Genomic DNA, 144,179 nt, shown 5'->3' on the forward strand with positions numbered 1-144,179 from the left:
CGGTGTCAGATAGCACTGGTGTAGTATATATAATTGAGTCAGTTTGTTGTTTGCGGCTGGTGACACCGCGGTGTACGTGGACATCGCGGTTTCCCAGTCCTCGCTGGTGAGAGTGGGGATGAGCTCTTTCCATCTCTCCACCACTGTCATTGGCGTTTCAGGGATCTTGGACTGTAAGAGATGGGTATACAGCGCCGATATCAAAACTTTGGGTCCCTGGGTACACAGTATACCTCTTAGCGGGTACTGAGAGAAGGGTTGTCTGGGTTCTGGGAATTGTGCTGTTAAGGCGTGCCTGAGTTGTAGGTACCTGTAGAAGCCCGTTCTTGGGATTTGGTGTAGTTTTTGTAATTGCTCGAAGGAAATTAGTGTTTGGTCAGTGTATAGATGTTTTAAAGTAGTAACTCCTAGATTTATCCAGAATTGTTTGTCTGGTAAATTCACCAGGTGTGGCAGTGCTCTGATGTCTCCAGAGGGGTGCCATCTCGTTTGGTCAGTAGCTTGCATGCTTGCCATATATTGGTCGCAAGTCTATGGATGGGTAGCATCCGTTTGGTTAACAGTCCTGGTTTCTCCAGGAGGATCCAGAGAGACTCCTCGGAAAGGAAGAACATCAGGTGGTGCTCGGAGTTGGGGAGAGAAGAGCCCGATAGCCAGTGACGGATATATCTGACCTGTCCCGCTAAATAATAGAGCTTGAAGTCTGGTAGTGCCATTCCTGCCATTTCTTTAGGTCGCTGTAAAGTGTCCATGCGGAGTTTGGCTCTGGTGTTCCCCCAAATGAACGATACTATTAGGCCTCATGTCCACGGGGAAAATCAGATCCGCTGCAGATTCTACATGGAGAATCTGCAGCGGGTCCCTCCTGCCCCGCGGACATGAGCGCTGAAAATAGGAATAAATGAGAATAAACTCACCTCCCATCCGCTCCGTTTCTTCTCTTCGCGCGGCGTCATCTTCTCTGCGTCGCGGCCGGATCTTCTTTCTTCGGCTCGGCGGATGCGCATGATGACGTCGGTGACGTGCCCCGCGCATGCGCCGTCCCGAAGAAAAAAGATCCGGCCGCGACGGAGAGAAGATGGCGCCGCGCGAAGAGAAGAAACGGAGCGTGTGAGTAAATCCCGATTTTTGTCTCCCGCGGATCCGGACGGCTTCCATAGGCTTCAATAGAAGCCCGCGGGAGCCGTCCCCACGGGAGACCCGCATGAAAATGGAGCATGGTCCAGATTTTTTCATGCTCCATTTTTTTTAAAATCCTTTTTATTGACCATCCGCGGGTATTTATCTACCTGCGGGTGGTCAATGCATCCCTATGGGATGCGGATCCGCGGGCAGGAGAAGAGTTAAAATCCGCTGCGGATTTTAATTCTTATTTTGCCCGTGGACATGAGCCCTTAGGGAATTAGTTTTTTTAAGAATGTCTGTGGTATTGTTGTTTCTGCGTGTTCTAGGCAGTATAAGTACTTGGGGAGTATTATCATTTTTATGAGGTTTATTCTGCCTGCTACCGACATTGGTAGAGAGCTCCAGGATTTCAGTTTTAGTTGTAGGGTTGCCAGTAAGGGGGTGATGTTTAAAGGGGTTGTCTCGCGAAACAAAGTGGGGTTATACACTTCCGTATGGCCATATTAATGCACTTTGTAATATACATCGTGCATTAAATATGAGCCATACAGAAGTTATTCCACTTACCTGCTCCGTTGCTAGCGTCCTCGTCTCCATGGTTCCGTCTAAATTCGCCGGCAGCTTGCTTTTTTAGACGCGCTTGCGCAGTCCGGTCTTCTCCATTCAGCACGAGCCGCTTCAGTGTGCTCCCCGCTACAGCTCTTCTGCGCATGCGCAGACGAGCTGTCACTGCTCGGGAGCGCGCTGGAGCGGCCATTCTGTACCTTCCTCTGTTAGAGGAAGGTGCAGAGCTGCCGAGCTGTCCGGAGAAGCCGCCCAGCTGTCCCACCGTCCAGCTGTCCTGGTAAGTGATAGGTCGGGGGGGCTGCCGCTGCGCCGGGGGAACTAGCGCTGGGCCGGGGGGGGGTTGTCGCTAGGCCGGGGGGGGCTGTCGCTGCGCCGGGGGAACTAGCGCTGGGACGGGGGGGGCTGTCGCTAGGCCGGGGGGGCTGCCGCTGCGCCGGGGGAACTAGCGCTGGGCCGGGGGGGGGGGCTGTCGCTAGGCCGGGGGGGCTGCCGCTGCGCCGGGGGAACTAGCGCTGGGCCGGGGGGGCTGTCGCTAGGCCGGGGGGGCTGTCGCTGCGCCGGGGGAACTAGCGCTGGGCCGGGGGGGGCTGTCGCTAGGCCGGGGGGGGGCTGCCGCTGCGCCGGGGGAACTAGCGCTGGGCCGGGGGGGGCTGTCGCTAGGCCGGGGGGGGCTGTCGCTAGGCCGGGGGGGGCTGCCGCTGCGCTGGGGGAACTAGCGCTGGGCCGGGGGGGGGGGGGCTGTCGCTAGGCCGGGGGGGCTGCCGCTGCGCCGGGAGAACTAGCGCTGGGCCGGGGGGGGGGGGCTGTCGCTAGGCCGGGGGGGCTGCCGCTGCGCCGGGGGAACTAGCGCTGGGCCGGGGGGGGCTGTCGCTGTGATGGGGGGGGGGGGCTGCGCCGGTTACCTGCTGCCTGGCGGTGGGTGACAGGTCGGCCATGTTCATTCCTGGGGTCCGGTCGGCGGCTGCGGGGCGTCTGGTTGCCATGGAGACACAGCTGGTAGCGTCTCGGGAGCGCGCACGTCGGGCTACAGCAAGCGATGCGAAAAGAGCTGGCGGCCATCTTGGAAAAAAGTTTTATAAGTTGCTGAAACGCTGGAACGGTAAGTAGAAACCAGCTAGGAAAGTCATTTACAGGGGTAATTAGTAATGTATGTTTAATTAGGGGGACTGGGCAAAAAAAAAATTCACTGCTTCCTCGAGACATCTCCTTTAAGTCGAGGCTTAGGGTGTGGTCTCTGGTAATATGGATCCCTAGGTATTTAAACTGGGGGGTGACCTGTAGGTTACAGAATATTTCCCCCGTCTGCCAACTCTCTGGTCTTAAAGGCATATATGCGGATTTCTGCCAATTTATACGGAGGCCTGAGAAATTCTCAAATTGGTTTATTAGGGTGATTGCTAATGGTAGGGTGTTCTTTGGGTCCGACATATATAGTATTATGTCGTCTGCATATAGTCCTATCCTGTCTTCTCTGGGTCCCACCTGAACACCTCTATATGAGGCGTGCTGTCGGATCCTCAAAGCCAGGGGCTCTATGGCAACCGCGAACAGGAGAGGGGACAGCGGGCAGCCCTGTCGGGTTCCCCTGTGAAGCAGGAAGGAGGTGGAAGTCAGGCCGTTTACCACTACCCTAGCCGTCGGTGCCTTGTATAGAATAGAGATCCATCTAATGAATGCCTCTCTGAATCCAAACTTCTGTAAGGTCTTCATCAAGTATGGCCATTCAACCGAGTCGAATGCCTTAGCTGCATCTAATGAGGCCAGGGCCCAGTCCGATCCCCACCTCCACCCCACCTGCGTAATCACCTGCATCCTTCTAATGTTATCTGACATGGATATTGAAACCTGACATGAAACCTGTTTGGTCTGGGTGTATAATATCTTTTATGGCTTGGTTTAGGCGTGAGGCCAGTATTTTAGTGAGGATTTTGTAGTCCGTGTTCAGTAATGAGATGGGCCTGTACGAACTACAGTCCTCTGGGTTTTTTTCTGGCTTTAGGATGAGGACTATGGTGGCCTCTAACATTGATTCTGGGAGCTGCTTTTTATCGAATATGTGGTCGTATAGGGAGAGTAGGTGTGGTATTATTTCTTTTTTTGTATTGTTGATAGACCTCTATCGGTTGGCCATCCGGCCCCGGGGTTTTGTTCTTTGCCATGTCGTTTATTGCTTCCTCAATCTCCTCATTTGTTATGGGGGAGTCTAATAGGGACTTGTGGTCGTCTTGTAGCTCTGGGAATATTATGTCTGTTAAGTAGATTTCCAAGTCCTCTGGTGGGTAGTCAGTCCGCGTTTGGTATAGATCATTATAGTATTGCTGAAATCTAGTTAGGATCTCTTTTGGGTCTGTGAGTGTTACCCCTTGGGCTGATTTGACTCTCAGTGCGGTCAGGGGCGCAGTTTCCTGCCGAGCCATCCAAGCTAATAGTTTGCTGGATTGATTTCCTAGTTCAAAAAAGGACTGTCGGGTGTAGAAAAGGTTTCTCTGGGCTTTTTCTCTTAGGTATAGTAAGTAATTCCTGCCCGTCTGGAGCCATCTATCTCTTTTAATGTCTGTTGGGTCTGCAATAAATTCCCTCTCTAGCAGTTGGCATTGCTCTGCTAGTTTTTCTCCTTCTCGTGAAGTGGCTTTTTTTTATAAAGGAGATTGAGGATCTGAAGCATCCTCTGAGGTAAGACTTGAATGCTTCCCACACTAGCGTCTTGTCTGAGTGTGCTTCATAGTAGATTTGGATCTGGTCCGGTATGCGATCATTATGGCCGAACAGCGAGAGCCAGAATGGGTGTATTTTAAGTCTTTTCTGCATAGTCTGGTTTGGGTTTTTAAGGGCCAAGCGGATTGGTGAGTGATCCGAGGTTCCACGAGGGAGGAATTCCATGGAGCTGACTTTAGGGAATATTGAGGGGGACCCGAATATGTAATCAATTCGACTAAGCGTGTAATTGTGGGCTGCGTGGCAAGTATATTCTTGTGATTGTGGATGAAATATGCGCCACAAATCCAGCCACCCCGTCACCGATATGATAGAAGCCAGTCGGGTCACACCGATGTCTCCCCCCCCTCCGAGCACCACCCCCGAATCTGTCCGCAAGGGGGTCCATTACCATATTCATATCCCCCATGCAGATAATAGTTGCGTCTGGTGAGAATGACGCAAATTGAATGCCATCTGCTAGAATAGCTGTTGTTGCTGGTGGTGGGTTGTAGCAGCATAGAAGGACATATGGATCATTATTGATTTTAGCTCTTACAAATATATATCTCCCCTCTGGGTCTCTTCTAATTTGTTCTACTTCCCACCTCAATGACCTTCCTATTAATAGAGACACCCCCCTGGAGTATGTCGTGTGACACGAGTGAGCAGACCACTGAACCCATGGCTTTAACAGGACTTTTGTAGTTTCGGGTGTAAGGTGGGTCTCCTGCAGACATAGTACATGCGGTCGCCAGGAGCGTATTAAGGAGTTTATTGCTGATCGCTTTCTGGCTGATCCCATGCCCCTGACATTCCATGACACGAAAATTACCTCCGCCATAGACAACGGCAGGTAGATCGAGTCTGGCTATTCATTTTAGTGATGGAACATCTTTTAAATGCTATATGGGAAAATCCAAAGATAGGGTGGATTGGCATTGGGGGCAGTGAGTTTAAGCTGTTTGGACATGCAGATAACTTGTAGATCCATACACCATGTCAGAAACGTCTTTCCTCACTACCAGTATTTTGGGAATTTAAAGTTTTTGGTGATGTAAGTAAATTTTAATTTAATATAGCAAGATGTGAGGATTTGAATGTATGTAACCCTTAGGGAAAAAAAAATCACACTCTTCTCAAAAACCGTTTAGTATTGGTTCCAGTCACATATAAAATACTTCAAGACTTTTGGCTACCAGTAGGTTAGTCTGGCATATACTGTAAATTACACTTCCAGACTTTTATCACTACCAGTTCCACATCATTGAAAGCTCTCAATGCTTTGACTGAGAATATGTTAGTGTGATAGTGAACGTGAACATAGTTAAAATATTGACCGTAAACCAATTTTTTTGTTCTAAATGGTCCCTATTAAAGGTTAGATTACAGTATCAATTTTTAAGGACAGGTACACCATTTAAAAATAACAAATCCAGTAGTACTTGCTCATCCTCAACCATGGCAATGCATTGCTGCAACCCCGTGGTCCTCCTGGTCTTTGTTGTGGAACAGACATAACGGGACTGCTGCAGCCAACCTGAGGTTGCAGGGGTCAGATGCTATTCTCTTGGAATATCCACTCACAGCAGCTGAGCGGATATGCCAGGAGAACTGCACCCGGGTGCCGAGGCTTCTAATTGGCTGTCGTGGTCACCTGTTGTTCTTTCCGCAACTAAGACCGGAAGGAAGTGCTCCAACACATTGGCATTGTACCTAAATATTGCTAATAAGAAACTAATGGCTTTTTATAGTTTAAAATATGAAGAAAATAGAAGAATATAAAGCCATATCTATTGTGCGTATGGGATTTCTAGCCCAATTGGCTCTTTGGCCCCCAAAAACTATTAAGAATACCTAAATGTTATCGCTTGGTTTATATACATATAATAGGTTAGGACTTATTCACATTAGCGTATATTGGCCGCCGTTTTTACAGCTGGACGATATACGCTACCATCTGATGCATTGGATTCCAATAAGCGCCCGGCGCTATATTGGCCGGCCAGGTGCTTTTACACCGCTGGAATACGCCTATGTGATGTGATGCATTGGATTCCAATGCATTAGATCACACAGGCATATTCCAGCGGCGTAAAAGCACCTGGCCAGCCAATATAGCGCCGGGCGCTTTTACGCCGGACAGGAAAGATAGTCCTGGAACTATTTTTCCTGGCTAGAATACGGCTGTTGTAATAGACACCTATGGGAGCCGATGACAGCTGGTGGAGAAGGAAGGTGGGAGGAAGTTTAGCAGCGTGACTGCTAAACCTTCTCCCCCTTCTCTCCTCCCCTTGCAGGGGAGCTTAGCTCCGACCCCTCCCATTGCTGGCTGCCAAGGAGGGGCCGGGGACTTAGCATTCTAGCTCCCACCCCGTCCCTCCTCCTCCACTTGCAGAGAGGGGGAGGGAAGGGGGAGAACAGCTTAACAGAGCTAAACTGTCTTCCCCTGCCCAACGGCATTGCAGGCTCGGCATATATGCGCCTGGCCCATGCCGTCTGAATGGGTGCACAAACGTTAGATTTGTGCGCCCATTCACATATTTTACAGCGCTGTCAAATCTAGGGTGGTAATGTACCTAGCTGGGCCTAACCTCTCAATTAGTTCATCCACCCTGGGCATGGGGTAGGCATCTGACTTTGATATCTCATTGAGCTTCTGGTAATCATTACAGAACCGCCATTTCCCTGAGGGTTTTGGCACCAGCACTATTGAGCTTGACCATCCACTCTTAAGACTCCTCGATTACCCCCAGTTCTAGCAATCTTTTTATTTCAACAGACACTTATCTCTCTACGAGCCTCCAGAATTCGGTACGGTTTTTGGCAGACTTTTACTTGGGGGTCTGTGAGAATCTCTTGTTCAATTACCCTGGTGTGACCAGGCAGGTCAGTAAATAGGTCCTTATTGCGCTGCAGAAATTCTTTACATTGTTGTACCTGGGACTTTGACAATGCCTCAGCTATTGTCACATCATGGATGTCTCTCGCTGACTCCATAACCAAACATGGTCTGTCCAGAGAGTCACACTCCTTCCAGGCTTTCAACAGGTTAACATGATATATTTGTAGAGCTTTTCTTTTTCCCAGCAGATGAACTTACCGTATATACCGGCGTATAAGGCGACGGGGCGTATAAGACGACCCCCCAACTGTCACCTTATACGCCGGTATTCAGTGGAGAAAAAAAAAAAAATTTATTACTCACCTCCCCCGGCGTCCTGTCGCGCTCCGGCAGGATGTCGCTCGCTCCGGCAGGCTGTCGCTCGCTCCTCGTCCCCGCCGCAGCATAGCTTTCTGAATGTGGGGCTTGAAATCCCCGCTTCCAGAAAGCTAATACACACGCCGGCAGCCATGACATCATTGAATGGCTGTGATTGGCTAAAGCACACGTGGCTTCAGCCAATCACACTATTCAATGACATCATTGAATGGGTGTGATTGCTAACACGTGCGCCTTCAGCCAATCACAGCCATTCAATGATGTCATTGAATAGTGTGATTGGCTGAAGCCACGTGTGCTTTAGCCAATCACAGCCATTCAATGCTGTCATGGCTGCCGGCGTGTGTATTAGCTTTCTGGAAGCGGGGATTTCAAGCCCCGCATTCAGAAAGCTATGCTGCGGCGGGGACGAGGAGCGAGCGACAGCCTGCCGGAGCGAGCGACATCCTGCCGGAGCGCGACAGGACGCCGTGGGAGGTGAGTAATAAAATTTTTTTTTTTTTTACACTTTTTTTTTTTTGTATTACCGGCGCATAAGACGACCCCCGACTGCAGAGCAGATTTTTCGGGGTTCAAAAGTCGTCTTATACGCCGGTATATACGGTAATAGTTGACCTCACCCACTTTTTCTATGACCTCATAGGGCCCTTGCCACTTGGCCAGGAACTTGCTCTCTACCGTGGGGACAAGCACCAGTACCCGGTCCCCTGGCCTGAATTGCCTGACCTTTGTCGTTCTATTATACACCCGGGCTTGGCTCTCCTGAGCCCTTAGGAGTTGCTCTCTCACCAGGGGCATGACTTTAGCCATTCTGTCTTGCATCTGGGCCACATGTTCCACCACACTTCTATGCGGAGTAACCTCGGGCTCCCATGTTTCTTTGGCAATATCAAGCAATCCACTGGGTTGTCGCGCATATAGCAACTCAAACGGCGAGAAGCCCGTGGATGCTTGTGGGACCTCTCGGATGGAGAAGAGCAGGTAGGGAAGCAGACAGCCCCAGTCTCGTCCATTCTTCTCTACCACCCTTTTCAACATACTTTTTAAGGTTTTATTAAACCTCTCTACCAACTCGTCGGTTTGGGGATGATGGACAGAGGTACGTAACAGTTTAATTTTCAGGAGTTTGCAGAGTTCCTGCATCACCTTGGACATAAATGCAGTCCCCTAGTCCGTTAATATTTTTTTTGGTATACCCACTCTGGAAAATATATGAAACAATTATTTTCCAATACTTTTGGAGGAAGTATTCCTCAGTGAGTGGAACTGCTTCTGGGTACCTGGTTGTGAGTCAACTACTACCTAAATATACTGGTAACCCCTAGCCGACTTTACTAAAGGCCCTATAAGGTCCATGGCAACCCGTTCAAATGGCACTTCAATTATTGGTAATGGGACCAATGGGCTCTTAAAATGTGGAGCAGGAGCAGTCACCTGGCAAGTGAGACAGGATTGGCAAAACTTTGCTATTTCTTTGTAGCAGCCTGGACAGTAGAATCTTTGTAAGATGCGCTCCTGCATTTTTTTTTTTTAGCCCTCAAGTGACCCCCTAATATGTGCGTGTGTGCCAAGTGTAAGACTGTGTGTCTATAGGAACCAGGTAATAGAAGCTGCTTCACTACCTCATCTCTAATTTTGGTCACTCTGTACAATAACTCATTTTTAATGGCGAAGTGAGGGAAGCTCTCTGCCGCCCCTATACTCTGCGGTGCACCATTTATAACAAACACACTCTCAAATGCATATTTAAAAGTCTGGTCATTAATCTGGGCAGATCCAAAATTACCCAGTGCCACCTCAAGATCAATCATCTGAGGTTCTGACAGCTCCTCTTCCTCGGTTACCCCTGCAAAAGGCAACTCATCATTAGGGACTCCACTGTCCTGGTTACCCGGTGATAACAAATTGGTCCATAAGTTCCAGAACAGGGGGAAGTCTCTCCCAAGGACAACAGGGTGGATCAAATTTTCCACCACCCCAACCTTGTGTGCACACACTGCAGTGTCAGTGTCTATGGATACCTGGGAAACTGCGTACCCTTTTGTGTCCCCCATGTATGCAAATGACCCCCAGATTTTCCCCTATAGTAACACATGGGGAAGGGAGGCCCTGTCAGCGTGACCAAGCTCCCGGAGTCGAGCAAAGCCGACAGCTTGACCCCGTTCACCGTTACCTGGCACCTCTGGGGCTGTGGGTCTTTGGGCGGCGTCGCACTGTATACCGGATGTGCAAACCACGAACATCGCCGACCATATGTACAGTCCATGGGCTCTGTTTTCGCTGGACAGTGGGCTGCAATATGCCCTGGCTCCTGGCACTCCCAGCACTGCAGCGGGGTGACTTGGCTTCTCCTGACGGGCAGCGCTCCCCACGGATTCTGTGGCTTCTCCATGTTGACCCGGGATTCCTTCCTCCGGGCATCCAACCCAGGGTTGACACCACGAGATGCAGCTCTTGCAGTGGGAAGTGCCTCCTCCGCTGTATCTCTCTACGAGGCCCACCAACTCATCTGCATTCTTGGGATCTCCTTGGACAACCCAACGCTGCATGGGCCTAGACAGAGACTGCACAAATCGGTCTATCACCACTTTTTGGACAATCTGAGCAGGTGATGATGTTTCCGGCTGTAGCCATTTTTGAGCCAGATGTAGCAGGTCAAACATTTGAGACCGGGACGGCTTCTCTGGAGAATACTTCCAATTATGCACCCACTGTGCTCTGACTGTCGTACTGACTCCCAGGCGAGCAAGGATTTCGGCTTTTAACTTGGCGTATTCTCGGGCATCCTGCTGCGCCAAATCATAATACGCCTTCTGGGGTTCTCCAATTAAGTACAGGGCCAACACCTCCGTCCACCGCTCTTGAGGCAATTGCGCCCTCTCTGCCACCCATTCAAAAATGTCGAGGAAGACCTCCACATTATCTTGTGGCGTCATTTTTTGTAATGTCCCTCTTATTGTTTTTTAAAGAGTCCATCTGGGCATGTTGCCTGGAGGGATCTACAGTCTCTTTGGCCTGCACCACCTCGGTTAGCATGGCCATTTGCCTTACCAGGAGTTGGTTTGTCTCCTGTTGTGCTAGTTGCTGCTGGGTGACTGCTTTCTATTGTGCTTGCATTGCTTCTTCTTGAGCCTTCTGTTGCTGGGCCATCATTTGTTGCTGCTGAGCAAACATTTGTTGTTGCTGCATGTTCATTTGCACCAGCTGCTTTATCAACTCCTCCATGGTTGTATTGGCCGCCTGCATGCTCACCGCTGATTTCACCCAGGACATGTACCCGTGGGTCTTTTAATGCCAGCCTATCCTCCACCAATTGTAGCAACGCTGAGTAACACACTTCAGGCCCCAACCAAAATACTGTCCGTGTCTCTTTTTATTTACTGGCTGAACATAAACATAAATGCACTGGTAATCTCCAGATAACAGAACACAGGAAGAAGACGTCCTTTTTCATGCCAACAGTCTAGCAAAGCAAAAAACACCAAAGTTCTTTTTAAATAAGCGTGGCAAAGGCCCAGCAAACCTTTGTAGCAGTGTGTGGTGAAGTCTGCAGTTCCGCTCACTTGCATCTTGTGTCTCTCACACCAGGCAGCTCTGAACTCCCCCTTCCCACTGCAACCTGCACCAATTTATACACCTCACCTGTCTGGGCCAGGTGGAACTCAGTACTGGAGTGAGGAACGGACCGGGTTTACATCACGGATGCTAGCACTCTCTGTGATATGTACCTTCCGTCCCACACTTTACCTTTCACTCTACTACAGTATGGAGAACGTTGCCAAGTAACATTCAATAAAAAATGTTTTATTTGTTTATACAACTTGTTTTTCTTATTGTGGATTTCAAATAATGCATGTGTACACAAGAAATAATATTACACATCCTCTTATCAACATTATCACACCAATCTATATTTTCCCCTCTTGCTTTTTGCATAACCTTCTAATTTCTTCTATTTTTTTTTTATACGCAAACTGGGTTTTTATACCAAACCCAGCTTCAGGAATGATTGCAGCCATGATGATAATCTATCAATAGCAGTTCTTGCTCATGATCTAGAGTAACTAGAAGTTACTGTATCATTCGACTAAATGTCCACCAAGCATCTTCTTGGCTATGATTTGTGTATAGCATTTGTATTGTCATTTAGATAGTTGGAATAACTCATTAATAGAAAGCAGATTGAGCAATTTCTGGTGTAGTAGTGTACGGTTATGATAATCTTACGAGTTGATATCCCTGTAGAAAATACCAGTAAAAGCTACAATTACATTGTAGGCAATAATTTAAATACCATGCCCAGGTTCTTCAAGAATTTCCCTATATATTTACCTAAGACATTTTTTGCAAAATCAATGACACTAGAATCCTTTTTGTCCTGTTGTACCTCACAACTTGAAATGGTAATGCTTTCCATGTTTCTAGACTAATGTTTTCAAACCACTATGCAGGGAGTAGACCTAAGCCTGAGACTTCTACACATGTATGGCTGGAGCACAGATATGGTAAAACCACAAACATGGATACCTCATGTGAATTCATGCAATAGTATCCTTAAATCTCGACTTTTAACATGTCTCCAGAAAGCCACAAACCCTTGAACTTGCCCTTTTTTCTTTAAGAGTATGAAAACCATGTACAAATATGAGCCACAGTGCATATAAAAGCCTAGTAAGATTGTCAGTGGCATAATGTAATAATCAATAGCTCTCATCTTCTTCTTCATCATTTTGTGATGGTAGATTTCTGTGAAACAATGGACCATTGCGCCTTCCCCGGTAGAATCCGCTGGCACCCGTTGGTGAGGGTTCTGTTCCAGACCCTGGGTCTGTTTCTAAATTGAGGGGAATAGAAGATGATAATGAATCAAATGTAAACTCAAGATGTAATACAAATACAAACTCTTGATATTCCTATGCCCCTCAGAGTATACCGTGCGGCCTAATCTTTTGGTCCCTATGCGCCCAATCAATGATGAATATATAAGGTACCCAAGTAAGATTTTTGATTAATACAGCCTTCTGAAAGAAAACACTTTTATGTATCAACTTATCTAAAAACTATTTTGCGCAGTTATTTACTGAACAGCTACTTATAATTAAAGAGGTTTTTCGAGACTAAGATATGGATGACGGGTCCAGAACGTCTTCCGATCCTTTCACTTTATTTTACATTTTGCTATGTTGTGGTCTTTTGCAAAACTAAAAAAAATCATTTTTTCCCCTCATCATTCTGCACTCAATACTGTATAATGACAAAGTGAAAGAAGAATGTTAGAAATCTTTGTAAGTTTTTAATATAAAAAAAAATAACATTTTGCATTGCCAAGTATTCAGCCCCTCCGGTATGATACTTGCAGTTTAGCTCTGGGGCCTCCCATTTCTTTGGACCATCACTGAGATGTTTCTACATTTTGATTGGAGTCACCTGGGGTAAATTCAGATGACCGTACACACCCCTGTCTATATAAGGTCTGACAGCTCACAATGCAGATCAGCCAAAACCAAGGCATGAGGAAGAAAGAACTGTCTGTAGAGCTCAGAGACAGGATTGTGTGGAGGCGTAGATCTGGAGAAGGGGACAAAAAAGTTATGCTGCACTGGAAGTTCCCAAGAACTCAGTGGGCTCCATAATTCTTAAATAGAATAAGTTTGGAACAACCAGGACTCTTCCTAGAACTGGCCGACCCAACAAACAAAGTGAACTAAGTAATTTGGGGAGAAGGGCTTTAGTAAGAGAGGTGACCAAGAACCTAATCCTGTGTTGATGGAGGAAACGTCCAGAAGGTCAACCATCACTGCAGCACTCTACCAATCTACACTTTATGGCAGAGTGGCCAGAAAGAAGTCTCTCCTCAGTAAAAGACATATGAAAGCCCATCTGGAGTTTGCCTAAAAGCACCTAAAGGACTTTCGGAATGTGAGAAACAAGATTCCGTGGTCTGATGAAACTAAGATTGAACTTTTTTGGCTCAATACTAAGTGTTATGTCTGGAGGAAACCAGTCACTGCTCATCACCTACCCAATGCCATCCCTACAGTCAAGCATGGTGATGGTAGCATCATGTTGTGGGGTGTTTTGCAGTGGCTGGGACACATAGACTGGTCAGGGTTGATGGGAAGCTGAATACAGCATTATACAGAGATATTCTTAATGAAAACCTGACCCAGAGTGCAAGGGACCTCAGACTAGGCAGAAGGTTCATCTTCCAATAAGACAATGACTCCAAGCACACAGCCAAGACAACACAGGAGGGGCTTAGGGACAACTCTGTGAATGTCCTTTAGTAGCCCAGCCACAGCCATAACTTGAACACAATAGAATACCTCTCAAAAGACCTGAAAATGACCGTTCACAGATGGTCCCTATCCAACCTGACAGAACTTGAAAATATCTGCAGAGAAGAATGGCAGAAAATTCTCAAATCCAGGTGTGCAAATCTTGTGGCATCATACCCAAAAAGACTGGAGGCTGTAATCCCTTCCAAAGATGCTTCAACCAAGTACTGAGTACATGGTCTGAATAATTACGTCAATACAAAATGTTAAATTTTCCTTTAAAAAAAAAGTCCAAAGATTTCTAACATTCTGTTTTCACTTTGTCATTATGGGGTATTGAGTTCAGAATGATGGGGGGAAAAAATGTGAACTTTTTTTTTCTACTTTGCATAAGGCTACAACATAACAAGATGTAAAAAAAAGTGAAAGGGTCTGAAGACTTTCTGGAAAATAGCCATATGTATATTCAATCTGGAATAAACTTTTGGAATGCTGACATCTACATTGTATATTTGTGCAAATTTGACTTATGGGTGAAATAGTACCTTATCACCTGGGATGGTCTCTTGCATTGGCCTATTTTTGGGACATTTTGTGCCTTTCTCAATCTCTTCTTCTGTGCTATCCTCAGGATAGGTCATCAGGGGACTGCAACTTAGGACTCCTACCAATCTGCTGTTTGAAATGGCCACTTCACTCCATAGTAAGGACAGAGCTATACATTTTATAGCGATTGTGTCTGCTATAGCAGCTCTATTCCATTCACTTGAATGAGACTGAGCTGCTCTTAAGCCAAGTGACTAGAGATGAGCGAACGTACTTGTTTAGGGCGATTTCGCAATCGAGCATCGCTTTTTTCGAGTAACTGACTACTTGGGCGAAAAGATTCAGGGTGCGGGAGGCAGCGTGGTGGAGCAGGGGGTAGCAGTGGGAAACAGGGGGGAGCTCTCTCTCTCCCACTCCCCTCTGCAACCCCCCGCTCACCCCCGGCACCCCCTGAATCTTTTCGCCCGAGTAGTCAGTTACTCAAAAAAGCGATGCTCGATTGCGAAATCGCCCTAAATGAGTACGTTCGCTCATTTCTACAAGTGACCAATAAACATGATGTCACCGGCCTGAGAAGAGGTCTCTTCAATCAGCTGATCAGCGGAGATCCAGCGCGTATACCCCCAATTAATTAGATATTGCTGAACTATACTATCAGCAGTATCTTAGTCCTGCAAAACCCCTTTTTCCATGGACAAATGGAACCATGAACATGTAATCTACAATCATCGGATGATGTCAATACCTAATTTTCAGCAGTAGGATGAGGCAACATTAAGTAATAGCGGAAGTTTCTTTGCTTGATGCAATATTGCAAAAAATAAAATAAAATACTAATTATAATATTGAAAAATTGTATTAAAAATTGAGTGGGTAGATTCCATAATTACAAAGATGGTGAATACTTAAGTATATTTAAATCAATAGATTTGACTTTCTCCAAAAGATATTGCACCTGGACCTGCCAGGCTATATGCTGTGCACAATGTAGACACTAATGAAATCTTCACAGAGCTGTCCACATATTTCAAAGGTTCTACAAATCATGAAGTGTATCTGGTTGCATGTTCGTTCAAAGGAAGCAGAATCCAGTGATTAAATACATTGAGTTCTCCATCTATAGAAATGCGGTCTAATTTTATTTTCTCCAAGCAAGATACAGTTTGAAGGGGTCTGTCAGCAGGTCCCATACAGACAGCAGAGCGCTCCTGTGCAAGAACATTAAATGGGCCTATTGCTCTCAGCATAGTAAAGCTTCCCCTATATCCACCATTATTGTAACCTGAGAAATTTATGAACTCCATCCTGTATCTAATAAACAGTAGGAAACTACTAGCTGCATTAAGTTTTAGATCCTTTATGTGCTATTGTATGATGTATTTGAATGAAAGAAGTAATGCTTGTGCGCAGTATTACAGTGCCTAGTGGAGCACACCATTATGTATAAATCTGACAGAAAAATCTCTGCATGCCTCCATGTAAAATCAGAGACATACATAGGTACAGTATGACCCCATACACCTACATTGCTTGTATGGAGCAGTAATGCAGTCATGTGCATTAATCATTCCCTATATGTAGGGCATTATGCTTTTTTTTTTCTATTAAATTGTCATTCCTATGGAACCATTATTCTCTTGTTTTGAGCAGGTTGTTCTTTTATGTTACTTCTCACTACAGAAATGTTTGGTAAAGCTTTTGCTCAAGATCAAGCATAAATGTAGAAATTCCTAAATTTGACTAGGCATTTGTATGTTCACCTATTAAAAGTAAAGCGTCATCCTTGGCTGGGGCACCTATGCATGTCTCTGTACATGCTATGTTGTCACCGCTACTGTTGTATCTTGTCTCCACCAGAAGAATTGGTGGAGACAAGCTGCACGCCAACAACCAACTCCTACAACTTCATTGGCTGGGCCGGAGAATCTGCTGGTCTGTGCTCCTAGCTCTACTGTCATAATTCCCCCAGCGAATTTCTTCTCTTCCAGCTTCAGCAGTGTAAGTTTACCCCTCCTCCTCATCCATTGCATTCCCCCGCTGTCAATACGACCAGGCGGCAACCCCTCAAGCCGGCACCACTGTGGACTCGTAGGTCCACAGTGATACTTCCCCCTACGACCTTCCCTGCTGGCGTTGGCGCTGTAGTCCCCATCTATCCCCCGTGCTCTGCTGCATTCTCCCGCTGTCACTGCCCCTGGCACTCTGCCTTCTTCTCCCGTCCCTGCTCCGGCGAAGTCGGTCACCCGCTGCCAGTCTCCTCGCCAGCGTCGCATAAAGCATTCAATATGTGATGGCATCGAGTAGACTGACAGCACATGAGCCAGGAAGGGGACAAGGGAGAGCGGCAGAGTGTCACTGCCCCCAGCGCTCTGCCTACTTCTCCCGTCCCTGCTCCGGCACAGTGTAGTGCAGAAGCCGGTAAGGGCACCTGCAAGGATTGTGCTCTCCTAGAAGTATGTACTGTGTAAAAATCTATTAAACTCTAGTAAAGGACCTGCTGACAGTTACCATTTAGACGAGATAGAAGTAGTCCACTTAGAATTCTGGGACAATCATATGAATATAAAATAATTCTAGTTCCTTAGTTTTTGGAAAATATTGATTCTCCTATTACTTATTTATCTTCATGTATTATTATTTGTCTGCTTTTGCTGACATTGGTACAAATTGTACTAGTGAATCCATGACAATAGTTTTAGAATCCAATCCAAACCAAGCCAAACTCTGCAGCGTGCAGTTGCCTTAACACTCATGCTTTGTAACAAGACTATACAGTGAACATGCAGACTTGGTGATCTACCTTATTACATCACAAGGGCTGTAATGTCAGCTACACACCTTCTGTGTAAAGACTGTGATAATGATTGAATGCATGGTAGTGTCGCCATGCATCAAAAGTCATAATCTAGAAAATCTATGAATTGCGTGTATATATTTATTGTATTAAGAATTAACACTCTTTATTGCCCCAGCAAGCAACTGTTATGTCAAGTTGAACTCGGCCCAGCTGCATTTCCAGCCCATGGATACAAGGGAAGGGAGAGCAGAGAATGTTTGCAAGCAGTCCATCAGCAAGGAGCAGTACATGGCTATTGTTACCTGGCCACATTATGTACTCAAGCAGAGTGACCCTTTTAACCAGCAGCTCCAGCTGCTCTTGAAGCTGGAGAAAGGAGGCTAAGCTGACCACCTGCCAGACCGAAAACAGAATGGGACAATGGACCAAGGTGATGGAGGTTAAGAGAAATGCGGAGAGGGTGTGAATACAATTGCAAGGAGCTGTGTAGGAAGATAGACAGAGGAAGTGAAGGACATCTTAAATAACTGAAGTCATAGAACAAAGAAAAATGCATGAAAAAAAGATAGAAGGGGAGAGGAAGAATAAAAGCAAATGAAGAATGATATGAAGACCAAAAGAAAACCATTTCTTAGAGACCTTATTATTATTAACCCTTTCCAATCCACTGTCTGACGTCTAAAGACATTATGATTTAAGACTGTACAGCTTCGATGTTGGAAGACATCCGTCGGGGTTCTCTTTCTGTATATTACCAGCTTCTCTGCTGTTGGAGCCTATCCAACATGTCACCTCATGCAGTACTGGCTTTAGCCAGCAGATAGCGCCATTTTAGAACAGCAGGAAAAGAGTAAGCCTCCTAGGAAAACCAGGATACAAATTGGATTGGAAAGAGTTAACCTGCATAAACTATGATCATGTTTTGTGCAAGGGACAATAAGGTATGTAAAAACTGACTTCTCAAAGAATATCAATCAAATATGATCTAAGATAATCTACTAGAGGGCAGTGTAAAAAAGAAATGCCATCCAAAAATAAACTTTGCGAGAGCTCAACAAATTGTGGTGCATTAGCAACCGGATCAGCCTCTTTTGTAAGGATATATATATATATATATATATATATATATATATATATATATATATATCCTTACAAAAGAGGCTGATATAGTATATAGTAGAAATTGTAGAAATTAGGACAAGCAACAAAGAAAACAGAGGGCAGTAATTCACGGGACAAAACTTAAAAAACACAAAAAACAAGTTAAAACTTGGTAAAGTATCTAGAAAACAATGAGGCACTCAGTAAAATTATGGCCTAGGTACTATGCTTAAATTTTGTTATAGGCTAATGCTGATGCTTATACCGTGCTGGTTGGTTTTTACTACCATACGACTACAATCACACCTGTGGCAGCTTTTCATGCAAGTTTTTAAGCCAAAATTAGCAGTGGATTCAAAAGGAATGGGAAATATAAAGGAAGGACTTTTGCTTCTTCTGCTAGGTTTACTTCTGTCTACGGTTCAGAAAACTGCATCAAAAACTGTGTTTTCAGCCTTACAGGGTTTAAGAATAGGGCTGAGTGAGTATACTCGCTAAAGCACTACTCGCTCGAGTAATGTGCCTTAGCCGAGTATCTCCCCGCTCGTCCCGAAAGATTCGGGGCCGCCGCAGCTGACAGGTGAGTTGCGGCGGGGAGCGGGGGAGAGCGGGCGGGAGAGAGAGATCTCCCCTCCGTTTCTCCCTGCTCTGCCCTGCAGCTCCCCGCCCCGCGGCGGCCCCCGAATCTTTCGGGATGAGCGGGGAGATACTCGGCTAAGGCACATTACTCGAGCGAGTAGTGCCTTAGCGAGTATACTCGCTCATCCCTATTTAAGAACTATTAACTGTGAATGTCTCGTGCTGCAATTTAAACATCATATCAGGAGCTACATATATACCACAAGTAATAGCATTTTGAGGGCATATGTGAATAATTTTGATTGCAACTAATCCTTTATTTCTTTGAGAAGTTTTAGGTTAACATAATGTATAAAGAGGTTGTCCGAGCTTTAACATTTTGCCAGACAGCAGATCAGTGTACAAAATAAAGACAAAAACACCACTCACCTATTAAATGTCCCACTGCTCCAGCGCTACCTATTCAGTCCTGGAAACTGCTGCTGGTCATCATGTGACCACTGCAACCAATCACGGGACAACCCCCGTGTTCAGTTATACTCTTTGGAGATAAGTGCTGCCAGAAATGTCTGGCAGTAGCTTATCCCTCTCTTCTTTCAGTAAATATGATCCAGCTGAGCATGCATGTTTAGGGGGAGTCGTACAACCACCGTTATGTTATGTGTAAGACTTCATGAAGGACGTGGTCTTTACAGTTCTCTTATGTCGGTGGATTGAGACATCCTTTTATTACACGAAGACCTAGCTGCCCACGTGGTTGGAGTTGGGCCTGGGATGATCCGCTTGTATGCTGGGTGACTGCATTTTGAAAGAGGTGAGATGTGGTAACTTCTCATGGGACAACGTCTCTGACGAGACAACCCCTTTAAGGTAGCACAACAGATTCATGAATTGTGAATCTTTTCAGTGTAGGTCTAAGACGAATGGATACTTCAGACAGCATACAGTTACATCTCTCCATGCCCGATGTCAGAACGAACAGGAGAGTACGCCGGAACAAACCCTTGCATTGAAAAGTTTGCACTAAACACTATACTTTCATATATGATACAGATCCCAAACCTGCTCAAGATCTTGTAACTTGGAACAGATCTAGCAGATTCCTAAGAGCTCATTCACACAGGCGTATGCAATTTTGGTGCATGAATTATGCAATTATGTTCTTACTGCATGCCTAAATGCAGAGGCGTAACTTGGAGCTCCTGGGCCCCAATGCAAAACCTGTAACAGGGCCCCCAACTATAATGCTTTATTAATAGTAGTGGACTTCCTATATGGAGAAGAGAGGCCTTATGGGCCCCCTAAGGCTCCTGGGCCCGGGTGCAACCGCATCCCCTGCATCCCCTATAGTTACGCCCTTGCCTACATGTGTATTTGCCACGTATGTTTTTTCTGCTCGTGTATTCAATGTTGTTTTACGCTCACCAAAAAACCCGAAAGATGGATCAATTGATGTCACTGTTATTTTAACCACTGTCTCCTGCCAACATGCATAAAAAAATGCAGTAAATACACATGTAATTTCATATTTGCTGCATTTTTATGTGATCTCATAAACGTTAATGGGCGATCGCGGTCCGCAATATGGAGTAAAATAGGACATGTGATTTTTTTTAATTTTTTTAAATTTTTTGTAGGTTCTTAAAAATGCAATGCACATTAATGGAGTTTATACAGTCCATATTCTGCACATAAAAAATATGTACACAATGTGGACCAAAAATACGTTCGTGTGAATGAGTCTTTAGTCTTCGCCTAATAAAGTCCACGCCTCATTTGTGACCCCCTCCTCCATTGTCATGTGATCTATTTCTCCCATTGCTATTTTCATTTCCTCCCTCCTCTTCCCGCATCGTCACATACTCACCGTGAATTCCAATCATTGTCTCCAATATTAAAACTCTCTCTGCTAAAATCTTCAGAGCTTCTCTGATCTGCAGCATCCTTTCCCCCTGTACAAGCAAGAGACAGACACAGCTGTGAGGGATTAACCCCCTCCCACCCAGATTTGACCATTTGAACGTTTTCACTATAGCGTTTTACATGGCCGTTTCATCTTGCATTTTTCTAGGAAATAGTGAGAAGGCATCTCAGGTGGGGTAGAACCATGAAGTGTTTTGGGAGTCCTCTGTACAGGGCAGATATGCTATATGTGCAACCTGTGCAGCTGTACTTGACCGAGTAATTACAGGGCCCACAAGTAGCTATTCATTGCATGTTAAATTTCTTGCAAGGGCTTGAGCTACACAATTTTTTATACTTACAGGTGGATTGTAAAAGAGACATAAGGGGGCGCTCCAAGATTAGCTGTTGGGGATCTGCTGCCTGTGTCCACCCCTACATTTACGTAATCTGTTCCTTCTCTCTTTTTTTTTTTAGAAAAGTGCAAGATGAAATTGCACACCAAATCACCAATGTGAACCAGCTCTTTGGGATTAGTACATTGTGCAGTTGCAATTATAGTCAAGACAGTAAAGTGTTAACCATGCCATGGATTAGTGAATCATGTAGGCTCATTATACATTTTTGGAAATGAAAGCATAAAAGGATTACTGCAATAATTTTCACTTGGATCAACCAGTTGGCTTATAGCATATAGTCATATCCCGCCCTAGAAACGTAGTATTACCACTAGGGTTTCTGTAAATTAGCTGCCAAAGAGCAATACATTTTCCTATGTATTCTGAAAACACAAACAGAAGATTGGTGGCAAAAAAGACCACAAGATCCATCTATACTATTTCTTTATTATTTTTTTTTCTTAGGACAGATAGATATTATCCCAGGCATGCCTGCATTTACTTTCTGTTGATTTTCCAACCACATCTGCTGGAAATTTGTTCCAAGCATCTACCACTCTTTCAGTAAAATAACATTTTCTGACATTACATCTGACCTTCCCTCTAACTAATCTGAAATTGTGCCGCCTTGCTCCAGTCTTTAGTTTCCTAAGATAACACTTCCACCCTGAACCTTATGTAAACCTTTATATTGTGATCATGTCCCCTTTTATCTTTTCCACTCCAGTCTATTTAAATTAAGTTCCTTGAGTCTTTCCTTATAAGTTTTAAGCTTGAGATTTCCACCATTTTTGGGCCTGTCGTTGAACTCGTTCTATTTTATCAATGTCTTTCTGTTGGTGAGTTCTCCAGAACTGATCACAGTATTCCAGATGTGGTCTCTATACAAAAGGATCACAATCTCCCTCTTTCTACTGGTTATACCTCTAGTTTTGCAGCCAAACATCGTATTTGCTTTCTTTTGTAGCCTGACCGCATTGTCGACTCATTTCAGAAATCAGAACCCCTAAATTTTTTTCCTCCAAGGTCCTGGCTATTACAGAACTGCCAATAAGATACTCAGTCTGAGGATTTCTTCTCCCCAAGTGCATTATTTTCATGATCCATGTTATACACACCACCAAGAGTATCAACCCTATTACACACTTTTGTGTTCAGAGCAAATTATAGTTATAAAGAAGTTATAACTTACTAGAGAGCAACATCAGATGCAGGCACACTAAGCATATAAAGCCGAGGGCAGTACACGTCACTACACTGTGCCTGCCCAGTGACATAAGGTATACTCTCTGTGGCATCATGTGTGTAATGCACATGTGCCCAACGCTGCTGGAAGAGGAGCCCCAGACTCGGGTCTAGTTATAACTCCTTTTTCTAGCTAATGCCACAACAGACAATTTTTACAGGGACATCTTTAGAAAGCAAAAGCCCAGCTGCATAATGGCTGTAGGTGGTTTAGTGGCCCCAAAGCTACTAACTGTTTGTTTTTTTTAAAGGGGCGTTTCGGTGTAAAGCACATTTTACTCATCCACTGCATAGGTGGTAAATGCTAGATCAGTGACTGTCTGACCACTGGGACCCCCATTGATCACTAGAACTGATGACCCTGGTCTCCGTTTCCCCCAGCCAGAAGACACCGGCTTAGAGCGCTTTGATTAAAGCAGCAGTCTGGCCCGCATCTTGCCATCCCATTCAATGTCTATGACATGGAACTGCAGTGGAGTTAGGGAGCCGTCAGCCTTCTCCCTCTTGTCATTACTGTTCTGCCAGCATAAGTACGCCATAGTGCGCAGTATGTATTAACAGCTGCCTGCTCCTCCATCCTACCGCCACTTCCTATTCTGAGTTGGGTGGTACTCTGTAAAGCTGTTGTAGCACTGGTCTGCTGGAGTAGGTTAGGTATGATTGGGTGTGCTTGGGTGGCGATTCTGTGTGATTAAAGGTGTGGTTCAAGAGAAAAAATTGCCTAGTACATCTCTCTTTCCATTTATTAAAAGTAGTGACATATAACTATGGGGGCACTCAGATTGGTACAATTATTCCGTGAGCATTATGTAGGCACATCATTTATACAGCTTAAAGTTTGGAGACACTAATGCAGGCTGGAAGAAATGTTCATGCTGGCTTAGCTTGAATAGAGATGAGGAAAATGAGAAACGGTTATCAGAGAAGGCAATACCTGTGAGTCATAGGATATAATTGTGTATTTTACCTGTCACTGTGTCTGATAGTCAGAGTAAACTGACAGCTCCTCTCCTAGCCTGCTTCCCTGTTGTGAATATGCATCCACTGTCTTTCCACTAAGCTATTACAAAGGGCTCTATGACAGTGATGGTGGAGGAGATTAGGAGGGCAGAGAGCAGAGAAAGCTACTATTACAGAGGGCTGTAATTCACTCTGGATGAATTTTCTGCTCTCATCAACAGTGAGGGGGAACAAGACCAGCAGCTACTCAGAGAGAGGACGGAGGGATAGCTGTGTAGTACTGAGTGGGAGTGGTTATTGTGCTTGTGTGCATTCATGATAGACCAGCTGATCAGTGTTGGGAACACTCATGAGCCAGGAGCTTGACAGTAGAACAGCCTGAAAACCACATATGAGGCTTTCTAAATGCATAAGAAGGAAAACTCAATGTAAAAACAGATAAGTGGACCATTTTTTTCAGGGACGTTGTAAGATATGTGTATATTGATTTTTTATGCACAGAGGTTTACATAGCCTTTAAGAGGTATACCTATCCAGAAACAGTGGCTAGAAATGTCCCTATAAATTATACAACATTCCTCCCATGGATCTGTCACAGCTCGGTACAAAGTAAATCTCAAGACCTTTCCAAGTTGCTTACTTCTATTCTAGTGACAAGTGCAGGTATTAAACATTCAGCCACTCTAGACCCCCATGACTAAAATATCACCATATTATTTCCTTGTGAAATAGCCTTCAGTGAATTATATTACCCAAGCACAATTCTTTAAGGGACTAGCATGCCAGTATTTCAAAAGGTTAACTTTGTTATATCAGCTAAGCTTCTATTTTTTTAATAAGCTGGTTTTGCTGTTTTGACTATATTTGGATCTCCTTTTTTATTTTAGTAGAGATATAATTGTGTGTTGTCTCAATTCACCACTTTGTAGAATTGTAAAACAACAATTAATGTTATCACAGAATAAGCATAATTAGTTCTTACCAGCAAGCAGCATATTAGTTACAATGATCATTCAATTACGTGCACTCTACATGTTAATCTAATACACATGCTATTAACACCTTCACTGCTGGAGTATAAAATGTGCAAATTAATTTGGTAACATATTTATTAAGCTAATTTGTCAATTTTTGGAACAATACATTTCACCATCATCATTTCAATGTGTAATGCCATTGTTCAGATTAAAGAGTATTTGTCTTGTCTAAATAATGCTATGGAATTGGTAGGGTATAAACTATACTCTACTATTTTTGCAACAGGGTGTCTGAAAAGAATTGAAACAACATGTAGATTTAAAACAATGATCCAGATTTGCATACCAGCTGCAGAGGAAGGAGGAAACTGTAAGGCATGTGACCAACATGGAGCCCATTTTGAATTTCTGGTGAAATTCTTGGCCAGTTTGATATATCACATACCTACTTTCCCACTGGAAAAATTAGAGTTCAATTCAAGATGAAAGCATTCAAAATGGCTGTCTTGTTGGTCACATGGCCTAACAGGTTTCTACCTTCCCCCACAGTTTGTATACAAAATTGGATAACAGTCTTCTAAACCGTTTTCCTTCTATATGGATGTATCCACACCTTTGAGACATCCTGTATATATTTGCCATAATTCAACCAATTGAACTTGTACATGTTAACATAAATCTACTTATATTTATAATAAACACAAATATTTTCATATCTACAGTTCTCCAGAAGAGAGAGGGTTACAGTTAAGGAAAGGGTTAAACGGCAGGCTGTGGGGTAAGGAGAATGGGTAAGGCAAAGGAACCCCCCACAGCTGTATCAGTCCTTATCAAGGGACCCATCACCCCAAAACACAATCAAGCTGACCATCATGGTACTTAGGGGAGTGTATGTGTATGCATGTGTTACGGGTTTATTAAAAACCTTTGTACCAAACTGACCGAAATGGGTTCCCTGTTGGTTCTAAAGTAACTATTTGTCTCCTAGAGTGAACTGTGGTAATACCACCCATATTTCTGGCACCGTGTACCTACTTTTCATCAGGTTCATTAAATACATTTATAAATGTGACTTAGTAGGGAATGAAAAGAGAATAAGAAATGCAGAAAGGCAATCTGAGTGAATGGAGAAAGAGAGTCAACCTCATAAGCTGGCAAGACTGAATGTACCTGATTTCTAAATAACATGCATCAAAAACAGAACAGACTTTTAAGATGTCCCTTCCATAATTTCCACTTTAACATGATTTCACATAGTATAATTCTATATAAACTGAGAAACTTGGAATTCCTTTACTTCATTTGTTGTAAGCTTGAGTTCCATCACGTCCTTATCTCATTTGTATCCACAGCTGCTTTCTGCTGGATGCCCTTGGAGCCGGACTATATCCGCACTCCACTGACTAGTCAGTGACTGGTCAGCTTATCTCCTTGTCATAGGAACTTTCATTTTCATAACAGGAAACCAGCAGAGTTATGAATTATTAGGGTCCTAAACTAGTGGTAAGTAAATCTGAATAAAGGCCTTTATAGTTTCAAAGAAATAATATAATTTGAGTTGCACTGAAAATCTGCAGCAAACCTGGAATATCTGAGCAAGGCAGACAATAAGGCTTTTCTAGTAAGAATTGCTACCAGATTAAAGCAACCTTTGCAGGTTTGGACAAACTAAGACGACTGCATCACTTTCATTGACTACCCTATGAACAGTGTGCTTTAGTATGCTTCGTTAGTCTAAGATACTACCAGCTTCCTTGATTGGCCAGTGCTGCCAATGTGAGTAGCACTGGCTAGTAGGAGCAACATATAGTGACCAGTGCTTCTCAACTCCAGTCCTCAGGACTCCCCAACAGGTCATGTTTTCAGGATTTCCTCAGTGTTGTACAGGTGATGTAATTATTGTCGGTCCTCACACATTGCCACAGGTGTTCTTACCATAGGATATCCTGAAAACATGACCTGTTGGGGGTTCCTGAGGACTGGAGTTGAGAAACACTGTCTTAGACTACCAATGCATACTAATAGACCATCTTTGTTTCTCTAGGTCTGGAGGGTTGCTTTAAGGGAAGATAAGAAACAACATAACTTTATAGTAGTATCTATACTTTAAATATATACTAAGTTTTCTATATTTCTTAGTACCTTATCCATAATAGACCTGAAGTGTACCTTGAAGCTCCTAAGCCTCAATGCAAAATCTGGAAGGCCACTATCTACCGTGTGCCATTTATAATACTGGTGTCTTCTTATTAGGCCTTTGGGCGAAATGCATGCATCAAGGCACTCGTGGGACTGCTACATTGCACCTCCTATAGCTACACATCTAAGCTGAACTGCCTTGATTTCTAGGTCCATTACTGCTTCATTCCTGTTATCTTCTGTCACAGCCGCTCATTGCGCTTATATTATAAAGGAAGCAATTTATTATGTACTTGCATTAGCAAAGTGTACATTAGTTTAAAAGCCCTTTTAAGCTGTAGGTTTATAGAGAATAAGACATAAAGGGGTTTTCTAGACATCACCAAGGAACACCAAGGTCAGAGTGGAAGCTTCTTCTCCGACGCCCGTGAGGTGGCTGGTGCTTATAATTGCAAGCACAGCTCCCATTAATTTCAATGAGACCCCAGCCGGCCACTACACTGCTTCCGCTCCAACCCTGATGCATCCTGGCACTGACAGAGGGCTTTGCCTGGAAAACCCGTTGAAGTAATGCATTATTAGTGACTGGTAGTGATGCCATTAGCTGATAGAATGACTTTAAAGCTACTTCCTCTAAGTTCAAGGCCTTTACCGTAGAGATTGTTGGCACCTATTACTGTTAGAGCCTTGTAAATGGACTGGGCCAGAAGACCCCTTTGACATCCTCTACATATATGTGCCTGCCTGTTTGCTTTATTCTGCTGGGGAGTAAGAGTACTGGGTTAGGTAGATGAAATTTATGAACCAGTGAAATATTCTGCATATGAAGTGCAGAACAAAGTGGATCTCCAGTTTGAAGACTTCTGTTCTGTTTGAATCTAGGTTTTGAAATGCTAGAATGTGATTTACTGAAATTCTCTGTACAGCATATGTCAGGGTTCTCCAATGATGGTTAGGTGGTGTGAAAATGGAGCAAGTATGAAAGAGGTGTGGGAATAAAGAGATTCTTACCGGCTCTCCTTTCTCCCCAGGTTCACCTTTCTGACCAGGAGTGCCCTGTGAGGATACAAAAAGGAAGAAAACAGTTATATTTCTATAAAGAGACATGGATCAGCAGACATACAGTTTAAGGAATCATGATGGAGCTGAATATGGAGCGATTATCGTTGTGTGTAACTGCACTGACATCGTGCAGTTTTCGTTAAGCCGTCGCTGATCGTTGTCTTTCAGCATGCTGATAGACAACGATTAGCCATATCCGGAATTCACAGAGGGATACAGCTGATACTATTGCTTCAGATGTATCCCGCTCCCTGAAGATAGCCTTGGTATGAAGAACACAGCGGTCCAGCTGTGTTCTTCATACTCCACACGGAGCGCACAGCTGTGTACCAGCTGCGCGCTCCGTGAACAGCCGGGGTAGGAAGAACACAGTGGTCCATCTGTGTTCTGTATACCCTGCTCGGAGCGCTCGGCCATATAACAGCTGAGCACTCTTAGCAGAGAACAGCTGGATGCAGAAGAAAAGCGGTCCCGCTTGTCTTCTGCATACCCGCTTGGAGCTCAAAGTGATCGCTTAACGTTTGAGTGATCACCTTGCGCTGTAAAGGCACACTGATTATCGCTCAAGACGTCTTTTGAGTGATAATCGTTGTGTCTAAACCAGGCTTAGGTTTGGGTAAAGTAAATAGGATATGGAGCTTTGTGTTCAACTAGCAACTACTGTCTGTGTGCAAGAAAAGGGTTGGTAATAGAAAAATGGTCAGAAATACAAATGTCAGCATCATACTATTGCATTTTAAAATATAGATTTTAACATTGATTACATTTGTTTAAAATGAAGAACATTTTTATTTCACTATGTAGATTTTATACATTTTTCTCTGCAGGATATTTTGGAAACCCGACAATTATAATTAATTATGGATCAGTAAAGATACAGATGGAAATGCTGACATTGAAGATACTTACCGTTTCCCCTCTTGCCCCAGACTCTCCTGGCAGGCCGGGCGCACCCTACATGGCAAGACAGCTCTGTAAGTCCCAATCATTACCATGATATGTTGTAGTTGTCATTTTTCTCTCATACTCACGCTGTCTCCTTTCTCCCCTCTGGCACCATCTCTTCCAGGTGGGCCAGGTAACCCCTGCATCGTGATACAAAAGTATATAATGGTGAGCCATTAATTGGGTATCTCTACTACAAATCATTTCACTCTTCTGTTCAATGCAAAGATTTTTTTTTAACAATTATTTTCTTTACGTTGTTTATAATTGGCTCTCTGCAACCCGAAAAAATGAACAAATGTAACATATTTATAAAGTGTTATCCTGCAGAAAACTATGGGCCACTTAATGGGTATGGCCTACAGCAACGTTTACCATTTTAAGTTTGAGAATTAACACAACCCTACCCACACTTCCTACTTTTCAGGTGAAACCCAAGCCAATGTTAGGGCATATTGCTAGCATATGACATGACCTTGAAGGTGAAGTACCCCTTTAAATTATTTTCTATTTAAAGGGGTTGTACTAGAGTTGACTGTTATCACCTATCCTTATGATCAAAGTCTGATCATGGGGGTTTCACTACTGATCCAGATAATGGGGATCCTGTCTCCCTCTCCACCTTACTGGGGGATTACTGCATGCCCTGCAGTGAGGGGAAAATTGAATGGAATGGTGAAGCACCATTCATTTTTGATGGGACTGTTGGAGATAGCCAAGAGCTTGTTCTCTGTTATTTCCATCAGCCACAATTAAATGAATGGAGCAGTACTGTGCATACACGGCTGCCGCTTCGTTCATTCTCCATATCACTGTGGATGGAAGCAGCGAGCCCACAGTGACGAAAAGCAATAAGACCCCCGCCAGACTTTTATCTACTGTCCTATGGATAGGTGATAAAAGTAAGTTGGGGTACAAGTCCTTTAATTGCACATATGGGCAGAAATTGTGAATATTGTTGGGGAATGCAACACGGCTCCTTTGAAGTAAATTTAGCTGTGCTGTAGCTCCCTACACAGTAGGTGGATGGGAATTTGACTTTGTAGGAAAAACTTTGATCTGGCATTCACGTGTCCACTGGGAGCCCCATGCAACAGTAGAGCTACAGGGTCTTAGCAGACCCGGATCAGCTCTGCCAGTGACTACTGTTACTTCAGGGAGATGTTTTCCACTGTAACTGGGACTCCTGTGGCTGCCCTATCTACATTGTGAAAAGTGTGAAGTTAAAAAAAATTTAAAAAATGACCCGTAGAGGTCTAATATGATGTCATGGGGATATGGATGTTACAAAAAAAAAAAACAGTTACCAAAATAAGTAAAAAAAACCTAAATATACTAATATATAGCATAAATATATAAATTTTAAGACTAAACTACTATAAATTAAAAAACCTTTTTTTTTTTTTTTTTTTTAGCTTTTTGTGCCTAATAAAACATAAAAAACGGAAAAAGAATCAGTAAAAAAATATATTAAATATAGCCATATTTGTCACGGAAAAAAAAGCAACAAATAATTTTGGTAGCTGAAGGAAATAAAATAGGGCCATAAAACCACCACATGGGTAAAATCCATAAAACGTGTCTTGTCCTTTTAGACCGAAACACACTGGTCCTTAAGGAGTTAAACCAGATATGAGATCAGCCTTCTGCTCTGATATACACTTAACAGTCATGTATGATGGATTATAATCAAAATACAAAATACTGTATTTTATCCCGCTTTGACAGCTCTAATTAAAACAGTCCCTCAGACACTGCACACTTCCACTTGTCCTTGATTTATGATTAACGAAGATCAAATAATAGATCTCACAACAAATGAAATCTCAAACATTCTTTCCTTGTAGAGGAATCGTATGCAACATTTACAAAGACTTCTAGATGAAATCCCACTAATTCTATGTATACTTTTACTAATCAAGCTCTGAAAATTACAGTTATTCTTAGGCATAAATTACCAGTAAAATACTAGTTTAATATTTGTGGCCTTAGAAGGGTTGTCATTTTTCATACAATCACCTTCTTAAAGCGACCCTCTCCTTAGCAGTAAACATTTCATTATATAGAATGTATGCTTAAAGGGGTTTTCTAAGTTATAGATTTTATATAGTTTTGGCCCCCTGTGCCCAACACTATATGAAATCAATATAGTCACCGAGGCGCTGGACCACTGCTTTGGTGGTCTGCTGCCACAGCATCTGACAAGTGATGTCACTGGGTGAGAAGACCCAAGGATGTCCAATAAACAAGTTACATGGGCTTCTAATGTAGAAGTCCCAAGGCAGATTTACAGGACGTCACTCAGGTTATCCCTGTCTGACATCCTATTGGCTGCAGTGTGCCCTGGTAGTCTGAGACACCTTCCTGCTGTTGGAGAAAAGCAGCTGCAGCAGTAGATAGAGGAGATACATAGTGCTGGTGTCATCAGTGCTGTTCTGTCCAATGTGCAGTAGGTTGCAAATAACCCCAAATAGCTGTCTGTGTATGATTTTCTGGCTTAGTTTCCTATTCCCAATCATTGTTTTAAAGACTTGTTTAAAGAGTCTTACATTGATTTGAAGGAATGCTGCCATCCAGTAGGTGGCGCTGCAGAAGTATTGTTCCGTCTTTCTTATTTGCATAGACTACCACAGCACGCTGTGCATTGGGTAGTCTGAGAGTCTGGAGGTAATTTACCATACATTAACATGGTACTGGGAATGAGATGAACAACGCCATTGAAAAGTAGGGCATTAAGTAACCAGCAGGTTGTTGATCCGGGTCTTGGAGTCAGGTAGGAACTTTCAAACGTTAATCCAGGGATTATTCTGACTGCCATTATGGTGTCAGGAAGAATTTTTTTTCCTCAAATGGGATAATTGGCTCTTGCCTCCTTATTATTATTTTTTGCCTTCCTCTGGATCAACAAGGGGGGTGGAAACAGGCTGAACTACCATAGATGGACATAGTATGTTAGGCTGAAGGGAGACAATGTTACTATGTTACTAAGTATGTTAGCTACACATTTTGCGTGTATAGTGAAACTTTACTGTAAGCCAGGCATTTGCTGTAATCTTTTTTTAATGATGAAATGAAGAGAAATTCTAGTTTCAGAAAATAAATATAATTCCTTATTCAATGAAAAGTTATACATTGCCCAAATAAACTTTACCCATCGATTCCTTATGGTTATCAAGATCTCAGCTTTCTGTCATTTAATAGGAACCATCATTTTTTACTCTGTCCTGGTCCTGTGATCATGCATTTGTGTTTCCAGAGATGTGCTTGTTAGAGAGCTCAGATACTTTTATGCTCACCCTTGTAAGTTGGGCTTGTCTAGGTACAAGGTGACAGCTTGTATTACAGAAGAGTCCTGCTGCTGTACCAGTGATGCCGATGCTGCCAATGGGATTGGTTCTAGCGCTAATAAAAGAAGTAAAAACTGGCATTCGCTGACTCATGCAGACATGTCAGATATGGTAAGTAGAAAACTGCATTCATTTTGACAGGACACAGCCAACCACAAACAACGCGTTTCATGCTTCGGTTTTTGTATATTTCATAGTGACCTAAAGAAGCGCCCGCTCCAGCCATGAAATGCGTTGTCAGAGTTTGTTGTGTCCTGTCAAAATAAATGCAGTTTTAAACTTACCATATCTGACAACTGTGCATGAGTCAGTGCCTGCCAACCATTACTTCTCTTCTATTGATGGACACACGGGTGCCCAAACTGTTGCAAGCCAAAGCTTTGATACATGTACTGTTATTCATCCTGCAAATGTGTAGACGTCACATGACCAGGGCTAATTTTTATCCAATGAAAAATCAGTTCACTCGAATGACAGAAAGCGGTGATTTTGAAAACCATGAGAATTGATACCGCTAGTATAAAAAGTACAAATAAGCTTTTTAAAAAACTGGAATGATATACTTCTAACCCAAGGAGGGTCACCAACTGAGAGTTAAACAAAGCTATATATTAAGGTGATGCCAATGAGGTAAGGTAAGGATCAAAGCATTAATAACACTTTTAACAGTTACAGTTTTGGAATGGCTTGCCAAATAGTAAGCAGAACAGTAAAAGTGTGCACTGTTGTCCATATAGCTCTACATATATGAAAGAGGAAGGTTTAAAGGGGTTGTCCCGCGCCGAAACCTAAAATTCTTTTTTGCACAGACCCCCACATAGTACACAGTAAAAACGCATCCACTTGTTATTTAAAAAAAAAAAAAAAAGATTCGCTTACCTGGATCCCCGTTCTGCAGCTTTGAAGATTCTTCTTTCAAAGATGGCGCCGCTGGTCTTCTCCCACGGTGCACCGCGGGTCTTCTCCCATGGTGCACCGTGGATGTTCTTCTGCAGTCTGCGTTCCACTGCCGATTACAGCCACCTCATTGGCTGATCGGCACCACGTGACGGAGGCGGAGCTACGATGACGCGGAGAAGAGGGAGGAGCCAGGACGCCGCTCGTGAGGCTGGACACATCCAGCAGAGGATTCCTCACTGCGCAAGCCCGACTGTTCGTGCGACCAGGGAAGAGGTTTGATCGTCGCCATGGAGACGGGGACGCCAGCACCGGAGGGGGTAAGTGTATAACTTCTGTATGGCCAATATTTAATGCACGATGTATATTACAAAGTGCACTAATAAGGCCCTACAGAAGTGCTTAACCCCACTTGCTGTGGCGGGATAACCCCTTTAAGGTAAGACAGCTGTGACTGAACCAACCGGTTGGGTAGTGATTGGTCCGGATGGTTAATATTAGTATAAAGTTAAAAACTACAAATGAAGTCAATAACAGTCAAGTGTGCAAAATTAGTCTCAACTTACATTTTTTCCTGTTGGTCCTGGTGGTCCAGATAGTCCCTGAGGTCCTGGTGGCCCTTTTCAGGTAAACAAAATTGTTATACCATATCTACTTGTTTTATGTAAATAAATTGAACAGATGAAACATAAGGCGATCACCGGTACCTGATGGTCCTGGGGGGCCTCTTGGTCCCTGAATGGGGTGTCTTCCATTCTCAGTAAAACGATTTGAATTAAATAGATCTAAAAACATAAATAAGCAGAATTTGACGTTCTCAAATTTTACATTTTTTAGGTTTACAGACAGAAGAGAAAGAACATCAATTGATCTACTTTAGTGATCACTACTTTACAAAGCTGTATAGTTACACTGCGGGGACCTGGACGGGTGAGCTTAGCCTCTTTATATTTTTATCATTTTTTTTTAACATGGGCAGCTTATTTTAAAAAAGGATCCCTATTTTATTAAAAACCCCTTTAATTGTGCATCATTAGGTGTGAGATAAACAGTTTCTGCATGCTGTCATTGTAGCTGCCATTACTACTTCATAGTGTTGAGCATTCCAAAGTATGACTACTCTGACTGTAAAGAACTCTTTCCTATGGTGATGATTTAATAAGCTTTTCTCCAAACACACAGAGTTCCCTGATCCTACATAAAGTTCTCAGAGGAAGAAAATCATGTAAACTTCATGTAAAGTACAGGTTTTGCAAGTTCAACCTTTGTCCTGATGTTATAATACAATTGATTCTATAATACAGAGAAACACAGTTAAATAAGAGACGTGGGACAGACATTTTGTGGTGTACTATATTTTGCATACTAATCCATAATTCAGTAGATGAGGGAGGAAGCAGTGGTTACAGAATAAACATTAATTGGATGTCAATTTCAAACTAGGATTCTAAAATCAGTATAGACTGCCATCTACTGGTAAAAGTTGAGAAAGCATGTGCCAGCTAAAATCCCATTTGTGTTGCTAGTTTTCTTTGTATTCTGAAATACTTCTATGTCTTGGGGGTATCTTAGTCATCTATTTTTGCCAAAACACTAAGTACTACTACATTAGAGAGGTTTACCTTACTACATATCTGTGGAGCTTTGAGGAGTCATTATTTCTTCATTCAGATAAGACAGAAAATAATAGAGCATAGTTGTATTAAAACATCACTTCTTACATACAGTTCATAGGCTCAAGTAATTGTAATAATTACCCTGATCCACTAATCTCTGCATAGCTGGAGCTGGGGGGCCTGATGGCCCAGGGGGGCCTCTCTCTCCAGGAGCACCGGCTCTACCATCTTTTCCTGGGGGTCCTGGAGCACCAGGGGGACCTAATGTGTGAGAATGGTAAAACTGCTGAAGAAGGTTGATAGATCAGTTATATATAAGGCATAGAAATCTAGAATGCCATTCCAAATAGAAGACAGAATGGAAAGATATCTAGGAAGTAAAGACAAGCCTAGGAAAGAAAGTAAACATTCCAGATGCCTATCATACGGTCTGTGAATAGATATACTGTGCTGTAGATCAGTAGACTCCAACTTTTGGTTCTCCAGATGGTGCAAAGCTAGTATTAGTTAGGCTGCTTTCACACCTGTGTTAGGGCTCAGTTCAGCGCTTCCATCTCTCTGCTCTGTTTTTGGAGCAGAGAAGCTGAAATTTAATGGATCAATTTCTCCCCCCATTGATTTCAGTGGGGTTTCAAAAAAGCAGAAAGCAAACAGAAAGTCTTACATTTGCTTCCATTCTGTTAAGATTCCGTTTTTTTTTAACGGAAAAATAACACTGCAGATGTCAAGTGTGTAAACAGCCTTTGATATGTGATATCTTGGTTGATTAAAAATGTTTTGTACCACTTAACCCCTTCATGACATGGCCTATTTTGGCGTTGAGGACCAAGCGATTTTTTTGTATTTTTCCATCTCCATTTTTCAAAAGCCATAACTTTTTTATTTTTCCGTGGACGCGGCCGTATAAGGGCTTGTTTTTTGCGTGGCGATCTGTAGTTTTTATCGGTGCCACTTTTGGGTATATAGACAATATCGTAAATTAATTTTTTTTTTTTTTTTAATGATAACAGGGAGAGAAAACGCATCAATTCTGCCATAGATTTTTTTTTTTTTTTACAGCGTTAATCATGCAGCATAAATGACACACTAAATTTTTTCTGCGGGTCGGTATGGTAACAACGATACCAAAATTGTTATATTTTTTTTAGGTTTTTACACTTTTTTGCAATAAAACCCCCTTTTTTTGGAAATCTTTTTTTTTTCTCTATAGCTGCATTCAAAGTCATGTAACCTTTTTATTTTTCTATGTACGGAGCTCTTTAAGGGCTTATTTTTTGCGAGACGAGTTGTAGTTTTTATTGGTACCATTTTGGAAAATGTACGGCTTTTTTGATCACTTTTATTGCATTTTTTGTGAGGCAAAATGCTAAAAATTAGCATTTTGCCTCTGTTTTTTAGCGTTTTTTTTAACGCTTTTTGTCGTACAAAATAAAAAGCGTGTTCAACTTTTTGTACACGTCGTTACGGACGCGTCAATATCCAATATGTGGGGTTTTAGTTTTTTTTCCCTTTTTTTATGCTAATATTAGAAAAAGCATAAAAAAGGGGTTTTTTTACATTTTTTTTTTTTACATTTTTCTTTTTTTTACACTTTTCTTTTCTTTTTTTATACTATTTGAGTCCCTCTGAGGGACTTACATCACTGTGCCTATGATCGCTGTCATAAGGCATGGCAAAGCTACTGCTCTGCCATGCCTTATCGCTTGTACAGCGATTATAGGCACAGGCAATACAGGACGCCAGTGTCTGGCGTCCTGTTGCCATGGTGACAGGCCGGGCTCTCGTGATAACATCGCGAGTTCCGGCCGGAGACACACAGGGATCGCGATCCCTCTGTGAACTCTTTCCCTGCCGCGATCTACTTAGATCGCTGCAGGGAAGGGGTTAACAGCGGCGGGCGCATCTCCGATGTCCCCCCGCTGTTGGAGCGGGACGCCGGCTGTGACTGACAGCCGGCTCCCGCTGCGGGATAGCGCGGGATCTTATGTGATCCCGTGCTATCTCCAGGACGTACCAGGTACGTCATGTTGCGGGAAGTACCAGGCTGCCATGACGTACCAGGTACGTCCAGGAGCGGGAAGGGGTTACAATACATGTCCGTGGTTATGCACAACACAGCAGACAAGTGAGAAATCTTGAGTGACCGTTTTGAGTTTAAGTGACAGTTTTGAGCGATCATCTTTGCATAGCCTATAGTAGAGCTATGCAGGCGGAGCGCGGAGCTCAGCGAACAATGCAGCTGTTTTACATAAGCAAACAGCTGTATTGTTCTCCGCGATTACAGCTTGCATCCTGCTGTGAACTACCAGCGGGACTCGAGCTAAAAGAATCTTATCAGCGCTGCCGACTGTGATAACTGCCTGCACCGCCAATAAGAGTTCATTGCTCAATTCAAGAAAACTAGAATTGAGCGAGGAACGACTCGTGCACGAAAACTGCATGATATCCGTGCTTTTCGAGCCAACGATTCTCGCTCAAAAGATGGCTTTGAGCAAATTTTGAGCGAGAATCGTTGGGTCTAAATGGGCCTTAAGGCCATCTGTCCACGGGTGTTGCGTTTTACTGCAAGCAGATTTCCGCCGCGAGACAACATTTAAAGTCACTGCGATTTATTGCAGCTTTTAACCTTAGGGAAAGTTCATCGCGGAAATTTGCACCAAATCGCAGCATGCTGCAATTTTTTATTACGTGAGTGGAAAATTGCAAAACATTTCCGCTCATGTACATCAGGCTGCGCTTTCCACAATTATCTTATGAAAAGTGTTTCATGTGTTACCCGTGTGCGGCTTATCGCCGCAGGTAAGGCAATGAACAATAGCCCAAGGACATGAGGCCTATGTCCTACTCACATGAAGATTTATGTATACAAAAATAACATCCAGCACTGGGGAGAGCTCAGGAGCTTGCAGCATATTGTTCTTACATAGAACTCAATATCACATTAAGCAGTAAGCTCCCCCTAGTGTTGTCTACAGGCAGCCACAATGTTCGCATATGACTCTAATGTCTATGCGGGGAATTTGAAGCTGTGTGCCACAAATGCAAATGAATGAATATATAGATGCATTAGGAACATAAATAAAAAATGATGTCTATGAGAAGGCATAAAAAAGGATATGCCATAAATGTCTGATACATGCAGGTCCCACCTCTTTGACCCCATTTCCATCCCACCTCACCCTCTCACTGGCTGTGACAACAGTATACTACACAAACCAACTTCTTGTATTGCTCAGGAATGAGCATATTGATAGTGAGTTGGCCTTGTATCTGTACAGGTTCTCACCACTTCCAATCAGCTGAATTCATGTATATCTGAAAAAAATGGTTTCTGCAGGATATGCAAGGATTTCTCCAAATGCATTTTAATGCATAAGACAGTTACAGAAATTTCTGCAACAAATCTGCCATACATGAATATACCTTAACTAATGGTGGACATGTTAACTCCTGGATCTTGACAGTTTTCTGGCCTTTGGTAAGCACTATGATAAGTCCAAATACCTGCCACCTGTTCTGCTGAATGCAACTGCCAAGTACCTGTGGCGACGCCATACCATCAGCAAGCAAAATGGCAGGTTGCTCACATGTTCCTTATGCATTGAGTAGGAGATGGTAATGCAAAATCAGGTAATTCTTGCATACAGTTAGAGATGAGCGAATATACTCGTTTCGAGTAATTACTCGATCGAGCACCGCGATTTTCGAGTACTTCCGTACTCGGATGAAAAGATTCGGGGGGCGGGTGGGACGCGTGGCGGAGCGGGGGGTAGCAGCGGGGAACAGGGTGGAGCCCTCTCTCTCTCCCTCTCCCCCCCACTCCCCGCTGTAACCCCCCACTCACCCACGGCTCCCCCCGAATCTTTTCGCCCGAGTACGGAAGTACTCAAAAATCGCGGCGCTCGGGCGAAAAAGGGGCGTGGCCGAGTAGGTTCGCTCATCTCTACATACAGTATTTCACAGTGATTAAGGCCTCATGTCCACAGGCAAAATATGATTTTAAGTCCGCAGCGGATCACCCGCATGTGGATCCGCATCCCATAGGGATGCATTGACCACCCGCGGGTAGATAAATACCCGCGGATGCTCAATAAAAGTGAATAAAAAAAAAATGGAGCATGAAAAAAAACGTGACATGCTCCATTTTCGTGCGGGTCTCCCGCGGGGATGGCTCCCGCAGGCTTCTATTGAAGCCTATGGAAGCCGTCCGGATCCGCGGGAGACCTAAAATAAGAATAACTTACCCGCAGCGGACCGTGCAGGTCTTCTCTTCTACACGGATGGATCTTCTTTCTTCGGCCCGGCGGATGTGCCCGGCGCGTGCGCGCGGTACGCTGCTGGCGTGCCGAGCACATCCGCCGGCCGAAGAAAGAAGATCCGGCCATGAAGAAGAGAAGACCTGCCCGGTCCGCTGCGGGTAAGTTTATTTTTATTTTCAGCGCTCATGTCCGCGGGGCAGGAGGGACCCGCTACGGATTCTCCATGGAGAATCCGTAGCGGGCCTGATTTTCCCCGTGGACATGAGGCCTAAAGGGGTATTCCCATCTAGTAAAGTGATGGCATGTTGTTAGGATATGCTGAGATTAAAGGGTTCAATCATCAAGTGGTGGTATAGCCTGTTAATGGGACTAACTCACTTTTAGGTGAGCTACCTCCAATAGGTGGCACTAGAGAGTTTTCTTCTTTTTGGAGGAGAGCTAATTTGCATACTTATTAATATGCCATTACTTTATTAGATGGAAATACTCCTTTATTGAAAAGTTGGGAGGAGGTTAAGCATTTCTTCATTGTAAATCTGCAAAACGGATACAAGCCTGAAAATACTGCCTATATATACACACACACACACACACATTAACTGTTGGGTTCAGTCTTTGCTCAAATAAGCAAGTCTGTGGTGTGTAGATGCTTACATGTGGAAAGGATAGCATGTGAATACCTCCAGCTTAAAGAATTAATATGGTGAGAATATGTGCTGCAGTTACATTGGGATGAAAGGCTATGATTTTGTGCACGGAGTCATCTGTGCCAGTGTTAATTGTTAATTTAATCTAGGTTTTTTGAATGCACCATAGGCAAATGGTCCCAAATACTTAAATGAGCACGAATGAAGGAACTGAAGTCCCTTTTATTGCCACACATTTGCCATTTGTTTGCCAAGGCACAGAGAACAAGTAATAATAGAGTACTAATGTTGAGCACTCTATAGACATTTATTCTCTAGGGTCACTACAAACAGTTCTCTCCATTGTTGTGTGTCAGTGCTTTCTAAATCGCTGAGAAAACAGGTTTATAGAGCAATGGGAAAAGGCTTTAGTGGGGCTAGATGACAAGGGAATATTAAAAATGTGCTATATAAATGAACCTCCTTTATACTACAGGGCCATAGCTAAGCTTAGTATACTGCTATGCCATACAGGAAAGAGAACGGCCAAAATAAGAAAAAGAGATGAATAGGATAAGCAAAATTGTTCAATTGTTACTTCTGAGTCAAATTTAATTTTATGTCCTTAAAGGACGGATGTACACACAAAGTGCGAAAGCAGATAGTATCTAAGGAAAGTAAAAAATAGGGAACAAGGAAAGTGATCCTAACCTACTGATACAAGGAAACCCTACCTAAAAGTGGAGCGCTTGCCCTGATAAGGGCAACCTGTTAGGAACATGGGGCAATCATGACTCTCCCGAGATGTCAACAGGAAAGGTAGCAACAATAAGATGTTAAGAAAATATATAAGAGCCACAAATATCCAGGAGATAAGATGTAGCAACACCCCAGATAAAAAAGATCACCAGACGTATTTATCTGAACAGAGACACTGGAATCAACTGTGAAACTCAAACTAGACAAGATACACCTTCAGGCTTTATTCACACGAGTGTATATCGGCTGCTGTTTTCATGTCTGGCCTATATACGCTACCATTGGATTTCAATGTATCAGGTCAGACGGGCGATTTTCCGCCATGTAGAAGCAGCGGGCCGCCCAAAATAGCGCATTTTCACCAGACGCTTTTACGCCGGCAAGAAAGATAGTCCTGAAACTATCTTCCTGGCCAGAATACAGCGGTGGCTGCATAGACTCCTATGGGAGCCTATGACAGCTCCTGGAGAAGGGAGGTGGGAGAGAGAGTTTAGCAGCGTCACTGCTAAAATCCCTCCCCCTTCTCCCCTCCTCTCCGACCATTGCCAGCTGTTTTCAATGGGATGGGGGCGGGAGCTAGTTGCTAAGCTCCCGCTCCCTCTCAGCGCCTTGTCGGAAGCCAGCAATAAGAGGGGATAGGAGTTTAGCACACTAGCTCCCGCCCCATCCTGGCTCTCCCACTTGCTGAGAACCGGCAAGGGGGAGGCAGTTTAGTAGAGCTAAACTTTCTCTGCTCGCCTGATGGCATTGCGGGCTCAGTGTACATGCCCTGGGCCTGGGCAGTCTAAACGGGCGCACAAACAGATTTGTGCACCCGTCCACACGTTTTTTCAGCTGAGTCGTGGCCGTGACATGGCCAGACGGAAAACGCTATGCTCGTGTGAAAGAGCCCTCAGACTGAGAGTCAGACAAGGAATCAAACCAGATGTAGCCAACCAGACTAGACTAGAACAGATCTACAGAGATCAGACCATACAGAATGATAAAACCAGACTGAATGAATTATCGGTGCCCTTGTGAGGAGGAGCCAGAATAAATGTACACAAGCTAATGGTGTTTGGCTAACTGGGCTGTCCAACCCCCCAGAGCTAACCAATCTTCCCATACACATACAGAAAAGTGCTCCTGTCTGTGCCTAGCACCAAAGTAACAATAAGCGTGCACCAATGAGCGAATCACATGGGCCAGGGCTGATTTTGTGATGTCACCCTGGTCCTGTTCCTAAGTTATGGCTGCCATCAATAATTGAGCTGGAATCTACAAGATTTTTCTTTGGTTTCCCTGTTCTCTAAGACTCTTTCCACTGTGTTATCAGAACTACCCCAACCATCAAAAAGTTAAAAAAACATGCTCTCAAAACTCATGCATTCCCAAATGCCTACGTATGTTCCACTTGTCTGTGTTTGTCCCTCAGCCGATAGCCAACAATTTTATTTTCTACCTCCTGCTAATGGTCTTTCTTCTCACCTACTGTATACTAATGGGAACAATTACTAATATTGGCGTTTCATACACTGTCTTAGTGCATTCCCGATGAATCACATGTCCTGCTAACCTCGTTCCCCTAATCTAGTGATGGTAATGCCGTATGTACCAATCCCCTATGATTTCCAAAATTCAGATTTTCAAGGACTTTAGTAGTAAACTGCTTAAGTTTTCATTATACAAAGATTAAAGGCAACCAGTTAGCTTAAACACACTGTCCAAACCACAGGCATGATGTTGTAGAGCCGGAGGAGCTGAGCATACTGATATATAGTTTTACGGGAAAATATTCTGTATAACTGGTAGTTTTATTCATTGATATCTCTGCTTATTCTGGGCTGAACAGTCCAATGGGATGACAGTTTTATGTGTATGACTGTGCATATAGAAGTAGCTGTCAGTCACTGATAGGACCGCCCATTGCACCTCCAAACCCAGAATGAACAGAGAAATCAATGAATAGAACACAATCTGTTCCCACAAAACTATGTAACAATCTGCTCAGCTCCCCCTGCTCTATAACATGATGCCCAAAGATCCAACTGCATTTCCAAGGTTCCCTTTAAAGGCAGTTTTCCCACTAATGCCATTTATTTCCTATCCACTGGTAGGGTTGCCACCTTTGTCACGAAAAAATACCGACCATTGTAAAAAAAGGGGGCATGTCGGGGGTGTAACTTGAGGGCGTGGCTTATCACAGCATTTTTTCCTCCTTTATCTCCTGCGCATGCACAGGATCTAGGCCAGCGTGTTCTCGCAAGTAGATGATGTTTAGTGTGAATCACAATAAATGTTACCATGCGGCAGTTGCTGGTCCTCCCAAAGCAACAGTGTGCGGGGTCCCGCGGCTGGCGTCTCCCCGGCTTGTTGTCCGGCAGCCGGGGGCACGGGTGCCCAGCCGACATGGGCGGTGTGGTGCTGGTGGCGTGCGCACCTGTGAGTGCAGCTGCCATGCACAAGCTCCCTTTTGTTGTGTTCTGTTGGGAGTTGGCTGTCTCCCTCTCTCTGCCCCTGGGCGGAGGCTTTGGTTTAAAGGTGGAGCAGACACTTGCAATCACTGCTAGTTATTGGTTTCCCTCAGTGTGCTAGCTAGTCTGCCTCTGTTGGTCTCCTGCTTCTGTCAGCTTGTCTGCTATACTTTGCCATTATTCGCCAGGTTTTTCCATCTGCCTCAGTTCTGCTTAGTATTGTTCGTGTTGGTTATTTACATCTGCGTTTTCTGTCGATATTCTACCCTCTCCATCCAGGTACACCAGCGTCCCTTTTCGGTCCCTAGTGAGAGTAGGGACTGCCGCCCAGTTGCCCGCCTGGGGTTAGCCAGGAGTGGAGGCAAGCAGGCAGGAAAGGGGTTGTGGGTGAGATCTTGGGCACTCGGGCTGGCGTATAAAGGGTAGTATACCGTAACACCGAATGTCATCTACTCGCGAGAACATGCTGCAGACGCTCGCATCGCATACAATCTACACATATATAATTATATACATGAGATACCCAGGTTACCCCAGCATGGTCCATATCACTATATACAGGACATATACTTTCTCTGTGTATAGTGATGCTGATGTAACCTGGATATATCCTGTACATAATTATATGTACAGCTGGTATAACATATACCACCTAAACATACAAGATTATATGCAGTACATGGTGCATACCTCATTGTTCCGCATGTACTGCTCCTCTGCTCTCCTCCTCGGGTCCCAACACTGTCATTGTTGGGCCGGCCGGACATCCATCCTGACCCCCATACATCACACACAGAACTCCGCTACATCCATCCTGATCCCCACAAATCTCACACTCACAGCTCCACTACATCCATCCTGATCCCCAGACATCACACACACAGCTCTGCTACATCTATTCTGACCCCCACACATCACACACACAGCTCTACTACATTTATCCTGATCCCTACACATCACACAAACGACACCTCTATATCCATCCTGATCCCCACACATCACACACACAGCTCAGCTACATCCAACTTGACCCCCACACATCACACACATAGCTCTACTACATCCATTTTGACCCCCAGACATCACACACACAGCTCTGCTACATCATCCTCACCCCCACACACAGATCCACATAGCTCCACTCACTCACTCCCTCCCTCCATCTATCCATCCAGACCCCCACAGCTCCAAGAGACACACACACAGAACCCTTCAGAGTCCTACATTTACTGAGCACTCCCTGTGGTCATGTGATCCCTGATTCCTCCCACACAGGGTATCACATGACGTGACAGCATCGGAGGTCCTGGAAGCTGCCGGCTCTCAGATCTGCGTTTCCCCTGATTTCAGGACTGCCAGAGGAGGGTTAACCAGCACTAGGGGGCAGTGCAGGTTCTGATAATACCGCCCTGTAAAAGGGCCGGTAAAAAAAAAATACCGGCATCGGCCTGACAGAAAACATACGGGCCAGGCCGGTGGATTACTGGCCGGGTGGCAACCCTATCCGCTGGATAGGGTAAAAGTGTTTTATTGCTGGGGGTCCGACGACTGGAACCCGCAACGATCCTAAAATCTGTGCACCCCAAATCCTTCATGAGAATGAGAATGGAGTGGAGGTGTGCATGCATGAACACTGCTCTATTCACTTGCATGAGATGGAGGGTGGTTGATTCCCTCTTAGGCTTCTTTCCCACGAGCGTATATCGGCCTGCCGTTTTCACTTCATCAGATCACATGGCCTCTGTATTCTCGTGATGTAAAAGCACCCGGCCACCCAATATAGCGGCGGGCATTTTTACATCGGCCCCAAAAGATAGTCCTGGAACTCCTATGGGAGCCCATGACAATGGCCGGAGGTGGGAGGGAGTTTAGCAGCGTGGCCTTTGCTCTCCTTCCCACTCACTAGGGTCCGCCCATCCTGCGACTTGTCTGCAAACAGCAATGGGAGGAAGCGGGGCAGTGCTTAGCTCCACCCCGCCCACTCCCATTGCAAAGAGCCAATGGGGAGGAGAGCAGAGATGAACCTGCGAGGGGGAGGGGAAAGGGGTGACGGCATGTTAGCCTCGGTGTATATGCGCCATGGCCCATGCCGTGTGTGAACGAGCGCACAAACGTTAAATTTATGCGCCCATTCAGGAGCTTTAACACCACAGATGGTAGCGTATATCGGCGGACTGTGAAAACGGCGGCAATTGACAATCGTGCAGTTGTTGTTTACTTAATGTTCAATGTTTCACATTCCTATGTGAAGCACTAAACGATAAGTGTTTAAACTACCCGACAAGTGAGCGAGCTGATATTTATGTCGTCTGAAACTGAACAACGAACGAGAATTGGATGATTTTTGGTAATCTTTCAGTCATCGGCTTATATTTAACCGAATGGTTATTATTGTTCAGTATAGCTCATTTGACCGATTTTGTGAAAGATATCAGGCAGTCTGAACGCACTTTTAAGTGTTCACATAAACTCAAAAAACACATTAAAGTGGCTCATTAGTTATTTATGTTCACAAGATGTAAGCCTATCAACATTCAGGTTGGATATCTGCCAAAGACAAACTGGATCCATATCCAATTTAGACAACTACATTCTGGTCTCTTGTAATTATCTAACATGCCTGAGCACAAACATATTTAAACAAGTACAGAAAAGTCAATTATTGTAATACACTGTAATATAAGTAATACATTTAGGGACTAGAAAAAGCAAAAGTAAAGGATTGCACAGATATAACAGCAAAATAAACACTAATGGGACATATGAGAAAACTATACGAGCTTAGTATAATAAAGAGATGAGTGTTCTCACTGACTATATTACTGTCCCACCTGGTGGTCCAGCTGGACCTCTGGTTCCTGGTAACCACTGACTTCCTGGAGTACCCCCTGGGCCTATAGGACCCTTCCTAGTATTTATACCTAAATGAAAAAATTCAATCAGTTAATCATTTTTATTTCATACATGGAACTGATTGAGATAATTCACATTGCCTGTAGTGAATAAAAATTACGGTGTTAACATAAGAATGAATAAAGTTATGTTAAAATGAAGCAAACCATTGCTTTTCTGGTGAAATCCTCTGCCAGTTTGATATATCACACTACTTTCCCAATGGGAAAAATTAGAGTGGGATCCAAGATAGCGTCATTCAAAATGGCCGTCATTTTGATGACATAACTTAACAGGTTTCCACTTCCCCCGCATCTGATATAAAATATTGGATCACCGTCTGCCAAACTGTTTTCATTCTTTATGGGTGTTTCCATACTTTTGAGACACCCTGTATTTGGCTCTTCCACTCTCTCTGATAGTGCTGCTGCAACAGGGGCTTAAAGGGAACTTGTCACCATGAAAACTAACTTCACTGGCTGGCAGGGGTTGAAGCATCAATGACTTCTAATGCCCTCTCTTTTCTTAACGAGACGCAGTTAGGTTTCAAAGTTATCCCATGTTGCATGCAAATTATCAGAAAAGTCATCTGGCCAAGAAGAGTCATATTGGTTGAGCTGCTGAGCTAATCACGCCACTGTTCTTTATAAAGACAGGGACTTCTGTCCAACAGTGGATGCACTGAGTTGTCTATCAAGAGAAAGTTGATGGGATTAGCTTGGCAGCTAATGAACCGGTGGGACTCTTCTCCGCCTGATGACTCTTTTCTGCTCATTTGTATACAATGTGGGATAACTTTGAAACTTAATTATGGAGGTAAATGGGCTAATTTCAGAAAAAGAGGGCATTAGAAATTATTGATCTCCTGCAAGACATTGTAGTCAGGAGAGATGGCGGTGAGAGGTTTCCTTTAAGACCAGCAGTATTCCCGAGTATACCTTATGCCAATATTTTATTCAAGAATTGTACAAGACCTTGAAAAGTCTTATGCTCACCTTCCTGGTCTAAGAAGGATCCTTTCTCTTGATGCAAAATAGACCCTGTAAAAGCAAGATACTAACAAGTGATGGAGATTACCACAGAACAGGAGAATGTTGAGATCGTATCAGCTCAAAGGCAAGAACACTATGAGTAATGGTAGAGTCAAATGCACACAGCTGAGTAGGTGACATTTGTAAAAGGTTAATGAATTGGATTTATTGGTATGGAAGTGAAGACACAGGATGTAGAACAACCTCTCCCGTTACGGGTTCCTTCCTATATCCTGTGACGCATACTGTATACTTCAAAACAGTTGATCATGGAATGCAGACGTGTGTCATGTGATTAGTGAAAATTGCTTCACCAATGTACTGGTGGCTAGAGAGTACAAAGCTACAGACATGGGGCTGATTTATTAAAGAGAGTCTATCAGCTCGTATGAGCCTCATAAACTAAACCTATGGGCTCTTAGGACCTGAAATGTTGAATCCAGGGAGGTCAAAATTATACTTACTCTTTCTTAGCATTCCCCTGCTGTTGGCTGTCAAAGCTGCCACGACATGCACCCAGCAAACTACATACATTGGATATAAGAAGTCTACACACCCTATTAAAGTGCCATGTTTTTGTCATGTTGAATAATGATGAATCATTTCAGATTCATTTCCACCTCAATGTGACTCATTATCTGTACAATTCCACTAAAAAACAAAGTGAAATCTTTTAGGGTGTAAAAAAAGAAACTAAAATAATGTGGTTACATAAATGTGCACACGCTAAAACTAATGTACCTTTTGACATTATGACTGGATTCAGTCTTTTTTGGTAGGTGTCTATCAGCGTGGCACATCTTTACTTGGCAATCATTGCCCACTCTTCCTTGCAAAAGCGTTCCAAATCTGTTAGATTGTAAGGGGATTTCGTGTGTAGCGCCCTCTTCAGGTCACCCACAGATTTTCAATTGGATTCAGGTCTGGGCTGTGACTGGGCCATTCCAAAACTTTGATCTTCTTCTGGTATGGTATGGTATGCTTTGGGTCGTTGTTGTGTTTAAAGGTGAAGTTCATCATCAGTTTTTTAGCCGAGGCCTGAAGGTTTTGTGCCAAAATGGACTGATATTTGGAACGCTTCATAATTCCCTCCACTTTTACTAAAGCCCCAGTTCCAGCAGCGGAACAGCTCCACACATAATGCTGCCCCCCACCATCCTCACTGCAGGTATGGGGGTATTCTGGTGATGCGTAGTGTTGGCTTTGTACCAAATATACCTTTTGGAATTATGGCCAACAAGTTCCCCCTTGGACCCATCAGACTATAACACGTTCCCCCACAGACTTCTGGCAGACTTGATGGAGGTTTTAGTAAAATATAGCCAGGATTGGATGTTTTTTTCTTGTTAGAAGAGGCGTCCATCTTGCCCCACTACCCCACATCCCAGACATATAAAGAATACGGGAGATGGTTGTCACATGCACTACACAACCAGTATTTGCCAGAAACTCCTGCAGCTCCTTTAATGTTGCTGTAGGCCTCTTGGAAGCCTCCTAAACCAATTTTTTTCTGGTCTTTTCATCAATTTTTGAGGGCTGTCCACTATTGTGCGAAACCTAATCCACTTCCTGATGACCGTCTTCACTGTGTTCCATGGTATATGTAATGACTTGGAAAGTTTTTGGCCCCTTCTCCTGACTGATACCTTTCAACAATCAGATCCCTTGGATGTGTAAAAATGCAGCTAAGAAAATGACAGCTCCTAGAAGAGCAGGACTGTATATAGGGTAAATCAGCATCACTGTAAATAATGGCAGCGGAGTGCTGACTACTACTGTATGCATCATGAGTTCTGAGCACAACCACTTCCCCAAATATAGTTTAGTTTTCTTTATTTTTCCACCCTAAAAGCTTTCAGCTTGCTTTTCAATGGAATTGTACAAATAATGGGTCACATTGTAGGTGGAAATATATCTAAAATGATTCCTCTTTCTGGATTTTTTTAACATGACAAAAACATGGCATTTTAATAGGCACGTGTAGACTTTTCGTATCCATTGTAGGTGTGTGCGCAAAATGAGAGAGCTCCTGCCATAAATTATACTTAAAGCAACCCTCCGGGCCTGGAGAAACAAAGGTGACTATACCACTTCTCTGACTACCAAATGTACCCTGTGCATTAGTATGCATCATTAGTCTAAGGGTAGCTTCTGTCTGGTGCTTGCGCAAATTGTTCGCCGCTACAGAGTGTATTAGCACATGAATCAGTAATTTTTTTTTGACTATTCAAACTCCGTGCTATTGCGTACGAGTTAAGAAAAAAAAAAGCTGGAAGATAGGTCCTGCTCTATCTTTTCTCGCACACAGAAAAACTACTTTCGAGAAAGCTAGGGCAAGTCCTATATTTTCTCGCATGTAGTATTAACCCTTTCCAATCCATTTATTTTTTCTCATCCCTTCTCCCCAGCTCCAAATAAGTTGGAGCTGGGGAGAATGGATGAGAAAAAATAAATTCTTCCTTCACCCCCCTGATCTAAAAGAGTTCAGGAGGGTGCAGGTGGTCACTACACCGTCGGGGGAATGCAAAAGTATTACTTCCGCATTCTCCCTTCAGTCTCCCGACCCGGCAATCACGTGACAGCTGGGGTCAGGTGGCACCCAGCGGTCACATGATCACCGGGCGGAATGCGGAAGTAATACTTACACATTCTCCCTTCAGCCTCCCGGCCAGGCGATTATGTAACAGCTGGGGTCAGGTGACAACCGGCGGTCACATGATCGCCGAGCGGAATCTCCGTGCATTACATCGCGCTAATTGAGCGCTATGTAATGTGTAAAGGAGAAGGCAGAAAGGATTAAAAACTCTTTCTTCCTGCTCCTTGGGGGTCCTCAATGAGGACCAGTGCAGGAGTGTATCTGCACCCGATGCGTCTGATGATGAAAGAAGATCCGGCCACGATGGAGGGAAGATCCCCAGCGTCCAGACAGGTAAGTAAATCTTCTTTTTAGGCCTCATGTCCGCGGGAAAGAAGGGTCCTGCTGCGGGATTCTGCATGAAGAATCTGCGGCGGGCCTGATTTTCCCCGTGGACATGAGGCCTTAGATGGGTAACTAATGTTGAATAACAATCACTGATAAATCCAAAATAATGCTCATAGTGGTTGTCACCAAGCTTTATGCAGAACCTTTATAGCATATAAAATTGTTTTGGAGAATTTTTTTTGCCACATGACCCCATTACAACACAACAAAGATGTCTACTTCATTAAATACGTAGATAGAAACAGATAAAAATGAAAAGTAGAATCAAAATTCATGGGAAACCAATCAAAAAGCAAAATGATATTATTGGAGAAGCACAGCATCATTCAAGTCCTACCCTTCATGCCCACCTCCCCAGGACTACCACGTGCGGGTGGGCTTCCCAACAGCCCAAATGTTTCTGGAGGGGAACCATTGCCTTGTGCAATATCAGATGCCAAGATGATTGCGACCTATCAACACAAAGGGTTTGTGAGTAAGGTACATTATAGGCATTAAAGGCATTGTAGGCATTAAAAACGTACACTTACCTTTGCTTCCAGGGAGCTGAGGCGCTCGCTGAACTCTGGAATCTGACTGCAGTTTAAGCATCCTGGGGAAAAAGTAAAACTAGTGAATATAAAGGATGTAAAGTATAACAGCATATATAATGTAATTTGGATGTTGTAGCAAAGTTACATAGTAGAGTTGAAAAAATAATACAGAACTTACCTGGTTCAATCTATCCTTTTGCAATTCTGTTTTCATCTTTAAACAGGCTAGTTCACCCTAAACATGCACCCTTGCTTCAGCTGTGCCTGTACATTTATTTCAATGGGGAAGGCATTGGTTTATCTCCCAAGGCTACAAGGGCTTGTGCATGTTGAAATCCAACATGACTATTCCCTCTTTCCACTGACATTTTTCATCAGTGGACACTCAGACATCCTCCATACATATTAGATAGTCAGTCAATCCCTCTGATATCATTTTTCAGATTTTTTTTGTGTATGCCCAGTTTAAAGGGGTATTCTAGGCATTTACTATTGATCCATGCTGATCAGCTGATCCACTGGCCCGCTGCAGCAGGGCTAGTCCTCTAGTCCTCCACATCAGTAGTGTAACAGAAGGCTCTGATCCCATTGAAATCAACAGGAGCCTTCTATTACACTTCCAGCTGCGACCTCAATGAGGACCCGGAAGTGTAACAGAAGGCACTGCTCCCATTGATTTCAGTGGGAGTGAAGCCTTCCATTACACTTCTGCTTCCAACCCCAATGTGAACATATGGCCTCACTGCACTGATAGCTGATCCCAAGGGAATCCTGAGCAGCAGACCCCACAGATAAGAATAGGTCATCAGTAGTAAATGCCCGCAATATCCCTTTAAGAAGAGAGCATCTACAAGAATCAGGAGAATTCTAGTTTAATACACACATCAAGTCGGACCTTAAACCCCAAATCATAGAAGAGGGACCCATAAATATACATTACAAATTCAAAGTTAATTTGCTACAATTGTTTCATGAAGCCTTTCATTCATATAATGGTGATTGATCTAATTTAAATAAGACATGTGATATGCTTTTAGTTTGTATTTCCAAGTTTTACTAGAATAACGTTTTCATTAAGTCTGTGCAATTCTGCAATTCTGTGCAGAGAGGTGAACAAGGTTTCATAACCGAAACGCGTTCTCTGTATTATTCAAGCACCAATAAGAAAATAAAAAGCAAGTTTTTCCACAATAAGCTGGACTCCTGCAAATGGATTGTTTTGCGTTTAATCAAAGCCAGAAGTAGCCGGATGGCAACAGCTTGTGAGTATACTTGCTTGCGGAACTGAGGCTTGCAGCACATGAAGATAAGGTGGGACCTTTTGTTTTTTGCTTCTCATAATTTAAATATGACATGTGATATGCTTTTAGTTTGTATTTCCAAGTTTTACTAGAATAACGTTTTCATTAAGTCTGTGCAATTCTATCCCACTCATTCAGCTACTCTACCGAAGCAGCCTCAGTCTTCAGCAGACCCGAGACATACAACACTTCAGTGTTAAATAATGCAACATGCTTATTAAAATATTAAAGCAATTTCTACTGCGAGATTTATTATAAGATGAACAACATGCTGGATTGTCAATCTTGCTGCGTTCTGAAAGCAGTTTACAGCTGCTTCCCTTGTTTACATGGAAGTCAATGGTCTCACAGCAGTCACACAGCAAGGATGATTGCTGCCTGCCCAGGGTGACATACAGATATCTGTGCTCTAGTAGATAGATTTTCAGATATGTGAAAACTATCATTCAGCAAGAAATGCAAAAGCAGTATCCAGTTATCCTGTACAGCTTCAGCCTCCTGATTTAGACATTTACAGCTTCTACTGTAGGTATTATATTACAGTAGGTTTTTGAGCTAGACCTCCTAAGCATTGTAGCCGCTAATATGTGCTGAGCATTATTAAATAGCCCTAAATGTCATAGCAATCATATAAATGCAATATGAAATATTTATTCATTCCAGATATATACCATGTTTCCCTCGAAAATAAGACCCACCCCGATAATAAGCCCTACCCATATTTTCAGGGTGGGGGTTGAAATATAAGTCCCCCTGAAAATAAGCCCTAGCTAATCTACATGAAAAAAAAAGCAATACTCACTAGCGGGCGCCGCCTGGGTCCCTCACGCTGGTCTCCGGCATCCCCATGCACTGCAGGCTTCCCATGTACTTTTTAGCGCTAACAGATCATTTCTTGCTGTTAACGGGGCTTGAATACCCCACCTCCAGCAAGAGATTGCTCTGATTAGTTTGAAAGTGCTGACTCAGCCACTCAGAGCCGACGCTCATGAACCAATCATAGCCATTCAATAAATGAATGGCTGTGATTGGTTTATCAATTGTCGTATTTCCCATGTGTAACAGTTTATGGACTTTCATTCTTCCATTCACACCTGCGTTAAAAATGTGAGGGGACACTGCGTATAAGACGCAGGAGAACTAAATCGTAGCATGCTCTATTTCTCCACGCTTCGTACACAGCCCCTGATGCCTGCGAATGGACAGCGTTTAATACGAAGCCCCGCTCTGTAGGGAATTTGAAAAGAAAAAAAAGCCACACTGCACATGTCCGTGAGGTCAGAATCCTGGGCATTCACAGTGCCCATCTTAGGGTGGATTCACACAAGTGTGTTTGTGTGCGTACAAAAACACGCTCGTATTAGAAACATTGGTTCCCTATGGCGTGTTCCCATGTCCGTGTTTTCAGGCGTGCAAACGCACGTACCTGCAAAACATAGGACTTGCGTGCACCATAGGTCCGTGGTGCGCGTCAATATTCCCCAGCGGGGAGACCCCTTGTCACTGAACACTGTGACAGCACCGTGACAGTGATCAGTGCCAAGAGGACTCCCCACGGGGAGTAAAGAATCCCCTGTCACAGCTGTGATAGTTGTGGCAAAGGATTTCTTCATCTCCGCGAGGAGTAAAGAATCTCCTGCCACAGCTGCCACAGCTGTGGCAGAGGATCGCGATGTTCTCCCATTGCTTTTAATGGGACCGACACTTCTGCAGTCCCATTGAAAGCATCCCTAGAATGTGTTAAAAATTTTAAAAAAATTACTCACCTCTTCTCAGCAGCCGGGACTCAGGAATGTCTAGCCTGTCTTCTCCCTGCACTGCTCTGAAGCTCTTTCAGCAGGTGGGGATTTAAAATCCACGCCTGCTGAAAGGGCTGTATCTGATTGGCTGAGCACTTAGCCAATCACAGGCAGCTCTCAGCCATTCACTAAATGACAGCTGAGTGCTGCCTGTAATTGGTCGCAGCGCTCAGCCAATCACAGGCAGTGCTTGGCTATTCATTGAACACAGAGCCGTATTGAATGAAACAGAAAAGCGGAACCCTGAACGCAGATGTGAAACCGCCCTTCAGCCTCTCACACAGGCGGTTCTTTTACAATGTAAAAACGCTGCACTAAGCCTCCATTCATTTTAAAGGGAGCTTCTCAGATGAGCGTTTTAGCGCAGAATTTATAACGCCCACTAAAACGAATGCTGTATGTTCTATTTTCAAGTGTTCAGTGCGTCTTTGACACCCTGCATTCCCCATTCAAATGAATGGGGTGCATTAAAAACGCTGTATACAACATTTTGCAACGTTTACAGTGTTTTTAACACTCCTTCCTATGGGCGAAAAAATGGTGACATCAGCGTGTTTTGCCTGTGTTGCTACTGCACAAAATATGTAGTAAAAACGCAGGCAAACGCTCACAAAAACACTGCTTTAAAAAATGCTAGTATGAGAGTGTCCTAAAAAGAATTGCCACTGCTGAAAGAATATTGATACAAGAGAGTCCTTTTTGCATAGGTTTAACGGGTTAACGTGTTAATAGCATGCTATAACATCTGGAATAAAAAAACCTATATGCTACACTGTGATACATTGTTTCAATAGAATTGAATTGCCATGAATATCTTATACTGTGTCTATGCATTGTATATACAGTATTTGGATTTTTCTTAAAAAAAAAAAAAAAAGTAACCAAAACTTCACTTCCTCTTCCAAAAACGCAGACGTTTTCACTCTTTTTTTTAAAACAACTTTACGGCCCATACGTGATGTGAACAGAGCCACGAATAAAATCCAATAATTTCAATATGAGTGTGTAGAATGTGTGTTCTTGCTCGCGGAATCCGCACATAATTACAGAGCTGTGTGTCGGCCTCTCCATCATATTACAACAGATGTTTTTAATTCAATCTTTTTTTTCGTTCTCATTCCCTGCGCTCCTTTCACATAGCCCTCCCTTCTCCCTCCACTACTCCTAGACTGCCTTGCCATCCGTTCTGTCTGCAGTCATTTCTCATCCCTGACCTATTCTCCTGGTCCATCCCTGCTTTCTAGCCTCTTCAGTCTTACTAATCTTGTTTTCCTCAGTTCATTTATCACTCCTTTGCTGTTATTCACGTATTGCTTTGCATTTTGCACACTATATATTTACTACAGACCCTTTATTAACGTGATTGCTGAATTATTGTGTCTTCTATGGGAATCTCCCCATTACTAATGCACCAGTGTTCTATATCTTTCACTCTCTTTTTGCCTTTTTATAATCATCTCATTTCCTGGCCACATTTCAGTAGTTGCTCTGGCAACAAGTGGATTGCACAGTGCAGCACTAACCCCCCCCCCCCCCCACCTTCCCCACGCCGGCCCTAGAAAGTTATGGGTGACAGCCAAAACCAAGGCTTGCATTGTGATGTCATCAGGTTTCTCAGACAGGAACTGAAAGGAGCCACCTAAACCTTTTAGGGTACCTATGCAGCTTTTGATCACTCTGACCAGCCAATGGTAATAGGTGACACTGACGTAGGAGCTTTCAACCAAGTGGTGCCATGTTGTATGTAGCTCTGAATGGGTTAAGTAAGTTTCCCTGAAGCCGCTGATTCTCTCACAGCTGCCCATTCTGTCCCAGCTGGCTTGGCAGAGTTTGTGAACTCTGCTTTTAACCCCATCTGACCTCACGAATAGTCTGGAAAACAGGAAGGTTAAAAGCAGGACAGACTCCTGTGCCCTACAATGAGCATCAGAAAGCACTAGACTGTAGGCACAATGTCATACAGACAATGAGCTCTGTGCATCACAGCGCTAAATTCCTGACTCTGAGAATCCTGTGGTTGTTTCTAAGTTTGGAGTCAACCAGCCTCATTTAATTTCAGACTATTTTTGTTACTGTTTTGCTCTTTTGTTTTCCACACTATTGTATACAAAGTGTCAGGCAATGCCATACATAGTGCAGAGGAGTCCACATAGCAAAAGTCACGCTAGTAGACATTAAAGCTGTTGTTTTATCACACATCCTTCTGTTATGCAACAGGACTACCCAAAAGCTCCTTGCCCTCTACCCCACCCCATTCCTGCCTCTTGTAGGAGAGATGGGGGCATTAGGCTGTGGCCATTTCCCTCTCTTAAATTTGCTACACTGCTAATTGTGCTGCCACTTTTTCTTATTCAATTCAAAGTCACTACTTTCATCTATAAAGCCCTCCACAGCACCTCACCGCCCTACATTGCATCCCTCATCTCTATCCACCACCCAGCCAGCTCCCTCCGCTCCGCTCGCGAAATCAGATTAAAGGGGTTGTCCCGCGCCGAAACGGGTTTTTTTTTTTTTTTAACCCCCCCCCCCCGTTCGGCGCGAGACAACCCCGATGCAGGGGTTAAAAAAACAACCCGCACAGCGCTTACCTGAATCCCGGCGGTCCGGCATCTTCATACTTACCTGCTGAAGATGGCCGCCGGGATCCTCTGTCTCCGTGGACCGCAGGGCTTCTGTGCGGTCCATTGCCGATTCCAGCCTCCTGATTGGCTGGAATCGGCACGTGACGGGGCGGAGCTACACGGAGCCGGCATTCTACACGAGCGGCCCCATAGAAGACTGCAGAAGACCCGGACTGCGCAAGCGCGGCTAATTTGGCCATCGGAGGGCGAAAATTAGTCGGCTCCATGGGAACGAGGACGCCAGCAACGGAGCAGGTAAGTATAAAACTTTTTATAACTTCTGTATGGCTCATAATTAATGCACAATGTACATTACAAAGTGCATTATTATGGCCATACAGAAGTGTATAGACCCACTTGCTGCCGCGGGACAACCCCTTTAAGTGCCCCTTTAACTCGAACCTCTCATTCCCGCCTCCAAGACTTCTCCAGAGTAGCACCTGTCCTCTGGAACACGCTACCCAAAACCATCCGGGCAAAACCTGACACACTAAACTTCAGGCGTGCTCTAAAAATGCACCTCTTCAGGGAGGCATACCATATCTCCTAAACCAAACCCCTCTGTACTAGGCCTAATAACATGCTCCCTGTCCTACCAACTACAATACCTGCTAGCCTCAATCAACTGCCCCTGCAGTCATACCGATTCGGCCACTATACGGCCTAAACCATTGTCTGTGTATAGCATCCCTCACTCTCCATCTTGCACATCTCCAGCCCCTCTACCTTCTGTATCCCCCCACTATCTGTAGTATGTAAGCTCGTTGGAGCAGCACCTTTACCTTACTGTCTCCATCAATTATTACTACATGTAACCGTGGTTTTGTTTCTGTTCCCTCTGTTTTGTAAGCGCTGCGGAATTATGTTGGCGCTATGTAAATAAAGATTATTATTATTCATTTTTTTCAGACCTGATGAAGATCGTAACAAATGCATCTATTTTCTTAATGGACATTGTTGTGAAAACTGGGATTACTACATTAATAATGTAATCAGATCCTGCAGTAGAGTTTGATCACAGCACACACTATACCTCAAATCGCAAGGGAAGGCAATCTTGGAACAACGGTGCCCGCTTCAAACCGATCCTGGATCAGTATACTGTATACTTGCAAGGTAAAGAGAGAGAGCAGCACGCCAGGGGATTTCTTCAAATTCAGTATTTTATTGTGCCCAGTACGACAACGTTTCGACCCTGTCACAGCGGAGGACTTGACAAAGACCCGGTGTGACAGGGTCGAAACATTGTCGTACTGGGCACAATAAAATACTGAATTTGAAGAAATCCCCTGGCGTGCTGCTCTCTCTTTACCTTGCAAGTATACATTAATAATGTCAGTTACCTGAGAAGTTAGCCCCTTCCTTAGGGGGCAGTTTTCTAATGACAGTACTGGTGCGTGGAGTATCCTGCACCTCCGCCAAGGATGTAGGACCTGTAAAATAGAAATAATATATCTTATATACAGCAGCTGAGTGCACTACGTATTTAGTAAAGATCATATAATTACTTTGTTGTGCATCAAATCATTAATATGTTCTGTACACACAAGTTTAATCTCCTTTTTCAAGAGGTTTGATAATGGAGGTTACTTGCTGCGCACGTCTTAGGCAGCCTCAATGCCATATAAGTGAAACTGCCACTTAATACAGTTTAAGCATCAATTTTACTGTAGTAGATTGGTTACCTCCCAGCACTCCAATAATTGCAAAATTAGATTAAATGCTTAATTCATACTTCATGGGGGCAGCTTCATACACTTAATGTCTAGTATTAGTTTTACATGTGGCATGCCTGTGGTTGTAATTCATGCAAGAATGTATAGGAGTAGGAAGCATCTAAGCAGACATCAGTGGGCCCAAGTCAAAGATCACAAGTGGTCTGCCAGTCTTCATTGTAAAACATAATAGTAAGCTTGTTGCCATCAGAAACTACATTGTGACAAGTTCCCTGAAAAGCAAAAAGGGTTTTATTAATCAAAGTATTCTGTAATAATTGTATTAAAGATTACCTTCACCTTCAGAGCGCTTCTGCTCCATCCGCTATTTTCTGCACTATATGGCGCCGTCTTCAGCTGCCAGAAGCAGTTGAAAACAGCCGAAGGAGCAGAATCGCTCTAAAGTAAAAGTGCAGGTAATCTTTAAGACTTCAGCAATAAGAACATAGCATTAGAAGATTGATGCTGAAAAAAGATCAGAAGGTCCATTCAGGTTGGTCTCACATAGGCATATTGTCATGGGGGGGGAGGGGAAGGGACTTGTTAATTGTATAGTGCCAACTTATTCCCCAGCGCTTTCAGGTAATTTACCAGCGAGCTGGGTACTGATTTTACTGACCTCAGAAGGATGGAAGGCTAAGTCAACCTTGAGATGGCTACCTGAACTCTGTGGGGATTGAACTCACAATCTTCAGGTCATGCGTAAGAGCTTAACACTCTGCGCCACATGAGGCCCAATTGCAATTTTCTCATGCGTAACATGCAATGCCAATAGCCCATTGATTTCTATTGGGCCACTCACACCTGCATGTTTTCTTTGTTCGTATTGCTGGCATGTCCTGTCTTGGCACGTATTATGTACGCATTCATGCCAAGATAGTGTATGTGGATTGGTGTCACCCAGCAAGTATGTATGTCATTGTGTATTTGCTGCATGCTTGTGCAAAAGAGACACACACATGGCATGCATCTACTTACAGCCACGTAAGCCTGGCCTCAGTCTGCCGATATATTATTTCTCTTAGGATAGATACTTATCTCAGGCTGCTTATATCTGTTATCTCAGGCTGCCACGTCTGCTGGAAGTTTCTTCCAGGCATCTACTACTCTTTCAGTAAAATAATAATTTCCTGACATTGCTTCTGATTGTTACATGTGCTGCTGGGATCTGTAGTTCTAAGCTTCCTAGCAGCACAGCCCTCACAGGGTTAATTGATTGAGCTGGCTGGGTGTGGTACTTCCTGCTAGCCAATCTCCTGGGTCTGTGCTTACATATAAACCCAGCTCCTGGTCAGTCTCTGTATGGTGTTCAGGGTGAGCAGTCATGAATCCTTGTCTGTTGAAGTTTGCTGTGTGACCTGCTATCTGTGTTTTGTTGCAGCTTGCTGTGTGATCTGTGCCTTGCGGTTCATGTCTCTTTGTATGTTTATTTTGTGTCAGTTTGGGCTGCTGAGTTTGTTTGCTATGTCTGCGCTAGGTTGGCCCCTAGGGCCCTCTAGTAGATGTGTCTTGCTAGCGTAGGGACTGCAAGATATGAGGGGCCTTGCAGCTTAAGTTCATTGGCCAATGTACAAACTAACACCTCGCATTTATATTCAGCTTATCATCTGCTATTAGTGTTTGCATTTTGGCTGCTCTGTGTGTCCTGTTGTTCAGTCCCTGACATGTGGCATGTGACTGCGTCCTGTTCTGGTGTGTGGCTCCTGAGATCAGCTAGGGCCCAGATCCGAAGACCGCTGGGCTACCCTTATTGGGGCAATGTCCCCGCTTAGGTAGGGCGAGGTCAACCTCCCCAGTAGCACAGAGTCAGTTGCTTGAAACCTGTGTCCGTTCATCTCTCTTGGTCGCGATCGTGTCGGCCACGTGCTTAGTTTGCCCACACGATCGTAACACTGATCTTCCCTCAACTAATCTCAGATTGTGCTCCTCGTTCTAGTGTTTATTCTCCTAATACATACCCCTCCCTCCTGACTATTATTTAATGCTGTAGTCACTGGCCTATTTTGCGCCTAATAGGTCAGGCGATATTTTTGTTTATACATAGTGACGTTCTAGGAATCATAATATTTTTTTATTATGCCAAGTTTTATTTCATGGGACGAGTTTTATTTTTAATAGAACCACTTTGAGGTACGTATAATGTATTGATTAACGTTTATTAATTATATCAGGAAGGATGGGGGAAAAAAAGCAAAATACAGCCATTTTTACGTTTTCGTTTTTTTACAGGGGTCAGTGTAAGGTATAAATGTGGGTCGATATAATTAGGATGATACCAAATTTATATAGCTTTTATGTGCTGCTACTTTTCCACAATTATAATTGTATTTGCATCACCACATTCCAAGACTCCTAACATTTATTTTTCAGCCAACGGAGCTGTGTAAGGGCTTGTGTTCTGCGAGATTAGTTGTAGTTTCCATTAGTACCATTTTGGGGTACATGTAAGTTTTTATTCAATTTTTTATTGCATTGTTTGTGAGGCAGATGAAGGAAAAAACAGCAATTATGGCATTTTATTTTTTTACACTGCTCACCATGTGGTATAAATGTGTTATTTATTCTTTGGATCAGTACACTTACAGTCATACCAAATTTATGTTTTTACTTTTTTTTTTACTACTTTTTCATTAAAAATTCCATATATACACAGTGTTGCAGCGGTTCTGGGATCGCTTCCTTTGTAAGTAGTTTGGTACAGGTTTTGTATGTGTTTCTCTTATGGCTCTGATGGGAGTGGTATTAGGTGAGACGTGCTTGGCCTCACCTGTGGGTAATTTGTCAGGACTATTTAACCTGGCCTTATGCTTGGCTTCAGTGCTGTTTGATTTCAGTTTTCCTCTCAGGCTTTATTTGCATGAGCATATATATGCTACTATTTACCTGCATAAATACCCTCGTGTGAATAAAGCCTGACTTGATAGAAGTCAGAGCTAGGTGCTGGATCTATTGTTTGCCTGAGTATTCTCAAAGCTAAGTACAGCGGATATTATCTTCTACATCTTATTTGCTGTGGTATTCTCCTATCCCACGTAGGGTCAGCTAGTGTCCTAGGTACGTGGTGAGGTTCGCCCTTCTCAGGGCGGGGTTACCTGTGTATAGGCAGATTCCTATCCTGGGCAAGATTTTTTAGGGACATGGTTTTCCTTGTTGCGGTTGTCTTTATTGTTTACCACTCCTGTGGTGCATTTGCGTGAGTATTTCAGGTTATGGATCCAAAGCATTCACTTGGATGTGACATATTAACAAGCCTACACTTACTCGATGGGATGACTTTGCTTATATTTTGGTATGGATCCCACTGATGTTTTGGCAGACGAGCTAAGGAGGCTGGCAAGTGAATTCACTGAAATTAAACAGCATTGAAGCCAAGCACAAAGCCAGTTTAAATAGTCATGACAAATTACCCACAGGTGAGGCCAAGCATATCTCACCTTCAGAGCCAGAAGATAGAGAAACACACCCAAAACCTGTACCAAAATACTTAGAAAGGAAGTGATCTCAGAACTGCCACAACATATTGTATTTAACGTATCATTTTGGGGTACATAAGACTTTGATTGCATTTAATTGCATTTTGTGGATGCCGTTGAATGAAAAATATCAATTCTGGTATCTTCTTATTTATTTTTCTTATGCCGTTTATCATATAACTAACATAATATTTTTAGGCTGGGTTCACACTGGGCGGATTCCGGGCGAAGATCTCGTGGTTTGGCTGCAGCGAAAAAACATGAGATTCCCGCCGGGAATCTGCTGATTCAAAACCCGCGGCACTTAGCTGCGTGTTTTTAAGCGGCCTGGCCACACGCTCTTCCGCTGCGGCCGGCGCTCCAATAGAGGAGTGAGCGGCAGCAGCAGAAAAAGGAAAAAAATGAACGTGCTGCGGCCAGCGAAGCCGCAGCGCCGGCTTCTGCCAGCTTTGCCATGGTGGATTCGCCATTCCGCATGGAAGAGATTTCTGAGAAATCTCGTCCACATGGCTGGCTAATCCTGGGATTAGCGGCTGCAAGCGGATTTGCCGCGGCGAAACTCCCGCCGGAATTTCCATGGCAAATACGCCCCGTGTGAACCCAGCCTTACAGTACAGGTTATTATGAACATGGTGATACCTAATATGTTTATTTTTTCCATAATAAAGGGGGACTTTGTAGGGAAAACATTACTTTTTTAACTTTTAACATTATTTAACTTTTTTCTTTCATGTCTTTTGGTCAAGGACATTTGATCACTAGAGTACTACGCTGCACTACTTATGTAGTGCAATGTAGTATACTTTTGACAGCTCCCCTACATAACAGATTCAGAGACCTTAACTATGCCTTTGGCTGCCATGCGAACCCATTGGTAGCTCATTATTGCATTGCGGGGTACTGATGGGTGACTGCGGGAATCGTTTTCCCTGCCAAGCGCTTACATGGTGAGATTGCTGCATACAAGGGGTTAAAAGGCTGGGAATGGAGGTTTCTCCAGGCTCCATTGCTGGCCATGGATTTTTTTTTTCCCAGCAGCCTAGCATGAGGCAACTTAGCGGGCACAGTAAAAACACATCTGGTCATTAGCTAGTTAAACTTATGACACAATAAAAGATGTTGCTAAAAATTTATTCTGCAGCAGGCCAATGACCCTAAACAAACGGCCAATATAATTTAGAACCGTTTTCAGCATAAAGAACAAGGAGTCCTGGAAGTGATGATATGGCCCCCACAGAGACCTGATCTCAACATCATCCAGTCTGTCTGGGATTACACGGTGAGATAGAAGGATGTGAGCGAGGCTGAATCCACAGGAGATCTGTGTTTAGTTCTCCAATATGTTTGAAAAAACCTCCCTCGGAGTTCCCTCCAGTAACTGTGCACAAGTGCGCCTAGAAGAACTGATACTGTTTTTGAAAGGCAAAAGGATGGTCACACCAAATATTGAGTTAATTAAGAGTTCTCTTTTCTTCACTTTGCATTTGACAAAAATAAAGTACTGGCACTTCTATTTTTGAAAGCATTCTTTTCTGCAGCATTTGGGCATCGCAGATCCAGCACAAAATACCTGAAGAAAACGTCCTGCATGCAGAACTTATTCATCTGGTAGAATGCCAGTCAGCTGAACGGAAACTGAACGTACCCTATTTTAGTCAATGGAGGTAATTCTGCACTGCTTGGTTCCGTCATAAGACAGATCTGTTTGGCCAGGGGATTCCCCTTTACTGTTCACCACCCAACAACAAAGACGATGGGGCAAAGCAGGGATGCATTCCTTCTCCAAGAGTCCCATAACAGACGCATGTGGTGACTCTTGGGTACATAGGCTCTTGTGTAAAACTTGAGCAGAGTTTGAGGCCACATTCTACAGATTTAAGTTTTGAGCTATAGCAATGCAAGGGTTAACTATCTCATATGATTTTCCATATGAAGAATCTGATTTTGTAACAATTATCATGTTCACAACTTGCCAAGCACATAGAGAAATTCATATGTAGCAGGGAGCATACCAAGAAAAAAAAATGAAATACGTTGATTATAGTCATTATTTCTATCATCTTACAATGTTATTATATATTAGAACCCTTGAAGAAACAGGAGCAATTGCCATGTCGATATATAGACTGTACAAGTTTTATCAACTACACTAGGCCTAGAAGGCATTCCCAAATGGGGCATGATACTAACATTGTAGAGTTCTGTATGCTAGGCGGTACCCCGCCACCCCCAACTACACACTAACCAACTGTACCTAATGCCTCACCATATAACCTAACTTACAAATATAACACAAACAGAGAGTTGGATTAAATTGACCCCAGGAGCCATTTTACTAACAAACGTACATAACGACAGTATGGTGCAACAATCCTATTGGTATTGAAATATTCCGCTCAGTGATTCTGATCATAACACACCCATTCAGAGAATGATGGGCGCGGGTTTTTGAAGCTACAAAATTATGCCATCAATCAGCTCACATACTTCATTTACCCTCAGCCAACCACCGCAGGCTCAGAGGCGCCATGACCAACTGCAGTTCGCCGATTTAAATATCCACCAGTAAATAAACAATAAGCAAGGCCAACCAGAATAACTCAATGTAATTTGGGGAGCAGGGGAACATATCCATGATGAATCCCATCCAACCTACTAAGCCGGCAGCCAATAAACTGCACCAACAATTAATATGCGTTGCAACAAAAAAGAATAATAACAACCACACCTGTTCTTCTACAAGGCAAAAAAAAAATGAGAAGGTGCCATATTAACAAAAATAGAGAGGGAGGGCAGCAGGGCAGGGACAAAGGGTGGGCAGCAGGGCTGGGACAAAGGGTGGACAGAGATAGGCAATTGCCTCGAGTACCATCTCATATCAGGCCAAGAAGGGACGCATTTGTACAAATGAGCTCATCCATTAGAAGGAAAGTGCTCATTGGTCTCTGCATATGGTTGAGTGTTTCAGGAGTTCTGGTCACAATAGTTTATTTGAATGGCTAAAGTGAGGAAGAAGAGGAACGAGGGGTAACAAGTCATGGAACAGGGAGAAAGGAAGACATAGAGGCAGGTCAAATGGTGGAATAGGGGAGAGGGCGAAACAGGACAAGTGTTGATACAGTGGGAGATACTGGACACAGGAGGAGGGTGGGCAAATAATGGCACGGGGGAGAAGCGAACACGAGGAGACAAGTGGTGGCACGGGGAGATGGTAAAATGTAGTGATAGAGTGATATACAGAGCAAAAATGGGCAAGCTGCAGGAAAAAGGGATACATGGGGGCTATTATATTAATAATCTTTATTTTGGGGGATTAAATGCACTTCTAAAATTAGTTTACACCTTTTATTAAGGTTGTTCTGGAAGGGGTAGAGGGGGTGCTTGCTCATTTGCCTTATCTGCCTCGGGCACCAAAATAGTTTGTTCTGCCCAACCCTGGTAGCGAGGACATGCTTTCTGGTACTGCTGCCAAAAATTGACCCCAGTGTGCTCAGTAACACCTCTACTTCACCCCTTCACTCCTCCCAAACACACTTCTCTCCCTACAAGCTGTGTCATGCTGGCTTTTTCTTACTGGGTCTGTTCTTCCTGTAAAGATAAAATGTGATAAATATGGGCTAAAACAAACAAAGAAGACGATACAAAACAGTTGTTCTGGGCCAAAAGCTAGAGAATGACAAGACCTAATTACTGATGCTAACAACAAATCACAAGGCCTGATATCTGGAAGGTTCTTCATTATTGTGAGAATTGAGGGGGTGGAAGAATAGTATACTGCATGAAATATCAGTTGGGGGTTTGTGCTGACAAGAACCCCATTAAAGAAAACAGAGGAATACATATATGCAGAGAAAAACAAATATGATGATATTGTATCATCATTGTATATTATATATTGTATTATATGCTCATAAGTCTCCGCCTGATTGGTTCTTTATGCATTATCTTGTCTTTTTATAGATAAGTGTAAAAGTGTTTATCTCCTACCCACTTATAAGAGAATGTTCCAGGTTAATGGAAGCCTTGAAGCCTTAAAGCCTTTGTAATCTTTAAACAGCATTTTACGTATCATTGCAAATTTGCTAAATTGTATTACCTATCTTGTATGAGTTACAGTTTATATTATTTTAGGATTTACATTCACAATTCTGGCTTCAGAGCAGAAATCAGAGCCGCCATTTATTGACAGCTTTAAGGGAATGTATCACCTAGATTTTATTTTTTCTTACTATGGGGGCTGCTCATGGAATATGCAATTTGTACCCATGAGTATGAAGGTTATTTCAGAAAACGCATGGCTTTCGATTCCCGCACTTTACTGCGGATCATCTGAGCAGATGCCGATCGCGGAATCTGCAATGCAAATTCAGTCTGGATTCTGCAGCACATCCAGCCCATAGCATGCGATGAGAAAAAGCGATTTCCTGCCCACGAGAGGAAATTGATTGCGATTTTCAGCTCGCGGGGGAGAAATCGCAACATGCTGTGATTTTGTACGGGCTACGCACGGCTGGCTTCCATTGAAATCAATGGAAGCCATCCATCCCACGGCCATTCTGCAATCATCATTGCACAATGGCTGCAGGAGCTGCGTCATTGCCATAGCAATGAGGTGGCGTCCTCTCGACTGCGCGTGTGCTGGCCTGTGCTACGGCTGCACAGTCGCAGCAGAGGAGGTAATCGCCATAGCGATGCTGCAGCATCCTCTGTACTGCGCATGTGCCGGACGGCGCTGGAGAGGCGCTGGAGATGCTGGAGAGGTCAGCTGGGGTCACCGGCCGGACACCAGGTTGAACTCCACTGTGGGAATTCCGCATGCAGGGTGCAACCCACCCATGTGCAGGCGGCCTTAGCGTCAAGTTATACTTTGCTACATATATGCATATATGGTGATAAGTGTTAAGGCTAGACTTTAAGGGAATTGGAACAACCCTTGTTAGTGCATACCAACTGCAATCCTACATATGTTGTACGCAAGTCCTCAGTGTTACTGGGAGACAGGTACAAATCTTTACCTAATCCCTGTGAAACACACAAAATCCTCAGTAATCTTCTGCTATATGGCATAATCCTTTGCAGGAGATTTAATACTATTCCGTATGCATATATGGGCTTACCCCCTCCTTCGTAGACTCATGTGAAAGGCGGTACTCTACAGCCAACTCAAGTGGTTTACGTTAGTCACATGTTTTTCATTTTCTGCATTGGTGTTTCCCATTAGAATGTCCTAACTCTCAGGCCTGTAAAGCCTGCTGTAAAACATGACTCAAAGCAATATGTACTGGAATGGTTAATATTAAATATACGGCAAGAAAAAGTAAGTAAACTCTTTAAAATGACCCGGATTTCTGCATTATTAAAAACATTTAGTCTTATTATAAAAAAATAACTAAAGGTGTTGTTCAATTTTTTTTTTAAATTAGGGCCCCCCATGCTCAAACATAATAAAATTTGCTACACTCACCTCTCCTGGGTCCCCACAGCTCCTGGTCACCACAGGCTGCTGCAGTCAATTAGAGACCTTAGCATTCAAGCACTGAGGTCTGTGATTGGCTGCAGCAGTCTGCAGCATCCCTTTCACAGGCAGCCATGCATCTTTTAAACAGACCCAGCATGGAGTACAAAGGTGTGACGCTAGACAAGTTGGGAACCAGGAGAGGTGAGTATAGGCTCTTTTTTTTTACTTTTTGACATGGAAGTACTAATTAAAAAAATAACTTGGATGACCCCTTTTAAGTCTTTTTTAAATTTAAAATGTAGGCAATTTTAAGCATTGAGGGATGTATTACAGGAGGAATAAAGAGCAGTAGTACTGCCTCGGAATGAAGTATATACCACTTGTCAATTTGCCATTTAGGACCCAGGAAAGCTGAGTGTAAATGTAATGGTCTTATTAAATGTAATGATCTTAGTAAATGTAATGATCTTAGTAAATGTAATGATCTTATTACTTGTCACCCAGCTTTCCAGGAGCCCTGAATGCCATGCTTGACTAGTTATACCGATGTATGTAAAATACATGCTTGCATAACTCTGTAGCTGGCATTCAGGATCCTGGAAGAGCTGAGTGACAATGTAATGATGATTCCATTAGTTGTTACCCAGCTTTCCAGGAGCCCTGCATGGCATGTCTCATTATGGTTATGTATGGTGTATACAATTGTGCACAACTAGGCATGTATACACCATACAAACAGCTCACGCTCCTCTGCTATGTAGCCAGCAGCTGTGAAAGTCATCTATATACTTACAGCTGATTGATGAGTGGGGGGGGGGGGCAGCAGTTCCCTCTCACTAATCAGCTTTTGTAGGGGCACTGCTATAGAGCGGATCTGCGATCTTTATTACACTGGTTCCATAGCAGGAGCCGCCCGCCTGTACAACAGCTGATTACTGAGCCCCCTTCTGCTCCCCCGCCACCAGCAATCAGCTGTTGGATTGCTGCTCTGCTCTCATGCTGTGCCTGCTTTGTATGTGAACAGCTGACAGCTTTGTGAGAAGGATTTGCGATCCTTTTCATCTGCCGGCTGGGTCCGATTTCAGAATATTCGTTCTATAGGACGCACTGACTCCACACACACTTCGAAGAGAAAAAAGTGTGTCTTATAGAGTGAAAAATACGGTAATTAACCTATTTTGGAGGCTTTGAAGAAAAACTCACTTCAGTTGCATAGCTGAATAGGGATAGGGGCAGCGTTGGAAGACCATTGCTAAGTAAAATCTGTCTTCAGCTGCACGGATGAATAGAACCACCATCAGTGGTCCCAGTAATGTAACCTCTGACACTACTATATAGATTCAGATGCGGTACTTGAGGGTGTGACCAGGAGTGTATTCAGACTTTCCGGGTTGGGACAGACAGCACAATTTCAGAAGAATGAATAAGCCAGATGTTGGGTCACGCAGAACAGGTTGAGCATGGTAGAACAGGCTAGTGGTCGGGACAGGCAGCAGACAGAAGTGTAGTCAGTATAGCAAGCTGGGGTCAAGAGTAGAGATGAGAATGTAGTCAAGAATAGCCAAAATCAGGAACAAACTGAAGCAGCACCTTAAGCAGGACCAAAGGACCACAATACTCAGGCACCCTCCATAGAGGAAGGATGCCTGATATAGGCAGGGATAGCAGATGATGGGCAGAGAAAAAATTCATTAGGTGTGTGCCAGACCTTTTAGAGCACAGCCAAGTGCAAACGTGTGCCCTCCAGGCCGCTGCCAGTGAGCAAGCAGACTCCAGAGCCGGGCATCTGCTGAGTAGGAGTATTGCATGCGCTCTGCAGCCGCTAGGAGGGGTAGGTATGCGACCGCAAACTGTAACAGCAACTAAGTATAGTTGGCTCCTTCAATGTGCCTGCAGCCTAACAGGTTATTACAGGCACAGTACTGTAAATATTATAGTTTTACATTATGGTTAATATTTCTAAAATGACTATTTCCTCTTTGAGAACTTCTGCTAATGATCCTTACAGGCTGCGGGCTATGTAAAGAGAAGCTGCTCGCTCCCTTAGAAGAAGCTGCATTTAGCTTCTCCTCACATTACACCCATTGCCAACTGAGACCCAATGCAGTGTGTCATTGCATGGGGTGTAATACTGAGACACGCACTTCAAAATGCAATTTCTTTTAATGCGACGGCTTTTCCTCACAGCACCCACAGCCAATAAGGATAATTAGCAGAAGTTCTATGTACAATTTTTATAGATAAGCACAATCGCAGCTTACACATAAACATTCACACTGCAGAGAGAACCCTTGAATTTGATAACCTATAGATCCCACTCTAGCAGCAATCATCTCCACCAGATGTTTCCTGTAGCTCCAAACAAAATTTGCACAACATTGATATGGAATTTATCAATACAAATGTATTTTAGTTTATCAATATTTCTGGGATGCCTTGCATGAGAAGCCCTCTTCAGCATCTCCATCGGGTTAAAGTCAGAACTCTGCCTTGGCCAATCAAAAACAATTATTCCCTTCTTTTTCAACAGTTCTTCAATTCATTTGCTTGTGTGCTTTGCCCAATGTCTGTTCAGCCTGAGGTCATGGATTCTGTCCTTCAGTATAATATTTTGATATACCTTAGAATTCATTGTTCCCTCAAGGCATTCAGACCACGAGACAGCAAAGCAGCCCCAAACTATGATGCTCCCTCCACCATGCTTCACAGTTGGGATTAGATTTTGGTATTGGTGTGCAGTGTTCTTTTTCCTCCAAACATAGTGTTCTGCATTTGTGCTAAAAAGTTCTACTTTTATCTCATCTGCCCACAGAATATTTTCCCCAAACCATGGAACATCAAAGTGGTCTCAGGCAATCTTGAGAGGGTCTACATTGATTTTTTTGGATAGCAGTGTCTTGCTACATGGTGCCCTTCTATAAATACCATTTTTGTTCAGTGTTTTTCCAACACCTCTACAGAAGATTTGCAGTTTGTAGAGTCCTCTGTAGGTCATTTGTTGTTCGCCTTGGATTTTTTCCCACCTCTTTTACGATTGCCTGTTGTGCTCTTTGAGTGATCTTAAAAGGATGCCCACTCCTATGGAGAGTAGCAGGAGCCCTGAATTTTCTCAGTTTGTAGATAATTTGTCTAGCTGACGTACACACAAATCTTTAGCAATGCTTCTAAAGCATTTTCCAGCTTCAAGCATCTCCATAACACCATCTCTATATCTGAAAGTTATTTGCATTGAGTCATGATTCACACAAATTAGTCAAGAACAGATTTGTCAGTAACCAGGCTTTGTGTGCCTTTATTTAATGGGCAAAGCACCTATAAGTCACTTTCCAATCTCGTCTCTATACTAGAAACATCTTTTGCCGAATAACTATTGGAGAGGTCATTAACACAGGGGCTCACTTTTTCTCTCTGTGCTGTGAATGTTTACCCAATGTGCTCAATAAAAGTCATGAATGGTAAAGCTGTTTGTGCATTATTAGTTTATTTATATTGTGTTTATCTATAATTATAATGTAGATAACAATTAGGCCACATTTTCTTAGTACAGAAATCCAGGTAATTCAAAAGGCTTCAATGTACTTTTTCAACTGTTTATGTATATTTGGATGCATCTATTTTAAAAGACAGTTTCTAATTAAGTAACCAAGCAGTGGGAATTCCTGTTTGTCATTTATCATGCATCTTTCCTGCACCCTTGACTTGCTGTTCCCCTCAAGAGATGCTAGTGTTAGATATTGTGCTATGTTAAGATACTGCGTGAGATCCAGCAAGAGAGGCACAGGTCACAGACTAAAATAATCTTAGATCTGCTGTGGATTTACATCTTCCTTCTGTCACAACCAGGAAGGGATACAGCTGCTTGTACCAAAGAGAACAACACCCACGTAAAGCACACTACGGTAGACTGTAAAGTCTCTTCTACCCCTAGGTAGAATCCTCAATATGATTTGGAGCAAATGACTTTGAATACATGGAGCTAAAAACTGACATTAAAGGAGTATCCCAGGACTCCAGTATTAATGACCTATCTGTAGAATAGGTCCTCCATATCTGGTTGGTGGCGGTCCAATTCTGCGAACCTCCCTAGTCAGCGTTTTGAAGAGGCTATGCCGCTCTGGCATAGTGCCATACATTTTGTAGGGCGTTAAAGAGATTATGTCACCACAATATCAAAATTCATCTGTCAATATGTGTCAAATAGCATACAAACCCAGCAGATCAGTTATTACTGGCAAAACGTACTTTTGTAAAGTGCCACCAATATATACAAATGGGTCCGCCTTGAGTCATGGAGGCGGGCCTCCTGAGGCCTGAGTCCCGCTTGTGCCAACTCCCTTCCATCGCTGGGGCCCATTTGCATACACGACGCTACTTTATAAAAGTAGGCTTTACCAGCAATAACTTTTCTTCTGCTTTTAACAAATGTATGCTTGGTTTGTGTGCCATGTGACCCATAACTCTATGTTAACAGCTCAATATCGAAATGGTGGTGACAGAATCCCTTTAAATGTAATATTCCACAAGGGATGCATTACCTGGCTTTTATCTGACCAATGTATATCAGGATCAACAGTTTTTTGTACAGATACAACTAAGTGAAAATAAAAATAACCAGTGAGTATCTACTCACATTGAGTTAAAGGTATTTGTTTGTCATATGCAGCACTGTGCAAAAGTTTTAGGCAGATGTGGAAAAAATGCTGCAAAGTAAGAATGCTCTCAAAAATAGAAGTGCAGACAATCTTTATTGTAGCCTTTTGGAGAACGAACTGCCTTCTGTTACAGTGAAATATTTGATGTTTCATTCATTTAGTACGGAGCATCTGCTGCCATTTTTCTACACCCCAGTTCCTATGTTTTCATGTATAGTTGAGTCACTTGGCCTTGTTTCTACCTCAAAGGTATGGCTTTTTGGTTGTGGGTCTTCCATGAAGACTACTTTTGGCCAGACTTCTTTGAACAGTAGATGGCTGTACCTGGGTCCCACTGGTTTCTGCCAGCTATGAGTGGATGGCACTGCTGGAGATCTGATTTCAAAGGGAAATAAGCATGATGTGTCTTTTATCTACCGTGTTAAGTTTCCTTGGTCAACCACTGCGTCTACAGTCCTCAACATTGCCTGTTTCCTTGTGCTTCTTCTAAAGCGCGTGAACAGCACATTTTGAAACCCCTATCTGGTTTGAAATCTTTGCCTAAGAGACCTCGCTGCTGCGGTATAGCTATCTTGTGTCTTGCTGCTGTGCTCAGTCTTTCCATGGTGTATGACCTGACATGAAACTGTCTTCCACAACCTCACCTTTGTAGCTGGATTTGGCTGTTCCTCACCAAGTTTTAAACCTCCTATACAAATGTTTCTGTTTCAGTTAATGACTATATTTCAACATATGACGATGACCCTACAAAGCCCCTGATTTTGGCCTCCTGCACATGGACAGAAATTCCATGAATTCCAGGAAATTAGATAATGCAATCCTATGCAGACAGCCGTGATTTTACTGAGTGATAACGCGAGCGGTAAACAAATCGCAGCATGTCCTATTTCTGTTCGAGCCTCGCAGAGGCCCACACAGAAATGTCACTGGTGACAAGCCGGCTCTGCTCTGCGCATGTGCCGGCACATAGCAGAGCGAAGAAGACATCAGGAGGTGAGCTGCTGTGGTCACTGCAGGGGCACGGATCGCATCCCACTGCAGGAGTTCTCGCAGTGGGATCCGACCCGGCCGTCTGCCGGAGGCCTTTGTGATAGTGAACCTAGAAGAATCAATGCTGTTTTGAAGGCAAAGGGTGGTTAAACCAAATATTGATTTCTTTTTTGTTAATTCACCTTGCAGTTTGTGAATTGACATAAATAAACTTTTAACACTTCCATTTTTGAAAGTATTCTTACTTTGAAGCATTTTTTCCGAACCTGCCCAAAACTTTTGCACAGTACTCTATGTCAGGAGAAGCGTCTGTTGTATACCTACGATAGGTGCCTGTGACATATGCAACTGTTAGCCCTCCGTCACCAACAGGCCACTATCTACATAAAAGAATACTTATATATACAGCAAGCTGCATGTTCCTAAATAAGCAAGTAAAGAAGTTAAACAACATATACTAGCCCAGGACACTCTTTTGCCAATCATTAACCCTTAGGAGTCCATGGACATATTTGACATATGTGCCACAAACAAACGTAGGGTGAATAGACTTCTGTCCATAGTTTATTTCTCAATTTCTCCTGCGCACAGAGTAATCTGCACATACATCCTATAGGACAGTTATATTTGTTACCCTCATCACAGCTTGGTCCTCTGTATCCTGGACAGCATCTCCACTCCAGTGTAGTTACCGTCTTATAGCTGAGTCGATAGGTTGGTCGCACAACCGTTCTGTAACTAGAAATCAGAGAATATATTAATGACGACACAAGACAGAGAATACATAATGGTTGTGCAGAAAATCAGCAATAGAGGACAAAGGACAAAAAGGACATCGTGCCTTTTCACACTCTGTAGTCTGTATTCTCACCTTCCTCCGGAGCAGCCTGCTGCCCAGGGACAGTTCTGGTACACCCTCTGCAGGAAAGTGCCATTCTGGACTTGACAAGACACGGTGCGAGTGATGGGTACAGAACACCAATTTCTGCAATGAACAAAAACGACACAAGTGCAAAAGAAATAGGTGATAGATTAATACAATGGATCTAATCTCATAAAATATAAATACAGCATTATTTTCATTTTTCTGTCTGCAGTATTTTAATTTTCTATTTAGCCATTTATGTTACCTGTGTTGCCCAATATATTAGGTGAGAACCAGCAATACCTGCTGTAGTGTGCCCATGGAGGTCATCATGCAGCTTTTCACCAACCCTAGCTGGCATAGAAATATGCATAATAATACAGTCACAGTTCCTCCGTTGTTCTATCGCTCTCATCTACCACTCTTCCCATTTGTCAGCCGCCTGCACACGGGCGGATTTCCCGCGGGATTTCCGCCACTGAAAGCCTGCATAGGAGTGCATTACAATACGCACTCCTATGCAGACGGCCGCAGTTTGGCTGCGCGAAATCTCGCGCGGCAAACAAACCGCGGCATGTCCTATTTTTGTGCAGGGCTCGCAGAGCCTTGCACAGAAACGTCACTCACCCGGCCGCCGGCTCCGGTCTGCGCATGTGCCGGCTGCCCAGCAGCCGGCACATGAAAGAGCCGGGGCTGCCGGGCGCGGGTGAGTACGCGCTCGTCTCTGCAGGCGCTCGGGTCGAGTCCCGCGGCGAGAATTCTCGCCGCCCGATCCGACCCGCTCGTCTGCAGGCGGCCATATATATTTGGCTATTGTCAGCCGAATTCTCGCTGGAGACAGCACTCAATGAGTTTTATATATACAGAAGTATAGAGGAAGCAGTAGTGATAAAAGAGAGGAGCTGGGTCTAACTATAATATACCTAAAAGACTGGCTAGAACTTTTTATATGGCATAGTGGGGGGGGGGGGGGGTGGATTTAACAATGTGTTTGTTTGCACCAGGGGTTTAACATATGGGCGCGTTTTAGTCCCCGTCATGCGGACGTGAAATTCACGACCGCATAATGAGACGAAAGAAAACCACTGATTTCAATGGTTTCGTTTCCGCTATCAGGATTCTCACGAGTGAGAAAAGGTAAGATTTGCCCTATCTTTCTTGCACGTAATTAATAGTATGTGCGAGAAAGACAGGGGAGGACCTATCTCCCTGCTATTTTTTTTCAAACTTGTACCTAGTAGCGCAGTGAATGTCAGCAGAAAAAAAAAGTAAACAACGCCAGAATGACGCTTTTTTTGGTTACCCCGTCTCTAAGAAAAAATGTAATGTAAAGCAATCAGAAAGTCATATATACACCAAAATGGTACTAATTGTAACTACAGGACGTCCCGCAAAAAATGAGCCCTCGCACAACTATGTGGATAGGAAAATAAAAAAGTTATGGCTGTCAGAAGATGGCAACAAAAAATAATTTAAAAAAAATTAAATATCTTAGAAAAAAAAAAAGAAACTATATAAATTTGGTATGGTAGTAATCATATCAAAGATCAATACATTGATCTCCTCCATGATCTTGTTGTACCAAAGACTGTGAGGCTGGGCTCACATGACTATGTTTCCGGCATGTTGCGCAGGAGCAAGCAGCAAGTTCGCAATGACTAATGCGTACTTGTTGCGTGCAGCAGTCCCCATACAATATCTTCGCGTGTATATGTATGTGCCAAGATAGAACTTACCGAGACTTTGTTGCTCGTGTATTTCAAGCTGCTCGTGTGAGCGGCACAATGAAAGTGTATGGGAGATTGGTACTGCGTATTAAGCACTCAAAACTGGGGAATACGCAATGAGCATACGGTTGTGTGAGCCCGGCCTTAATGTAACAACTGGGTGTCCTCTATGTCTAGAGGAAAGGTTTCTAAACCAACATAGAAGGGGGTTCTTTACTGTAAGAGCAGTGAGACTATATAACTCTCTGCCTGAGGATGTGGTGATGGCGAATTCGATAAAATAATTCAAGAGGGGCCTCAGCATCCTTCTTAAATGTTACAATATTATTGTTACAATATCTTATAGTCACTAAATACTTCAGATGGGTTGTTGATTCAGGGATTATTCTGATTGTCAGATTGGAGTCAGGATGGATTTTTTTCCTCTAAAATGAGGAATATTGGCTACTATCTCATTGGGTTTTTTTTGTCTTCCTCTAAATCAACATTGAGGGTAATAGGCTGAACAGGATGGACATATGTCTTTTTTCAGCCTTAGGTCTCCCTCATACAGGTATTTTTTTCAACGCTGGGTTTACTGCGGTTTCAGCAGCATTGGCATGTAGTTTACCAACATTTTGGCTGCGTTTTCAGCTGTGGAAGCAAAAAAAAAGGAATACTCACCCAGCAGGTGCTGTCCGGGTCCCTCCCAGTTCTCTCCGGAGATCCGGGCAGGTTTCTGGGCACTTGTCAGCGCTGACAGAGCATGTTTTGCTAGTAATGGGGTTCCAGACCCCGCCTCCAGCAAGAGATTGCTCCGATTGGCTGAGCCGCAGGCTCAGCCAATCAGAGCCAGATCTGGATGCACCAATCACAGCCATTCATTCGCTGAGCCAGTGCTCAAGGAACCAATCACAGCAATCTCTTGCTGGAGGCGGGGTCTTCAAACCCCGTTACCAGCAAAAGATGCTCTGTCGGCGCTGACAAGTGCCCAGAAGCCTGCCCAGAGCTCCGGAGAGAAGCGTGAGGGACCCGGACAACGCCTGCTGGGTAAGTATTGCTTTTTTTTAGTTAGTGTAGCTAGAGCTTGCATTTAACGCTGTCAAAAAGGCAGTACCAAGTTGTGCTGTGTTTTCAGCTGACCATTCATTTCAATGGGCGACACACAGTTAAAAATGGCCAAAAGTAGAACATACATCGCTTGTGTGATCAGCCCCATTGAAATGAATGGGAGCGTTGTACAGTGTTTAGTGCAGCGCTGAAAAGTCAGCGCTAAACGCTGTACAAAAACGCCCGTGTAAGGGAGGCCTTACAAACGTTGCTAGCCTAAAAAAGAGTTACAAAGAAAGGCGATCGTAAAACCAAACTATTGTACAGTTTTTTGCCTGGTCTTTACTGGGGCTGTCTCAGGAAGACAACCCCGGTCCATTCCGTATGGATGTCATGGTTGGAGTTCTTCCACTCGATGCCCCCACTATGAGCCAGAGAAGAATCTCTTTAAGTCTGTGTTCATGTTTAGGTTTATTTTGGGTAATGTCTGGCGTATACCCGGAGAAATGCACATAAGTCAAACATTGTTGTAGGCTCACATTGACCAAATGTATGCCAAAAGAGTAGGTCAACTATGCTGTAGCACATACTCCTACTCTGTAAGGTAATGTATGTGTCTCTATATACATTTTTTCAACATGGGAACCTATGGGCAAACTATGCAACTGTATGGCATGCAATATGAGTTTGTAGCCTGGCATATACCCTGAATCCTAGTCAATACTATGATGTGAACAGACCCACATTCTGGCGGTCTTATATTAGTGTATTGATCTGAATGACTACCATGTAATACTTTATTTTCCCTGCAGCCATTTTGCAGGAAACGGGTCTGGTTGCCCACGACTTTCCCTGGCAAAGTCTGATGAGATTAACCTCCTTTAAGGAGGTTAATAATATAATTCCAGAAGCAATTGATTATGAATGACTTGCATAAAAAATCCTAATTTTCCTGGTGTGGTAGACACCTCTTATCTATGTCATCAAACCTCATTTCCAGCTTTTATAGGCCAGCAAATGAGCAGAAATTGTATACTGAAGACAACAAAAGTAAGCCTATATTCTGGGAGCACATTAATATGCACTTCATGATACTCATACACATACCACTAGAGACTGCGAATGTTCAGCTACTATTTATTGCCCTAGGGAAGCGAGGCTCCTTTCATGGGGCTGAGGGAGTGTCACAGACAGATTGAGACTGCTGCAGGGGTAAACATATAGCTTTTCCCATAAACTATCTGCCAGAGACCCCTGTAGATACAATATGCATGCGTGCATTCAAGGTGTGTGGATGTGAGATCTTGAGTCATACAGAAACGGCATAAGTTATGCATGTAAAGCAATTCTCAAGACAAAATAGCACATGGAGCAAAACCAAGAATTTCTGATAAATACAAAAACAATAATATACAAACGGTGCGCTAAACTTGATGAATGTGCCTATATGAGTACCACCAAGAAGACGTAGTGGCCCACTTACGGTTGCAGCTACTTGTTATATACTTCAGGTGCGGGGTTATACACACATATTCAATGTCTGATATAAATACTTTCCTGTATCTTTCCCTTTGATTATTAGAATACTTCTGGTTTAAGATTCTATTTAGTTGTTTCAGAGATATTTCGGTTTCACAGATGCTGGATTTGGGAAGGTGGAATGTAACTAATTATGCCATCCATTATAGTTCATTAATATTCTCATTTTGCTTTTCAGACATGTAGAATGGCATAGAAATTGGTAAGCAGGATTATATGCTTTATAGTACTCTTACATGGGTCGACTGTCATCTGGATGATTGCTTAAAAAAAGGGAATTCAAACGATAGCCATTCAATGTAAACACGCGAATACAAAAATCTGGTATCTTAGCCAAAGTCACCAATGAAAGCCGTGAAACAATAGGATGAAATATCCAACTTCTCTTTTTATTTGCTGTTGGTGTTGTTGTTGTTAGCTGTTTAGTCGTTCACGACCCTCGGCGACCCTAAAGGCGAGCTCCCTCTGTGTTTTTCAGTTTTGCACTGCTTCTTTCTGTAGTGTGATATCCATGCCGGTATCAGCTCTGACAGTATCAGCCATTGTGTTCTTTGGTGGCCGGGTCTTCTTTTGCCACTGATCTGTCCAAGCATTATAGATTTTTCTAGCGACTCTGCTCGCATTACATGGCCAAAATACGTGAGTCCGAGCTCGTCCATCTTCCCCTCCAGTGATATATCGGGTCTTATAGGTTTCAGGACTTCCCTGTTTGTTACTCTCGTTGTCCAGGGCATACGCAGCAGCTTTCGTCGGCACCACAGCTCAAACCCATCAATCCTCCTTCTATCAGCTTTTTTCACAGCCTAGCATTCACATCCATACATGGCTATGGGGAAAACGATGGTTTAGAGAGAGAGATCTCCCCTCCGTTCCTCCCCGCTCTCCCCCGCCGCTCCCTGCCCGCTGCCAGCAGCCGAACCTTTTCTCTCGAGCGGGTAAGTACTCGCTAAAGGCAATGCTCGCTCATCACTAATTACAATGCATGTGGATGTGTGCACTTATCTTTTTTTCTACAGGTTTGTTGTAATATCAGAATATATATTAGTTTGCCCATCTTTCAGGGTACATGGCTATTCCATGTACACTACACTCACCTCTCTTCATGCCATAGTGGATTGAGTACACCTCTGTATACGGCATGCATTGGAGTGTGCCGTCATTTTCTTTTCTCATGGATTCTCCCAGAAGGCAGCGTGTATATGCCAATTGCCCCAGTTGACTAATATTTGGGATAGAGGAAAATATATGCAGGAAAGTTTAGTTTCTCTAAGCTGCTTTGCTGAAACTATCAGTAGAATGTAGACACTACTCTGTGAACAGGGACACCAGAATTGGGGTGACTGTATGCTGAAGGGCCTTGCTGCTACCTGTATTTAGGGAACACGGATTCTCTATTGTCCCGACAGTATTAGGAATGCTGCTGTGGGGAGTCTGAATTCTGCATGGCTGCTCCCTCAGTTCCACCTGAAATGCTTGAACTATTCTGGTAATGGGTATCTTTTAGGGAATCACCAGAAAGGATGTTTCCTAATGAATATGTGTAAAATGATCTATGCTTTAGTACAGTGGCACTATCCTTTGATATAAAAGGCAGTTGCCATATAGGGTTTTAGATAATAGATAATACCGATCCTTGGACCCCTGCTCCGGACACATATTTCCGATTTAGACAGGAAGGCGGAGGTTCCTTAACCACTGCGGCCAATCAGAGGTTGTAGCGTCACCGTTGCTCAATTCTTAGGCGTCATGATGCCAGGAGTTTGGGGACATGATGTGGCTTCTGATTGGCTGCAGTAGTCAAGTGCTTCTGCCTGGCCATCTACCTGCCAGCACGGGGCAGTGTGAGCATCTCAACTCTGTTTTGGGGGATTGTGTGCTGTGTTTTGCTGAAAACAGAAGTCATCATAATCTTCATTAAGTTGTGGAAAGAGCCAGTTATACAAAATTTCGAAATATGGTTCCCCTGTAACAGAGGCATAACTTGAAGCTCCCTGGCTTCAATGCAAAACCTGTAACAGGGCCCCTAACTATAATGCTTTATTCATAGTACTGGGCTCCCTATATGGAGAAGAGAGGCCAATAGGCCCCCTAAGGCTCCCCAATCGCATCCTCTGCATCCCCCGTAAGTACACCCCTGCGGCCTGTTGTAGTGACCCAGAGTTAGTGGGACCCCCTCCATAATGTTAAAAATGTTTGTCTCGTGCTAATTGTATTGTCAGTGTCTTATATGTAGTGTGCATTTGATGTGTATTGCACCTCTGCAGCACTGAACGGGTTAATGTCTGAGTTATGTCTGAGACATGTATCATGTTTTTTGTCATGTGACTGTGATTTTATATATATGTTAGGAAGGATGCAAGTGAGAGAGGACAGAGAACACACCTAAGTCTAAGTCTGTCCATGAACTTGATAAAGACCACAGACATACGTGGTCGAAACGTTGTCATTATCTCTGGGCACAATAAAGATGATTTAGACCAGACTACGTAAGTGTAAACTCTCATTGGAAGATACCCCTGGATGCTGCTTCATGTACATGTGGACTCTTTGTATTTAACTGGTTTAGGATCCAGGACCGGGTTAGGAGCGTGCATCGATAACCCTATTGAAGATTCCTCCCTCATATACGAGGTATTGTGTGTGCTGCTGCCAATCCTAATTCTACAAATAAGTCTAAGTCTGTGGTAGTCAGTCTGCAAGAAGTGAGTAAACCCCACAGACACTGTTCGGTCTGTGTGGGAAAGAATTGAAGCAGCTGAGAGATACCCGTCAGCTTGGCCTGGGCCGACTTTACCCAGGATGTGCCAGTGTCACTACTAAAACACAGAGAGAGAGAAAGCAGCAAAACACCTGAAGAGAGTAGTAGAGGAAGAGAGTCGCCGGGAGCAGGATCATACAGATAACTAGGACTGTGGATTGTTCGGATTACCCCAAGAGAGCCTCTCTGTCACGTCACCTTTAAAGAGTGTAAACGGACATTACCGACTGTTCGCGGTTTTGTTCAGAAAGATATCCCTGTGTGTGGACTATTTATTACAACTACAGGATTCACCGCAGAAGACGGAACGGTGGAGTCACGAGTGACAACGGACTGTAAGGTAACTGCTAGTTACCTTTTCCATGTGACCTCTCCTAGCAGTAACTTGGATGGGTCCCGGGCTACCCTCAGGAGAGATGGTAGAGCCACCGTGACAGAAATCCTTATCTTCCCCCCCATCTCCTCGGCTGTGGGTCCGCTCCTCGAACGCTGCACTGTAACCATATTTCCCTCGCAAAAGAATGGGCCGCTAATCTTTCTTTGAGAAATGGCACAAAGCAAGTTCACTTTCGAAGAATTACATTGATGTCCTACAGTTTTCTGTGCACATCATGACGGTTAACTTTACCACATTGCTTCACCCCTAAAAATCCAACGCGGTACGAAGCTGTTGTCCTCCATGTTCTGTAACATTGCATACATTCTACACGCTTTCCTTCATCACCTGCATGGACAGCCAGTTGCATCTGATCTAGCGGTAATCATTAGAAACTCTGTCCTGTCCTTTCAGTGGTGAGTTTAATTCATATGTGATTCATGGTTGCAGGGATATAGTGATTTCAACTTGGGTCCATCTCTTCATAACACTCTATATTACACATGAGAGATCCGACAAAAAGCAGAATTCGGCATAATAAATCTCCGGAAAATAGGATACCAGATTATGACAAGGAAGGATGGTACATCCTACTGCTAATAACATAGGTGTAATTGCAGTAATAAAACAAGGTCAACCAAATTGGCTTCAATTATACCGATGAGTCAAAACAACATGCCCAATATCGAGAAAAAACAGCATCTAGATGGCAGAAACAATCCATCACGAGTGGAGATTTAATGGCATCATGGGTGAAGTGGGTAGTACATGTTATCATAACGGTATGTACTAATGACTTTGTAATGAGTTTTGTATCTGCACCAGCAGAATAAATACATGAAGAAGAATGCTGGGGTTGCAGTACAATGCTCGCTGAGGGGCCTGTTCTGTTGACAATTTGTTTATCTCTGCTTTTCCTCTGTTGATTTTTCCCATATAAATTGTTAGTGTTCCGATTCCAGCATCCCCAGGTCATGATCACTCCGCCAGCAATCTCTGTCTCATGGACAAAACATTGTGTCCCACAGGCAGTAACGTTCACGTTAACACTGAAGTGCAAGGGTGAATCTCTGCAGTAAGACGCACTGGGTCATTTCACAAATTACACCCTATTAAACTGGATTGTAAATGGCATAATGGGCAATTCTGTAAAAAGTTGCTGACTGGTCAACCCTGAATGACCTTAGAAATCATCTCAGCTGGCGCAGAACAGATACAAGGAGCTCTATTTGCAGCCGAACTAACTACCATGACATTAGCCAACTCTTCTTGCCTTCTGTTATGTGAAAGGCGTAGTGTGATCGCTTTGGCAATGAAAGGGTTACTTCATCGGAGCTTGTCAGCTACCAGAGGCCCTTTATTGTCTGTACGTATAGCAATTCCTTAATCCTAAAATAACCTTTAAAAATAACTGCATCTGTTAAACTCGCAGGCAGCCAGAGGGGCAGGCAAGCAGAAACACATTTTTTTCATAGCGAGGCAAAAAAAAATGAAATTAAAACCATTCCATCAATGCGATGACACAGAAAGAGTAGTCGATGCCTAAGACAAACTTCCAGCAGATGTGCATGGAAAGTCAACAGCAAGTCTGGTCACACACAAGTGTATTCTGGCCGCATTTATGTATCTGTCAGTGCTTACACAGATGGGCGCATGCGCTAATGCGCTCGCCGCTATGGAGCGTATTAGCGCATGAACCAGAAGATGCGTGCAAATTATGTCAAAATGTTTTACGTGCTTGTGCCACATTTATCATGTGTTTTAGACACTTTGTCTGAAAAGGGGTGTGGCCTAAATTGTGCCAAAATTTTGGTGCAATCTTTGCTGTGGAGTACGTTAGCTAATAGTTGGTGTAAACTTAGACTAGACGGTCTTAAAATTCGACAAAACTACTATTCACTGATAAATCTGGTGCATTTTAAGACTGTTTGTCCATGGCACGCTCGGATTCTGTGCACGGAATCCAGCACTGCCCACGGTCAGTGGCATCTGCACGGATCCTTTCACTTCTGGGTTTGCTGTACTGCGCATGGTCCCTGCGGCTCGCTGTCAGACATGCACGGTACAGTTTTTTGTTTTTTTTTAATCTCCTGCTTTCCCACGGATCCATGGCACATCCGCAGTATCAGCTGTGGACGGCCACAGATCAGACGGCTTCCATTGACTTCAATAGAAGCCGTCCGTACGGGAGCCGCAGAGAAATGAAGCATACTGCAATTTGTTTTCCGGCCCAAAAGGTCCACAAATTAAATCTGCATGTTTTAATCCATTTGCTGACGCCCACGCTTCCCTATGGGCTGCTTGATTTGTGGATCTTCCGCCCATGGACATTGGACCTAAGTGTGCACTAACTTTTGGAAAGTATTAGTAAATTAGCCCCATTTTGTTTTTTTGTAGTGGTGTTCTTTTGCTGCGTTCTTTGACCCAACGACAAAAAAAAAACCTGTCAACGCCTTTCAGTCGGCCGAGAAAATCGCACGAGATTTGTGCATTGCAAGTCACACAAGTCTTACATGAATATGAACCCTGTTCTTTTGAATGGACTTATACACATGAGCGATTTTTTTTCTTTTTCCCGCATTGCAGCATGTCCGATCTTTGGGCGTTCCCTCCTGCCAGCGCGGGGTGAAATTAGGTTTACCCATTGAAATTGAGTAACACACATGAGCAGCATGTCCTACCTTTTCACGTTTCTCAGAACGCATCGCCCACTGTTTTCAATGAGTCTGTAAAACACATTGCACGCCGTATGATGTGCACACGAGTGCGATGCAAAGTTTCCCAAACAGTTGGAAACACTTGCTGATCCTTTCAGCCGCGTCGGAGGATCTCTACTTGACAGAAAAATGGCTTGCATCCGCAGGTACATCACACGTTCACGATCGCGATATCGGGCCGAGTTTCCCAGCCCAATATCCTGCTTGGCTGTGTCTAGGTAACCTAAGGGAAAATTACCTAAACCCAACATTTACAACAGCGGGCTTAGTATTATTTTTCCCGACACGATGCACCAAATGCATGAAGAGGTGTGCGCCTATGTATTAGGTGCATCTCGCCATCTCTGTGCGCCTACACAGAAATATGTGTAGATCCAACCTGGTGTACATTTCTGGTGTAAATTATACATAAATCTGTCTGTCTGGGGCAGCAATTCACTCTCCTGACAAGTCCTGCCCATTTTTTTTACAAAGGTTTTACCAAATGTTTGCCGAAGGTCAACAGTAAAACATGAAACACCCTACGAACATTGCATTTTTTGTAGTGGTGTTTTTCTCACTTTTAGGCCGCTGTCACATATTTGGGGCCATGTGCTGTTCATGTTGATCCACGGACAGTGCACGGCCCCATTATAGGGCTGAGGACATGCAAACTGACATTTTTTCACGTGTACTCAATGTGTGTCCCTATTCATGTCCATATCATGGATGAGAAATACGGCATGCTAATGCATGTCAATGTACTGGCTATCTGTAAATCAGACAACACACAGACAGGTGTCTGTGTGCTGTCTGATGCGAGCTCGCTCCAGCCTTTTGGGCACATCTTGTACACACGGGAAGTCTGCCGGAGGCCTTACTTCGTTTTTTGGGTCCATGGCAGTTTTTGGAAATCACACCATATTCTGGTTCTGACATTTTTTCTGGTCTTTTTCTATAGGTGTTTCTATAAGGGGAAAAATGCCAAAGCAGAAACTGTCTGTAGGAAGCCTTAGGCCTCATGTCCACGGGGAAAATCAAATCTGCTCCGGATTTGTAACGCGGATTTGGGCCGCGGATGCAGTGCGGATGAGCTTAAAATAGTATTTTATTGCATGCGGATGACACGCGGATGCGTTTTTTTTCATGCGTGTATGCACGCGGATGGCATTTTTGCATCTGCGCGTGAAAAAAAATGCAAGGCCACTGAAAAAGAAGCCAAACTTGTAATCCGCATGCAGATTTCACGCACCCAAATAAATGGCATTTAACACCCGCAGCGGATTTCCCGCACCCCATAGAGATCAATGGGGCCATCCGGAGCGTGATCCGCACCTAAATGGAGCATGTCCATTTTTTTTCATGCTCCATGATTTTTCTAATTCACATTTATTGACCATCCGCGGGTATTTAGCTACCCGCGGGTGGTCAATGCATTCCTATGGGGCGCGGATCCGCGCGCGGGTGATCCGCTGCGGATTTTAATTATTATTTTCCCCGTGGACATGAGGCCTTAATCTTCTGTGTTACTATGAAGATCTTGTCTAGTCCATGTTTTATATCTACAGGTTGCTCTAAGATTGGAAGCTCAGGTGCAGACTGAATTGTCCACTTTCTTGTGAAACTAATCTAATCTAGAAAAGCAGAAGTGAGATATAGTTCCTTAGGGAACAGCTGTACTGTCTGTCACACTGTAGGAAACACCTGAAATATTCACACCTGTGTCATAAATTTCAGACAAACATGCACAAATTAAAAAGATGTAAAAGCCGTGATTTTTCATATTGGTGAGTGAGATTTCTGAAAAGTACAATAATTGATCTTTTTTAATTTAATTCATTGTAACTTCAAGACTTCCTCAAGACATAGTCTTATTCTGGTGTTTTTTTTAAGACCCCTGTTGTTTTTACAAGCTTTTTGGTGGTGTTTGTTGGCATTTTTTTACTATACAGAAGCTTATGAGAAAACAACTGAAAAAATATCATACCTAGAGCATGTTGCAATTTTGAAAACCCCCAAAAAACACAATAAAGTGAAAAAAGAAGGACATGAAATAGCATTGTTTGTAGGGTCTTTCATATTTTACTATTGCCCAACAGCAAACATTGTGATCACAGCATTTTTGCCACAAAAAGGTGACAAAAAACACCTGTATGACACCAACCTAAGACAATGCCCCAGTACCATACCCCAATTTCAACAGTCACAGCAACATTTTTGGTTACCTTTTAGGACTTGTGAGGGACTCTCTGGTTTTGACTTGCAGTGCTGGTGAATATCGGTACTGAGCACCGGATGTCCATGTGCAACAACCTTTGTCCAATAGGGCACAGAGGCAAAGCAGAACATGCCAACAGGAACAGCAGGGAACTGACAAATGCATGATTCATCCACTCAGGGAATTACACTTTGTGTTCCACAAGGCCAGATTTGCCAATATAGAATGACTTTTGATTGAAAAGTTACCTAGAGATGCCTACTCCATATATACAGGTAACAGGTAGCATGAATCCAAATGCTGAGTAGGGAAATTGTCTGGTGATCCTCAATAAACCCACCTCAAAGTCACTAAGGACAAATCCGGCCTTCAGACAGCCCCTAAGTGAGAAGTTTCACCCCCCCTCCCTTACCTCCTGCCTTTCATAGAATGTGCCCCCCACACTGCAGGGAGAAGAGAAAATACAGTCTGTGCAGACTCTGCCTACTTTCCATGAACCGGCTTAGAAATCCCGAACAATTGAGTTTTTAAATCACTGGGATAGCATCTCCTCCTCCCTCCTTCACAAACTCTCCTCCTTCCTTACCTAACCTCTCTTCCTTCCCCTCCTCTGTTCACTTCCTAGCTGCTGCACTCTATCTTCCTCCCTCTTTCTTTTGCTCTTTTTCTCCTTCAGTCTCCTTCCCCTCTCTCCTTTCCTCCACCCCCTGCACTTTTTTATTCCTCACTCAGACATGGAGACAATTCATGTCTTTTGTGTGCTGTTTTAAAATTCACAGACTCAGCTTGTCTCTCCGTCCTATTTCTCCTCCTTATACTTTTGTATCCTCTCCTCAGTGATTCCCTCAATTTCTCCAACCAACTTTCTTCTGCTGTTCTGGCTTCCCCCATGGTATGGTTAACCCTGGGTCTTGGAATCAGTCTGTTTGCAAACAAGTAGGTCCTGGAATTAGATTGTTTGCAAAACAAGTCAATGCATTATGGAGGGAACTGTAATGTTAATAAATATATCAATCTTAATCCATAGCAGACATGCCAGAACAGAGTTATAAACATACAGAAGAGATAGTTAATCCTAATATATACACTCTCACTATTGTAGACCTTTTACATACAGTTTACATACATTGTATCTCTTTTGGACTTAGATCACCCTGGAGCTCTTATATATATATGAAACTTCAGTTGTACAAAGTGGAACTCTTCTGTAAAAGAAATACAAGACATATTAGGCGTTCTGCCATCACTGATAATGTTCATAAAACAAGTGTTATAACTTATTACCTTATGTGATATATTACTGGAATTATAACCTTTATGTCATTAGGAGTTAAATCGGCAGAAAACAATTTTCCATCAATTAAACTTTTCTATCATACCAAAAAGACATTTCATTAAGTGTGATTGGTTCCAGATGTGATCTCCACTAATCCCAAATATTAGAGGATCCCTTAAAGGGATTGTCCCATGTCAGACAGTGACAGCATATTGCTGGAATACCCATACACTAATGTAGATAGGTGTTCAAATACAGTATTGCAGTTTATTTCTCAATAAAAAAAATATTGAAAAAATCTAAAGGGGACCTGTTGCCTGCCTAAAGCACCATAAACTAACTTATGGTGCTGTTAGAGCAGTTTACAGGGAGTCGGGTGAAGTATTTTTCATACACACTAACTTTAACTCCCATCCTCATGCTTTCAGGATTTCCTCAGTATTATACTGATTACAGGTGTTGTAATTATTGTCAGTGCCTCACACATTGCCACAGGTGTCCTTACTATACGATATCCTTTAAACATGACCTGTTGGGGGTCTGAGGACTGGAGACGGTAAACACTGCTTTAACAGTCCCATTCTAGATGCATTGCTAGGTCATGTTTTCCCACACCAGATTATTCAGCCAATACATTGTGGACCTACAAAGTTGGTATAACATGTTTTGATTTTTTTTTAAATTTACGCAAAGTCTCAACATAACAACGTTTTAAAAAAGTGAAACACATTCCGAACCTACTGTATGTATAGTTTTTCATTTACACATAAGCTCAAAAAAGCACCATGTAGCAATTTACATGCCAGTTTCTAATATGTCGATAGGAACCAGACGAGTACCTGCTCTTTTGTAGATGTAATAATTCAAACCAATTTATGAGGTCAGAAAGGAGGACATCCAAGGTGGTTTCACATACTGCGTTTTTTGAAAAAATGTTGCAGTTTTTCATGCAGTTTTTAGCCAAAGCCAGAAGTAGATTCCAAGGAAATGCATGATATAAAGGAAGGATTCATACTTCTCCTTCCTGCAGGATCCACTACTGGTTTTGACTTAAAAAACTGCCACACAAACTGCAGTGACAAAACCATGTGTGTGGCGTCGCCCTTAGGGCTCTTTCACATGAGCGTAGCTATTTTCGGTTGGCTGTTTCACGGCCACAGCATGACCGAAAATCGCGTGAACGAGCGCACAAATCTAACATTTATGCGCCCATTCAGATGACCCGGGTCCAGCGCATATATGCCGAGCCTGGATTGCTGTCGGGCGGGGGAAGACAATTTAGCTCTGCTGTCTCTCGGCAAGGGAAGGGGGCGGGAGCTAGTGTGCTAAGCTCCTGCCCCTCTCTGCACCTTGTCAGCTGCCAGCAATCGAAGGGGGTAGTCCGGGAGTTTAGCAAGTAGCTCTTTCCATTGCAAACTGCCGGCATAGGGCGCTGATAAGGAGGGAAGGGGGTGGAGTTTAGCAGCGTGTCTTTAGCACTTCCAACTCCCTTCTCGGGCAGCTACCATAGACTCCCATAGGAGTCTATGGGAGCCGCCACCGTATTCCGGCCAGGAAGATAATTCCTGAACTATCTTTCCTGACAGCTGAAATGTGCTCCGATGCGCTATCTTGGCCAGGCGTGTGCTTTTATGCCACAGGTATACGCCCATCTGAACTGATGCACTGTAAACCAATGCATCAAATGGGCAGCGTACATCGGCCGGATGTGATAATGTATATTGGCCGGACCGCGCTTTCACGCCAGGCCGATATATGCTCGTGTGACTGAAGAAGCAGACTTGGGTCAAAACTTAGGAGGGACACTTTTTTTATTTGAATAATTTTATTTTTATTCAAAAAACATTTCTTTTTTCCAAGCAGAAAAAGTCAATACATAATTAAAGAGGCGCACTCTTAAACTGGTAATACATTACAAAATATGCACATTACATTGCGAGTATATAGGCCCACATGGCCGGGATAAAAGAAGACCCAAGGAGGGACACTTTTAACCCATTATTGGTATTGCTGAAAGTGTCCAAAAGAATATTATGGCTGAGGGCTTAGGGTACATTTACATAGCGTCTTTTGATTATAGATTTGATGCATAATCTGCATGGAATCCACCTGTATTCTGCATCAAATCGAGCTATAGTCTATACATCACAGATTTCTTTCAACACACAGATTTTAATTTTATGTGTGAAGAAAAAGAGCTAACGTCACTTCTTGATGCAGATTCTGTGTGGAATTCACACAGACATTACCCCATTGAAAAAAAGCTAAATTCCATAGGCATATAAGGATATATCCACAGAAGAAATCTGTGGAGGTTTGAGGTTTTAATCACACTTTACCACACACACATAACAATAACAAATTTTCCCTTTAATGTCCTGTGGGTTTATAAATGATGCACAACAATCTCAGGCTTGGTTTCTGAGAAGGTCACTACTGTGGTATAGCACTAAATGTCCATCTCTCTAAAGTCTGAGAGTTGTGGAATAATGAACACATTACCTCTCTATTAGCAGGTCTGCTTAAACCCTAACAAGTCCCAGTATACACACTGTTTATCTTTTAATGAGGCTGATCCTCACTTACATCCCGATGCTGCAGTAATATCTATTGGTGGCACAACTCTGACCCTTCTCTCTCTTGCAAGCTATCACATCCTAGCCTGCCCTTCGGTCCCCAGTTGTCAGGACCCTTTTCTCTCTTAATTCGGCCTTTGGTCATCAGGCTCTTCCAATGGTTTCTTCGGCTCCTGGTCATCAGGCCTTTTGGTGCTGCTGCGCTGCTCCTCAGCTTGGGAACAGTGCTGCTATTGCCGCTTTCAGTACTGCAGTTACAACCATATCACCAGTCTCCTGTGTCCATGTGTCACAGAATCTCTGCTACACACATTTGGTTCTGCTACAGTACATCAGACAGGCTTTTGCTGCTGCTAAGCCTATCTCTATATGTTGTAGCAGTCAAGCAGTACACACTGCTGCTACATCTGCTCTCTCTAGATGGCTGCTCCACACACACACACACGTATTCCTCTGACTTTATATATCTGGCACCTCACTGTGTCCAGAACAGTCTTGAACCTTCTGTCTCACTCAAGAGGGGGGAGACAGAACCTCCCTCCCTCTCACTCCAGCCCTACCAATGGGTTTCCTCTGGGCAGTGACCTGTTACTGACCAGAGGGGGCAGGGCTTAGCGCAGGCAGCAAAGGCAGAGTATTCACATAGCTGGGAAGTGTTATAAGTACAGGTGAATGCTACATGGCATGGCAAGAAGTCAAGTAGAGGGGGGGGGGGGGTGTTTGAAAAAAAAAAAAACCCGTTTCGGCGCGGGACAACCCCTTTAACTGTTACTGTACATGGCAACTACTCTATATACACTCATTGTAAAAAATTAAGCTTCTAGAAGGAGTAGTTGGAATCTAATGAAAGTTTATCTGTGTGATTGTAACATTGATATAAGTGATTACAATATAAGAGCAAAAGAATAATTTATTACAGAAAGCTGAACACTTGAAGAGAGACTCTAGTAACCTGTTGTACTGCCTCTAGCTTGGATACAAGACGTGATATGGACGGGCATGGAGTCTCTAGTACCCTATTGTACCGCCTCTAGCTTGTATACAAGATGTGATACGGGGAGGTGGGGGTGGGTGTCATGGAGTCTCTAGTACCCTGTTGGGCTACCTCTAGCTTGGATACAAGATGTGATACATGTGGGCATGGAGGCTCTAGTACCCTGTTGTACCCCCTCTAGCTTGTATACAAGATGCGATACAGGGAGGTGGGGGTGGGTGTCATTGAGTCTCTAGTACCCTGTTGGGCCACCTCTAGCTTGGATACAAGATGTAATATGGGTGGGCATGAAGGCTCTACTACCCTGTTGGGCCGCCTGTAGCTTGGATACAAGATGTGATATGGGCGGGCATGGAGTCTCTAGTACCCTATTGTACCGCCTCTAGCTTGTATACAAGATGTGATACGGGGAGGTGGGGGTGGGTGTCATGGAGTCTCTAGTACCCTGTTGGGCTACCTCTAGCTTGGATACAAGATGTGACATGGGTGGGCATGGAGGCTCTAGTACCCTGTTGGGCCGCCTCTAGCTTGGATACAAGATGTAATACTTGTGGGCATGGAGGCTCTAGTACCCTGTTGTACCGCCTCTAGCTTGTATACAGGATGTGATACAGGGAGGTGGGGGTGGGTGTCATTGAGTCTCTAGTACCCTGTTGGGCCACCTCTAGCTTGGATACAAGATGTAATATGGGTGGGCATGGAGGCTCTACTACCCTGTTGGGCCGCCTGTAGCCTGGTTGCAAGATGTGATACAGCGGACGTGGAGACATACACGTTTCATATGTTATCCTGCAGTATATCAGTCTACATTTGCTGCAACTGAGTCTCTACATCGTGCAAACTCATAAGCTGTTGAAGTTGGCATCCCAGATGATCCCATGTATGTTCTATTGGCGATAAATCTGGTAACCAGGCAGGCACAGGAATATGGCAAAGTTGTGGAGGCATTCCTGTGACATCCTTGCTGTGTGCGGCCGAGCATTAAAGGAGATGTCCCGCGCCGAAACGGGTTTTTTTTTTTTAAACCCCCCCCCCCGTTCGGCGCGAGACAACCCCGATGCAGGGGTTAAAAAAACCACCCGCACAGCGCTTACCTGAATCCCGGCGGTCCGGCGTCTTCATACTCACCTGCTGAAGATGGCCGCCGGGATCCTCTGTCTTCATGGACCGCAGGGCTTCTGTGCGGTCCATTGCCGATTCCAGCCTCCTGATTGGCTGGAATCGGCACGTGACGGGGCGGAGCTACACGGAGCTACACGGAGCCCCATAGAGAAGAGGAGAAGACCCGGACTGCGCAAGCGCGGCTAATTTGGCCATCGGAGGGCGAAAATTAGTCGGCACCATGGAGACGAGGACGCCAGCAACGGAGCAGGTAAGTATAAAACTTTTTATAACTTCTGTATGGCTCATAATTAATGCACAATGTACATTACAAAGTGCATTATTATGGCCATACAGAAGTGTATAGACCCACTTGCTGCCTCGGGACATCTCCTTTAACCTTGCGGAAAATGCCTCTCGGAATCCCTGAGATGAGTGGCAACGCATGTGCCTGCAGGATGTCCTGAGCTGTCATTGCCCTTTGTACCACCAGTAGGGGTGACCGACTGTCGAATGCAATGGTTCCCCTCAGACCATCACACCAGTAGTGGGAGCAGTGTGCTGCTCCACAGCAAAGGCAGGATTGAGACGTTCCTCTCTAGGTCTCCAGGCACGAACATGGCCATTGTCAGTGCTCAAACTAAGACAGTACATGTAGTAGGTGTTGTGAAACCAAATGTCCTTCAGCCAAATGCCTGGAAATAGTTCCAGTAGACACAGTGGCCTGTAATGATGGTGCCACCTGTCTCTGGATGGCGGACAACAAAACCGTTTTAGCTGCTTCTGCTTGTCAGACGATCAGACGATACTGGTGGTCTGTCAAGGGCTTGTGTGCCCTCATGCATCCACTAATCCCAACACCTCCTAACAGTCTCGTCAGAACGGCCCAGGTGGTGAGCACTTTGTCAATACAACCATTCAGGTTCTCGCATTTCAATAATGGGCCCCTCTCAAACTTTGTTAACTGGACGAAATCTTTTTGATTGCATCGTAGACACATGTCTAGTGGTCAACAAGCTCTACACAAAAAGAAAAAGATGTCCACTACACACAAGTAGCCTCTGAGAGGGTTTTTATGGACCAAGAGTGGAACCACTTCTAGGGCCTCAGGTGACAAGACCGCTCATCTAATCACACCACAACTCATCATTTGCATATCTGCCTGAGATGTAACCGCGTGCCAAGTTTTGCAGTAATATGACAACTTGTTGTAGGTTTTTAAGTACTTTAATAATTCTTGCAAATGGTATTAATCGGACTTTACAGACAGAGCAAGTCTCTATTAACCCCTTGAGTGGCACGCCCGGAAAATTTCCGTGACGAGCTCCACTGCTCATAGCAACATAGCCCGGAAGATTTCCGGGCTATGTATCACTATGGGAGCTGCAGAGCACAATGCCACAAGCTGTGACAGTGTGCTCTGCCTGCACAGTCCCACAAAGAACAAAGCAAGGGCTTTGAAAAACCAGCAGAAGATATTGCCGACATGTCGGCAATGTCCTGCTTTGTTTACAGGTTGCCATAGAGACCATCGGCTTGTCAGAAGCAAGCCGATGGTCTCTGTGGCAGGGAGAGCTGGTTGTTAGTTGTCAGAGGACAGCTAGGTACCTGCTCTTACAGCAGAGATCAGAGAAAACCTCCGATCTCTGCTGTGTTAACCCTTTACATGCTGCAGTCACTGCAGCATGTAAAGGGCTGTCACCATCGGACCCCCGGAATGTGATCAGGGGTCCTGATGGGTCCCTGTGGAAGTCCCCTGAAGGGACAAAAGAAAAAAATAAAGAAAAAAAGAAAAAAAAAAAAAAGTAAAAAAATTATTTAAAAAATTAAAAGAAAACTTGTCTCCCTTTACTTTGTAAAAAATCAAAAATACAATCACACATGTGGTATCCGTGTGCGTCGTAATGACCCAGAGAAGGAAGTTAATACATTATTTAACCCCTTAATGACATGGCCCCTTTTTTTCTTTTTTCCCCATTTCTTTTTTTCCTCCCCCCTGTTTAAAAAATCACAACTTGTCCCGCAAAAAACAAGCCCTTATATGGCCATGTCAATGGAAAAATGAAAAAGTTATGGCTCTTGAGACGCAACTGCAAAACGAGTTGAAATTCAATGATTAGACCATTTTAAAAAACCTGCCCTGATGGGCACGACAGGGTGGTAGGAAACCTGCCACTCAAGGGGTTAAAGAGCCGCTTTGGTGAATTTGTTTTTCACTTATTATATAAGTAGCCCACTATTGTATATATGTCGGCTAGTATTACCTTGTTTGGGTCAATTGATCCCATTCTGACCATCTGAGATTTACTTGGGTTTATGTGACACTCAAAAAATCAGATTTTCAGTCAGCATAATTCTTGTGTGATGGACCTTACCACACAAACTGTTTAGATGGGGGGACACACACACTCCTATCACAGTTATTCGGGATGAATAGAGATTAGTTGTCACACAGCTATAATGAAAAGGTTAATAGTTCAACTTATGGCTTGCTTATTTAGGTGAATACGGAAGGTAATGATGATCATAGTGTCCTCCCAGCAGGGAGAGATGGTACTGGTTCTTGCTGGTCATGTGATGTTGTACTGACGCATCATGTGCACCTAGGTGTGGTGACTGTGTGAACTGTCTGGACTGGAAAGAGCCAGAGGTATGCTAGCCAGACCTGCTGTGGGTTTGGGCTTGGAGGGCATTGTGTGGGTGACTTCATGGATGGTGGCTGTGGCTGGTGATGATCTAATCTTGACTCAGTCATCATGACTGCAACAGCAGCAAACAACGAAAAATGTAGTGAGTGAGAGTAACCCCTCACTTCACTGTGCTGTGTGCTGCTGGGATGGCCATGATGATTGAATCCTGATGCGGCTGTATTTACACAGGCAATATTCTTGCGCAAATTGTGGTATGGACGGAACGTGTATGGGAAAAAAAACATTAATTTGAATAGGTTCATGTACACAAGCAACCCTCCTTCTTATTCACTGGAACCCACAGTCCGAGTATGAAAATTCCTGCATGTCCTATTTTTGCAAGTCGCACAGAACATTGTGAGAATTTCAGGCGTAACTCTCTTCGCCCTTGTAAATACATCCTAAGATCATAAGCTACTTCCGAGTCTGCCATATATTATCATTGTGTCAGACTAAGGCGGTGATTGGATACTGAGGAAACGGAAGTATGAACGCAATAAAAAATATTTTTAGGGGAGGGGCCAATTCTAATTTTTGTAATGGAGCCCCATGATTTCTATATATATGTCCATGGCCCTGCTGTTTCTCATTTGAGCCTTCCTGATACAGTGCATTCTAACCTTAAAGGTGTTGTCCAGGAATACTAAAATGGCTGCTGTCTGTATTCTTAGCATTAGGCTCCACCCCTGCCCGCAATCCCGGACCTACATTTTTCCCCTTCAAGTCTATAGAAGCATTTTTTCATTCTTATATGGGTTATCACAGGCTGCACATGAGGCAATCCTGGATAATCCCTTTATTTGAGATTGCACCTACTGCTTTCTACTGTCCCCATTTCACTTTCCCCTTGTCACAGGGTGCCCCCTGCTTGTCTTTTACTGGGTGCCCTCCCTACACCCTCAACTGGGGGCTGTGGCTGCTCACTCTGCTCTTCTCTGCAAAATGGCACTGTGCCTGGTGGTTTTATACCCCCCACCTTAAGGTGATGCGATAGCCCCTCTATCTGCTTCCTGGTAGCGTGAGACCACTGCAACCAATTGTTGGCCTCAACATTGCTACTGCTAAGGCTGATGATTGGCCACAGCAGTCACACACTTATCATGTGACCGTGCTACCTGAAGGACCAGAGCAGTGAGGTATTGGATCACCAAGTACATCAATAGGGTGAGTATAGGTTTGTTTGTTATATTAATATGGTGCATACCTTCAGGTTCCCATTCCACCCTGGACAACCGCTTTAGCCTGTTATCTCTTGCAATTGTAGTACTGTACTTTGTTGCTGCTGTTGCAAGTAAACTGTAATGGTCCTAGGGATGGTACCCTTTCTGAAGACCATAGACCGGACTCTGCTCACCATAGTTGAAAGTCAGCAACCACTTTGGGTAGAACCTGACGCTCAGTGACCACTTGGAGCATCCCATGGTGCCCCTGATGAGTACCACTCAGAACTGGTCCTGTTATTACATTTGTTCAGCAACTGTAAATAACAAAACATATTTAGTGTGTTTCACAACCATCAAACCTATTGTGCTACCTGATGTAATCTGTAACAATCAAGTGTTTGTACCACTAATTTGAAAATAAGTAATCTTTTTAACCATTATGTTCCGTGATCAATTTTAAAAGAAAGCATCAATTACAACTATATACCAAACAATGATTACTACTAGAGATGAGCGAGCATACTCGCTAAGGGCAATTGCTCGAGCGAGCATTGCCCTTAGCGAGTACCTGCCCGCTCGGGAGAAAAGGTTCGGGTGCCGGCGCGGGGGAGCGGTGAGTAGCGGCAGTCGGCAGGAGGGAGTGGGGGGAGAGAGGGAGAGAGAGATCTCCCCTCCGTTCCTCCCCGCTCTCCCCCGCAGGTCCCTGCCCGCCGCCGGCACCCGATCCTATTGTCTTGAGCGGGCAGGTACTCGCTAAGGGCAATGCTCGCTCGAGCAATTGCCCTTAGCGAGTATGCTCGCTCCACACTAATTACTACTAACTACCACTAATCATTAAATACAGTACCATAGACCACTAACACCTATGTTGGATGTTGATTACCACTAACCACCTGATCCCCAATGGTGACTTCCTAAGGCCACCGGATTATAAGAGTTCACTTCAAGAAGCAGATACTAGATTCTGAATGTCCTATTTATCACTAGAACACTGAATGCCCCGTAGACTACCAGTGCTATACCTGAATATAACAACCGATTTCTGCCAAGGCCTCAACGTAAGTCTTCTGCAGGGAAGCAAGTTTGTGCTACAGACATGATTGATGACTGAAGAGGATGTCCTCACAGCAGCATCTATAACATTGGTAACACAAAAGATCCAGAACCTTCCAAGTGTCTTTGAGAGACGGTCGACAGAAGTACTGTATAGGAGTCAAGGTGCTATCCTGAGCCCCTTCATTCTCATGACAATGGGCTGGACCTCCAACATTCACACGTTGATGGTACATACGAGGCATATCCATCCCATCAATCCTAGGGCTTCTTCAAACAAAGAATTTGTATTTGTGCATGTTTTTGCGTGCATAAGATATACACGCGCTAAACACGGAGAGTAGAACATAATGATTTTAATGGGTTAGTTCCAATGAGTGTGTTTTGCGCACGGTACGAAACGTATTTTCGCATGAACGAAGTTAGGAGATGACAGGAAACAGACTGACACACACGTGCCAGCAGATAGATCGTTTTTTTATTTGTGATTGAAATGGCGATTCACACGATCGCATGTTACACCCTTTCCGTGGAATACAATGGCAATTAAATACCAAATAAGGCCTCATGTCTACGGGGACATATCCGCAGCAGATCACCCGCACACGTGATCCGCGCCCCATAGGGATGCATTGGACACCCGCAGGAAATTAAATACCTGCGGATGTCATTTTCCCCTGAGTCACAGATTGCATGTGCGGGAAAACACCCGCAGCATGCTCCGTTTTAGTGCGGGGCTCCCGCAGGCTTCTATTAAAGCCAATGGAAGCCGTCCGGATCGGCGGCACACCCGCGGAGCACGGGAGAGCAGGAGTCTAAAAAAAGGAAGAAGATCCGGAGGGCAGATCCACAGCGTCCGGACAGGTAAGTAAAATCTTATTTTCAGGCCTCATGTCTGCGGGAAAGGAGGGGCCCGCTGCGGGATTCTGCATGGAGAATACTGGAAAGCAAATAGAAAGCTTACTTTTTTTTGTTTTAGATAGATTTTTTTCTTTAATGGAATAAATAGCGCAGTCTGCAACGCTATCTGTTTGGTTAAAAAAAACTAACAGAATGGAAGCAAAATGAAAGCTTTCTGCTTGCTTTCTATTTTTTTTTAAAACCCATTGAAAGCAATGGAGAAAAAATCTGAAATTTTTCATTTCTATCTTACTTCAGTTTCTCTGCTCCAAAAAAAAGGAAGAGAGCAAAAGAATTCTACCTGACAGCCAGGGGCGTAACTATAGAGGGTGCAGGGGGTGCGATTGCACCCAGGCCCAAGAGCCTCAGGGGGCCCATAAGGCCTCTCCTCTCCATATAGGGATCCCGGTACTATGAATAAAGCATTATAGTTGGGGGCCCTGTTACAGGTTTTGCATTGGGGCCCAGGAGCTTCAAGTTACGCCTCTGCTGACAGCCCAAAGGAAAGTGTGAATGCTGCCTAAGTAAGAACAAGATCATATTGGATTATGGTGAAATTTCATAATTATAATGTAAATTGTAAACAAATCAACAACCTGAAAGAGACCTCCAAAGATATGTGTGTGCTGCCCCCCGCTGGCAGGAGAACACATTCCACCAGCCCAACAGCTGTTCTATTCTACAAACTAGATGCAGCAAGATATGAAATGTCATTGTGAAGTAAAAGATGAAAACTTGCAGAGTACTTCATACATATTCACTGTTTCATTTGATCATATCTTCGTTACTTTTTGTTTTATTATGCATTACAGCTAGATAATAAATGTGGTCGTCTCACAGCAACTGCTGTCCAAAGCGTAGAACCACTAACAGAGACTGACGCCTGCTCTGGTGGTCATAGCACTGTTACGTATTACATAGCCACCCATTGATTTAAACATGTACTATTATAATATAATAGTAATATCTTGGTAATGCGTAATATCTTAATGCGATATTTTAAAGAGGCACATGAATTACATCAATATATACTATGTCTAATTTAAAGGGATTGTACCAGAATTGGTATTGCAAGATATCTATAATATAATAATAATCTTTATTTGTATAGCGCCAACTTATTCCACGCCGCTTTCAAGCATGGGAGAACACAGACAATGTAAGAGATTACGTGTGGTATACAATCAACTTGAAATGAAGGGATGGGGATGATACAGGAGGTAACGGGGGAGATAAGGCATGGAGGAACACAGGCAGTATGGGAATTACATGTGGAAATCAGTTATTAGGAAGCAAACCGGGTGGGGTGGTAAGGAGGTGCAGGGATAGAGGTCGTATGCGATAGGCAGGGTGGAAGGTGTGCGGAGCCATAGGGAGGGGCTAGAGACTAGGTCAGGAGATTTGCTATGCCTCCCTGAAGAGGTAAGTTTTTAAGGCACATCTGAAGTTCCATCCATCAAGGATTGTCTGGATGCCTTGGGGTAGTGCATTACAGAGGATCGGTGCTGCTCTGGTAAAGTCTTGGAGGCGAGCATGTGAGGTTCATATTAGAGGGGTGTTTAGTCTGAGTGTATTAGCGGATCGGAGTGTACGGGCTGGGTGGTATACAGACAGGAGGGAAGCAATGTACGGTGGTGCGGTACCATGGAGAGCTTTGTGGGTGAGGATTGCGACGCTCCGACAACGCTGCAGATGGGAGAAACATTCCCATAGTGATAAGAAGGTGGGTTCACAGCACCCCTGTTCCCAAGATCGGTGAGGGTCTCAGCAGTGAAACCCCCACCGATCAACAAGTTATTCCCCTAGTTAGGGGATAACTCGTAATTTTGGTACAACCCTTTAACATACAATAATATTGCAAGTACAGACCCACCAAGGTTACTCATTTGGGAAGTATCTGTACCCCTCAAATGAAATGGTACATCCTTTACTACTTTCTTCAGTTCAACCAATCATGTAACAAAGGAAAGCTATCAGTTTCCATTTGACAATGACCATCATGTAATCACTGAGTTACGTCACATGCATTTGGATTAATCCTTAGCCTACTTGTTTTAAAAGGCAAATGAATTATGACTTTAGAGCTATAGAGTTTACATTGCAGAAAACCATTATGCCTGATTCCAAGGAATGATCTGATTTCCCCAAAGAAAATCAGCTGCCCAAAACCCCAGTACTGGTTATCTGAAAGATAGAGATTGTTTGTTTAACTTAGCAGCCGTGTAAACAAGAAATCTTCCTCTAGTAATTACCACCAATCTGTCAGTCTTAAGAAACTATCAACAACTTTTTATTCCAACTTTTTCTTGAATACTCTTATCAAAAATACAAAGCTCCATGCCTCACATTCGAGCGCAGATGGAAGGATAGTTTCCCCTTCTCTGCAGATTGTCTGCATCCCAAGTTGTTTTGCTGCATAGAAATTCTATAAATAAGTATAAAGAGCGCGGATTGTTTGTTTATTCCCATATTGCCTGTGTGTAAACATGTTTGTATGGATATGGTATATACAGCATATATAACAAACTCTAGAACCCTACAGCCATATTCTCCACAGAAGTTCTGAGGCCCAGCTCACACGAGCGGTTTGGATTGTACATGCGGGAATCCCGGTGACCCTACGTACCTACCTTAACTGTACTGTGGATTACCACTGAGGCCCGCAGGCGGTCATGCGCAGTACAGTTTTTTTTCCGTTTGCTTGTTTGTATTTCCCACGTCGCCACTTAGCAATGACGCAGGTACCCGCAAGCCAATATTCAATGTTAATTGCATATGGGCAGAAAGTTGGACGTTTCCATTGACATCAATGGAGGCAGTCCATGCGGATTCCGCGGCAAAATGGAACATGCTGCAATTTTTCTTCTGCTCGTGGAATACTCAATTTGCATCTGTGAGTGTGGAGGAAAGATCGAAAATGCATGCCTTTCAATGACCGTGTTTTACCGCGGATCATCAGCGCAGACGATGATTGCGGAATCTGCAATATAAATCCGCTCGTGTGAGTCCGGCCTAAAGGCGTTTTTTCCACTATAAACATTTGTGGTGTATACAGTAAATGGAATGTGCCAAAACTGCTTAATTTGTGGAGTACAACCACAGGGACCCCAATTGATCCCAAGTCTATTTCCCCTATTTATAAAGAACAGAGCACACTTTCTGTTATCCTATCAATATGCAATAAATGTTTAGTGTGAAAACACCATTACGTACAGGACGGGAGCTGGTCTTCGTGGTCCTTTTAAATTCTAGCAATAGTTTTATACTACATTGTATTTGCTGATTAAAGGAGATGTCTCGAGGAAGCAGTGATTTTTTTTTTTTGCCCAGTCCCCCTAATTAAACATACATTACTAATTACCCCTGTAAATTACTTTTCTAGCTGGTTCGTACTTACCGTTCCAGCGTTTCAGTAACTTATAAAAGTTTCCCCAAGATGGCCGCCGGCTCTTTCCCCGTCGCTCGCTGCAGCCCGACGTGCGCGCTCCCGAGACGCTGCCAGCTGTGTCTCCATGGCAACCGGACGCCCCGCAGCCGCCGACCAGACGCCCCGCAGCCGCCGACCAGACGCCTCGCAGCCGCCGACCAGACGCCTCGCAGCCGCCGACCAGACGCCCCGCACCGCCAGGCAGCAGGTAACCGGCGCTAGCCCCCGGCTCCCCCAGCGCTACGCTCCCGGCTCCCCAGCGCTAGACCCTCAGCCCAGGTGAAGGCCCCGGAGCCCAGCGCTGGGCTCCGGGGCCTTCACCTGTCAGTGAACATCACCCCCGGCCTGGCGGCAGCCCCCCATCGCGGCGGCAGCCCCCCCGGCCTAGCGGCAGCCCCCCCATCGCAGCGGCAGCCCCCCCCCGGCCTAGCGACAGCCCCCCCATCGCAGCGGCAGCCCCCCCCCGGCCTAGCGGCAGCCCCCCCATCGCAGCGGCAGCCCCCCCCGGCCTAGCGACAGCCCCCCCATCGCAGCGGCAGCCCCCCCCGGCCTAGCGACAGCCCCCCCATCGCAGCGGCAGCCCCCCCCGGCCTAGCGACAGCCCCCCCATCGCAGCGGCAGCCCCCCCCCGGCGCAGCGACAGCCCCCCCGGCCCATCACTTACCTGGACAGCTGGACGGCAGGACAGCTGGGCGGCTTCTCCGGCAGCTCTGCACCTTCCCCTAACAGAGGAAGGTACAGAATGGCCGCTCCAGCGCGCTCCCGAGCAGTGACAGCTCATCTGCGCATGCGCAGAAGAGCTGTAGCGGGGAGCACACTGAAGCGGCTCGTGCTGAATGGAGAAGACCGGACTGCGCAAGCGCGTCTAAAAAAGCAAGCTGCCGGCAAATTTAGACGGAACCATGGAGACGAGGACGCTAGCAACGGAGCAGGTAAGTGAATAACTTCTGTATGGCTCATATTTAATGCACAATGTACATTACAAAGTGCATTAATATGGCCATACGGAAGTGTATAACCCCACTTTGTTTCGCGAGACCACCCCTTTAACTACATTTCTAAAACATTATTATGGAACCCCATCTAGTAGTGGATTGGACCTCCTTTGGCCTACAGAACTTCAGCAATACATTGTGGGATAGATTCGACTAGGTGTTGAAATTGTTCTGCAGGAGTATTTGGCCCATGCGGACAGGAAAGCTTCTTGCAGTTGCTGTAAATTAGATGGAGGTTCTGATGGAAGTTCTGACATGTTCTGAACAGCCCATTCATGCTGCTTGCGCCAAGTTCTGACCTTCTCATAAGCATGGTGCAACAGAAATCTGGATTCATTTGACCAGGCGCTTGTTTTTTTTAATGCTGATTGATACAATTCTTGTGTTCACTGGAGTCTTACCTTTCTGTTTCTCTTAGGCATCCATACTAAAGAAGGCCAAGTTCAGTGTTCGGACATATTAGTTGGAGCACCAGCATTGTATTTGGATGCAGTATGCTTGACTGTACTGTGCATGACTAGTACATCAGAATGATTCTTGACATTCACCTCTGACTCCTTTCATCAAAGAGTTGTTTATGTCCACAGGATCCCCTTGCACTGAATGTTTTTCCTCAATAATATCATTGTTTTCATACTCTCAACACTAATGCACTAGAAAGCCCAACAAGGTTGACTGTTTTTGAAATACTGGTCCCAGCTAGTATAGCACTACATAAAATTCTACATTTTCTGTTGCAAACAATGGAACACGCCACATTTTTTATATTGGATTCCATAGGGAAAAAATACATTGTAAGCCTTTGAATTAATTTGGAAGCATACAGAGATACAGTACAGAGCTCACGCACCCCTTTGGAATCCCTATTACAGTTACAAGCAAAACGGAGATGTGATATGGCTGTATGAGCTCTATAAAGACCACTGACTGATGCAGATTGCTGAAGAAGTTGTCTGCGGAGATGTATCAAGAAAAAGTGGAACATCAGGGTGCTGCTTTCATTTTCCAAAGGGATTCATAAAAATGAATCTGATCTATTCTTATCCTTTGTACTCATTTTGATATATCTTCCCTATTGACTTGAAACAGAAGTTATAGGAGGCATTGGCTGATACAGTATTTGATACGTGTCACTTACTAGAAGTCTAAGCCATATTGGTAATCTGTCAATATACGATCCAATAACATGCATGGCCAGTGCTGGACTGTGTTGCCCAGGGGATACCAGCAAAATCTAATTCTGGGGGACAACTGTACAGCCATATACAAATATTACCTGATTTGTGTTTACAAAGTCTTTGCTGCTGCATTCTCCATATACTTCTATAGGAAGGTGATTGCATTTGCGTAGGACACAATTTCTGCTGAAGTATGTGGAGGGTGCAGGGAGCAGGAATTGATAGACTTCCATTTTCCCAACATATGCAGAATCCGTGCATGGGGTTAGGGGCCCACCCTGGCTCGGGACCCACTGGCGGATTCAACTGTTCCCCCTGTGGGCCAGTCCAAACCTATGCATGGCTTTTCATATGTCCTTAATAAAATAACTGACTCTTTCTTTATCCATTGTTTCATAAGATGGCCATACATATCAAATAAATATGTGACGATATACAGTACTGTGCTAATGTTTACGAAGGAACTCTGCAGGGAGGTTGTTCTAAACATCTTGGAGAACTAACCACAGATCTTCTGTGGATGTAGCTCACTCAAATCCTTCTGTCTCTTCATGTAATCCTAGACAGACTTGATGAAGTTGAGTTCAGGGCTCTGTGGGGGCCATATCATGACTTGCAGGACCCCCTGTTCTTCTTTACACTGAAGATAGCTGTTAATGACATCGGCTTTATGTTTGAAGTCGTTGTCGTCCTGCTGCAGAATAAATTTGGAGCCAATCAGATGCCTTCTATTTTTGAAAAAAAAAGTACTTTGCAGTATTTTCTCACCACCTGCCTAAAACTTTTACACGGCACTGCAGATTTTTCAAGAATATGACCATGAACATTCTGCTGAAGGACAATATTTAGGATTTCTATATAGTCCTTGTATCACCTAACTCTACTCTTTACTCCTCCAAAGCTTTTTTAACCCTTCTGTTCTTGTGGCCTCTTCCGTTGGCTTCTCATCAGTATTTCTTCTCCTTTTGGTCTTGAGAACTCTGTATGTTTTCTTTTTTTCACCTGGTCAGATACCTATGCAGATTCCTTGACTCCTAAACCATGTCTTTGTTGTATCCAGCACTAAAAGGGGTGTGTGTCTGCTCCCTACTGCTCCCAGCAGTCCAAGTACTGACCACTATATACTTATCCTATCCTGTGATCCAGAGCACAGTAAGAAAGGTTCCAGTGGCTCCCTGCATCCATGTCATCTACTTCTAGGTCACATCTAATGTCTGCAGTGCCGCCCTGCCTCTTACTGTGTCACAGCAGGAGATCATGGGCTCTGTGTCTGTGGATGATAATGCAGCCTGGAGATTTATGTGCATACATATAGCACTGCAGTCCTGGGGCTGATGTACAGTATATAACACGTGCAGGCTGGATATAATACTTGCATCTATGTGTGATTGCCTACTGAGTGTCCATCCACATATCACAGAACCCCACAACCCTCCCTCCATGCCTGCTGCATTTACTACCCCCTGTCCCTGGAGCAGCTGCAGAGGCTGCAGACATGGGAAGAGGGCTACACGGGGGAGCAGAAGGGGCTTCATTGTACAGGTTGTAGTATGATGGGGGATGGAAGGAAGCTGGAGAGGAGAAGGACTGAGGAGAGTGACACTTCCTAATAGAGGAAGCAGCAGAAGCTGAACATGTCTGGATTCTGCACAGCATATCACAAGGATCCTGCAGCTGAGCTGATGGCACAAGGCTGGGGGGCTGCAGCACAGTATATTGTTCCCACTGAGCCACAGCTATAGGGGTCACTCACCCCACCCACCCTCCAGGAGACAGTGCCCTGCTTCCACCTGAAGACTGTGCGCAGCTCCAGCAACCCTGAATGCAACCTCTTCACACTTGTCGGCTACCAGGATCCACAGCCGCATATACAGAGCCACCCTCCTATCCTGGGGGGGACACCAAGCACCCCCACCATGGGAACAGCACACAAGGGAGGTCGGAATATGGACTACTGACAGCAGAGGACCGTGAGTACATCCATGGGGGCTGCTGTAGTGTGTATATAGGAAATGCAACATTGCAACATAATTTCTATTCTGCAGGGAAGCATTGATAGATCTATAGCTACAGATTTCAGGGGGTCTCTTTCTGAATGCATGGCCTTACTGAGCTAATTGCATGTTTGTTGTGATTTGGTAGCTGTACTGATGAATTAATGGGACCATCAGTTTATGGGGTTCTGCTTAGTATACACTTGTATCTGCCTAGAGACAATGATTCTGAAAAAAACATAAAATGGAAAAAAAAGCAGTCTTGTGTGTATGAAGGGAGGCATTGCTGCTAAAAGCCAGGTTTAATGTATTTAGTATGCCAAGATGGTACAGAGCATAGCAGTGTGACAATGCATTAGACAACAAATGCACTACATCATCGTTTTTTTTTCTTCTTGCAGATGCCCACCTCTTCCAGTAAATGCTTATGGACATATGGCCTCAAGAGCTGACAACTGACCACCAGGACTCGGGACTTACTTCTAGAACAGCGGGGAATATTAGACTTTGGGGCAAAGCTACAATGTGCATCTTCTTGAGCCTTATAATTGGTGTCCCGATGCAATTCACTGGGGCATCTACTTATATAAAAAAGATGGGAACTGCAGTGATAAACAAGCTCATGTTATTGGTTTAATATAATATTCTGCATTTGTGTCAAACGTGAAAACCAGCCTTGAATCTAAGTGCCAAGTTCTGCTCCACTCAAACTACTTGTTCCACCATATTCCTGCCTGATACTGGGCGAAAGGTTCTAGTGCCTGTGTGTTTCTTCTTTTGCCATGTCACGTCCAGGTATCCTTCAGTCAGTTAGTGGTCAAAATTTTGCAGGTCAAGGGGCTCCTCCAAGGGTTGTGGTCTGGGAATGGCTGAATGAGCATGGACGTTGGAGACCATATACTGCAACTGTGTGCCATCATATTGAGAATGCTTTACGAGAAGATGGAAGGGGACGAGTGGCATTAGGGCAGGTGGACACCCAGCTAGCGCCATATGTCATTGATCTCCAGACTATGCACCAATATCGCCAGGACACAGGTAATACTTGAGATACCGTATAAGAGATTTTCATTGTGAAATATATGAAATGATTCACATGTTTCATTTTTAAATCATGGGAAAGTGTATTTACTGTGAAAAGTATAACTATTATAGGTAATCTAGAAATTAGCCACATATACTCAGAGGATGGCCAAAGAGATGGCATCAACCAAAATTTAGAGGCAGTGCTGCTGCCTCCTCCTCCAGTTTGTCACTAGTGCTGTTATCAAGAATATGCAAAACAAAACATATTACAGGGTGGCTATATTTTGTGGTAAAAATTCTTAAAATTAGAGTTCCACTATAAAGGTCTTGTCCAGTTATAAAGCATTGATGGCCAATCCACAGCATAGGCCAGCAATAGTGGATCAGCGTGGTCTGCTGCACGAGAACCCCTGATGAGCTCTTCACTGGGCCAGTGTGCTTGTGCACTGAGCTGACTGCTCCGTTCTCACTGCAGTGGCCAGGCTTGGTATTACAGGCTTGGTATTACATTGAAGTGAATGGAAACTATGCCTGTATTACCAAGCGTGACCACTGCAATGCGAATGGAGCTGTCTGCTTCCTGCAGAAATCAGCTCAGTGACCCTGTGAATAGATCAGCAGTGGGGGTCCAAGGCGGTGGACTGCCCAAACCTACTTTTGATGGCCTGTCCCAAGAATAGGCCATCAATTGTTAACAAATGGACAACCCCTTTAAAGACTTATCCAAAAGGTCTCCATAAATTGCAGGCACAGATACGCTCACAAGCGCTTGGTCAATTAGAGTATTTATATATTAAAGAATGCCCTGCCAAAGTAATACAAAAAGAAATGCAAGTGCTCCTTAGATGTATTTTACTAACCTGATGAAGTGTATCATGGCCGTAGTGAATGATAAGAAGCTCATGACCTTTAATGGAGACTTCATATATCACTTTTAGTCCATCAGTCACTATGAGTACTGTGCTAGGTGCTATAATAGATAAATCCAGTTTGTGTTAGACCTACATAACCTAAAAATTAATAGAATATTCGAGAGACTGCAAAAATATTATAACTCTAAGACTGGGATTTTTCTAAGGAAACTTCTCTTTATATGGGTTGTCTGGGACATTAACATTGACTACTTAACCGAAGGATAGACCATTAATGTTTTTATCAGTGAGGGTCTGACCTCCAAAGCCCTGACTGATCAGCGTAATAAAGGGGCCATGGTGCATCTGCAAGACCCACGTCCCCTTCAGAGTTTACATAGGCACAATGGCCTGCCATCCACTTGAATGGCTCACTCTGCAGTACCAGGCACAACTACTTTCTGGACGTGTCTCTGTCCCGCTATAAACAATAAAGCTACGTAGTGCTCACAGGAGTACCACAGTCTTTTCACCGCCATTGTGCGTATTTGCAGGGGACCCTGAGGTTGTAACCCCCCCCCCCCCCCCGATAAAATATTGTTGGGTTTTCCATCAGTATGTTAAAGTCCCAGAAAACCCTTTTAAATACTTTTATTGCCGGTTTCCAATTCACTGCTTCTTAGTAATCATCTCAATCTTATGTTTTCAGTCTCTCTTCTGTGGAGTAATTTAGGATGTTTTGTTACTTGTCTGAGTACAATAAATCAAACACTGACATTTTCTATTTGGTTACAGTACACTAAACATTAACAAAGTCGGCATGTTTACACGCACGTGTTATCTAAATAAGGAGATATTTGCAATTGTAGTTTTTCCTATACAAAGCGATGAAGAACCTCAGTCATGTTCCTTGTGCATTATAATCCAGGTTACCTTCTACAACCGTCCACTGCCATTAGAGGTGTTAGTGTTGATTTGTACCATATACAGTGGATATAAGAAGTCTACACACCCCTGTTAAAAGGTGTCATGGTAAAAAATCTGACAAAGAGGAATCATTTCAGTTTCATCCCCACCTTCAATATGACCCGTTATCTGCACAACTCCATTGAAAAGCAAAGTGAAATCATTTCGGGTGGAAAAATAGTAATAACAGAACTAAAGTAATGTGGTTACATAAGTGTGAACACCGTTTTATATTTGGGGATGTGGTTGTGTTCAGAATTAGCCCTTCACATTAGGGCCGACTTCACACTAGTGTACGAGTATTTGCGCGCACAAGAGCACTGCGTATTTGCAGAACGAACGTTGCTTTTTGTGTGTGCATCTGCATATATATTGCTAGTTTTTGCGCACGCTAAAAAACAAACTGACTCTCCCAGCCATTGAAATGGCTAATTGGTCTAATGAGTTTCAGATGTTTTCCTTTTCGTGTGTAATTACGCAGTGTTTCACGCATCTCCTAGCATATTGCGCATTCATTTGCGCATCCCCATTGACTTCTAGGGGGCACAAATGCTCAGGAAAATAGAGCATGCTGCTTTTTTTATTTGTGCAATCAAAATGTGCATGAAATCAATGGACCCTATTCACTGCGTATTGTATACGCAAATTTTGCGCAAATACACCTGTATAAAGCTGGCCTTAAACTCTTGATAAATAGTAGTCTGCACTCCGCAGCCAGTGTTTAAAGTGATCCTGATTTACCCCATATAACGTTCAGCTGTCCTAGTAGGATTTTCCTGACTATTTTTTAGGTCCCATTCACACGAGCGTACGCGTATTTGAGGACTGAACAATGTTTTCATTTGTGCTTGCATCAGCGTTTCTATTGTATGTAACCAAAATACGCAGCGAATCCGTTGAATTTTACGGTTGTACTCTCTGCATATTGCACTCACAAATTTTGTGTACACAAATACATGTGCAAATATGCCCGTGTGAAGGGCGCTTTATTGCATTTTTCAGCAAAAGCCCTGGTTCGTACAAAGTGACAACACATCAAAGGGATCTGATTGTTGAAAGATATCAGTCAGGAGAAGGATAGCAAAAGTGTCCATGGCATCACATATACCATGGAGCACAGTGAAAACGGTCATCAAGAAGTGGATTAAATTTGGCACAATGGTGACATTAGGAAGAACTTGGCATCTTTCAAAAATTGATGAAAAGACCAGAAGAAAATTGGTCTGGGAGGCTGCCAAGAGGCCTACAGCAACATTAAAGGAGCTGCAGGAATTCCTGACAAGTACTGGTTGTGTAGTGCATGTGACAACCATCTCCCGTGTTCTTCATATGTCTGGGCTGTGGGGTAGTGGGGCAAGATGGAAGCCTCTTCTAACAAAGAAAAACATCCAAGCCCGGTTATGTTTTACCAAAACCTCCATCCAGTCTTTCAGAAGTCTGTGGGAGATTGTGTTATGTCTGATGGGACCAAGGGGGAACATTTTAGCCATAATTCCAAAAGGTATGTTTGGTACAAAGCCAACACTGCACATCACTAGAATACCCCCATACCTGCAGTGAGGATGGTGGGGGCAGCATTATGTGTGGGGATGTTTTTTTGCTGCTGGAACTGGGGCTTTAGTAAAAGTGGAGGGAATTATAAATAAATATCAGTCCATTTTGGCACAAAACCTTCAGGCCTCGGCTAAGAAGATGAAGAGGATTTTCACCTTTCAGCATGACAACCCAAAGTACACCTCCAATTCAATAAAGGAATGGCTTCGCCAGAAGAAGATCAAAGTTTTGGAATGCCCCAGCCAGAGCCCAGACCCGTATCCCATTGATAATCTGTGGTTTGACCTAAAGAGGGCGCTACACATGAGAAACCTTTGCAATCTGACAGATTCGGAGCACGTTTGGAAGGAAGAATGGGCAAAGATGTGCCATGCTGGTAGACACCTCTCCAAAAAGACTGAATGCTGTCATAAAGTCAAAGGGTGCATCAGCAAAGTGTTAGTTTTATGATGTGCATATTTACACAACCATATTATATATTTTTTTTTTAGTTCTTCCACCCTAAAACATTTCACTTTGTTTTTCAACAGAATTGTACAGATAACGGGTCACATTGAAGGTAGAAATAAATCTGAAATGATTCATCTCTGTCAGATTTTTTAACATGATGATCAAGTAGGGAAAAGTTGATGCTCAGTTCAGGCTTGTATTAGAAAGATCTACTGTATATTGCCTTCCATGTTTTCTTCCACCAAACGCAAACAGATATCATCTTAAGGTGTTTTCATGTAGAGAGGAATGAAAGAATTCCCAAAGAATAAGCTTAGTATATTTTTCTTTGTCCCAAGGCTGGCATTCCTCTTAGATAGGATGGGTAGAAGGGAGAACAGATCCTATAGTGCCCGTGTGAACTAAATCACAGTCTGTGTTTTAGTAAGGTCTTAAGTATTGATTGCAAAGACCGTGCTTTTAGGGGGCTTTAGATGTTTACATACAGATTGTCCATTAACAGTTTCGAGTCCACATCCAATCTTTGGCTCCAGCACATATCTGGGACATCTGTTAGTGGCCCCCTGCAACAAGGCTATACATGAAGTTGTACTCTTGATGTGATTGTCTCATTAGCCACTGTAATGATATACTTAATGTACTTACACAGTATTGGAGTACGCACTAGAAATATGCCACTTTAGTGTAAATATGTTCCCGAAAATTTTCATTCTGTACTTGAGAATGGAATCATTACGGATACTGTAGGATTAGTAGTGATGGCACCAAATCCAACACCGCAGCTCCAATACTCTTACATGCAGGGGAATTATTTCCAGCGCCCCATTTCTTAGTGCATCAGCTGTATAGTCATGCACTATTCTGGTCATCATCTTTATATAATAGCAAGATTTACATCAGAAAAAACAGCGAATCGCTCATTTTTTTTTATTATGCACCAGTGTAAATACTGCATTAAGGCATCAGGACAACGCACTGCAATACCTGATGTAGCATCGTAACACAATACAAGTTGCTGAACCACAAAGGCCTCCTGAAGCCGGTTCTCCTGCCCAGGGACTCTTTAAGTTGGTTGGCCCTTGGGGACAGTTTCATCTGGTACTCAAAACACACCTCCCAACAGGGTTATTAATTATCTGCTTGTTGTTGTGACCGCAGACCTGCAGAGTCAGAAGAAAGGGAGGGAGTGTTTGGCAAGAAAAGGAAAGCTGACTTTTATATCCGTGTTATGTTACAGCAAATGTTGCTTCTTAAGGAAGAAAAACATTTACTTATTGCAGCTTCTGGCTGTATTAAATTGTATATATTTTTTGTTCATTTTGGCCATATCCGTTTAGCATATTGCACTATGAAAAGTGTCCATTCTCTTGCATTAACATCACATTTTGAACAGTGTGTAGGAAGCAAATCAATAAATCAATGCACTTTGTAGAAAGCTTAATTTGTTAATTTGGGCCATTTTGCTGACACATCTTTTCCCAGAATTTTGAACCCCTCGATATCTGAAATGAAATGAGATTCTGCCATAGGTTGGCTGGACTGTTTTTTAGGCAGGGACCCAATATTCAGTATCATATTAACAGAAGACGTAGGGCAAGATGTATCACAACTGGTAAAAGGGAAAAGTGGACTAGTTGTTAGGGCAGCCAGTTTGGTGGCTGTTTTTATTTTTAAGGGTTTCTCAAAAATGACATTTTCCACATCCGCTTTGATATATGTCTTCTGTAGACCGCTTCTAAACTCATTTTCGTTGTTAGGACTCGTTCACACCAGCGTTTAGGCTTTCTGTCTCTGTGTTCAGTTTTTGGAGCAGAAAGATGGAATTAAGTGATCCCATTTCTTTTCCCATTGATTTCAATAGTCTCTCTCACTCTACCCCCTACCGCCCCACCCCACCTCCCGCATTTGCTCGGACGAGTAAGCAGTTACTGGAATAGACCGATGCTCTCTCGAGCATCAGCCTTAAACGAGCGTGCTCGCTCATCTCTAGTGGACAAACTCGCAATGAGGTGTCATCCTACTATATAACAAGTCTAAAGTGATTTATATACATCTCTGCTTGCATAATATTGGAACCAGTAGAATTTCCCTTTTCTCTTTCTGCGTGCCATTTATTCTTCAGTGTTGGTGCTGCATCTTATATCAGATGAGTAGACATAACTGGCACATTACTGCAGGGGCACCTTTGTAAGGTCAGAAGGGTAGATCAGCAGAAATAAACTTGGCAGTCAACTTTTATTTGTCTGTTCGTCATTATGTCACCCTGTCTGTTGGTTGAATTGGTTGTTTTCTGTGCTGCCTAGTCTGCAGCCTGCTGCAAAGTCATTGTGTCATCCAGGCTGGCATGGATATTGCCATCAAGCACTAGTCATTATAAAATGCTTATTATGCAAAGGTGTTAATATGATACTTCTAAGGTTTCCACAAACCATAAGTGATGCGAATATGGAACAACCTTTTACTGTGTGAGGACTGAGCTGCAAATAGACCGGCATTGGAGTCTGTTGGGGTCCCTGATCCATTGATCTTTTCCTATAAAGCTATATATCAAATATACGTTATACAGAGTTTTTACCCCCGCAAGATTATATATCAATATATTCAGCTCCTCCTGCTCTATAACATGCTGCCCATAGATCAGGCTGCATGTTCAACATGGCAAGTTCCCTTTAAATGTAAATGGTACACATGTTGATTTGGCATTAAAGTAGTTTTGTCTCTATAGGGTGTAAGATGTTCAATGAACTGTTTTTTAAACGGTTTACTTTTTCCACAGGGACTGTCCGTCCAGTAAGACGTAGTTTTTTCGAACCATCTTCTGCCCCAGGCAAAGGTATCGTATGGGAATGGGAGAATGATGCTGGTTCCTGGACTCCTTATGATACAGAAATCTGCATTGCTATTCAGAATGCCTATGAGAAACAGCACCCTTGGCTGGACCTCACTACACTCGGTTTCTGTTACTTGGTGCATTTCCATAGCATGTGTCAGGTCAACAGGCAGACACATCGTAAGCGGCGACTAAGAAGACGCATGGATCTTGCATATCCTTTGACAATGGGGTCCATACCTAAGTCTCAGTCGTGGCCAGTGGGGTCCGGCTCTGGATTACCCTGTTCTTGCCCCCAGTGTCTGTTAGTAAACAGCACCAGAGCAGCTTCTAATGCTATTCTAGCTTCACAGAAAGTTAAGGTTCCCCCTGGGCCTCCACCTAACTTGCCACCTCCACCTCCTCCTCCACTCCATCCATCTGGAATAAGACAGAGCAATACGTATAGTGGTGGAGCTGCCGGTTGGGGAAGACCAGGGGAAGGAGGTCGACCAGCAGGAGGAATCAGAAATGGCTCAGGATTTTCTCGTAGTCAGAGTGTACCGGGACCAGCACCATACCCAGGACAGAACAATCTGAACAGACCGGGAGTGCAGAGGACCAGTGGGAGCAGCAGTAGGGCATCTATCCCTCCAGGGTAAGTTAGTAATAGGCAGAACACATATCTTACTGAACCAATTTATTACAGGCATAACCTGGTGCTAAATACAGCATGGGTATTTGGAGCCAGTATGGCACAATTCCTAATGTTAGGATCACATTTGTGTCCTTTGCAATCGGCCTGTCTGTTCTGCAGACTGGTGTAAACTGGTGTACCAGTTTGAGTCCCGTTGACATTGGCTGAACTAGATGGACATTGTCTCCTTTCGGCCTAACATGCTATGTTACCATGAAATGAATAGGATCCTCAAGATTGATACATTGTGATCAAAGCAAACTAACAAAAAGCATATTGTGAAAAAACGTGAACCTCAGAATTACTTTATGATGGGATATTTCTACCAAAGACATTTATGACATAACCATAGGATTGGTGGCATTCCCATCATAGGGACCAACACTTATTGGGAGGCCCTTTCAATTAGGATGATGAGGTATGCACACGTGCGGGATGCATTGAAGTCAATCAGAGTTCTGAAGATGGTACAGAACACTAGACTTACATGTAGAAAGCCACATGACTCCTGGTCTTCTCCTCTTATTTCTTGTATTTGCAGATGCCTCTGTTTAACTTGGTTGTGAAAACAGGTTGTGGGTCATTTCTAACATATGTTGTGGTTTATGTATCTATGATCCCTCTTTAGTAAAACCCCTTACACTCTCACATAATTATGCCCCCTTTATGCCCCAGTCTTTTAATAGTGTTCCTATTATACCCCTGTCTGCATTAGTGCCCCCAGTCTCAATGCCCTCACTCAGTAATATTGCCTTCAAGGTTGCGCACATCTCGCTTTTCCTGGGGGCTGGTCCGTGCTGCTACGGTCTCCCCTCCTCTGAGGTAATACAATCACCTGACCACTACTGCTAACCCCTGGCCTCAGCAGTACCTTCCCTAAGACCAGGGTTTGGTCATGTGACTGGCTGCCTGGAGGCAAGTGAAGTAACAGGAAGAATGAAGCAGTGGTCACCCATGCGCATTGCCCCTTCATACACATGGGGCATTTGGATATGCCAGTCTCATGATCATTGGGCATCCCAGTTGTCGGACCCCAAGTGAGAATACATTTTTCCTCCATGCTGTGGTTAGGAGATACATCTCTTTAATAGGAAACCACTTTAAAAGGTTTTACAGGACTTTAATATTAAAGGGGTTGTGTGATAAAAAGAGAAAAAATGTTAAGAAGCTGGGCAGGTAATAAAATAAAAAAAGATAGCATTTTTACCTGTCTTCGGCCTCCCTAGACCCAGCTGAGCGTCTCTTGCTGCTCCATCCCTGTCCCCCGTTGTGGACGTCCCCGGACGCCAGGTGACTGCTGTGACTAAATAGAGGCCGCAGCCTTACTATCTGAACACCTGGCATCACTACTCACCTTCTGGGCACCTTAATCCAAAGAGTTTGGTGCAGTGATTCTGCAGTCTCTGGTTGGCCGCAGCAGTCACCTGACTTCCGATGGCTGTTTGCGCCAGAAGACAGGGATGAAGCAGTGGGAGACGCTCAGCTGGGTCCAGGAGAGTTGAAGACAGGTGAGTATGCTGTCTCTTTAAAATTTTATCATCTGCCCAGCCCTTAAAAAAGTTTTTCTTAAGATAGGCCATCAATATCAGATCAGTGGTGGTCTGACCTCTGCCACCCCCATCGATTATCCTCTTCATTGCTTACCATGCACAGCTCCATACACTATGTAGTGGTTGTGCCTGGTACTGCAGCTCAGTCCATTCACTTGAATGGGACTGAGTGACAGTACACTGAAGCATTAGTTACAGCCAATACAACCCATATGGAGTTCTGCTTGATAAACAATAAAGAGACTAGAGTGTTTGCAGTTTTACTATTTGTACTATGTTTTCAGTTACAGCATCACTATTTAGTGTGGAGTCAGAATTCTAGATATAATTAACTTTTCTTCAGAATGGAAAAATATTAATTATCCTTTGGGTGGACCTGAGCCATTGTAAAGAAAACAAGCTCCATAAGACATTTGTAGGGTGCTTTATAGCTACCTGGCGGAATCAATCCTTTATTGCCTGTCTGTGTAATGCATATCTGTTGTCTGAGAGCACTCAATATTTCAGGTTATTTTATAAACCTCCTGCTAATGGGGAGTCAGTCTTCGCATCGGAGCCCACTAAACAGTCCCTTGAAAGAGGAGAGCTGAAACCTTCCCTATGCTACATGCACGATCAAGAGGTCAAGTGAGCCCTCTGGGTGATTCATAGTGGCCGCAGCTTCTGACTACTCGGACTCTTCTAAAAATGCCAGGGCAGGAGAACTGATGCTGCTGCTATGAAGCACCAAGAGGACTCAATTGCATGTAGCTTCAGGAATCTTTTACCAATTACGGGTTTATTTATTGGGTGCCAGTGCACCCACTTTCCTTCAGCAGCGCAGCTATAAGATACGATAATAGAGAGAGCAGTGTCCGAAGGTTTGCAGTTTTACTATTTCTACTATGTTTTCTGATACAGCATCACTATTTAGTGTGGAGTTTACATGTTACTTATGTACTTACTCAGGCAGTATATATGTATGACTAAGGATCTTTAGATATATATATAAAGGTATAGGCAGAATGATAACTTTTCATTTCAGTCACTAAGGGGCATAGCTAAAGACTCATCGGTCCTGGTGCAATAGTTTATCTTCCCTCTTTCCCCTCCACAAAACTTCTTTTCATGCCTGCCGGCACCATTTTCTTATAGTATTAAAAGATCAGTGGCACAAGCATTAAAACATGTCTGTCTGCCTACCCCTCTCCCCATCACTCATAGGAAATATGTAACCAGGCACCCAGATAACTTATAATTCAGGTGCCTGCATAGACATACAATAAAAATAAAAAAAAACAGGTAAAAAACACTATACAAGGACCAATATTACTCCCCAAAAGTGACCAGATTTTAGATATTATGTGTAGATACTAGCGCTACACAGGGCTTTGCAGACCATGTATGTGATTATAGTACCACAGTGATCACCGGTGACATCCCTTTTGACTGGAGTCATTCACTTTCCCTTTTGTTCTTCTCCATCCCTTCACACCACCATGACGACTTTTGCCAGAATCAACTTGTCTGTGTGTAATTTAATGTATAGACGTCTTTGGTTCCTTACTTTTCCAGCAACCTCCCTACTTTTTCTATACAATCTCCCTATCCATAGTGTCTCAAATAGTAATTAGGCCCCACCACACAGTAAAAATGACTCCTTTTATAATCCCATACAGTAATAATGTCTTCTTTCATGCATCCTCATATCAATAATGCCCCCTTATGCCCCATTCAGTAATAATGCCCTTGTTATAGCCCAGCAGTAATGATGTCCCTTATGGCCCTCATCAGTAATAATATTCCGTTGTGGCCCCAACACAGTAATAATGCCCTGTTATGGCCCCCATCAGTAATACTGCCCTATTATAGCTTTCATCAGCAATAATACCTCATATGAGACCCATCAGTAATAATATCCCATTATGCATTCTGGTAAATAAAAAATTCTGTACTTAACCATCTCACTTTCTCTACTGATCCGCTCCGCTTCAGTCTTTCCTCCCTTCAATGTAGCATGGTGTATGTACCGAAACATGGGACCGCTGTGGCCAATTCCTGGCTATTGATACTGAAATTAAGGATTGGTAGTAGTGGTTACTTGCTGTTTAACACATGATTGCTACTGTCTAAAAGAAGAAGGCCTGTACCAGAGTAGATTGGTGGGGAAGCTAGATTGGGGAGTATAGTATTCTTTATTTTTGTACACAGAGCCTGTGAATGCATTCTACTCCCCGGCTCTGTCACCTTCAATCCAGAGCCTAAAGACACCAGAGAGGATGGGACAGAGGTGGGGAGGAGAATGCACTGACAGGCTCTATCATCCAGCTTCCATATAATGTGACTAATCAGAGGGGTGAAGCACTGCTGACCTTTTCCTAGTGTGGCGAGGGGGCCCTGTGTGTGAAGGGTTCCTTACAAGTTACACTTTCCCATTTTTCCTGTTTCTAACTGATGACTAACGGCTGGTTTCACACATAGGGGAAGATTTACTTATACACTGTCTAATATTTAGACGGTGCAAACTTACACGATCTTAAAATGCAACAGATTTATTACAGTGGCTCATCCTGGGTGATAAATCTGGGGCATCTTTAGACTCTCATAATTGGCTTAGTTTTAAGTCACCACTAAATTGTGGTGCATTTTGGGCGCATGAGGTTGCATTTAGGCAACACCCGCTTTCCTATAAAACTTCACACCCTTCCACATAGCCACACGCCTTTTCAAATATAGCAAAAAAAATGTCTAAAGGCGTCTGAAACACATAAAAGTGGTGCAAAGCATGTATGATACTTTTCTTGTGCAATTGGCACCACAAAACTAGTTTAATAGTAAATCTTCCACTATAGTGTTTTCTGTAAAAAAAAAAATTTGTTTTGATGCTACTTCATATGCCAGTTTAAGTAAACCATGTGTTGGAGTTCCTGCCATAAATGTATTAACCCTTTCCAATCCACTGTCTTACATCTAAAGACATTCTGATTGAAGGCTGTACAGCTCCGATATCAGAATATGCCCAGTAGGGTATTCTTACTGTATATTACTGGCAGCTCTGTTGTCTGGGGCCTCTCCAACATGTCACATACTGCAGTACTGGCTCTAGCCAGTAGATCGCCCCATTGTAAAATGTCAGAAAGAGAAAGCCCCCTAGGAAACCTTGACATATTAATGTGATAATCAGTATTATTTACTTCACCTCTCAGTGATCCTAGGGTGCTACTGCAGGTTGCGATTGAGCCACAGTAAGGCTTCGCTCACACAAGGTGGAATGTTGCCATGGATTTGGGCACTGATTCCTTCTAGCATTCTATTGAATGCAATGAAAATCCACCCTGTGATTCATATGGTATAGATTTTTCCATACTGGGATCCTTAAATCTATGTTGTGGTAAAAAAAATTATATCTTTTTCAGTAAGAGAAACAAATTAATCATGTAGATATAATGTTATAGCAAGCCTTCGGACCTACACAGGATTCTTCATTGGGCACAATAGGATATATCTGGAGAGGTGTCTGTATATATGTATAGGACAGGATGAGCAGAGGAGTAAATACTTAATTAGTCCACTGATATGGATGCGAGAGTTTTATGATCTCGAAACTGATGTTAGAGGGTGATCAGGCACCAGATTTCTCTGAAAGACCAGTCTGCCATAGAACCATGGAAGTTATTCATGCCTGTGTTGAGAGAAACAGAGAGAAATAGTTGAAGAAACAGCTTCCCACAAGTTGTGGGCTGACCGAAAAATTATGCGGCTAAAGACAATGCCAAATAAGGTTGAGCAGCAACACATAGTTCTGGAAGAAAAGCGTGCCCACCTCAAATGTGAAGTTGTGAAGGTACGTGCTAAAGTAGCAGAGAAGTGTCGCTTCGTAAAAGAAGACTCTAACCAGAGGATACTGGAAGAAGAAAGAGTAAGAGAACTTGCAGGAGAAGTTCTCAGGCTGAGTGCTCAAACAGAAGAAGCACTGATGCAATGGTTGTTAGCAGAAAGGAAGCTGTCAGATTATGTGCTCTCGCTGAAGAAGCTGAGAGGTAAAGGTCCGTGGCAGAGGAAGAGGCCACTATACAGAAGGCTGATACAGGAAGGTTCCTGGAAGAGAAACGGAAGGCTGAAGTCTCCCTAAAGCAGAAGGTAGATGAGAATGAGTACTTCAGAAGATTGTCAGAAGGTGAAGCTGGCCTGAGATAGGTACTGAAGGAGCAAATGGCTTAGTAGAAGCAAGATTATGCAGAAAGAATCTTGTGGTGGAAACAAGCCTTTGAAGTTGACAGGAAAAGCCAAAATGAAAAACTGGAAGTTTTTCGGAGACAACAGACCCTGTTGAAAAACGAAGTACTCCAAATGAAGTTGGAGATGAAAGAGGTCTTTAAAGAAAAGGCTGTGTTACAAGGGCTTGTCATGAAGTTGCATGGGAAGGTAAAATACTGGGTGCCTGTTAGTCATGTTGGTAAAAAGAAAGTTCAGAGACTAGAGAAGTCTAGGTCTGTGTTCAGATAGCAAGTAAAAGTCATGAAAACCCAGATCGCAAAATGTGTGACAGAGGGAATGATTCATGTAAAGAGAAATAAGCTTTCTGTGAAGACGAAGGTGGAGCGTAGTCATGGTCCCGAAATTCTGACACTTAGAAGGAAAGTCAAAACAGTATGTTGCTGTTTCAAAGTTGGGTGAAGATGTAATAGTGTCAGAAAGTTCCATGATGGAAATGGTGAGAGAAGATGTTGGCCAGTGACTCAACGTGAAGTGTTTAGTTGAATGCGATAGTTTAGTGACACAGAACCTAACGCGGCGGAGAAGAGACTGGAGTGAAGTACACACTGCTATACAGGTGTCTGTGATACAAAGTCTGGTAGACAGAAGTGATGTATCCAACAATATGGATAGCAAGTGTGAACGGGGGTTGATGTTGACAGAAAGTTGTCATGAAGACTATAGAAAGCGAAAATCCTCAAGAAGATGGTTTTACAGTAGGTGTTTGTCACTTGTCAAGTTTCCAGGTGATCTGAGAAGAGCTGGTAGAAGAGCCTGAGGTGGCTTGCAAAGCCTTGAAGCTTCAAAGAGAATAAAAATGGCAGAAGAGCCCAGAAGATGTTCAAGTTATAGCAAAGGGAAAGAGTAGCTGGTGCTATAGACAGGAAGAGTGTTTTCGCTTTCCAGACATTGCATGTGAAGTGAGATAGTGATAGGGGTCAATCAATATTTTTAATAACCTAACCTAAGAAAGATAAGGAAACAGTGTAATAAATGTGACATTAGTTATTTGGTTACATAATGTTATGTATTATATGTAAAACATTCCGGAAGTTGCTAGTAGAATTTGGATATAGAATCATATGTAAAAAGGTATATTCAAGAGTCTATTTGAATATTGATTTTAGAATACTAAATGTATGATTAATTAGATTTTATTCAGCTATCTTACTGAATACCAACTTATCAACTTTGTGCTGACTCCCGAGTAGGTGGCTGAACCAGTTCTATGTGTAAACTAGAAACAATGTCCCCTCTTTTGATGTGCAAATTGTTGATGGACCTTGAAGATTACATTCTGGTTTGGGAATGTAATTAACAGTGTAATCTTAAAAATGTACTCAGCCAGTAGACAGCCAGGAGTCAACCTTTATTATCACATTGTAACTGTTTTATGTCTACTTCAAACAGCTTTGTTGATACCTTTTGTTTAGAAAGCTTTTTGATTTACAGTCATGTTGTAACCTGTTGGAATGAGGGGTTGGTCACCAAAAGTACATTGAAACTAAATAAGAAACTAGGTATCAGTTAACATTTGGAAACGCCTTCTTTACAACTTGCATATAAACTAGCAATGTACAACAATAAACAGAACTCATACTGATATCACTAGACGGTCTGTGTAGTGGCTTATTATGGTTCTCAACTATGAGTACTCTATATAATATTTCCTCTTAATTTGGATACAGGCAACATTCGCATTTGGGTCTGCGTTCCAGACCCCCAACAATAGCCAGAAAATAGGCCCCTTATTATAGCTCAGCCAGCTGAGTTAATAGGGCTGAGAACTACTCAAGGTAGGATCTTTGACCCCAGGGGATTGAGTATTGTGAAAAGACCTGCAGCCTTTGTTAGAGGGGAGGGTTATATGTAGGATTGCAGTACCAGAAGTGGTCTCTAGGGGGCTTGAGAACAGGTTTGGAGAGGAAAATCTTCAGCACAGAAGTTTTTTCCCCCCTAATTAATCAGCTAACACATGGATGGATGTAGCTGCAGTACTGAAAAGCTCATGAGGGAGATGGCCCTGAGTGGTCCACTGTTGAACGCTTCATCCTGGCTGGAGTAGCCACAAACCCGGCAGGGGTGGACAACCCCTAGGTTGACACGCTAGATGGGTATGATGTGATGGACTTTTACACTATATGTTAAGGCGCTAGGTCTGTATGGTAGACAGGATTAAGTCTATGTTATGTAGAGGTCAAACGGCCATGGACTTTCATATATTCGTGTACACCGTGATGAGTAACAACAGTGTGAAGATTTTGTTATGATTGCTGTTGATTTACCACTATAAAGGCCAGATTTACTAAGTTTGTACTAAACTTCTGGCCTGGATGTGGTTTACTGGTGTGAGACCATCCGTCTGCTGGGGCAAAAACGGTGATCTGATGAACTAACAACCGCCAAATTGTGATATAATATATGCTTCTTCAGATATATCCTATTATTGCATGATGAAGAATTCCAAGTAGATACAGAAGCTTGCTGTAACATCATCTGTTTTTGTTATGCATTAAAAGGTATCATATCTACAAGATTACTTGGTTTCTCTTACTGAGAAATATCCCAATTTGTTCTACTGGCTAACACCGTACCAAACTTTTTCCTTCATTCTTGGCGTGAAATCCAGGTCGGGCATCCGCACACAGATTTTTCCCATTGACTGAGACTAAATCCACATGCGGATCCACCTTAAAGGGAACCTGTCACCAGGTATGCGAACCATAAACAAAGTTATGGTGGTCATATGGCAGCTTTCTTGGAGTTTGGTCAGGTATTTCTTTTTTTTTTTAAATTCTTTATTTCTCATTTTCAATTTAGTTACAAATTACCAATAAACACTGTCTGAGTACAGATGCATATAACAGATCAACGTATACAATTTCCTATTCTTCACTGTGATTCCCGGAGTAAAGCGATAAGGGGTTCTTGATTTCCTTATCGGTCTCATTTGTTTGGGTCGGTGGGTGAATGTATACTCCGTCTGGGTATAATTCTCCTTTAGTTTTACCTTCGGGAACCACTGGTCTCAGAACTATCTGGCTCTAACACATCTTATCTCGGTCCTATTTAACAATCAAACAATGAACCTAAACTAGAGACAGGAGGAAACATTAGGGGTTTAGACACACAGGGGAGGGATGGGGTACAGGTTCACGAGCCCTCAGTTATTGGGGTTTTTGAACCTCTGGTATTCCGTCGTATTTTGGAACTCCAGCCAATAGTACCACGTTTTTGTAAATTTTTCCTGGGTTCCTCTGAGTGTCGCTGTAAGGTCCTCCATTTCCATCAACCCCTGCACCGTGCTGAGCCACATTGCCACTGTAGGGGGGGTGGTCTGCCGCCATAATCTCGGGATGCAGGACCTCGCTGTACCGACCAGATGTCTTACTATTGAATTCTTGTATGTCGTTAGAGGGATCGTGTTGTGGTGTAGAAGGAAGAATGCTGGTGTTTTGGGAATTGGGTATTGTGTAAATTTGGATGTGATCCTCCATACCTCCGCCCAGAAGCCAGCCAGCACCGGACAGTCCCAAAAGATGTGTAGGAAAGTCCCCTGTGTAGCCCCACACCTCCAGCAGAGGGGTGAGACCGAGGGGTATATTCTGTGTAATTGAGAGGGCACCCTATACCACCTTGAGGGGATCTTATACCCAGATTCCTGTATTTTGCTGGAAATCGATGCGGAGTGTGTGAGTGTAAAGATTTTTTCTCTTTCAGCTGTAGAGAGAGTGATTTCGAGGTCTTCCTCCCATCTCTGTATAAAACCCGGTGGGTGGGGGTCTGACTGAGAATTGAGGATATTGTATATGCGTGACAGGGTATGTCTGGATGGTCCTTCTGTGCTACATATTAGTTCAAATTGTGTTTTTGTGCGTTTAAAAGTGCTTGGATGGGGTAGGAATCTAAGGAAGTGTCTTAATTGTATTGTCTCCCAGAAGGGTATTGGGTGGGGGTCTGTTATTCTGTTCAGTGCGTCCGTTGTTAACCATTCGTCATCCTGTAGAAAATGTAGTGCTCTGAATTTGCCCTCTTGGAACCAGCGGCGGAAGGCTTTGCTCTCATTGCCCGGCGGAAATGCAGGGTTCCCTAGGATCGGGAACATGGGGGATGGCTTGGGCGCTATCTCTGGTCTTGCAAACACTTTGTTTGTCATCGCTAAGGTGGGGCCAATGGTGGGGTGCTGTGCCAGTTCTGTGGGAGTCTGTTCCTGGATCCATGGGAGTGCCACCAGAGGGATAGGAGTGGTTGCTTGCTCAATGGCAGTCCACTGTTTAAGGGCCCCGTGCCTGTGCCAATCCACTATGCGTACCAGGTGGGCCGCTTGGTGGTATCGTGGGAAACTTGGGAGGCCCATTCCTCCTTCTGTTTTTGGTCTGGTTAATATGTTTCTTGCTATTCGTGGTGTTTTATCTGCCCATATAAATTTTGTCATCAGAGATTGGAGGTGTTGAAAAAATTGCCTAGGTATGTGTATCGGGAGTGCTTGGAGCAAGTATAGGATTCTGGGTAGAATATTCATTTTGAATATCGCACTTCTTCCGAACCACGAGAACTGGCCTTTTGTCCATACGCTTAAGTCTGTCCTGATTTTGCTCAGGAGCAGGGGGTGGTTTGCTGCATATAGGTCTTCAGGGTCCGCTGTGATGTTGGTTCCTAGATATTGAATATGGTGGTTCGCCCAGGAGAAGGGAAACGAGCTTTTGAGGTCGCTAACAAGTGCCGGGTGGAGAGATATATTGAGGGCTGCCGATTTCTGGTAATTAATTTTGAAATTTGATAAATCTGCATATCGTTTAATTTCGGTTAGCAGGTTCGGTATTGAGATTCTTGGGTTGGTAATGAAGAACAGCAAGTCATCTGCGTATGCCGCAATTTTATGTTCTGATTTGACTAGTTTGATCCCCGACACGTTTGGATTGTTGCGTATATGATTTAGAAGGGGTTCTAGGCATAATACAAAAATTAGCGGTGATAGTGGGCACCCTTGTCTCGTGCCGTTCGAGATATTAAAGGGGGATGAGATTTGCCCGTTCACTCTAACCGCTGCCGTGGGGCGCGAGTAGAGGCTATTGATCCAGAGTCGCATTTTGGAGCCCATACCCAGGTGAGACATAGTGGCAAACAGAAAGTCCCAGTCTACCCTATCAAACGCTTTGTCCGCGTCTCTGGAGAGTAAGCAGGCAGGAAGGGCTAGCCTTTTGGCTTGGTATATTAAGTTTATGGCTTTCGTTGTGTTGTCTCGTGCTTCCCTAAGTGGGACGAATCCCACTTGGTCTCCATGGATTGTGTGCTGTAGTAGGGGGGAGATCCTGTTTGCCAGTATTTTGGCGAAGAGCTTTAGGTCTACATTTAACAGAGAAATCGGGCGGTAGCTCTGACATTGTGAGGGGTCTTTCCCCTCCTTCGGAATTACTGTAATATGTGCTCCCAGGGTGTCTCTGGGCATATCTTCCCCCTCGTTGAGGGAGTTAAAGGCCCGTAGGAAGTGTGGGGTCAGTGTCTCTGCGTACTTCCTATAGTAAGTAAGAGTGAGTCCGTCTGGACCCGGGGATTTTCCCGAGTTGGTGCCCGTTATGGCGTCTGCTAGCTCGGTCTGTGTGATCGGAGTTTCCATTACCTCTACCGCCTCAGGTGGGAACCTAGGGAGATTTGATTGTCGTAGATATTCTCTTATTTTGGCCTTGCGGCTAGCCTTTTCTTGCTCTGTTATCGAGGGATTCAGATTATATAGGGCTTGGTAATAGTTGCGGAATGCTTCCGTTATCTGTTTGGGTAGATGTAGAGTGTTGCCCGGGGAGGGAGTAATGTGGGGAACATATGTCCTGGATCTAGTTACCCGGAGGGCACGCGCTAGTGTACGGCTAGGTTTATTGCCATACTCATAGAAATGGCGCCTACATTTTATTAGTGTCCCCTTCGCCTGAGCTAAGCATAGTGTGCGCAGTCTGTCTCTGAGTCCCGTTAATTCTGCGCCCACCGTACTGTCCTGTTTCGATTTGTGTCGGAGTTCGAGGTTTTGGATCTGGTCTAATAGCCCGCGGAGAAGCCTCCCTCGTTCTTTTTTGATTCGGGATCCCAGTCCTATACAAATTCCCCGTATGACGCATTTGTGGGCTTCCCAGACTGTCAAGGGGTTACTGTCCACTGTACAATTATTCCTAAAATAATCCTCAAGAGCTTCTTGGATCTCTTTACCTGTTTCTGGGCTGTGTATGAGTGACTCGTTCAGGCGCCAATGCCATATTTTGTCATGCATTGTTGGGAGCGTTAGTGATAATGCGATAAGCGCGTGGTCCGAGATTGTGATATTGTCTATTTCTACTGAGGTCACTAGGGGAAGAGATGAGTGGTGTAGAAGGAAGTAGTCAATCCGGGAGTAGGTGTTGTGTGGCGGGGAGAAGTATGTGTAGTCTCTTACGTCGGGGTGGAAAATTCTCCAGACATCTGTCAGTTGATGATTGTGTAATGTTTTCCTGGCTCTACGGTGTGTGGCTAAGGTGAGGCTGCTGCTTCCTTTGGATGTGTCAGTGCGGGGGTCAGGTGGCAGGTTAAAATCCCCTCCTAGTATCAGGGTGCCCTCTTTGAACTCCTCCAAGTCCTCCAGGGACCTTTCGAGGAAAGTCACCTGGTTGGAGTTGGGGAGGTACATTGTGGCTAGTGTGACTGTGGTGCTGGCCAGCTTACCTTTCACGAAGAGGCATCTTCCTTCGGGATCGGATTTCGTAGCTGCGTGTTCCCACGGGATTGAGCTGGCGATCAGTATAGACACCCCTTTGGATTTCGAATCAGGGTTCGGGCTGTGATAGACGATAGGAAATCTGGCATCCGAGAATCTGGGTACCGCACGTGCGCAGAAGTGGGTTTCCTGTATGAAGGCCACTTGAGCACGCTTCTTCCAGAGGAGACGGAGAATGGAGGACCTCTTCTCTGGGACGTTAAGACCCTGTGCGTTAAGGGAGACAACAACAAGATTAGATGCAGAAGAAGGCATTGTTACTACTGGTGTCCTGGTCTCGTCGTCCCTGAGTCAGTGTCTGCAGGCCGTGGGGATGGGAGGGTATGGGACGGGAATAGAGGGGGCGGGGGGACTGGAAACGAAGGGGTTGTGCTCGAGACGGGGTAGACAAAACAAAAGGTAGTCTTAGTAGTAATCCTATTCCTATGTTATTCAGGGGCCCTGTCCCCCCTCCCAAACTCTGAGGGGGGAAGAGTCAGGGTCCCTAATGCCCTACTGGGGGAACCGTGGGAAACACGGAGAAACGGAGAGTCACCGCCCGCGGAGCAGAGGTTCTCACGGCTGCGAAAGGTTCCAACCAACAGTCCGGACTTCCTGCTGTGGAGTTCCGGGCTTAGGGTGTTGGTGCCTGGTCCGTGGAACTCCGTCGGTCCGTCTCGCCGTAGCTTGTATTTCTTTTCCTGTGGAAAACAGGTTAACCTGGCAAAGAAAAATGAGGAGGTATTACACTGAGTGAGCTTGGTTCGGCCTAGGGAGTGTCTTGGCGCGTTGTGGGATTTCGTTATCCTTTGAGACTGGGCCTCTGGATTCTATTGGGTAGGCTCCTCTTCTGGGGGTAATGTCCAGTCTGGGATTGGCACCTGGGGCACTCCCAGGAAGTCAAACGCCCCCTCCAGGTCGGCCGGTGATCGGACCGTGAATAGGCGCCCGCACCTTCGAAGAATCAGATGAAAGGGGTGTCCCCATCTGTAGGTGGCCTCTGCTTTCCGAGCTGCGTCCAGAAGGGGGCGGATCGTTCTTCGGCTATTGAGGGTCAATCTAGACACGTCCGGCAATATTGTGATTTCAGCGCCGTTGTATTTGATCGGGCCTTGTTCCCACGCCATTTGTTGAATCTCTTCTTTCTGTCTGTAAAAATGCACTCGGCAAATTACATCTCGCGGGAAGTTCGGGTTTCTGGCTCTCCCACCTTGTAAGCGGTGCACTCTGTCAAGTTCAATGGCTCTGTTGTCGGGTCGCTGCAATAACCTGTTGAAGATTGTAGTCACGTGGTCATATAAGTCTTCTGGCGGTATATCTTCGGGGAGTCCCCTCAGCTTGAGGTTATTGCGGCGGCCTCTGTTTTCGACATCGTCTAAATGGAACGTTAGGTCTCTGATTTGCTTCTGTTGTTTTTCAATCGTGCGTGCCATTTGTTGAAAATCTGTAATTGACGTCTCTGCATCTTGCTCCAATACGGTTACCCGCTCGGCCAAGTCTTGCACGGTGTGGGCAACTGCATTGATTGCTGCGGTCTGTTTTTCTTCAATACGTCTGATTTGTTGCTCGAGGTCTTGTTTGGTCGGTAGGGCTCGCATCATTACCCAGAGGGCCTGCAGTGTCTGGGAGACGTCCATCGGTGGGTCTGCAAAATCAGTGATTGCCCCCGCGTGGGACAACGCTGGGTTGGTGGAGCCCGGAGCTGTCGGGTTGGGGTCAGGGTGGTTCGTCACAGGTGGCAGGGCATATTCGGCCGGTGCCCTGGCGCCTCCGGTTGCTTGTCTCCCCGGGTTTGCTCTTCCGTTCTGTGGTGGGGGTAGGGCTGCCTCATGGCCCCTAATGCTGTCGGTGTTGGAGGATTCAGCGCCTTGGTGGGTGCCTGGTTGCGTTTTTCGTTTTCCCTGTGGGGACACTGCTGGGGTGGGGGGGAGCAGGCGTGCTCTTTGCTGCGCTTCCTCCATACCCCCTGGGGACCCCGTGTTCTGTGGCTTCATGGTGATTGTGGGGCTTTTCTCCCCATGAGGTGTTTGGGCTCTGCTGTAGTTCGGTCCCTTTTTAGGGGTGCAGTGTGGTGTGCCTGCTGTCCCCTTGCTCCCCTGTACCTCAGGTCGTTCGGGGTCTGAGTCCTGCTGCCGCTCTCCCTTCTGTGTCTGCTCGTCTCTGCCATGGGGAAGTTGTGTCCCTGGGTCCCCGCTGCCATGCGGCACCTGCGCTCTGTGAGGATCGGGTCCCCTGCTGTGTGAGCGGCGCGGGGTGTCTGGCGCCACGTGGTGTGAGCAGTGTGGGGAGCCGACTGTCTCCGGCACGTTCGGGTGCCTGCTCTTCTGCGCTGCTCGTCCCGGCTCTCTCCCCTCCTCTGGTCCCCCGTCCTGGCGTTGGAGCGGCACTTCTTGTTCCTCCGCACGGAGGGGTGCCCGCTCTGCAGGGTGCTCCGGCGCCATGCCGGTCAGGCGGCGCGTGGTGCCGACGGTGTTCTGGCTCGTCAGGAAGCGGCTCAGCGGGGTGTTTTTCACTGGCGACGGCTCTCCTCTTCTTCTTCTGCCTCTCACCATGCCGGTAAGTGGGTTTTTTGCCCGTTTTCTCGGTTTGCTGTGTGGTAACGGCGGCGGAGCTCCGGGCCGTGCTCCCTTACTCCTCCATGCTTAGGCCACGCCCCCTGGTCAGGTATTTCTTATACTGACCCCCAAAGGCAAATGCAGCGCTGTCACCCCCGAAATTCAGTGCAGACTGTGCAGTCGGATCACTGGCTGCACGTTGTGTTTGCCCACTCCCATTGATTGCTGTGGGAGGTTGTGCGCACAGTGTGCAGCCAGCAGTACGGCTGCATTATCCACGCTGACTTTCAGGGGTAACAGCACTGGATTGGGGAGCCAGTTAAGTATAAGACATACTTCTTTGGACTCTGGGGGACTTGCCATATTAGTACCATAACTTAGTTTATGGTGTTTATACCTGGTGACAGGTTTCCTCTAAAGTCCGTAGCAGAATTCTAAGGGCTAAGTATCGAACTTCTGCTATGGATTGAGCTGTCAGATCAACGTCGGATCCAGTGTACATCTGATAGTACTAGTAATTAATAGGAAATTATAGTACCAGTGTTTCTGGTGGCGCAATGCGTCACACAGCTGTGCTACATGGTGCATCCATTATGATCCCCACACATCACACACAGCTCTACTACATCCATCCTGACCCCACAGATAACACACACAGCACATTACACACACGGCTCTGCTACATCCATCCTGATTCCCACACATTACATACATAGCACATTACACACACAGTTCTGCTACATGGTACATCCATTATGATCCCCACAGATCACACACATGGCTCTACTACATCCATCCTGACCCCACACATCACACACACAGCTCTGCTACATCCTGATTGACACACACAGCTCTGCTACATGGTACATCCATTATGATCCACACACATCACACACACAGCTCTACTACATCCATCTTGATCCCCCACAAGACAAACACAGCGTGGCTCCTCCCACAGCAGGGACATCACCGCAGGTTCTTTGGCTCACCAAATATCTGTGGTGGTGGTAGGTCGGTGTCTTCTGTCAGGATAGCTGAATTGTGTCTGAGATAATAACGGCTTAGTTGTATTCTCATTTTGTTATTTTTGTCCTCCCTTTTCAAGAGCCTTAAGTGTGTTCTTCTTCTGTCGGTCAGGCTCTGTGTTTTATATATTCTATAGTACCTGCAATAACGTCACCAGGGGGCGGAGCAAGAGAAGAACCCACATACAGTACTTTATACCAAACTGCATAATGGCTCCTACCACAGTAGTGACACCATTGCAGGTCCTTTAGCCCACTGGATCTCTGTGCTGGTGGTAGGTCAGTGTCTTCTGTCAGGACTGCTGAGTTGTGTCTGAGATAATAACGGCTTAGTTGTATTCTCATTTTGTTATTTTTGTCCTACCCTTTGCAAGACCCCTAACTTTGTTGTTCTGCTTTTGGTCAGGCGCTGTGTTTTATATATGTTGTAGGACTTTCGATGATGTCACCAGGGGTGGAGCATGAGAAGCACTCACATACTATTTGACAAGTGGTCATTAGTAGTTTGATTTAGTCAGAGAACTAAGGCTGGAGACATATCATCTGGTTGGCTGCATGATTCTGACAGCCACTGACCACTGTGAGTAGACGTGACCTGACTGCATGCAGCCAACTGGACCGTGTGTTTCCAGCCTGACTGCACACGGATTACCTTTAATTGCCTTGTTTCACCTGTAGTTGACGTAGAATTCGCAGTTATCCTTGACCACATCTGGTAATGGCATCCTAAGTGTTATGGCTGAACTGTTTAGCTTTATATTTAATGAGCTATCTACTTGTAGGTATGCAACTTTCCTTAAGGTTTACCATTTTTTTTATTTTTGTATGGAAATAGTTTATTTTGTGGTTCTTTTTTTCTGCTATTTATTGCATTTTCCATTATATATGACAGCACATGTCAATACTGGTGGTTAGTTTTGGGCTAGTAATATAGTTTTGCCATTGTCTGAAATACACATATACATTTCTATACTGTACAGAACCTGTTACATTATGGCATAGGATATCTGTTCAAAACAGGTACAGTAGTATATGTAATTGAAGCGGGAATATTGAAGTTTTAACAAGCTCTGTATATAGCTGCAGAATGCAGTACATTGGTGCTATATAACAAATACTTATAATTAAAGGGCCACTCTGGTGATTATTTTCCCCTAATCCATTCATTGTGTAGCTAGTTCCCCAGTATATATAAGTGAGCTAGCGTTACCTTAGTTAGTTAGCTGCATAAGTTATAGGTAACAGTCTGTTGTTGTGTTCACTATGGAAGTAATGCATGTAAACACAGCCGCAGATTGGTGGCTGGCCTAGATTAAGAAGGGGATCCTGAGTGGCAAATAAAAGGTACAGTTTGCTGCTACTTTGCTGTACCTACTAGAGTTCAGCAATTGCAGAATTTCCATTTTGTGCCTGGGAAACCCCTTTAAGTTTCACAGTCTGAGTGATGTTATTACATGCACCTACCTATTACATGCACATGACTTCCTGCCATAGTTACTGCTGATGATCACACAGCTCCTGTCACACAGTTATAATAGAGGAGATCATAATTCATCCTCCTCACTGTATACTTATGGTCTGTAACCTATTTAGAAAAATATAGAAAGTAATGATGATTAAACTGACCCTACAGCAGGCAAAAATGGTATAGCCTCAGCTCATGCTGTGCTGATGCATAATGGGATGTATGTAAACCTGTAAGTAAAAAATCTCAGCTTCAAGATGCTACCTGACAGCATCAGACAGGAGGTTACGCTGCAGGGAAGTGGCTGGAAAAGACTTCCAAAATATGACAGGCAATCAGATGAGGGGGGCAGGCATAGAAAAATATTATTTTTTTTCCAGAGTGGCCCTTTAATATTTGATGGACAATTAATGAGGCGTGATGGGATACTTTTATAAACCATTTGCTGTACGTGAGTATTTTCGCTATGTGCCGTGTTTCTTTTTAAGAATGATTTCTATTAATCCAGGTGCAGAATTCTGCAAGGAAATTCCTCTGCATTTGTGCATGATCAAGGTTTTTGCTTTCCAGTTGTAGGGGGTTTGCACATTTTACAGCAAGTGCTTAGTAATCTTTAGGTGGGGAATCCTCAGAATCTGAAGGACCGGCTGCATTGTGGTCTGTTAATAGTAATGAATGCTCATTTGGTATCAGCTCTTTGTATAGCCTAGGACTGGCTGTGTACTGTAGATGCATTCAGATATGTACAGCATATACAATGTCATCTCGCTGACAGCCCAGTAAATCCACACGGTGGAGGCTGCAGGGATCGGGGCTGAAGATTTGCTGCTTGTTGCCATGGTAGCAGAGCTCAGGTGCTGCTCATAGCAACAGACTCCATCCACTCTCACCCGCAGGCAACCAAGGGCCCTGCTATTGTTACACAGCACAGTGTAACCTATATACAGCGTGCTTTACTGCAGGGGCTTTTTCCATGAAGAAGGCTGCCGATGCTACGTTCAGATGTGGCCTTCTATATAATATGGACGTCAATGATCAGATAGCTAAAGTACTGTTCTTCAAGCTCTGCATCCAAATCGCTTATTGCAAACATCTCCAGTGCAACATGATGCTGCGATACAAAAAAACCATATAATCACAGCCCAGAATTGGCAACATGATTTGTTTCCCCCTTCCAGTGTGATGTTGATACATTTGTTGCATCTTTAAATAAGTCTAGGAATGTGGTTACTTTGTATCTACTCATCTAGTGGAGTGAGCAAGGCAAGTTTTGCAAGTTTTAAGCTTCACATGAGCGTAATTCGCTGCGGGCTGCCCACATGAGACAGTTGCGCAGCAAGTACGCAATGATATTGTATATATATGTAGCAAGATAGAAAATGCTGCAATCTTTATTTTGCACAATATGTGTGATCGGCACTATGGGAGCCTATGGCAGGCGGGTACAGCATATTATGCGTGCAAAACCCACACGCTTAATGTACTGTCACCACACGCTTTTGAGCAAGCAGCAAGTAATACCCACCTTTCTAGACACTTTTGAAAAGTAGGGTGAGAGGTGTAACATCTGTTCTCCTTGGCATAAATCAATAGAAAGTTTAGTAAATTGATTTGTGCCAAAAAAGGTGTAATTTACACCAGAAATCTGCCCAAACAGCAGTAATAAATGTGCCCCATTGTGTGCATGTCATCCCAGCATGACTGTACATAGGGGTGCAGTGAAATTGACAACCAATTTTGGTACTGAATGATCATCCCTTCCCAGTCACACGGGCACAATTATAGTTGAATTTGTTGCTCTACTTCATGGGGTTTTAATCCGATTACCACAAAAAAGCTGCCATGTATAAATTAAAGATTATTAGGTTTTGGGCTTTTGGCACAGCACCTAGTACTGTGCAACCATTTAGCGCATACTTTTAACACGTTCACATTTGCTTTACTTTTCAATTCAGGAATATGCTGGCCTTATGAGAATTACAGAATGTTGCGATAATTAAAGGGCCACTCCAGTGAAAACACATTTTGCTATACCTGGCTCCCTCACCTGGTTGCCTGTCACACTCTGTAGGTCTGCTCTGTGTATTCCAGCCACATCCCTGCAATGTAGCTCCTGTCTGATACTTATCAGGCACCATCTTGAGGCTGAGAATTTCTACTTTCAATTTCACATCAGTCCCATGATTGAGACTATACCGTTTCTATCTGATGTGGGGACAGTTTAATTATTATGACCTTCTATATTCACCTAAATAAGCTATGGACCATAAGTATACAGTCAGGAGGCTGAGCTGTGATATCCTCTATTATGAGGACTTGTATGATCATCATCATTAACTGTGATTTGACTGTCTTTCACCTCTATGTAGGGTCCATGTCACATGACCATCTGAGGAAAGAGGCCAGGAGTTTCAGACAGAAAGAAACAAACTAACCAGGGTAACACTAGCTGACTTATATACTGGGGAATAGCTGCATAATGAATGAATTTAAAAAAAAATCACCGGAGTGGCCCTTTAAGGTTTGTTTTTGACTGTTATTTATTCTCTACCATGAGTATTATATTCTAGCTTTTTCCAGAGTTGCCCTGTATTTCCTGCCATCCATCTTTTCTTCAATCTCAACCAGTTTTTGATGGACAAAAAGTTCAGTTTTAGTCTCATCTGACCTGAGAACCACCTTCCATATGTTTGAGGATTCTGCCGCATGCTGTTTGGCAAACTTCAAAAAATGTTTTCCTATGTTTTTCTTTAAGCAATATCTTTTTTTCTGGCTGCTCTTCCATAAAGCCCCACTCTGTGGAGTGTACGGCTTATAGTGGTCCTATAGATAGATACTTCTGCAGCGTCCGAGGAGCGGGCTCTAGCCTAGGAGACAGCGGGGATTGATGTAGCCCTTGTCACAGTGGTTCTACCATCTCCCACCCGAAGGGTAACCAGGGACACATCCAACGGGCAGGCTATTAAAGTTAACCTGGAAAGGGTTTACCTTAGTCCACTCTTGTCACGGGTGATGCCACCATTCCTTCTTTCGCGGTGAATGAATAAAGAGTCCACACGCAGGGTGAAGTTTTAAAGGCAGAACTGGGAACGGTCGGTAAAGCTGTTTACTGGAAACACAACTTGTACCAACTCCAATACAGTCCAAGCTTACATTCACCGGCAGGACAGATAGTGATAGAGAATACGTGGTGTGACAGGGAGGAAAACACGACAGGACAGAGTCACTTACACAGGCCAAGTTATCTGTGGTTCTCTGGTCCCAGACACTTTCTCACAAACACCTTGCTGACTCTCTACTGGTACACACTCACGGAGTAGTAGAATTGCACTGCATGGCGGGAACTCGCACATCTTGCGGCTTGTCATGCTTCTAGCTCTCCATACAGGGAAGAAGAAAGAGGTTCATGGCACCAGTAGTCTATTCGCTCGGCCTCCTCCATAATTTTTACTCACAGACTAAAGGTGTCTGTGTGCAGGCCAGCTTCTGTCAGGATGGACAGGTGAATAGAACCAGCTAAGATAAACTCCAACAGCCACTCTCTCACTCATGCACCTTGCAACCACATATATAAAACAAGGTTACATGACAGACAAATAGATACTTTTCCAGACATAACCCAGACTGTAACCCATTCAGTGCTGCAGCTATTCAATACATATCATATACACTCACATGGAACACATTGACACAGAAGCAAAACACTACATAGACCTTTCAGAAACTGCTAGAAACTTCCATACATTGACTTCTGTAGACTACACTTCCATCTCCACTGTGGATCTTTGGAACTTCTTTTTGACATGTTTCTTGAATCTCTGCCGCCTTGCCCAGTCTGTGAATTTGGTGGGCAGACTTCTCTTTTCGGGTTGGTAGTTGTGCCATAATCTATTCAATTTATTAGAATGGATGTATTGATGGAATGTTCATAACTTCGCCTCTGCCCGTATGGAGAGCTCTTTGGTCTTCTTGTTGCTTGCTTAGTGGTGTTGCATACTCAGGAGCCTTTCAGATCAGATATATTCATACTGACAACATGTGACAGATCATGTGACACTTTCCACACAGGGGGGCCTTATTTAACTACCGTATTTTTCGCTTTGCATGACATACCGGATGATAAGACGCACCCCCGTTTTAGAGGCGGAAAATAGGGAAAATATATTTTAAACTCACCCAGGGACCGGGCGACGGAGCAGCAGACGTCTGAAACACCGGAGCTTCATGTCACAGCGGCACTTCTGTACGGCAGGAGGAAGGGAAGAAGCCGATTGGTGGGTATGGGGGAGCTGCAGTAGTTCCCGCTGGTGCTCACCACCAATCAGTGGTACGTATGGGCGAAAGTGCAAAGGAGAAATAACTGCTTTCCTAACTGATCGTGAGTTTCTTCACCTGAGTTGTTTGCACAATCGCACATTAAACTCGCAATCCTGCAAACAAATGGCACATTCGCTCTGTAAGACTTTTAAAATATGGTAATTATGTGATTTCTGAGTAGATTAGACCTTATTTAGGGGTTTTATAGCAAGGAGGGGCAAATAATATATTTTTAAACAAGGTATTATTTCATTCTACTGTAACAGTTTGGATTATTTTGTCAGGTCCATTACATAAAATCTAAATTAAAATCCATTTTAATTTGGTGGAAGGTAAGTGAAGTCATGGGTATTAGGAACTGTTTGCAATTTACTCCTCTTTGGGATATTCCTGGTTTCCAGAACTAAATAAACTAATAGACATTGAATCCTGGAAGAGTAGGTGCAGCGACCGAGGCACAAGGCGCACCACTAAGGAGATGGCAGGGTAGATGTTTAGGATTGTCACAGTGGCACTACCCAGTCCTCCCATGAGGGACACGTGCGATCCTTGACCACAGCGCTGACAGGCCTCTCCAGGCAATGCCAATGCAGCAGTCGCCTGAATAAATGGTGTATTAGACTTGAAGAATTCTGTCACAGGTGACGCCATTGTCCCTTGCTCCGCGGGGAAATAAGAGAGTCCACACACGGTTACCTTAATAACACTCAGTTGCTGGGAATGGCCAGCAACCGGAACTTCCAGGGTAGCTCTCTTTCTCATCCATTCTTCACCACATGAGGGTTGAAGGTACCCCCATGCGGCCTAGTCAAGCAGGTTCTCTCTTTCTTAGGTCTCAGGAGATCTCCTCCTCTTTCACCTTGTACCCACATATATCTATCCTACTCACGTGACATCACAAATTGTTACATTTCCAGATATAACCCACAGACATTAACCTCTCACATGCTGCAGCTGTGCAATACACATAACTAGTGACAAGAAAATTTGCACAGAGCATCCACAGTGAAGACATGACATTTACGACAGTTATATACAATTATTAAGGGGCCAGATATAAGTATTTCAGGCCACTACATAGAAGTATTTAACGTGTTTTTCACATTGTATCTGGAGAGGAGATAAAGACATTTGAACAACTCCAACCTGATTACAAGTTGCCACATGCTCACCTCTGTAAATACTTGCAGTTATCGCACGCTTGTAGGGCAGAGACAGCCTCTTCTGAGGTACAAATTACTAACTCTGTGCCTGCAGAGATAATTGGTTCAGCCACTTCCACTGCAGTGAAAATCTTCCCTCTATGCGGACATATTCAAGTTCAGTTTAATCTGTCAATCCCTTCTAGTGTTCGCAGCAGATGGGAAGGAGATATTGGCCCTATTGAACATACGCAGTGGGATGACATCCTACAAATGATACTCAAATTGTCCCTAAGTCAATCACATTGATTGGTTATTAGATCCATTTGATTCATAGGGTAAACTAATTTTCTCCCAAGAGATTGGGGTGAAGGACTCCCCGCTATTCCCCAGATGCAATATTCAGACTGCCGGCCCGAGCCATATGATATGGCAATGCTCAAAATTGCAAAGATATTGGCAAGGAATCATTTCCATAATTAATAATGTATATCAAGTGTCATTAGATGCGGTTTCTTTATTATGTGTCTTGGGATATGTGACTGATTTACCAGTAGTGGAAAGAGAACAAATAGCGATAGCTAAGCTGTTATAAATTGATTGCACAGCATTGGCTTGATGAAAACCCTCCGACACTTGGAGAGTTCATAAATAAAGTTAATTAGCTATTAACTATGGAAAAGAGTATATATTAGGAGAAAGGCAGAACAGAAATATGCAACGCTTTGGACAAAATGGTGAGGTGCACCCGGTCTGCCCCCCTTACATTCATTTAGGAATAACCTGCTATCCACTTTGTTCACTTAGGGCCCATTTATGTAGAATGATTATCGTTCAATAGTCGTTCAAATGAGCAAAAGTGAACGATAACGCAGCCAACGATAGAACGATGAAGATAAATCATTCACAGGCATAAAAGTCATCGTTGGCTCGTTCATTAATAATTGTTCGGTTTAAATACCAATCATTCAGTTGTTCTCAGTCATACAGTGAATGTGAGCGACTGAACGATTCTTGATTGAATGAGCCAATGATGTATCTGCTGTATATACAGGCCGCCCGAGCGAACTCTGATGTGATTCACTTGTTCAAACGAGAAATCTTTTGGTGTAACCAGACCCTTAGTAACTATCACACTTTCAGGCTTCTTTCACACAAACGCATAAACGGCAATGTTTTTACACCCGGCCGATAGATGCAACCATCTGAGTCATTGGTTTCCAATGCATCCGTTCACATTGGCGTATATATATACGACGTCATAAAAACGCCAAACCATGAAAAATGGAACATATGCAACCAAAATACGCGTCAACGCATAAAGGCTGGGCAAAAAGATAGTTCTGGAACTATCTTTTGCCCAATATACGTTGACGGCTCCCATAGACTTCTATGGGAGCTGAGCAAAAAAAGGGAGGGGGAGGCATTTTAGCAGCGTCCAACACTGTGAAAAGCTTACAGGTACCTCTATGTAGTCATTGGAAGGCATTCCGAGGATTTTTGCAGAGTGAGGGTTTTCCGGGGTGCAATGTATTTTTTCGCTAAAAACGATGCTTACGGTCATGTGAATGGGTGAGAAAACGCTGGCTGTGATGGCAGAAAAACGTAAATTCATGCCAATAAAAAGCTTGGACATAAAAACGCCTACGCTTGTGTGAAAGAGCCCTCAGAGTAGTCGAATCAGATACACTGATAGGGGTGTATGGATTGGTGCACTTGGGGTCCTCTCTCACCTCTATTAGATGAGATCTTTCTACTTGTCCCCCTGTGTATATCAGGCAGAATGTACTATGTTCTGTTTTTGGTAATGACTGAGGAAAAACATTATACATGTAAAATTGTGATGGAAGTGCTGTGATTCATTCTGCGGCCTCTTTTCTTTTAATGGACATTATTTAATGTGCTGCTGCATTGTTCAGGCTTCAAGGAAGATGAGGAGCATCCGTGCCGCTGCACTCAGAGTTTATTGATAAAGACATTGACAGTTCCTTTATTTTGCATGGAGTACTTGCTTCAGCGAGGATTGAAGGGGGGAGGAAGGGGGGGGGGGGCAGAGAGGAGGAATAGGGGTGGGGGGTAATATAAAGGTTTTTTTTTTTAAATTTAATAAAAAATATACAAACTACAAAAATCCATTTTAATTCCACGCTGTAATGCAGCAGAATCAGAAAGAACAAAGGGGTGATTACTTTCGCAAGACACTGTGTGTGTCTGTGTGTGTATATGTATATATATATATATGTTTAGATATATATGTGTATGTATATATATATATATATATATATATATTACACATATCAGTCAGCTATAACATTAAGATTAGTGAGAGCGGGAGTGAAGATTATTTTTTATCTTATTCCAATAGCCCCTGTCAAGGAATGGAATATACTAGGTAGCAAGTGCAAATGAGCAGTCAGTTTTTGAGCTAATGTGATGAAAGCACCAAAAATTAGCAAGTGTAAAGGCCCATTTACATGGAGCGATAATCATTAAAAAATCGCTAAAAAGCGATCATTGGAGCAATAATCGTTGCGTCTAAATGCACGGCCATCGTGCACTGCTAGCTGGTGGTTAAATTCAGTCCAACCTAAAAATCGATGGTCAGCCTTATCAGCAGTTCTCCGCAGGCAGTGCTGATTGCATTGTTTCCCCATGGAGAACAAAGGATCTGAGCGCAGATAATAGCCTCGGGCTATTAACTGCATTCAGCTAAGGCTTCATTTGCACACTTAATTGCTCTTAAGTAGCTGAGTAGCTACTTAATAATTTATGCCAAATGATCGCTCAAAGCTTTGACCGATCATCGCTCCATGTAAATAGGCCTTAAAGGGGTTGTCCCGCGCCGAAACGGGTTTTTTTTTTTTTTAAACCCCCCCCCCCCCGTTCGGCGCGAGACAACCCCGATGCAGGGGTTAAAAAAACAACCCCCACAGCGCTTACCTGAATCCCGGCGGTCCGGCGTCTTCATACTCACCTGCTGAAGATGGCCGCCGGGATCCTCTGTCTTCATGGACCGCAGGGCTTCTGTGCGGTCCATTGCCGATTCCAGCCTCCTGATTGGCTGGAATCGGCACGTGACGGGGCGGAGCTACACGGAGCCCCATTCAGAAAAGAAGAAGACCCGGACTGCGCAAGCGCAGCTAATTTGGCCATCGGAGGGCGAAAATTAGTCGGCACCATGGAGACGAGGACGCCAGCAACGGAGCAGGTAAGTATAAAACTTTTTATAACTTCTGTATGGCTCATAATTAATGCACAATGTACATTACAAAGTGCATTATTATGGCCATGCAGAAGTGTATAGACCCACTTGCTGCCGCGGGACAACCCCTTTAAGCATCTGAGTGACTGCCAATGGCCAAATAGTGCTGTCTAGATGACTGGGTAAAAACATCTGTAAAACAGCAAGTATTGTGAAGTATTTCTAGTAAGTGATAAGTACTTACTAAAATCTGTCCAAGGATGGACAACCAATAAACCAATGACAATGTTATGGGTGCTTAAACCTCATTGATATGTGTGCGGAGCAAAGTCTAGCCCCACCTATCCAGTCACACAGAAGAGTTATGTAGCACAAATTCCTGATACATTTAATGCTAACTATGATACAAAGTTGTCAAAACACAGGGCACTGAAATTTTCAGTGTAGTTGTAGACCCAGAAGTTTGACCATGTACCCCTTTCCACCGCCAAAAGCCCCTACAATGGGCACATAAGCATCAGAATTAGACAGAGGAGGAATGGAAGAAGGTGGCCTGATCTGGTGAATCTCAATTTCTTTTAGATCATGGGTGCATGTGTGTTACTACCCGAGGAAGAGATGGCATCAGAAGGTACTATGGGAAGAAGGCTTAAGTACCGAACAGTTGTTCCAACGACCATCGCTTCTGTGCTTTCACACAGGAGTGATAGTCGTTCAGTGAATGGAGGCAGAGCGCACTATAGTTCTCTTCCTGCCACCCATCTCCATTTACTGCAAACAGGCAGTCGTTCATAAATGAATAACTGCCTGCATATACTGAGAAGTCTCTCACTAGTCGTTAAAGGGGTTGTCTCGCGGCAGCAAGTGGGGTTATACACTTCTGTATGGCCATATTAATGCACTTTGTAATGTACATCGTGCATTAAATATGAGCCATACAGAAGTTATTCACTTACCTGCTCCATTGCTAGCGTCCCCGTCGCCATGGATCCGTCTAATTCTGATGTCTTCTTGCTTTTTTAGACGCGCTTGCGCTGTGCGGTCTTCTTCCTGGTGAATGGGGCAGCTCGTGCCAGAGAGCTGGTCATCGTAGCTCCGCCCCGTCACGTGTGCCTATTCCAGCCAATCAGGAGGCTGGAATCGGCAATGGACTGCACAGAGCCCACGGTGCACCATGGGAGAAGACCCGCGGTGCATCGTGGGTGAAGATCCCGGCGGCCATCTTGGTGAAGGAAGAAGTAGGAAGAAGGAAGATGTCGCAGAGCGGGGATTCGGGTAAGTAATAAATTTTTTTTTTTTAACACATCCCTTGGGGTTGTCCTGCGCCGAACGGGGGGCCTATGGAAAAAAAACCCCGTTTTGGTGCGAGACAACCCCTTTAAGTTTCAGTGAGCTGGAACGGAATGACTAGCGATTACTGAGTCGCTTCTTCTTTGAGCGATTATTCGGCCCATGTGAAAGTACCCTTACACTATATCAGGTAGGTCGTTTTAAAGTTCTGGTTGATAAGATAGATATATATATATATATATATATATATATATATATATATATATATATATATATATATGCGAGAAATGCCATATATTTCAGCATAACCAGCAATGACAGCAGTAGTCTCATATGCCATTTCCTAGTTTCAGCCTGTCCCTTAGTTTTAGTAATAAGTATTCTTGTCAAGAATAGAATCGCATCCTGACTTCTGACCCTCGAAGTAGTTTCCATCAGTTGCCCATAAGGTGGTTATAAATAGCTGTCTGTATCCCTTACGTGTCTAGAATCCAGTGTTCAGCCCTTAATCTCTCCTAATCCTTGTTTATCAATGGGGTGAGCAGGTGGTGTCTTTGTCAGGAAGCTGGCTTTACGCATTATGTGATGTCAGGTTGAGGGGGGCTAGGTGACTGCACACAGGTATATAGCCGACGACTCTTCTCTGTCTGGGCATCTGCTATATCTTCAACTTTTTAGTAAGCTTTCCCTTATATACATTTAAACTCTCAGGACAGCATGAAGATCAGATTACACTTGGGGTAAGTGGTTCACAGATGAGCATCAAGCCATTTTTATTTTGTACTATATAAGCAAACAGTACAGTCGTTGAGTTGGTCCTCCAACACTAGAAAGCCATCAGCTGATATTTCCGAGCTGAGTAGATTGCTAGAGATCACCACAATGCTTTATATTCTTTCTTTTTTGCTGTGCTGTTATAAACAGGTTTGATGACACAAATGTGCACGTCCCTGAAATAGTCTTGTAGGTGAACAGGTAGGGGTGTAGCTGTAGGTGGTGCAAAGGTAGCAGTTGTGTAAGGAGTGGGGAAACCCTCCACTAGTGAGGAGACTGGATTTTGCACTGTTATACTATATTTTGCTTGGTGTATATATTTATCTTGCAGGTGGAATCCCAAGAAAACTTTATGTTTTTAACTTGTGTATTCCTCCTGTTGTAATGTTTGATGCAACAGACGACCATGTTATATTATACCATGTAGTAGTTCTCGAGTGCGTAGTTAGTGACCATGCCCCTTCCAGTATGGTTCTGGGAAATAACAGCCCCAGATGCCCTGCTTGATGGGGAACCCGAAGGTAGATAGGTGAGAAAGAAAGGACGTGAAGAACTGCATTGCTCATGAGGACCTGTTAGCAAAGCTATACTTAGGCATAGTTTCACTCCAAGAGTTGTTGATTGGAGTGAGAGAAGTAGTTAGAGCCAGAGAGTACTGTGAGAGCTTTTATTAGGTGCGTTATAGTAAAATCCAGAAAGGTTAGCTGATGCCACCGCCATTGCTGGGCAGATGCCCTTGCTACATGCGCCTTCCTCTCAGAACTGGGGTGCAGCAGAGTGAGTTGGATACAAGACTGTGAGCAGAAGGTGGGTCTGCAAAAGTTGACTACTACAAGTTTGTCTTGACTGTGACCAGGGCTTTGGATAAGTTGCATAATTTTGTACAAACCGGTATTTGTGCAAAAATTCATGACTTTTCCCCCTTCTGACACCTTTTCAAAAAGTGGGTACGGATTGTCGGGAGGGAGCATGGCCACCCTGGACCAACAGATTTATGTGTGATTTATGCCAGAAGCTGATGTAAATTATACCCGAAATGTAGACCAGGTCAGACCCAGCAAGCATTTCTGAGAAGGCACCAAGAGGTTCTTCATGTATTTACTGCACCAAGGAAATCATACTAAGCCCAGCAACATAAAATGCCAGGCTTAGTAAATTTCCCCCAATGTGTCTGAGACCGTTGGGGACAGAAAGAGGCCACTGACCAAGCACTGAGGAACTGAAGTAGAAGGTGAAAAGTGCTCCATAGTGCAGAGGGCCAAAGAATATCAAGAAATAACATAGAGGAATGTTGGACTACTAATACCTGGTGGGATTGTGCAGCGGCACCAAACTGAGATGAACCTATTACTCAGCGGCATCCTCACAATGTGGACAGACAGGAGCTTCAGTCAGACAGCCAGAGAGATGGAAAGAATAGGGGGGATCTAGGCGAGCTGATTGGATCAGAAGACGTCAGGATTAGCTGAATACGTTTATTAACAACAATGTGGCAATGCATTTCTATTCGGGATTTGAACCTTCATCTGGTCCATGGGATCAGACTGTGAGCGTGCCTCAATCCCTCTTCTTCTCTTCATATCTTCTACTGATCCCTGGAACTGCGGAGAGTTAATATGGACAGAGCTGTATAGAGAAAATAAGCTGAGACATCACCCTGAGAAGCAATACATTCTTCTCTTGTGATGCAAGTATTGTGCATCTCCTGCTGGAGAAGACGGATATTTTGTCGCATGGAATATTGTTGGATTCAAACACTGTGCTTAAATGGCTGAATCTAGCAATTGAGTCTTTCCCAATGTTGGCTGTTTTGGTTTTTTAGAAAAAGGTGTGAAGAATGTCTCCCATCTCATTCTTTGTGACTATCCAGGAGAGACCTACCTTCCCCTTCATCCAACAACCTGTCCACACCTGAGCCCCGTTCTCTTAGGGGTCCCAAAAGTCACAGAAGGCACTAGTATTATTAATGGCACATGGTCAGCAGGGGTCCTGCTATAGATTTTGCACTAGGCAGAGGTGCTAAAAGTCTGATTGGGGAGGTCTGACTGCTCAGCTATCTCTCACAGCCCCATAGAATAGAGGCAGTGCATATGCTTTGCTTGGCTACCACTCCATTCAAGTTCCTCCTCACTCTGGTGCAATAAGTAGGAAAGGGGGATAGAGAACCCCTGTTCTCAGGATCATGGGGGTCCCAGTGGTGAGACCCTCCCACAGCTCAGACTTTTATCAGCTATTCTGTGGATTGGAGATAAAAGGTAACTCTGGCCCAACTCCTTTAAACATCTGGTTCTAGCTGTCTCCATGATCAGTTGAATGCAAGACCGGTCAGTACTTAGTGAGGTAATGAATCATGCCCCTCTCCCACATATGCTTACGTTGCTGCGCCTGGAACCTCATGCGGTCTCTCATCTATAGGGCCTCCTTCTCCATTGCTTCCATAGAAATTGACTGCATGGCATGGTACTCCATTAGGTGTTTATTCCAGGTTTTCCAGGCATTTAAATGTTAACACAAACACTTGATCACCTTGTGTTATAGAATTATATTAAACAGTTGAAATACCTTTTTAATTAATCATAAGATTGTGCAGACCTTTTCATGCATGTTTGAACATTCTGTATCTTCCCGCAGTGTGCCGGCTCTTCCTGTAAAGAACCTGAATGGAACGGGCCCTGTGCATCCAGCGCTGGCAGGTGGGTTACAAGAAATCATGCTGCCTTCTTTATCTAAGGAGAAAGCTAGGTGATACCAGGCAGTTATATACACACGACGGGTGAAGACAGGGCTGTTTGCATCTTAGACGTGAAGATTCCCCGGACTAAAGCCAGGTCTTCACACATCAAGCTCACCCTTTCTAATAATTACACAAGTGAATTGCAGTTTTTGTATTATGGGATACACATTCTACTTTAGCTCAGATAACTTTGGTGTTTGAAGATTCCAGTACTATTATTTGGCCGAGACTGCTTTGTTTCCCCCTAGTGTACTTTATACTACCCCTCTTCATGATAGTCCAGCTACCGTTTGTTTTGATTGCATGCTTTTTTGTAAAAT

General features: G+C 44.0%; 2 protein-coding genes across 5 annotated transcripts in view; one reads left to right on the forward strand and one right to left on the reverse strand.

Annotated features, from left to right (window-relative positions):
* Positions 1 to 11,392: 11,392 nt before the first annotated feature.
* Positions 11,393 to 85,800, reverse strand: EMID1 (EMI domain containing 1). Of its 3 annotated transcripts, none has more exons than XM_066603815.1 (16): positions 85,159 to 85,800; positions 72,815 to 72,928; positions 72,578 to 72,681; positions 56,999 to 57,088; positions 49,932 to 49,993; positions 49,739 to 49,853; positions 46,383 to 46,427; positions 45,327 to 45,416; positions 34,540 to 34,659; positions 33,490 to 33,567; positions 33,349 to 33,401; positions 28,625 to 28,678; positions 28,503 to 28,547; positions 27,543 to 27,587; positions 17,533 to 17,623; positions 12,164 to 12,443 (listed from the first exon to the last, which is right to left on the reverse strand). In XM_066603815.1, the coding sequence occupies exons 1-16, from the start codon at positions 85,314 to 85,316 to the stop codon at positions 12,310 to 12,312; spliced, it is 1,398 nt and encodes a 465-aa protein (XP_066459912.1). In that variant the 5' UTR covers positions 85,317 to 85,800; the 3' UTR covers positions 12,164 to 12,309. The 3 variants fall into 3 exon arrangements, with proteins under 3 accessions (XP_066459911.1, XP_066459912.1, XP_066459913.1); XM_066603816.1 differs by lacking the exon at positions 17,533 to 17,623 and adding an exon at positions 20,778 to 20,862 and having other exon boundaries at positions 85,159 to 85,797; XM_066603814.1 differs by lacking the exon at positions 17,533 to 17,623 and having other exon boundaries at positions 11,393 to 12,443.
* Positions 85,801 to 104,052: 18,252 nt separating this feature from the next.
* Positions 104,053 to 144,179, forward strand: part of DTX1 (deltex E3 ubiquitin ligase 1) — a 48,472-nt gene continuing 8,345 nt past the window's right edge. For both annotated transcript variants that reach the window (XM_066603817.1, XM_066603818.1), the window contains exons 1-4: positions 104,053 to 104,474; positions 104,900 to 105,536; positions 112,122 to 112,812; positions 143,757 to 143,818. In XM_066603817.1, the coding sequence (XP_066459914.1) occupies positions 105,281 to 105,536; positions 112,122 to 112,812; positions 143,757 to 143,818 (1,009 nt within the window). In that variant the 5' untranslated portion in view covers positions 104,053 to 104,474; positions 104,900 to 105,280. The remainder of the gene's footprint in view (positions 104,475 to 104,899; positions 105,537 to 112,121; positions 112,813 to 143,756; positions 143,819 to 144,179) is intronic.

This window comes from Eleutherodactylus coqui, chromosome 5 (genome assembly GCF_035609145.1).
Source record: "Eleutherodactylus coqui strain aEleCoq1 chromosome 5, aEleCoq1.hap1, whole genome shotgun sequence".
NCBI classification, from domain to species: Eukaryota; Metazoa; Chordata; class Amphibia; order Anura; family Eleutherodactylidae; genus Eleutherodactylus; species Eleutherodactylus coqui.

Bases quoted from the DNA above. Each gene is read 5' to 3' on its own strand.
- EMID1 (XM_066603814.1), bottom strand. From the start codon at position 85,316: ATGCATTTGTCAGTTCCCTGCTGTTCCTGTTGGCATGTTCTGCTTTGC. The intron at 72,929-85,158 runs GTAACCAAAAAT...TGTTCATTGCAG, and splicing joins TCCCTCACAAGTCCTAAAAG to AAATTGGTGTTCTGTACCCA. The intron at 27,588-28,502 runs GTAAGTATCTTC...GTATCCTCACAG, and splicing joins CTGGGGCAAGAGGGGAAACG to GGCACTCCTGGTCAGAAAGG.